Here is a 143,629-nt window from a genome sequence, read left to right on the forward strand (position 1 = left end):
GTTTTCTTTTTCTTTCTATTGTCTTTTTCCTACAAACCCTAAAACACCCCATGCCGAAAACCCTCCATGGTCGGTCTCTTTCCAATTGATAGACACTAAGACCACACCTACACTCTACATGTGTCTCTCTGTCTCTGTATGCCTGCATAGCTACCTGTATATATATATATATATATATATATATATACACGTATAGTCTATCTTCACGTTTATCTGCCACACCCAAAAACAATTATTACATAGCAAAGCTTTCTCTGGCTCTGCAGTAACTGGAATTTTTTTATTTTTTTTCTTCATTAACTGATCTCAGCCATGTTTATCTTCTTCCTCATTATGATTCTCTCTCTAACTCTCCTTCTCGTATCTTACTTTCTTTCACTGTTACTCGAACACCAACATAGAAAATTCGGCAGCACATCCCCTTTTGACCATCATGGTCTCGCTTCTTATCCGATCATCGGCTGTTTGATCTCGTTTTACAAAAACCGGCTCCGTCTTTTGGACTGGTACACCGAGCTCTTGTCATCTTCACCGACGCAAACCATTTTAGTTCAGCGCTTGGGTGCAAGGAGGACTGTTGTGACGGCGAACCCTGCTAACGTTGAATACGTCTTGAAGACCAACTTCAACAACTTCCCGAAAGGGAAGCCCTTCACTGAAATCCTCGGTGATCTTCTCGGCTATGGTATTTTCAACGTTGACGGTGAATTGTGGTCAACGCAGCGTAAGTTAGCTAGCCATGAGTTCAGCACGAAGTCTCTGAGAGAATTCGTGGTCAAAACCCTTGAAGAAGTAGTTCAAGAACGGTTGATTCCGTTGCTTGACGAAGCAGCAGAGAGCAAAAGAATCTTGGATTTACAAGAGGTTTTAAGGAGATTCGCGTTCGATACGATTTGTAAAGTCTCACTTGGGACCGATCCATTCTGTTTGGATTTATCACGGCCGGTACCGGATTTAGTAAAAGCTTTCGATGTCGCGTCGGAGATCTGTGCCCGGCGAGGAAGTGCACCGGTGTTTTTAGTGTGGAAGATGAAGAAGCTTCTTGGAATTGGATCCGAGAAGGTGCTGAAGAAGGAGCTGAAACTCATATATGGATGCGTTGCTGATATCATACAAAACAAGAGAAAGAAACTCCTCGAAGAAAATGATGATGATCATGGGGAGAAGAAATGGGGGAGTAGCGATTTGTTGTCGCGGCTGTTAATGGCTGGACATGGCGAGGAAGTCGTGAGAGACATGGTGATAAGCTTTATTATGGCCGGAAGAGACACCACGTCGGCGGCGATGACGTGGCTTTTCTGGTCGCTTTCGGAGAATCGAAACGCGGAGAAAATGGTTATCGATGAAGTCGAAAAAGTGCTTGACAATGGTGGAGCTGCTGCTGCAGCATTAGACTATGAGGCTCTGCAAGAGATGAAATTTTTGAAAGCTTGCTTATGCGAGTCCATGAGGCTTTACCCTCCCGTGGCTTGGGACTCGAAGCACGCTGAAAACGACGACGTTTTGCCCGACGGAACTCCGGTGAAGAAAGGTGATAGAGTCACGTACTTTCCATATGGAATGGGGAGGATGGAGGAGCTTTGGGGGATGGACCGGCTGGAGTTTAAACCGGACCGTTGGTTTGATGAATCAAGAGCTTTCAAACAGGTTGATCCGTACAAATATCCTGTTTTTCAGGCCGGTCCGAGGGTGTGTCTTGGGAAAGAAATGGCTTTCACTCAGATGAGGTATGTCATGGCTTCTGTATTGAAGCGGTTTGAAATCAGACCGGTTTGTGTGGACCGGCCGGTTTTTGTTCCTCTGTTGACGGCTCACATGGCTGGTGGACTGAGGGTCTCAGTTGCAAAACGTGGCTGAAATAAACGTCTTCTTTTTTATTTTATTTTTGTATTTTTAATGTAATTAAAATTGGCATAGTCCTTTGTAAATAATTTGCCAATATGTAATGAATTTATAATTTGGTTTTGAGAATTTAGAATATTTACCCAGTAATTCACAGTATTTTAATTAAAAATTAAATGTCACATTAATCGCACTAGTTAATTAATTTACACATCATTATGTGAACATACTACATAGCTTTTTTTTTTTTTTTTTTCAGTGAAAAAGAGTCAATGTCATTATTATATATTAAATAAATAATATTTTTAGTTTAACTTATAAATGGTGACATCAAAAGTTACTTTAAATTTGGAAGCTACCTTCATATAAGTAGTCATAATAATATTGTGTTATATATATTTTTTCCATCATAGATAACATATGTTTTCTGGTCAAGTGCACATGCATAGCCATAAGCCTTTTTCTCGAGCATTTAATTCCGGTGGATACATATATATTTATTTAATATTAAATTCAACCACTATTGTCTTTTTGGGTGAATTACGACTATTGTCATTTGATGCAAAATGGTACATACTTGTAATAAAAGCTGCTTAATATGGCAATGATCTTTAAAAAGAATGACTGGTCTTTTCTCATGCCAAGACCAAATAGGGTTTGGTCTTAATGGTCACAGTACCTTTCAAAGACAACTTAAAAAAATATAATAATAATAAAATAATAAATAATAAGGAGAAGAAGAATAAGAGATGGGAAAGTTTCATTTGTATGTGGTCCATTATTTCCTTCCTCTTTTAGGTTTGAGTCTACAGAAAAAAGTATTCCAAGCTAGTGACATTAAATAGAGTATTGATTAAAATCATATGATAAAATGACAATATTATGTGGCAATGGAAGGTAAGATTAAAAAAATGGATATAGATGAAAATATCAAACATTCAAAACATAAAAATATTTATGAAAATATAAAAAATTATTAAAAAATATATATATAAAAAATTATGAAACTTGATGAAAATTTATTTAAAATATATAATATTTTATTGAAATTTTAGATTTAACTTATTTAATCAATTAATTATTAAATTGACAATAAAAAAATATAAAAATATTGAATGGAGTTGATATTTCTTTTTGTAATATTGTATAGTAAACGTTAATAGTTAAAACTAAAATATTATAAATAAAAAAATATTTGATAAAAATATTTATTAATTAAGATATACAAAAAAATTATTACAATTATATTATATATTATAAAATATCATCTCAATATCATATAGAGTTTCTAGATAATTAAAATTATTAATTTTTTCCTCATCTTCATTTTGAGATGTGAAATAATAAAAAATAATTATTAAAAGTTATATCTTTTTCATAATTTTATATGTAATTATTAATATGCTAACTATATTGATTTTGTATTATGTTGGGCTATCCTTACTAATAATTATTATATGATATATTCTATAATAGTTGATTTTGAAACGGTAGCATGACTTATTATTTGACAATATTCCATAAATATTTCATCAATTCACTAGCTATATATGCAGAGAATATATTTTTTTGCATATCTTTATAGTATTTATCTACATTATAATATTTATAATATAATATTTATCAATTCTTTCATATGCATATTTGTATTTGGTTTATAGTATAATTTATAGCTACTTTATAATATCTATGAAATTATTAAATTTATTATGATAAAAAATAATAGGTAAGTAGACAATTAAACATTAATAATATTTATTAATTTTTTAATAAAGATATTTTTAAAAAATTAAATTTAATAGAAGTTTCATAAAAAATTTTGAAAATTTTAAAAATTTCTATGAAAATTATAAATTTTTTTAACAAAATTGTGAATAAATTGATGAAGATATTTGACAAAAATTTTATCCATTTACACTTGAAACCAATATTTCTTTTACATTCTTTAAAAATATAAAAATTTAGGTGAAATTTCAATTTTTCAAACCCTAATGAAAGGCTATTTTAAATCCTTAGCCTCAAGATCATACGGGTCTTTTTATTCTTGATAAAATTCACATCACAATTATAAACTTGGTCCAATTCAGAACAAAATTGAGTTGCGAAACTATTTCATAATGTTTCCCCATTCAAATTCTCAACACCTTCAATATAAGTATAAGTAAATAATTAAAATAATCTACTCATTTCGCTTTATTGAGTCAATGCGCTTTTATTTTATTTTGTATTTTTTTTTTCCCTCTTGTTGTCTGGGAAATAAGCATTAAGAATGTGACTGCTGAGATGGAAATGCAGACGCACAAGACCCCAAAAAAAAAAAAAAAAAAGAACGAAAAAGCCATAAATATCCATATGATAAGACAGAAAAGAAAACTTACACCAAGAACATAGCTGAACAAAATGTTGACACCTAAAACTGATAAAAGACAAGGAAGTTCAGACCCTAAATTAGAATATTGGCAATTGCAATATCGAGAAATGTATTTTGTTGCTAATTATTATATAATATTATTTTTGATAGTCGAATTTAAATCAGTAATCATAACTTATTATTTGACAGTATTTTATAAATATTTTATCAATTTATTCAATTATATTGGAAAAATATATATATATATATATATATATATTTACATTTTTATAATATTTATTGATATTATAATATTTATTAATTCTTTTATATGCATATTCATATTTCTATGAGTATTATAAAATTTATATTTATTTTATAATATTTATAGAATTATTAAATTTATTATGATAAAAAAAAATATGTAAGTAGACAATTAAGGATCATTATATTTTTTAATTTTTTTAATTTTTTTTAAAAATTAAATTTAATAGAACCTTCCATAGAAATTTCGAAAATTACTTAAAAATTTTAAAAATTTTCACAAAATTTATGAAATTTTTAATAAAATTGTGAAAAAATTGATATGGATATATGACAGAAATTTTGATAAAAATTTTATGAAAATATCAAAAATTTCTATAGAAATTTTCAAAATTTTATTAGTTTGTGTTTGAAACCAAAATTTCTTTTTCATCCTTTAAAAATATAGAAGTTTGGGTGAAATTTCAACCTTTTAAACCTTGATGGAAGGTTGTTTTAAAACCTCAACCTCAAGATCATATGGACCTTTATACTCTTGATAAAATTCACATCACAATTATAAACTTGGTCCAATTCAGAACAAAATTGAGTTGCAAAACTATTCCATAATGTTTCGCAATTCAAATTCTCAACACTTTCAATATAAGCATAAATAAATAAATGAAATCAAATAACCTACTCATTTTGCTTTATTGAGTCAATGCGCTTTTTTTTTACTCTTGTTGGTTGGGAAAGAAAGCATTAAGAATGTGAATAAAGTCAAGAAAAGTTAATGAAGCATATCAGCCAGCAGAGATGGAAATGCACACGTAAAAGATAAAAAGAAAAAGGCATCAATATCCATAAGAAAATTCACGCCGATAACGTAGCTGAACAAATGCTGACCCCTAAAACTGATAAAAGACAAGGAAGTTCAGACCCTAAATTAGAATATAGGCAACACTAGGTACTTTGAAAAACTCAAAATTTTTATTACTTTTTTACCGAGCAAAGAACCAGAAAACCCACATGCATATATCTCCATCATCAATATACAGCAAGCTCTACAGTATGATAAGATAAGATATTGCTCAACTTTCACCTGTTTATTTTGAATGAAAGTTGCATGTTTTACATGTGATTTTTACGTGGAAAGCACTTCCAAGGACCATTAATAATCTCAGGAGAGTTTTTTAGTGGAAGGTAATGTACTAACGTCACTTTTTCACTTCTTTGTTTTTTAGTCTTTCTTGGTCAATAAGTGCCAGTGAGGCAGTACGATCGTCTTTTGTCATGCATTGATTTGCTACCTATTTTTTCCATGCGTTGCCAAAACAAGCTTTCGTCATGTTTCTTTCTAGTACCACTAATACTCGAAAAAACCAAGGTGGAAAAAAAGAGAGAGAGAAAATGAGACTGAAGCTCAACTTCCATTCTTTTAGCCTTAATGCGGCTTGAAATGATGCCTTGAACATTAAAAACAGTCATGAAATTGTTTCACTGTAGTCTCTAGTACCCACATTATTTAAATGTTTTTAGTTTGGGTTGTGTGTTGAGGTCAATTTTCATCCATTTTGATCTGTTTGGAACTTTTTCAGCCATAAAAGTTGGCAAATAGACAGATTACACACCGACAAGAATGACATGACTTAATACTTATCGTTGTTAGAAGCAAATATAAAATTGTTTTTGAAGAATAGGGAAAAGAAAATGATTAAATTTTGAAATCAATTGCTCATTATTCTACACTTCCCACTCTAAACTTTTCAACTGTAGCAAAACAGCGTCTTTTAACTTTTTTTATTTGTGAGTTCAATAATCTCTATATTTGCATAAACTTGTTCAAGTTAACCAATTACTGAGCAACAACAATGAAGTCTTTCGAGAATCCATAATTATATGATTTTATCACACAAAAGATATGAATTAATACAGATTAAAAAAGCAAAAAAAAAAAAGTTGACCAAAAGTAATTCAAAACTCGAAAGAAAATTAACACAGTAATATTTGTGCCTGCTGGAGTAGTTAAAGGATTTGCAAGAAATTTGGTTGCAACAAAAGCAAAAGAGATTGAAGCCCCAACAGCAAAACAATATTCTTTGCTCTGGGCTGACCGTATAGAAGGCCTCTTAAAGAAATTTAGGACATGCCTTTCTTGAAAGGAATAGAAAAATAAGTCCATCTTTAATAGACATATTCCCAGCATTTTATTAAGTGTAAAAAGATATCAACCATGAATATTTTATGAAAGCAAATAGAGAGAGAGTAAAAGAAAGAACCATATATATGTTCACACCATCAATGTATTAGATTACCACTTATTTTCCCAACACTCCAAAATATAATGAACTGGCATCTACATATATCATCCCTAAGGGCCACAGCTGGATTGGCTAAAATGTGAGCTTCATCCAAACCATCAATCTAGATGTCAACATACATGTGATTTTAAATTATTGCTACTAATAATTTAATAGCATTCATCCAAAAGATAAAATTAAAACCAAAAAAAAAAAAAAAAAATTACCAATCCAGGTTTGTAGCACTGAGCAGAGAAATTAGTAAATGAACATTTCTCCCTCAGAGATCATGTCTCACGGTGAATCCAACAGATATGAGTTCAACACAAAATTTTCTTCTACAAAGTTAAACAAACACATTTTCCTATGAAGTATCCGAGTTCTTTTTTTTTTTTGGTTTGTTTGGGCGGCGCTGTCTCCAATACCATAACCATTCACATGAACCAAATAAACCAGAGATTTGGAGGTATTAGTACAGACCTACCAGCTGCAGACATTTAATAATCTTTAATTCAATTGCTTCCAGGGGCGTCGCTTCCAGCAGATTTTCGGTTCAGGTAACGAATAACTGCATCTTCAACCCTGAAAGTTCATTCAAGACAGAGAAATAAACATCAATTGGGGAATAGTCAAGATACAATCCTTGGTTCAAGCCTTTATGCACTAACATAGCCAACCAGAAAGAGGAAAAGAGTGAAATTTCGATCTTAGTAGGATAATTTGCAAAGCTTTAAGCAAAATAAGTTGGCCGGTTTCAACATTAAAATAAATACAAAAAGAAATAAGGTAGAAGGTGGAAATGTTAAAAAAAAAAAGGGTGAAATCTATGAATTTAGTATGAATATAAGCATGCAAATGTTTGAACCTTTCTTTTTCTCTTTTTAATCACTAATCTAGCTGTATTTCTACTTCCAGGTTCTACTTAAGTGAAAAATAATTATCAACATAACCCAAAAAGATAAAAATAAAAACAAAAAGTTGCAGCAATAATGGAAATACAAGCATACCAGGGTTGATTATAGAAATCAGATCGACGTTCCTTTTCCGTATTCCTACTTGCATCTCCAGCAACAAGCTTCAAATCCTTACTCTGAGAAGAGATTAATGTGTTAATAAACTCTGCTGGAGACTGACTAAACCCAAGAAAGAAAGCCCGTCGCCGACGATGCTCATAGATCTTCTTTATGGAAGCACAGATCAATTCATCACAAGCATCAACCTCTTTGTTCCTCTCAGTACTTGCTAGGAATGCAGACATTTCCTTATCTAGAGGTAAAGGCACATCAACCAGTAAATCGTAGCAAGTAGTTCCAGCTGGGCAATTTCCTGAAAGCTTTATTTTGTGCTCCAAATGTATAGGTTGTGGTGGAATCAAATGTTGTGATATCTTTTGAGAAACCATGGAAAATTTCATTTTCTCCTCGCCAAAAACTTTTTGAAGAGGCGGATCACACATAAAGATACAAGGGTCATTATGGGTTTGTAACTTCCTAGCCTTCACATAATGCCAAATTGCAGCTATGATTCTTGCTCGGGTCTCGATCTCAATTCCAAGAACTTCACTAAGTGCCGGTGAAAGTTTAAATTTCTCGGGCACATAATTCATCTCAAGTCTTATCATTGCAGAAAACTCCTTATCTCCTTTCCTCTTCACCTCAAAGCCATCATGCAGAACAGGGGAGCGAGAACTTTCCCACAAAATTACATGGTTATCTGGATAGAGGTTCTGGTCTAAGTATATGGTAATTTTCTTGAAAAAAGATGAGAACTTCGTGCTAAATTTCTGTGTTGTCCCAGCAACCACAGGGTCTCTTCCATCCTCCAATAACCTCCCAATTATCTTAAGTGACCAAGTTGGGGCTTCTGCATTCTTATTCTCAGGACTCGTCTGAGTCTGGTTTGCAAAGGTGTTGAAGACATAAATTCTCAGTGTTTTCTGAACATGAGCAGGGTGTTTAAGAGACTCCTGAATGTCAATCTTCTTCCTTGCCAAAGCAGAATCTACACGAGCCTCAAATTCAAGCAACTGGGTATAAAGAGCAGACTCAGGCAGAAGGGCGGCCACTTTATCTGGTATTTGCTTGTCAGGTAGCTTTCGTTTCTTTCTACGGGCAGCTGGCGTCAGCTCCATGGTTTTAAATGGTGAAGCTGCATTGGCATTAGATGCACCTGGTGGTCGAGAAGGCGGCTTCTGATTAGTCCGCTTGGCACTACCTGTGGCTGGTGTTGCCACAGAAGGTGAAGAAACACCAGCATTACTAGCATTAACATTATGCATCTGGGCAGCAGACTGCGCTTGAGCTTGCAACTGAGCTTGGAATTGAGCATGAGCAGCATGAGCTTGTGCTTGAGCATGGGCATGAGCATATTGCGCCTGGGCAAGTGCCTGAGCTTGTGGCTCAGACAACTGAAAATGACCAGGAAAGTGAGGCCCACCTTGTGTTTGAGGTTGTGCCTGAGAGAGAAGATGGGTGGTCTGGTGGTTCGCAGGCATAGATTGTGGCACACCCCCCGAATTCCCAAAATGGGATGGTAGCCCAACATTCTTTGCCTGATTATTGTTATTCATTGATATTGTTATTCAAACAACACCACAATCTTTAACACCAAACTATTCCATTAAAAAATGTAAAACCTAAAAACCTCTCAAAACCTTGAATTCCAGAAACCAAAACCAAAATACAGACTTGGGTGTCTCTGTCTCATAAATTTTCTTCCAGTTAAACCAAATACTTCTTCAATATTTGCTGGAAAATTCCCAAAATTCCCAGCAAGAAATTCCACACTGCTTGCTTCTCTATTTCTGTATAGCAAATCCAAACCCCAGTTTCAGAAACAACCCCAGAATTCAAAATCAAAAATTGAGCAACTGTAAAGCCGATTACACACGATTTCAGAGACACAGACAAAGCCAGTCGGTTGAGAGCTCATAAAAGCTGTCTTAATTTTTATTTATCTGAATACAAGAATCTATTTAGAAAAAATAAATAAAAAAAAAAAAAAGAACGAAAAAAATTGTAAAAACGAATAAATATAAAATTTTAAAAAAATAATAATAATAAACGAAACGTTCTTACTAGTCCTATTTTCCGTTGGATTCCTGCTTTCTCTCTCTCTGGTTTTGAGATCGGCCATGGAACCAGCTGGTTCTCTCTGGTTTATGCAGTTAAAGCAAAATTACATTATCACCCTCGTTATTAAAGACTATTTACGAACAAACGTTTCAACGTTTCGGAAAGTTATTGGAAGAGTTTTTTTATTTTTTTGGAAACAAGTTGGAGGAGTATACATAGCAAGAAAAATAGTATAAAGCCCAGCTCAAAATTATTTAAGCCCAAAAGGAAGCCCATTAATTTCTAAACTAATTGTGAGTTTTTATACCACCATTTAAAAACTTGAAGCCCAAAAGCAAAACCCTTTTGGTAGGGTTTCTTTACTTCACACTTATATCATCGGAACCCTAGCTTGGCTTTTGTCATAGGGATTTGGGCAGTGGAAATTTATTTTGGAAGCCGCAGCAGGAGGAATCAGCCATGGTTAGATTCAATTCTGCTATATGTTTCATCTTTTTCTCTTAATTTAATTGCTTTTCTTAGTTCGAGTAAGGGGAAAAAAAAAGAAGCGAAAATTCGTTTTAAAAATGCAATACTTTAGCATTTCAATTTTGTCAAGTTTTCTGAATTCTTGACTGTGTTTGTTTTTATGATAAATTTTTAGGTGAAGTATTCGAGAGAGCCGGGTAATCATACCAAGTGTGAGTAATTTTTCCATCTTTTTTTTTTTTTTTTTAATTGCTGTTCTTGAGTTATAGAATTTTGTTTGGCTGCTGAGAATATGTTGGAAAAGGGAGGAGCGAAGTTAGTTTTCTGAAATATCGACGTTGCATTTTTGAGCAAAAGATATTGATGTTTCTTAGTTACTTATATTAAATTTGGTCTAAACAAAGGCTTTTCTCTTGGCATTTTCTTCAGCGTCTAAATGGAAGTTAGATTAGTTAAGCATGGTTTTAGTTTTGGAAAAATTTAATTTTAATGTTGTTTTTTATGATCTTAATCAGCCTGCAAAGCCAGGGGATCAGACCTCCGAGTTCATTTTAAGGTATGCTTGTTCAACTTGATTGCCTTGTTATTTGCTTTCATGTGGTTGGTTGTGACATATTTGTAGTGTCTGGAGCTTAATTGTTTGTTGTATGTTTCATTTCCATGTGTTAATCCGAAAATAATCCCTCCAACCCCAATTCTATCCTAAGCCCTAATCGTTAAGCTCTGACCCTTGAACACTGTGTTTGTGTTTTTGCTTTATGTGTTATCTCCCTTAAGCTGATATCTCAGCATTTTAATGAAACTCTGAGACAGTCAGTAATCGTGTATCTTAAGTCCTAACAATTAGGCCGTAGATTTTGATTTATGTCCTATATCTCTTATGCTGGTATTTCAGTGTTGTATTGGAAGTCTGTGATGGTTAGTTATGGTGAATACCTTCAATAATTTTCTTAAAATTCAATGAAAAAGTAATCATCAATATGATAAATCAGTGATAGTATGTCAAGGGTTTAGATCATCAATATAGGAAATTTAACTTGAAAAATAATCAGTTAATAGAGCTCCAAACTTGAAAACTTTGGTTTGGTATTTAGCATGCTAATGATTTTGAAATGCGACTGAATCACTTTAATGCTTTTTTTCCTGTTATATTCTCTCTTCAGAATACTAGGGAAACAGCCCATGCAATTCGCAAGCTGCCTTTGGCCAAGGCTAAAAGGTATTTGGAGGATGTTTTGGCTCACAAGCAAGCCATTCCATTCCGTCGCTTTTGTGGTGGGGTAGGAAGAACTGCACAGGCAAAGAACCGCCACTCAAATGGACAAGGACGCTGGCCTGTCAAATCTGCAAAGTTTATTCTGGACTTGCTGAAGAATGCTGAGAGTAATGCAGAGGTATGTTTTATTCTGATTTACTTGTGTTATTGTGGCTTAAGACTGTTTACTGATCATATGTATGTTCTGTTAATACATCCTATTCTCTAGGTGAAAGGTTTGGATGTGGATGCACTTCACATATCCCACATTCAGGTAAACCAGGCTCAAAAGCAAAGGCGCCGTACATACCGTGCTCATGGAAGAATCAATCGTGAGTGCTTTGTCTGTTGCTATGTTAAATATAGTTTCACCTCTTTTTATTTTTATTTTTTTCCATTTCTTTCCCCCTTTTTTTTTTTTTTTTTGGGTGAAATATGTAGTGGTGACATTAATTTGTCTTGCAGCTTACATGTCATCCCCATGCCATATTGAGTTGATTTTATCAGAAAAGGAAGAGCCTGTCAGGAAAGAGGTAAATGTAACTTTTAAAAAACGAAAAAAAAAAAAATTATAAGTATTGGATATGAGTAACCGTTGTTTTTGAATTATTCATTTAACTTGTAATTTCCTGAAGCTTGTATGTTGAGGTACATAACAGCATGTTGATTATTTTGTTTTCTTTGCAGCCTGAGAGTCAGTTGGCTTCTAGGAAACCAGAAAAGAATCGATCTCTACGCAGTGGTGCTTCTTCTTAAACAGCCAAAGAACCAATTTAGAGTCTTAATTCAAGTTTTGTTTTAATTCTGTGCTGTGTCAAAACCTCACTCTTGTTTTTTCTGAGACATTTTTGTACTCTTGTTCTGGTGTTTTCTTTTGCACTTGACAGTGTAGTATGATATTTTTGTGCAATGAATTTCCTTGTCAACCTCATTGTCTGCGTAAGTAAACGGCACTAGTTTTAGAATTTAAATATGGGATAAAGAAAATAAGCTAGAAGCAGAAACCAAAAACCTGTTAAAGGTTGTGAGGTGATGAAATATATTGGAAATTTAACATGTCGAAAATTAAAGAATGGCTGCTTTCAATGTAGGAGCAGACCCAGCAGGGGTCTGATAGTTTCTACCATGCTAATTTTATTTGATCAAAATAACTAAATGAGGTCAAATAGAGAACGCAAGAAGTGGTCCGGCAATCACTGTGACATTCACCATTGAAAAGCTTTGATATTCCTATTGTTGTTTCTTACATGAAAACCTCTACAATGTTTTACAACTCCACAAGGTTATTGTAATAAAACGTTGAATCATTGATTCATTCTTGCAATGGTATTACAATGTATGTAAACCCGGAAGATTTCATAGAAAAAAAGAACTTCAAGGCTGCACAGCCTCCAGAAGTTTCTCGTAAACCTGTCTGGCAGACAAATCTTCAACCTGAAACAAGCAATGTATAACAAATTGGTATTCAAAAAACATAGACATCTCCAGTTGTTTTTAAGATAATAGGATAAGGCTAAAATAGATGCATGTCTTTTCATTCTTATTGATTAAGATACGCAAATTGCAAGGGTTAACAGACTCCAAAAAAGTGATAATGGTTGAATATCGAAGAGGAATTAATAGATAGAAAACCAGTAATAAAAGGATATAGATGGGATTTGATTTTTCAAACTCACCACAAGGAGTTTTGATTTGTTATTCCATCCTCTCTGAAGAGTCATCTGGCTCAGTCTGAGACCCAACACCTGTTTGAAAAGCGAATGCATCAAGGATTTTTTAAACTTAAGCAATGTAAAAGTTGCAGGGAACACAGGCCAGGACAAACAGGAAATGGACTGTACCCCAGTACAATAGCCAATAATGAATATGATTAAGATGTCTACCTTGCCCATGAACTCCAAAAGTTCATTGTTAGCTTCTCCGCGGGCTGCAGGAGCAGCTACACTAACTCGGACATCATCAGCATTCACTCCTAGCATAAGGAAAAAACACAAAATGTCTAAAAATGCAACCCTGATAGTCAAGAAAATACACAAATGTTATTGAACAAGAAACATGTTAAGACAATAAAACTAAAATAAGAGTGAAAAGTACAAGCTGATCAGTTTTTCTTTTGGACATTACAAAATCAGTACTAGGTTTGTTAAACTGTTTATTTGTTTGAGTGCCTTGTCTGTGTTGAACTTCAACATGTAAGCATCTGTAAGTTCATGTGCTCACACAGATAAATAATCATCTTTTGTCTAGGAGATAATATGTTCTCTAAAAAAAGCTCTTTCCTTTGTTTTCATATAGTGGAAGAAGGGCTAAAGATTACTAGCAAATCTAGTAAGTCCATTAAATAAGATAACAGATAAAGAAACTATATTTTCTTTTACTTGTGATTGCTGAGCGCTGTGCACGGTCTTCCACTTCTATAGCCACTTGAACCAGTCCTCCTTCTAACTGCGATATGCAGGGTGGCACAGGGGCATCCTACAACACATCAAATATGGAAATTTTAACAGTGTGGATTATCTGTAATGTTCATAACTTGAAAAGGGTATCAAATGTGAATATAATATGTCCAAACCATGTTATCAAACATGAACAGCCTGTTACTGAAAAAATGAACATTTTACAATTTTAAAGATGTGAAGAATGAACATTTTACATTTTCAAAGAGGTGAAGTGGCAAGAAGGAAAATAAAGGACCAAAAGAATGCTCTTCCATGACAAATACGAGGCATTTAAGTTCCCAACTGACAAATTGACATATTCTCATAAAAGTTGGTTAAATTCCAAATTGTTTGATTGATCATATTACTGAGGATAAAATAGAGCCTTTAATTTCTTCTACCTGTGGATTGGTTTCAGCAGCAACTGTACTTAGAGAACCGTCCACAACATAAATGAAAGAAGCAGCTTCCAAATCTTCCTCCGAGCGATAGCAAACAAATAATCCACAACCCATACAGTTCATCCGAAACTGCTTCTCCAACTTCCCTTCACCCCTAAACAAGAAAGATGAAGATAATGTAATGAGCTCTTTCCACATCCAAAGGAACACTATATCTTTAAATTATCACTTTCCTTCTAAAATTGGTTTATCATACCATCTGAAATTTTGTGGTCATAACAACAGAGAGAAATACCGAGCATAAAAAGATGTTCTGCATTTACCTTTTCAAAAGAACTTTTCCTCCCTCATTAATGTTTAACCTTGCAAGATGTTTCTTCTTATCCAACACATATGCTTTGTCAGTCTTCCTTTTTGGCATTTTCTGCAACTGGGTATCTTAGAACAAACATACTTCAGTATGGAAAAACCCCCCGCACAACATACAAAGAAGACGCTTCATAATTCATAGTAACTTTCGGATGAAGAGCAATATAGAGACCAGTAAAAAGAAATCCCAGATATTGTATAACCATGTGCTACTCGTCAACAAATTAAACGCGTTCAAAACTAAATCTCAAAATGGGTCTATCTTGTTTAATACATATCAATAATAGTACCCAATTTCTTTTTGCTTGATTCTTATTTAAACCTGGTTTCCTAGTAAGCATAAACCATCACCTTCAGACTATTTGTTTAATAATAAAATAAATAAAAATAAAAAACCATTTGTGTTGTGAATATCCAAGACTTAATAGCTATGAAAGAAATTGAGAGAGAACCAGTAATGAGGACATGAGATCCACAGTGCTTGCAGTAATAGACGAAGAGATCAGAATCAGGTCTATCTGGAGCTGCGTCCTCGCTCGAGTATGTGTGCGTCGTTCGTTTCGGCATTCCGTCTCCTCTCTCTCTCTTTCTCTCTCTCTCTCTCTCTCTCTCTCTCTCTGTGCTTCTTTCTTCTTTTTCTGAACTGAAACTGCGGAGACCAGCAACACAAACAGCGAGAAGGTGAAGAATTCAATATCGGAATCTGCGGCTTGCATAGGCACGCGAAGACGTCGTCGTTTGTAGGATTCGTGGGCAGCCCATGACTTATTAGCCTACCCCACTTCACTTTTTTACATTTTTTTTTTTTTTTCCAGATGCAAATAAATAAGATTTTCTTTTAAACTTATATTTTTACTTTTTGTATTTACGCAACATAAAGATTAGAGTTTTGTTATTTATAACTAGTACTGATCAGGCTAATATTAATCAGTTGAATTTAATATTTAAAATAATAATAATAACTAAAAATCCAATAAATAAAGTGAATCCTACAGTGTTAAAAAGTGTTTTTGCAAGTGATAAATTGTCATTGTTTAATTAGTAACTTATATTTAGTGACATTTTATTTTTTTCAGGATTTACTTATCTATTTTATGTTATTTTCAGTGTTCTCTTTTTTTAACATTATTACCTCCCAGAATTTGCATCTTTGAATTGCAAGATAAAGAATAAAACTAATAAAATTATGTCAAATGTCTTTTTATAAATCATCAGAAAATTTTAATAAGAAATTTTTCTAGTTATCTTTATCAATTTTTTTCAGCAATGAAAATCCTGTAAGTCAAATCCTGGTTCATCTAAATGCCATAGAATCCATAAGTGCAGAGAGGAAATGCCATAGAATCCACAAAGGGCAACTGAATATTCTTCAGAAAAATCATCAACAAGATCAGAGGCTCCGAGTTTGTAGGAGATCCTGCTGCTGTGAAGTAATGAAAGGGGATGTATCCAGATCAAGTGACATCAACATGTTATATTGAAGATGATCAACTATCCAACATAATCAGGCTGAGGTTGTCCGGATTCTGCTGAGTGGATTATTTTTAATAACCATAGGATTATTAATTAAGACAATGCAAATGGAAAATATCCACGTTTAAATCCTAGTTTGGTTTGGGGGCTCTATAGAAGAAACAATAAATTATTCCAATTTGATAAACTGTTATTTTAAAATGTTTAGTAAAAAACCTATGTAACTAAAATAAATACAAATAATCATTTCCTTGCGTGTGTGTGTATATATATATATATATATATTATATTATTACCATACATAAATTGGTAAAAAATATCAGTTCAAGGATATAATAGTAACATTAATTTTAAAATTCTGATTAAAGAAGAATTTAAAAAGCTATCCGAGTTTACCAAACACTACATTAAGTAAAAAAAAAAAATATACTCTTACAGAGAGAATAAGGGGGTTTAAATAAAAAAAATACTCTTAAAAGGAGAATAAGGGGGTTTTAAAAAATTCTCTTATAAAGAGAATGAGGGGACTTAAAAGCAACACAAAACACGCTAAGCAGCTCCAAATATGTCCGACTTAAAGCTATCTCCATTTGAACAATAACTTAGGGTCCATTTAGCCAAGTGGCATGTGATGTGGTTGAGCTACAGTTCACTGGAAGGACGCTTATAAAAAACTGATCAAGTGGGAGCGAATAAAGCATGAAAACAAACTTCACCCAAACTTCAGTTCAGTCCTACTCTATACTGGTTTCAAAATCACCTTTCATTCAAAAAATGCTAGTTTCATTAACATTAAACTAAAAAGACTTGGTGTTCATTGTGGTAACCTAGAATAAGTTGATGATTGGTTAAAGGATTGAATCTCTGTGCCAAAATAAAGATGCCAAAGTGACAAAGTTAAGGGGTTTCTTTATCTGTTTGTTATTGTTTCTTTCAATTATAATATGATCTGGAAAAGATTCTAAGGAAGAAACTAAACCAAACCAAACCTAAAATGATATGATTGGCTTTTATTGAAAATATAAATCCACAACTCAATCCAAGCCTACGAATATAAAAACCACAAGATTGACACTTGAACATATTCCGAAAAGAAAATAGGAATATGAAATAACAAAATTGAAATATCAAGCATAATACTAGTAATAACAACCAGCTCCAAGCTACCACGCGCCAAATCCAACCAAGCACCTACCAGCTTCAATCCTACAATGAGGAAAAAAGGAATTCATAAATCAACAAATAAATAACAGAGAAGCTTATTGCTTACCGCAATAATAGATTGAAAGCTAAAAAAAGTAGACTTACATATTTTGTTGAAGGCCACGATATCACAACTTTGGACATACTCATTAATCGGTTCTTCAGTGAGACGCTCTTCAATAAGTGTGTCGACAGAGACAAGGTCATCCACAATAGTCAACATAATCTGCAATTTCTTGATTCCATACCCAACGGGAACAAGCTTTGCTGGGACATCAAAAACATAACTTATGAATAACAAGAGACTATTTCGCTCAAAAAAAAAAAAAAAAACCAAGAATAACAATAGATTATGAGGTCAAAACACGTGAAATTGCAGGATAATTTCCATACCACTCTTTATGCACAATAATTAAAGACCAATGCTAACCAAGATAATTTCTCTGAATTAAGAACAAAAATACAACTTCCAAAAACTTCATATACCAAAATGCATATGTTTAGTGAGATATCCATGTGCACAAGCACATTTTAAAAACAAATTGTTTCCAATGCACTAAATCTTTAAATGACTTTAATTTATATTGATGAAAATAACATACATGCTCCCCAAAACAGCCCTTCCTGTTGCACACTTCTTACTGCCTCCTCAAGCTTTTTCATGTCAGTTTCATCATCCCATGGCTTCACATCCAATAGAACAGATGATTTACCAGCTGAACAACACACAGTTACAACACATTTGTCAGAACATAAAGGAGAAGGAGATGGAAGGAGATGGAGGGGACAACAAATACTTGAACAGGAAACTCACATTCTTTCTTCTTTGCAGATGATTTAACTGCAGCTGCACGCTCTTCAGCAGCCTTCTTCTCCTCCTCGGTCTCTTCTCCAAACAGATCCACATCGTCATCATCCTCATCATCAGCTGGGGCCTGAAAGTCATCATTTTCCAGCGTAAATAAGAGTAAACCATTTAGTAGACTCAGGGTGCTCAATATTCACATAAAGGGTAATACTTGCCCTTGTATCGCTCACTGGAGGTGTGGCAGTTGCCTCTCTTGCGATGGGAGCAAATCCCTCCACAATCACACCGCAACCATCTCCAGAAACACCACTAAAATGCAACACATAATAAAAATAAAATTAATGGAGAGGAACCATAAATTTAAAACAAACTAGTTTACAAAAGTTGAGAACTTACGAGATCCTCAGAAGTGCCTCGATGTGATTGTACCACCGAGAAACATTCACAAATTCGGCAGAGGGAGCCTTTGAAAGAGCAGCATGTACAGTGATATCATCCTTTGAAGCCTGATAACTGCAAGGTGTTTCATTGGAAGAAGAACAAAGACCACAATCAGTCGAATCAATGAAACCCCACGTAAGGGAGAAACAGAAAAGTCACAGGTCTACAGCTGATAAATACAAGATACTCATCTAGATGATACTCATCGAAAAGTCATTAGTCTAAAACTAATTAAATAACATAGATTTTCACATTATACATAAATTTACTCATCGAGAAGTCATAAGCCTAAACTAAATAAATAACATAGATTTTCACATTATACATAAATTTTCACATTACCCAGTGATGTAGCTGCGAGTGAGGAGGTACTCATCGAGTTTCTTCAAACCAGCAGCTGAGTTGAGGTCAGAGAATGCAACAGCCATTGCTAGCTAACTATGGGTGGTCGTCTGGCGTCTCTACAAACAAAGATACAAACCCAACAAAACTAAAAATCAGATCTTTACACCAACTAAAACCCAGAAAAAAAAAAAAAAAAGGAGCAAAACAAATAAAAACAGAATCCAAAAAGTTTGCAATAGCATCAACAAATCAAATCAATCACAAAAAAACACACCAAGAAACTTTCAAAAACCACCCACAATATGAAATACATATAATTTCAGAATCTTCAACATAACCACAGATTTGATGCACACCCATCCAAAATATACATATATATAAATACACAATACCTATGAAACAGATCAACGAAGGGTAAAAATTTAAGAAAAGAAAGATAATTTATTTATGAGGAACAAACGAAAATCAAAATCAAAATCAAAATTAAAAGACTTGGAACAAAACCTTAGAGCGAGAATGAAGCGCCAAGAGTCGGCAGCCGAGTGGAGAAAAGTTGAGAGAGAGTGAGTGAAGAGGCCCAGAACACAACTCAAAAATACCAAACGTTAGGGCTTTATTGTAACCCACGGCGGCTGAATATAAAGGACTCCAATTAAAATCCCTAGGTCATCTTACGCGTTGCTGGTATATCATGAGGACGCACTCTCAACCAATTAGAATGTGACACGCACGCCGTCATTTCCTTCTCTAAATTTTGCTCTTTTTCTACCCTGCAAATTTATTAGATTGTGTTTCGGAATTCTTTTTTATTTTATTTATTTATTTATTGCAAAAGTAGATTGTGTTTCTGATTAGTTCTGTTCGGTCAAGTTAGGGTTTAATATGTAAAATTTTGTATAATAAATTTTTTTTAAAATATTTTTTATTAAAAAATTAATAAGTATTTGGTTGTAAATAAAAAATTATATTAAATATTCATTTGACTATATTAAATGTTAATTAAATTTCTATATAAAATAAATAAAAAAATTTAGAGAAATTTAAAATTTGAACTTTTTTAATAGTTAAAAAAATTTATTTTTTGGTTAATAAAAACTTATTGATTTTTATCAAATATTTTTATTTTTTTATAAAATAATTTTTGATCCTTAAGTAGAGCTTTTAAACCAAAAAAAAATTCTACCAAAGAGAAGCTTAATTAATGAAATTATAATTATGCTCCTTTGACCAAAATATTTTGTAAAATTTATCTAAATTTTATATATAGCATAAAAAGACATTTTTATGCCAAAAGATTAGTGCCATAATTGTAAATTCGTTATAATGGAATATTCCTTTGATCCAAACACAACCATATAATTTGTGGGACCAAAATTCATAGACCAAGCGCATTCATTGGCAAAATGGAGAACGAACAATGGTTTGGGAACGAAATCTTCAAATTGGGCAGGGAGGACAATCTAGTTACTTTAAACCTTCTTTGTTGTTTTTTCTTAAAGGTTGTTTACCTTTTTTGTTTGCTATGTAACTATTTTATAAGAAAATAAACATGCTAACATGTATTTCAAATACTATAAATCAAAAGTTTTTTTATGATAAGGTCCAACTTAATCAACATGGTGTGGTCAAAAAACATGAAAATTTATTAAACTATTAGATTTCAAGAAATCACACGAACGACTTAGATTACTTTTTATCACACGTGAGAAAAAATTATTTGACAAATAATATTTCTTTTAACATTCTGCTATTCGTTTCTTTCCTGTTCGCATTACCATTTTACACAGACTTTATCATTTAAAGACTTTTTAATCCACCATTTTCAGCTCTCACATCTCTCAGTCTCACCAACGTTCCAGCTCGGTGTGAGGATTGACTTGACCATTTTAAAAATCCCAAATCCAACCTAACTGGCCACCATTCAGAACCAGAAATAGTCGCTACCGTGAGTACCATACTTGGGGATTTTCACCGCTAATATTTCTTTTAACATTCCGCTATTCATTTCCTTCTTGTTCGCACCATCATTTCACACAGACTTTACCATTTCAAGATTTTTGAATCCACCTTTTTTCTGCTCTCACATCTCTCAGTCTCACCAATGTTCCAGCTCGATGTGAGGACTGACTTGACCATTTTAAAAATCCCAAATCCAGCCCAACCGGCCACCATTCAAAACCAGAAAGAGTCGGTACCGTGAGTACCATAGTTGGGAATTTTCACCGCTCATACCTTCTCCTCTACAATCCCAAATCCTAAGGCTTAGGTTAAATGTTAGTATTTGTGAGGCATTGGCGCTTTTTTTTTTTTTTTTCCATTTCATGTATCATAATCAACAACATTAAATTACAAAATATTACATTTTCAAAAAGGTTTCATTGTCAGGACCCGTCCAGAATTCCTCCTCCGGAACCCTAGACAGCCCTGATCCCAGGGAAATACCACCGAACCTTCCAACGGAAAATCCGGCAGCACCTCCCCTAAGGGATTTACTTACCACAATTCCTGCACTGAAAACACACTTCTATAATTGTTCCCTTATTCCTCCCACAGTACTACGAACTGGTTCCACAAATTTCAGCACTCCAAAATAAAAATACAGTAATCCAGTGCAGTACAAATACATAAGTGTCCCATACAGTATACAGAGCTTTATGAAGTACTACAAAATACAGAATACAGCAAAAGTGAACGAAATATTACAACTGCAGTAAAAGAAGAACAAGGTACTGCACGAACAAATACAGCGAGGAAGATCGAGTCCGCTCCGAGTGAACACCGACTACCTGGTACCTAGAGGAACGAAATTTAAGAGTGTGAGATGCTAATCATCTCAGTGAGCGACCCTACTACTCTACACTATCATACCATGGTAATAGGTATATAAATAATAATTATTTGGAAATAATAATGTCTCTCAAAACCCTTACAATTCTCTCAGTTGGAAAGGTTCCCCTTTTAAAACATTTTCACAAAACCCTTTATTCATATTTCCCGAAAACCAAGACATCAATTAAATACCAGAACAGTAATATTATATTTTTAATTCCAATACAGTTTCCAAACATTTTATTTTTAAAACACAGTTCTGAAAATCATTTGATGCACCCACTATATACCAGTGGCGCCAACAGTACCCAGCGTCCCAAGGTACCGCCAGACAGGAGGTTATAGAGAGAAACCGGCATACGGTCGCGTGGCGTCCCACTGCGCCGCTGCTAACCTGGTGTCCCGGCCAAAGGGGGGTGGCCGCCCTCTCCGATGGCATCCACAGGACACCCTCATAATATCACCTGCGCGCTACTCACACCCACCTGCGCGCTAATCACAACCGTGTGCACACTAACCATATCACATATACCATATCACATAATCAGAACACCAGTACGTGCACGGTGCATCTAAAAATTATAAAATCCGCAAATTTAAATTATAAAACAAATTTCACATTTTTCATAAGCATAGCGGGCATAATCCATCCGCTTGAACCGGGAAATTCTCCACAATTTCCTTATAATCCATACCATAAATTCCATGATTTTCAAATCCACCAACTTCCAAATCCATCAATTCAAATATCCACATTTTCCCAATAGCATAAATAATTTCTCGAAATATCATAATCAAATCTCATAATATTCCATGGGCATATTTTATAAAAATTGAAATCACCAACATAACCAAATATTTTCTTCGAAATATTTGAAAATCAAATCATGCCCAATTTACCATTAAAACCACACCAATTTCAAAATCCTCAAAACCATAAAATAATTCCACATGGCATAAATTGGTGAAATACACATTTTCTTAAATCCGATAAATTCACAAATAATTCCACAATAATTCAAATAAATATTTGGCACATAGAAATTAAATTCCAAATATTTAAATCACACATTATATATTCACCAATTAAATTCCCAAAATTAATTTGAAGGTGGGTCACTCACCTTGTGCACGTATCTCAATCAAGATCCTCCGCAGGATCGACTCCGCTACTTGCACGTGCACCTAAAACATCCACAGTACCAAAACCACAAATATTAATATTTTATTCGGGTAATCCCCAAATGGGTACCCGGGGAGCGAACACCAAACGATAACTAAAATTTACGAATTATATACCGAATCGAAGCTCGAGTGATGCTAATCACAGATCCGGTCTTAATTTCCGATGATCGTACCCGACGGGGTCGGAATTTTATCGGGAAGCTTTTCGGGTTTCGGCTCCGCAATTCTCCCAAACCGTCGCGAATTGGTGGAAACGGAAGTCGGATTTGGGTTCAGGAGGTCGAACACTGCGGACTGGAGCTGGCCGGAATTTTCGGGGTACTCGCCGGAACAGTAATTTCCGGCGGGCCGCCACGTCACCGGCAACCGTCGCCGGAACAGTAATTTCCGACGGTGGCCGTTTGCTGTGAAATTTTGCAGATTTGTAGATCGTGAGGAGAGCAATCCAACGGGACCGACGGTGAGCAAAACGGAGGTCGGACGGCGGAGAAATCACCGTTTGAAGATTTTCGACCCCTCGCCGGAAAACGCTCCGATCCCGGCGCGTCGGTGGTCCGATGGTCGTGATTTTTGGTGGGTAGGCCGGACTTGAGGAGAGGATGCTGGGTGTATGGCGCGTGTACTGTATATCGGCCGGAATAGTGCCGATTCGCGGTGGCCGGCGGTGGAGGGGAAAAATCGCCGCCAAACTTCGGACGTCCGATCCGGGCGCGTCCGGCGGCCGTTCGCCGTGAAATTTGGAGGTTTTGCCGGAAATGAGGTGGGCAAGCTTTCTGTCCGGCGCGTGTACAGTAACTCGGCCGGAACAGTGACAAAATCCGGTGGCCGGCGGTGGCTCTTTCTCTCTCCTCTCTCTCTTTCTCTCTCTTCTCTCTCTTTCTCTCTCTTCCCCGAGTGTTTTAACAAATAAAACCCCTGCATGACACTGTTCATGCCACGTGGACCACTCAGAAGCTGACACGTGGCATTTCACTGTTCACGACCCAAAAACATTAAAATAATACGGTATCCGGTAAACTTCAAACGTCCATAACTTTTTAACCGGATGTCCGATTTAAGCGTGCCGCTAGTCTATGAACTCGTATCGACGAGTACTTTACAACCATACAAGAGTCAACTCACAATTACATCACAAGAAAAAGTCAACTCCCGGCACCTTTTAGACAGTTTACACTTCAACTTGTTTTGCCCATAACTTTCAAACCGTAGCTCCGTTTTCGACGTGCTACTAGTCTACGAACTCAGGGCGTCATGCACTTCGCCACGGTACCCTGGTCAACTCGAAATTCCCACCGAGTCAAAAAGTCAACTTTTGACCCCTTCGGTCAACGGTCAACCTCGGTCAACGTGCACGGATTCCGGTGCGATTCGGGACGGGGTGTTACATTCATAGCATAACCAATCTGCACGGTACACATTCAAAGAAAAGTTGGCATCATATCCTACTTTTGAAAATTTATCCCCCCAAAAAAAAAAAAAAAAAAAAGTGATGTACATATACAATTCATTATGATTGGATTAGAAGGTGAAAGGAAAAGAAATTATGATTGGATTAGAAGGTGAAAAGGATTAGAAGGTGAAAGGAAAAGAAAGTATAAATCTAATAAGGAAAGGAAAGGAAAATAAAATATTTGTAATAATTGTTTGTTTAGATGATTACTAATGGAAAAGAAAATAAAGATAAAAAATAATTAATGTGGTGGATACTTTTATAAAAATATTCTAAATATAAAATATCTGTCAATTAGCTTTTGTTTAATAAGGATAATATCAAAATATTTCGAAGTTTCGTTAAACTCTTTTCCATTCCTTCTGTTTTGAATTTGAGTGGAAAGCTATATCGGTTATGAAGTTATCAAGTTATAAATGAACCGAAGTGGGGTTGGACCATGTAACCGAAGTGGTAGTGATTTGGACATTGTTATCAAGTTATAAATGATCTAGTCGCCCAAAAAAAAACAAAAAAACAAAAAAGAAAAGAAAAAAAGAAGGATGAAAGAAAGAAAGCATTATAAATGATCTTGAAGAACTCTTACAATCCACTGTTCTTGAAACAATATTAATCCACTTTCAAATGGACAAAGTTCTTTAGTGGTCAGTACAAAAAATTTACTTGTTTGTAGGAAAGCAAAACTTAAAAGGTGGGAAGTAGACGCCTATCCTGTGGAGATTGTCGGGGAGAGTTAATGTTGCCTTGTCCATTGCACCGCAGTCATCATTGTTGCTAAATGTTAAGGTTAGAATAATCCTTTTTATCCTAGAACATAGTTCAATGGTGTTTTTATTATTATTATTATTATTATTTATTTTTTATAATTTGGTAGTTAAAAATTGATGTTAATGCAATTTTAGAGCAAAAGTTCTGGATGAGGCAGAGCATTAACAAACAACGACAAGAGCTCCTAGAAACAAGTATGCTAGACCCCAAAAAATGCTTGCTCGGAAAAATTAGCATTTCATATAAATCTGGTTTTCTTGTATGATAAACATAACTAAATTTCTGAAACATTTGCAGAATTCGGATTCGTACTGGACTGAATAGAACCCTTGGAATTAGCCAGAATGAAAAAAGTATGCAAAAAGTGGACAAAATAGGCTATAACTGCAAGGCATTGTGAAGAAGATGGGAATTACTGGATTGATACATATAGTCGCGTACCATCATAATACAGCCACATATCATAATAGCTTCCGCCTGACTAAGGAGACAGGAATTAATTTTTGAATTAAATCTTTGTACCATTCAAACAGTAAAGAAAATGGAATGATGGCTATGGCAGAGTTCCTCTGCTCAAGTCTTGTTTCGAACAACAATGTGTTTGCTATAATTTTTTTGTCACTGTCATAAAGAAGAAACTAGAGATTCATCAAAGAATTACTAAATTAAGCTTTGATTTGTGCATTGAGCATTCATATAATCTTCATCTATTCGTAAAGTAAGAATCATTTTTGTGTTCTTGTGTATAAAATTCTCAAACAAAGTTTTAATTTACTTTTGGGTCCATTATAGCATCTCAATCTCAATCTTACCCAGCCATAGTTTCTTGAATAATAATAATAATCCAAATATGCAAAGACACAAAATCACACTTTGAATTTCATTCGGCAAATTGGCAACACTTGCATGTTAAACAAAGCATTAAAAACAAACAACAATGCCTAGAAATTAAAGTTTCGTATGATAGAGGTTTGTACCTGAAACTGGACTTTTTGGTTACAACAACGAGCTTCTTATTTTGAGAGTAGGAATCAATTCTATCAAAGCCTTTGAAACCATGTCACTCTTAATTATCACAGTATCCACTTTAGCATGCTTCATTCTCAATTTATCGAACTAATGGGTTATGAACTTGAAGCCAAAACATACAAGTTAATGTAATATAAATAATTATATAGCTTTTTTTATTTCTGGTTTTTGCTTGCACCTTGGCAGCTGAGCAAGCCTCAATGTTAACTCTGAAGGAGCTTCCTCCTCGTGTCTCTTTATCCGCCACTTCTCTCTACGAGCCATGGGTTCCATTTACTTTACTCTTCGGAAGCATTTGCTACTGGAATTTATATTACAATTTTCATGATTTCAATCAGAGCAACCACCATAAAGAAAATAATAAATTGCTTATCTTAATGTTAGTGTTAAGTAAACTCATTAAGATATATCCAATCTTAATTAAATTAATACTTCAACAATAATAATCACTGAACCCAACCATGCAGGGTTCAGATTCCCACCCTACAATTTACTCAAAATGTTTGAAAAAGCACGCTTGAAAAAATTACTCAAAAAGTTGCCTAAACATAAACCATCATAGAAATATATGGTGAGAATTTAAATTTGTATGAAGGGTTTGTGTCATTTTGGAAAGTTAAAATATTGTACAAAATATTTGATAAAATTTGTAAAATTTTCTTAATTAATTCCGATCGTATCTAAAAGTCTTCTAGTATTCCAGTATTAGTTAGTTTAAATAACAAGTCAAGTCAGCTGTGATGGTCTTCTAAATTAAACTTTGCTTGTAAAGCAGGGGATCAAACAAAACTCAGACCCCCCCCAGAAACAGAGACAGAGAAACAGAGAAAATTAAACTGGTAATTATAACTTACATGGAGATGGAATTAATTTTATTTCTCAGCTCGACAATAGAAGGCTTTTTATAACTCACTTTCCTTTTCCATCAAATAGAAAAAGAAAAAACGAAGAAAAATAAAAATAATCATTTTCCTTAATTTGGTTTTTTCTTAATGCCTTTACTATATTTTTGGTCTTTTTTTATAAGATAATAATTGGTGTGTCTCTTTCTATATTTCTTAAAATTTTACTTGTTTTTGTCATTTCTGAATAAAATAAACAGAGATGATACGTATATTAGTCCAATTCAATTTAAGCCTTGATATATAATTTTGCTTTTGATATAATTCCAAAATAATAATAACACAATTAATCCCTGTGTCACTAAAGCCCCATAATCAAGTTTGTTTCATTTCAGTTCTTTCCACCTCGAATATTCTAGTCACCCTCTTAAGTAATAATAAAATTGAAATGATTTTAATATAACAATGGTGTATGTATATATATATATATGTATATACCCTATCCAAACCTTACATCCATATTCGCATTTTTTAGTGAGCATTTCACAAACTTTCTTTGTCGTTTTAAATTTTTGCACATTTACCATTTCTTTTTATTTATTTCAGATGGTTTTAAATTTAGTATTTACATTTTTTTCCTCTTAATTTAACTTAATTAAGATATCTAACAAACTCTATAACTAACGTTAAATAATAGTGGAAATAAGTAGTTTAAAAATCTAAACACATTCCCAATAGAGGTGCAAATAAGCCAAATTAGACAAGTATTAGAATTCTTAAACTCAGCTTATCAGTTTATATAATTTTAAAAGAGCTACAACTTAGGTCAATTTTGCAAAATTTTAAAATATCTTATTCAAAATTATTTTGGCTTATTATAATATAAAATAAAATAAAATTTTGAATATTTATTTTTATTTTTTAATTTTTAACATTAAATTATTAATAATTTCAATTTTCTATTATTTTTTCATAAAGTTTTTTTTTAATTTTATAAAATTGAACATAACAAATATTTTTTTTATGTATTATAAGTATATAATATATTTAAATTAATAATAAAACTTTTATATAGATACGTATATATATATATATATAAATCTAGTTACTCCCCAATCTTCTTTTATATTGTTAAAAAGTAGCTCGTGGTCTCATATATTATTCATTTTTCTTTTGTAATGAATTGATTTCTAATAAGTTAAAGCCAAATCAATCTGAAGCCAATCTCAAAAGCTACACCTTGTTACTGCCTTATTTACTATCTTAAACCACAACTTAGAATTCTTCAATTCTTATTAAAAAACGTAATTTTTATTGATTATCCTTTTTTTAAAAATAATAATTGCTCACGTAGTTCTATTTTATAAAAGGTCAAATGAGCCATCTTCAACACGAATATTCTTTCATTTTACCCAAAAACAAAAAAAAAAAAAAAAAAAAAACCAAATATTCTTACGGTATTTTAAAGCATATATAATATAACATAAATTAATTGATATTATTATTTGGCTTTTACTTTTCTTTCTAGCCGGAAAGGCCGCAAATAGAGTTCAAAGAGGCCCTGAAGATAGCCCCCTCTCCCCCTAAGAAAATAGTGCATATGCTATGGCAATAACACCATCTCTTTTCCTTTTCTTTTTCTTTTTTTTTTTTTCAATTTATCAATATTTAAAAATCCGAACATTATGAAAAAGTATGTCAATCAGATTTTCATATTTGAGCCAACTAAATCTCCATAATTCCGTTGAAGGAGGTGAGATAAATAATAATAATAAGAATAAAAATAATTAACCATTGCTTTCCTAGTGAATGACATGTACTTTTAGAAAGGAATAAGCCCAAGGTGTGAATGCGATTGAAAAAAGGAAGCTCAAAGTCTAAAGGTGGGGTACCAAAACGACAGAGTCTAAGACCAAAAACGATAACAAAGTTAAAAGTAGACGTCTTCGTGGAAAACTCAGTTCTTTTAAGTCATACATGATGTTTCACCGCGACAAGAAAATGTTGGGTTTTCGGTGTTTCTTACTTTGTTTAGAGTATTTGGATTTATTGAAAACATGTTTTATTCTCAGTTGCTGTTTTATTTTTCAGAAAGCAACAAAAATAAACCTGGAGCCAGAAGCACAGTCTCGAAAGTTACTGTCAAACCAAGCTCTGATGGAAACTCTCTTCTCTTTCGTAATCGTACCACTTCAGATAATTCAATACGTACTATCGAATATATGTATGTGTATATAAGTGGTCCGAAATTCTATGGTGAAGATAGTCTACATAAAAATCGTAATATTGGTGACGGTTTTTTATAGTATTAATGATGATTTTTTAAAAAATCACCACCAATACTGTAGTCTGCATAAAAATCATCTGCACTATAAACGGACTGTACAAGTGATTATCAAAAATATATATGCAATGATATTAAACCGTTGATTATTCATACAAAAATAAAATTACATATATCACTAATAATAAAAATAAAATTGTATTTGCCACTACTTCAAACAAAGTTAAATTAGATTTTTATTTTTGGCTCTTACATTGATATTCTTTTTATTTGAAATATTGAATATACATAAATAGTAAAAAACTACTTTTTGTGTGGCCACTTAGTAAAATAATAATAATAATAATAAAGTTTTATCAAATGAACACAATTTTTCAATTTTGGTCTTTATGTTGTCGTAAATTTTATTTTTTTACTATTTATTATCGATGATGATAATGATTACTATTGACATAATAATTACTAATTAATTATATATAATTATATATTGAATTTTTCATTTTAAAAAATTTAATTTGAAGAAGTGAATTTTTTAAAATAATCATTTAATTGTCAAGTACCTATAAATCCAATTGATAATAACTGATGAGTTACAAATTATTTTATTTTATTTTTTTTATGGTAAATGTTACCAAAGATGAAGGGGTTAGTTTTTTTTAATCTGATATAATTCAAATCAATCCAATTATTTTTTTTTTACAACAGTTTTTTTTTTTTTTTTTTAATATTGGCTATCTCATGTGTACGTGAAAAGAAAAATAAAAAGAAAGAACAATAATTATTGACAAGTTGTGGACATAATTGTATTTACCATGATATTGTAAGATATTTCTATATATTTTGGTCAGACTGTAAACAGAAATTATGTTTGTGTAATATATATTTATTAATTTGTTCACAACAATAAGGATTGATTAATATATACCCCCGGATTAGAAGATGTTATTCTGTTTTATATGCTAATGTCACATTTTTATTAGGTAAATTACAAAATATCCAAATTAATTTTGATTAACCAAAAACAACAGCAACTAGTCTGATTACAATATTTTATACATTTATATTGTTTAAAGAACAAGTCTAACCATCAATCTCCAAAAAAAAAAAAGAAAAAAGAAAAAAAAAGAGTCTAATCATCAAATTGACGCTAAAAACAAAATTAAAGGGAAAAAAATCATAATTTTCTTTGATTTCAATATTGGTATTATATAATATCTGTAAAAATAATTTTAACTGTCAAATTCATATGCACTAACAACAATGTTTGATATACATACATATATATATATATATATATAGATATAACAACAAAGTAAATTAAAATTTTTTATCAGGTGAAATTAATTTGTTAAATTATATAATGAAAAATTAAATACAAAATATTTAATGGGAGATATGGATAAAGCTGTAAGCATGGGAGATTCATATGGGATTGGGCAGAAAATTCTGACATGACATTCATGCAATGATTAAGGACTTGAGAGCCGTCCGATCAACATTAGACAAATAGAACATAATTTTGGCAATATTTACACTCTGATTAATGTACTGGAATATTACTCACTAAAATCCTTTTTGACCCAAAAAAGAGAGGAAAAAAAAAAAAGAAAAAGAAAAGGTACATACTTTTACACGTGCAACTGAGTAGACTAAAATTTATACACTTAACACGCGCACGTTAGCACGCTTCCACGCCTACAAAAGGACGAATGAACCATGCAAAACCCGTAACGTTCATGCAAAACGACACTGTTTTTCGGTTTTTATGCCACATTCATTCTTTAAAAAAAAAAAAAAAAAAAAAAGTCTCATCACCGAATAATCGAACGGCCATCTTTTATGGTAGGTTGCTCCTAAACCACCACCCTCAATTTTTTATTTTATTTTATTTCTCATTGAAATTTACGTGATAAAAATGAATATAATGTTTTTTTTTTTTTTTAATTCAATGAACACATTCATTTTTATGGAAAAATTCAATTGGTTGATGGTGGTGGTGTTGATTGGTGAGTGATGACCGGAGGATGGATCAAAAGAATATAATATGTTTTTTCGAATTAATGTATAAATGAAATTTTGTTGTATAAAAGTCACATCTCTTGCATTTATTTTAGAGATTTGAACAGCATTAATTAATATTAATATGTCACAACTACAAATACTTTCCCAATGGAAATTATATACTTACTTCAGAAATTATATATGTTTAGATCATCTTCAAATGATTATATATTATTAAAATTTTTTTGCCATATAAAAAACAGAGATAACCATTTAAAAAAATATTTTACCACTGATTTGTTTAAGAACTCTAATAAAGATTGTAAGATAAATTGTTAATTTTTAAAAGATTTGTTACATACTGTGAATTTATTGTGAAAATAAAAATAATTATTATCATTTATATAATATTACTTAAAAATAAATAAACATATCAATATTAAACAAAACTATTGCAATTAATTTTTAAATTAATTGTTAATTAAGTAAATATAGTACCACATGTACAACAAGTTCTTCGAAATTTGTGTGAATATATTGACATTGAACATATTTTTAGGAATTGTATATATGTATGTATATTTACATGAAAATAAACAATCCTTTTAATCATTTCAGCTTAATTTATCCTTATAATATTACACCAAAAACCTAATCCTATTACACTACATATTATATTTAAAAATGACACTACATATTATATTTAGTTTTAAAAGACAAATTCAACTCAATTAAATAAATACAAACAAATCAAAACGTTGAGATTAGAGATCTTATATAATTTTACAAGGTCAACCTTGGAAGATACTTCTTGTAAAAACAAATAAACATATAATTTAAAGTTCTTTTATTTTTTTATTTTTGGTTATATTCTTTAGGTGTGATAATAACAAAATATGTATTAGTCTCTTTAAATAAATTTGACAATAAATAAGTTATTGTTTGTTTTTTTTCTCCCAATTTTATTTTTAAAAAATATTCAGTTCAAATACTTATTTTATCCCTTTTTCCAAAAAAAATAGAAAAATACTTATTTTATCCATAAAGGTTCTTTAAGTAAATAGCATGTTGTCAAAATTGTTTGAAGTCATATATTGCTTACCAATCTTGTTCAATTCTAATATAAAATATGAAACGTACGGTGTTTTTATACGATTTTTCCAATAAATTTCAAACTCCGAAATATAGTATATGACTTTGTGTTGTATTTGACTTTCTTTAAAATTCCAAAATCTTATCCATGCATGCAAGCCTATAATTCAAACTTTTAAACTTATTTTTTATTCTATTAAATTGACCATAAAAACAAGCACTACCATTTATTTATATTTTACCAATAAATGTAAATAGTAAAATTATACATTATTTGACATATTTTAACTTCCAGTAAGACTTTTCATAAACATAAATACCAAAAAATTTGTCATTAAATTCGTTTAGTCAAAGAGTATAAATAAATTGAAACTACTTAATTAAATACAAAGACAAAAAAATTAAATAAATAAAATAAAAAGAAAAACAACTACGCACAAAAATTGCCTAATCTACACAGCTCACCGCAACGGAAACTCCATATGCTAACGTGAGCCGCTTAAGTTACGACGTCTTCTCCATGTATTAGGTCCGATTAGGGGGCATAAATTTTCCGTGCACCAACCAATAAAGTTAATTATTATTTATTTTAATTTTTAAAAACAATTTCATGAAATACAATAAATTATATATATATATATATATAAAAGAAATTTAAAATTCCATGGAAATAAAAATTGACTTTCGTATATATATCCTCTCTCTCTCTCTCTTGTGGCAGTGTAAACAGATAGAAAAAAAAAAATTTAAAATAAAAAATCCGGCAAAAATAAAAAAAGGAAAAGAAAAAGAAGACCAGCAGAGAGTCATGGTTTCAACGAGACGAAGTGGATCTTTCTCTGGTAACAATAGCAAAAGATCTTCGTCGTCCGACGATAAACCTCCATCGCCGAAGCGTCCAAAGGTTGGTTTTGTTTTGTTTTGTGTGTTCTTTTTTTTTTTTTTTTTTATTGGAAGAAAAATCTCCGTTTCTTGTTTTTGGTTTGAGTTCTTGTTGTTTGGAGCGTCGACGTTTGGATTTTATTTTATTTTAATTTTTTTGCTTTGGAAATGAATTTTGAGATTTAGGGTTTTGAATCCGTGTGGTTTTTGCAGGTTGACAATGGTGGAGGTACGGATAAATCTATGCCGACGGCGGAGAATTCAAAGGAACTGTGCATGCCACCTCCTCCGCCGCCCGCCGATCCTGGAGAATGTGGTTCCGACGATGTTCCGATCGCCGGAGATGGAGTGAGTTCTGGGAAGACGACAGAGGCAGCGTCTCAGGCGGTTGCTGTTGCAACGCCGATCGCTGAAGGTAAGTGTTTTTTTAATCACGGAGAAGAGATCTCTTTTTTTTTTTGTTTTTTTTGTTTTTGTTTTTGGGAGGGGGGGGGGGGAATTTGGGGTTTTCTGAAGTGGTGGTTGATAAATTTCTTGTTTTGGGCTTTTGTTGGTGATTTCTTGGAGGGTCTTCGCCTGTGGTGGATAAGCCGAGGGGTACTCTCCCTTGGGGGTTTTATCCGAAGAGTTTTGAGATGCCTTGGTGCAGGCTTTTGTCACAGTCTGGACAGGTTAGGTTTGCTTATTTTTATTTGATCAATTTCAATGTCTTGGTTTTTCATTTTCTTGCTTGAGCTAAGTGTTTTTCTGTGATTGCAGAATGCGAATATTGATATTTCAGCACCCAATTTTACTATTGGTTCACACAAAAGCTGCAATTTTTCTTTCAAGGAACAGTCAATTAGTGGTTGTCTTTGCAAGATCAAGCGCACGCAGGTACTTCTGAGAGTCACTGTTCTCACCTTTTTTTTTTTTTTTTTTTTGGTTGGATTTAGTGCAAAACAGAAGCTTTTGGTTGCGGACTTGTTGTCAGTGGATATCGGGGGTTCTTAGTGGAGAGGAGTGGTTGAAATGTCTACTTGGCTCCGCCTGTTTTCTCTTTTTTCGTTTTCTTTTTTAAAGTTGAATTGCTTAATAAATTTACATGCAGTATGACCCTCATTCTTTGTGGAAATGATCAGCGCGATGGCAGTTGTGTAGCAGTTCTAGAAAGTATGGGAAGTAAGGGATCGGTGCAGGTAAACGGGACAACCATCAAGAAAAGTACAAATTGTGATCTTAATTCGGGTGATGAGGTTGTTTTTGGTGTGCTTGGCAGCCATGCTTATGTATCCTTTAAAAGCAATAATTTACTGGGTTCTCTATATTTTTGAAATTTGTTTTGTATACAGTTCTTGTATCTCTTTTGCATTCCTCTGCGTAAGTTTCCTTGTGTACTGGATGATGTATTCCTTAATTTTATTGATATAGATTTTTCAGCAACGCATTACTGAACTAGTTGTTAAAGGTGTGGAGGCTCAGAGTAGTGTTGGAAAATATTTGCAGCTTGAGAAGCGGACAGGGGATGCTTCGGCTATGAATGGGGCTTCCATTCTGGCATCTTTGTCAAACCAGAAGCAAGATTTATCGCGGTGGAAGTCTCCAGCACAGTGCACTGGTAAAAATCTCCCAGGTACCGAGGTACCCTCTCATTCTGTTATTCATGATGGTACAGAAATAGAGCTTGATGGCCTGGAAGGCAACTCAACTCTAAACTTAGGGAGTGATAAAGCTGAAGACATTGGAGCAATTGAAAAGACTCCAGAATGCAACGCAGACTCTGGCACAGAGGCAGGCAATGTAAAACTCTCTGGGATGACTGATTTGCTAAGGCCTTTATTGAGGATGTTAGCTGGGTCACCTACTTGTAAACTGAAATTGAGCAAAGGTATCTGTAAACAGGTATTGGAAGAAAGAAACGAGTGGATGACGGATTCACAGCAAGCGTCGACATCGGGCATGTCGTTGCGGTGTGCAGTCTTTAAAGAGGATATTCATGCGGGAATTCTTGATGGAAAAAACTTAGATGTTTCATTTGACAATTTCCCATATTATTTGAGGTATGATTCTTTTCATTTGATGTTGTTTTTATTGTTGCTATTGTTTTTACCAATGTTGCAATTTCATTTGACAATTTCCCATATTATTTGAGGTATGATTCTTTTCATTTGATGTTGTTTTTATTGTTGCTATTGCTTTTACCAATGTTGCAACTGAACAAATTAATTGGATTTCTTCCAATTTGTTGGATTTCAGCCCCATTTATGTTTGCATGTCCAAAATCCAGATTCTAAGTTCATGGTTCCGCATTGATGAGTGATGACTTGCTTCCTTTTCTTATTTATTGCGTAATTGTATGGTATTCTTTGATTATAAATTGTGTTTCTAGGGGCAGGAAATTTTAGAAGGATTTGAATAACGAATTTTATTTAGTTTGTATAACAATTTGGTTCTGGATTGGGCATAAACAAAGAAACAGGAACAGGAGTGTAGGTGGAGCTTGGTAGTTGCCTTTGTCATGGTACAAACTTCAAATTATTATTTCTTGTAAGCTATGTTAATGTCGGCCTTTGCATACTTTTGCTTTCTCATTTATTTCTGTTATGGTCTTAATTACTGTATTCATCTCCCATGTTGTATATCAACATTTTTTCTACCTTGATTTGCTCTACCTGGGACTCACATCAAATCAAGGATTGCATTTCCTCTAAAAGGACTTGTTTGGTCAGTACGAGATCTATTTGTAGGCTAGCACCAAGCTTTGTTATAGGTCCTAAGGACTTGATTCCAACGTAGAATAGTGTGAAGGTTTACTATGTTGCACCATGACTTGTGAGGCCTTTGGTGGTGATTTCCAATATTCAATATGAATGAGTATCCAATTTAATATGAATAAATCTCATATGGGTGTGCTATGCACTGACATGATAAGATATAATTCACTCCTAAATAAAGTCCTAGGATTGATGCTGGATTGTTCATACTTTTGTTGCCTCTTATTCATGTGCTTCCTTAGTTGTGTTTACATGTAAGCTTTTAGAACTATCATTATGAAATTGTTAACTTTGAGCTCAGGTGTAGCCGATTTATTGATAACTTTTAACATTGGTTTATAATGGTTATCATTTTTGGTATCCTTCCTTTTATTTTTAAACTTGATTTATGCACCAATAATATGTGGTCTTTTGTTCTACCTTCTGTTGCAGTGAAAATACAAAAAATGTGCTGATTGCAGCTTCATTTATACACCTGAAACATAAAGAACATGCAAAGTATACTTCAGAACTTACTACTGTGAACCCGCGTATTTTGCTTTCTGGTCCTGCAGGTTCGTGTCTGATTTACAGTTTAAGTTCTATAGTAGATCTGTTATGCATAGTGTATTGGAAGTTAATTATTCTATTTAAATGACTTTGCAGGGTCAGAGATATATCAGGAAATGTTGGCAAAGGCTCTTGCTAATTATTTTGGAGCGAAGCTGCTAATATTTGATAGTCATTCATTTTTGGGTGTAAGATAAACAGCACATTCTTGATTTTGAAAATAAATTCACCCTACTTCTCATTTTTAATGCTTTGATGGGACCTGGTGTCATGTTTTGATCATTCATATCATGATCTAATGAGTTCATGTTATTATTTCATTATTGCAATCATTATCTAATCCTTTTTTATTTGTTAAGGGGATGGTAGAGGCTAATAAATGGGAATAATTAAAAAATCTGCTGTAGGGTTTATCATCAAAGGAAGCTGAGCTTCTGAAGGAAGGATTGAATGCAGATAAATCATGCAGCTGTACCAAACAGAGCCCTGTACCCACTGACTTGGCGAAGACTGTAAATCAGTCAACATGTGAAGCTGAGACGCCAAGCTCTTCCAATGCACCTTCCTCTGGCCTTGAATCTCAACCAAAGATGGAGTCAGATACTGTTCCCTCCTCCTCTGGGGCATCTAAGAGTTATCTATTCAAATTAGGTATGCCATTTTAGGTTATTCTTGGATAGCCTTTTGCCGTAGGCTTTCTCATTCTCTCTCATAATCTAGTAAGTTTGAGATTTTTTTGTAGCTGAACTTGGCATGATTTCTCTGAACATGAATCATGCAGGTGATAGAGTAAGATTCAGTCCAGTTTCTGGTGGCTTATATACATCTGCATCTTCTTCAAGGTACATACTTACTATATAATAAATTTCTAAATTCCTAAAGAACTTATTTGTGCTCCTTTTAGGTTGTCTATGCTGTCTACTGTTTACAGTTTTAGTTGAGTTGTATAGTTTTTTAGTAAGTTCTATGTGCTGGTTTTGATGTATAAATCACATCGTGACCTATGGTTGAGAGTGAATATTGGGAACTTAGAAATTTCTGATCATGAACGGTTTTGAAACAAGTTTCTGTTCTGAAACAAGTTTAAGAACTAGAATAATAATTTCTGATCATGAACGGTTTTGAAACAAGTTTCTGTTCTGAAACAAGTTTAAGAACTAGAATAATTGTTCTTTTGAAGTTAACAATTTTACGTATGTAGATGGGATTTTCATTGGATTATTCTAATTAATTTATATAGTTTGTTAAAAATGGAGGTGATACAGTTTTCTTCATAATTTTGCGGTTGTCCTGTTATTTATGTATTTTTACTCACTATATAGGGGCCCATCTAATGGATCCAAGGGAAAGGTTATGTTACTTTTTGAGGATAATCCGATGTCGAAAGTAGGTGTGAGATTTGATAAACCTATACCTGATGGGGTTGATCTTGGTGGTCACTGTGAAGTAGGTCATGGATTCTTCTGTAATGGTACATTTCATAAACCCTGTAACTGTTGATTTCTGCCACTTTTTTTTTTCCTCCTGTCTTTTTGTCTGTTTTCTCTGTCTTTTTTTGCTCCCAGATACTAAGGTTCTCTGTCTTCCTCCTCTGTTTCTAGTTAACGATCTTCGTTTGGAGAACACAGGCGTGGAAGAACTGGACAAGTTACTCATTAACACATTGTTTGAGGTGGCATTGTTTTTGTTTTGTATATATGTAAATTGTTCTTTTTGCTTTGTTTCTATTTTATTAGGTTCTTATTAACATAGTGTAATCTTCTTTCTAGGCTGTAATTAGTGAGAGCAGAAGTTCTCCTTTCATTTTGTTCATGAAAGATGCTGAGAAGTCTCTAGTTGGAAACTCAGATTCGTACAATCCATTTAAAAGCAGGCTTGAAAACCTTCCTGATAATGTTATTGTGATTGGTTCTCATACTCATACTGACAATCGGAAGGAGAAGGTAATTTTGTTTGTTCTGTGGATTTATTGACCAAATATATTTTATTGTTAGTTTTTATATTATGATATATGCCTTATGTTACATTGCGATATGAGAAAGTTAGTTTACCATTTTGGGCATGAGGCTTAACTTGCATACAGAAGCAACAAAATGAAAGATTGCAGAAGAACTTTAGAAATGAGAAAAGTATAATCTGTATTGGAACATGCTATCTTATGACTTGGCATATTGATGCTGAATGAAATTACCATTATTAAATGATTTTACAGTTGTTGGATTAATGAAATTTTCCACGCTAGTCTAGATTTTTTTGAACTGTTGTGTAAGGGTGTCTTAAAATCTGTCTTAATATCTTTTGATATAGAAAGGGAGAGATGGAGTAGGGATCCTGAAAAAAGCCTTTTCTTGTTCTTGACATAATAAGTAGCTTATGTAACAATAAAACTCAGAAGCTTTAAGTTGTTGAAAGAGTAAACAACTGTGCACATCATGCTAGTAGATAGACATTTAATATTTTTATTTTTTGATTCCTAATTTCTCTTTGCAGTCACATCCTGGTGGTCTGCTCTTCACAAAGTTTGGCAGCAACCAAACTGCTCTTCTTGACTTGGCATTCCCGGTAATGGTTATACCTCCCATATCTTTTAAGTTTTTTTATCTCTGCACTTCCCATCCTTTTTTTCTTTTCTTTTTTTTGGGATGAGACAAGTTCAGATGAGTTGGTTGGGTTCTTCCTCTAGTTAAATACAGGGCATTTTTGTGGGTGGTTGATATACTTTGTATACAGTTAATTTAGGAAGTTTCGCAGGTGTAAGGCTTAACATGTTTAGGAAACACCTTTCTAGCTTCTATAAAATTGTCTCACTCAATAAATTTGTTAATGGTGCTGTGATTGATATTGAACAGTTGATATACCAAAGCTGACTCTGTTTTGTGATTTTTTTCAGGATAGTTTTGGAAGACTGCATGACAGAGTGAAGGATGTTCCCAAAGCTACAAAATTCCTGACTAAGCTTTTCCCCAATAAAGTTATCATTCATATGCCACAGGTTTGCATCTTGAATTTCATATGATTAATTTTCTTTTAAAAAGCTTAATGACATCAAATTATTAGAAGCTTGTCAATCATTGCAGGATGAGGCGCTTCTTGCATCATGGAAGCACCAGTTAGATCGAGATTCTGAAACCCTCAAAATGAAGGGAAATCTGAAGCTCTTACGCACTGTGAGAACTTCTTTTCTCTGCATGAGTTTGAAAACTATTATTTTGAGCTTTGCTTAAAAACTAGTGTTAATATCTTTCACCTCCCTTTAGGTTTCAATAAGTCATCATCTTTCTGCTCTTTTGTTTCATTCATACCCTTAAGATCAACCACACCCCCTCTAGGGGTGCTAATTGTTATTTTAAACTTGAGGGATTAAATTATAATTAGTGAAAACCTCAGATGGTCTGGATGAATTATAGCCTGAAAAACTACTTGTCTAGTTGAAATACTTTAAAAGAACATGTTTTTTGGTAAACATTAAGATAACATTTTTTTTTTTTTTTTTTTTTTTTTTTTTTTATGGTTTGTGTAAGGCTGGCACCTTGAATGTTTAAAATTATAGATAATTTTGATAAATGCTGAAGCTTGAAAACCTTGTTTATGGATGGTGGTCTATATATTGTTCTATAACATGTTCCTTTATTTGGGTTGGCCACTCATAAACCTGGTATTACTTCTTCCTAAGTAATTTGTGTACATAACAATTTTGCCTACAGAATCTACCATTTATACGGATTTTATGTGTTCTTGTAGTTATTTTAAGCCTTTGGTTGTATTAGCGATGTGTTTCTTCAAGTTGATTTTTTTTGTCAAACCTTTCAAGTGTGGTTTCTCAAGTCTGTAGATGACTGAAAATCCAATTACCTGAATTACCATATTGTGGTTGGAAAAGTAGTTATACGTCTTGCTGACTTCTGTACTGTCTTTGGCCCTTAACAGTATGATCAATAGCAAACTTTATTTCTTTTTATTTATCAATGAACCTTTCCAAAGACATCAAGAGAACTTGGCAATGGCAAAAATGATATGAAGCAGCTAATGTTACAGATTTATTATGAACATGCACATTATTCGTTTTCTTCGGTCTATATATTGTGGAACATGCTTATAATATTTCCCCCATAGGAAGGCCAATAATTAGTTCATATGATAATCATGGTAAGCTTCCGTTCTTAGGTTTTGGGTCGGAGTGGCATGGAATGCGAAGGACTTGAGACATTATGCATCAAAGATCAGACACTTACAAATGAAAGTATGTCCTCTTTTATTATGTTAAGTCATCAAAGGTTTTTTCTTTGGTTTTCTTTTAATTTTTTGAATTGCTGTATCATGTGTTACAGGTACAGAGAAAGTAGTTGGATGGGCTCTAAGCCATCATTTAATGCAGAATCCTGAAGCGGATCCAGATGCAAGACTTGCTTTATCCCGTGAGAGGTAATTGATAGCTCATTTACTGCTGTCTTATGTGATAATAGTTAGCTGAAATATTAGCCATTGGATGCATATTGCACAGTTGTAATGCCATGTTGCAATTCTGGCAGCATCCAGTATGGGATTGGAATACTACAAGCCATCCAAAATGAATCAAAAAGCCTGAAGAAGTCACTTAAGGTAATTGTTATACCTACTTGCAACTGGCTAATATCTCAAATTTTAGTTATGGAGGCCAATCTTAAAATGATATTGTCGCTAGAAAACAAATGGATTTGTTAATTTGATGATGATTATTTTGGGTGAAATCAGGACGTTGTAACTGAAAATGAATTTGAGAAAAGGCTTCTGGCTGATGTTATTCCACCCAGTGACATTGGTGTAACATTTGATGATATTGGAGCTCTTGAAAATGTCAAGGATACATTAAAGGAGCTGGTGATGCTTCCTTTGCAAAGGCCTGAACTCTTCTGCAAGGGGCAATTAACAAAGGTTTTAATACTTTCCATATAAAAAATGTTATGGTTCTCCTTGTGTCTTTTTGTTGCTTTTTATGAATTGTTAATAGGTTTTGGATTTACTTGATTTCTTTGTATTTGTTATTATGGAAATCCATTTTAGTGTACGCATCGTGTTATTGTGTCTAGGGATAAAATGAAGAGCTCATTCATTTTTATTTTTATTTTCTATCCTCATTAGGGTTATTGTATGTGATACTTTTTATAAATCAAAATCTCTATGTGCAATTATTCATGAGAGATGCTGCATTATAGTCTATAGATAACAATTGTTACTGTGTTCATGTGTGTTTTCATGCTTTCTGTATGATAATTTTTTCAGCTAATAGTATATGGATGTTCTAACACGCACATCATTGAAGATTAAACATTAAAATTTATTTTTTGTAACACTTAAGTGTCCTATTGCTACTGCTATATTTCACCGTGCCCTAATTTCCAGACTTTTATAGTTTATTAAGGACTCAATGCTTTTGCTCATGTTGGTGTGCCTTGAACAAGGTTTAATCATCCTATCTGGTTAATTATTCTTATATGTCCTCTTTGTGCAGCCTTGCAAGGGCATACTATTATTTGGGCCCCCTGGTACAGGTAAGACAATGCTGGCAAAAGCTGTGGCTACTGAAGCTGGTGCAAACTTTATTAACATTTCCATGTCGAGCATCACATCGAAGGTTGCCAATTTCTAAAATTTGTTTATTGTGATTCTATCTTTTTATCGATTCATTTAATAAACACTAACTCGTCATTTTTCTTACTGCAGTGGTTTGGTGAGGGTGAAAAGTATGTGAAAGCAGTTTTCTCACTGGCTAGTAAAATTGCTCCTAGTGTTGTATTTGTTGATGAAGTAAGCATCTTATAAGTTATATTTTTTTGTTTATGCTGTCAGTTTGGGCTTTCTAATATCCCTTATTTATGTAGTCAGTTTGGGTTTTCTTATTACTTGTTCATAATACTTTCTTCATTGGATGTGTTATAGGTTGACAGCATGTTGGGCCGAAGGGAAAATCCGGGGGAGCATGAGGCCATGCGTAAGATGAAAAATGAATTTATGGTAAACTGGGATGGCTTACGGACAAAAGATACAGAACGGGTTCTGGTACTTGCAGCTACGAATAGGCCGTTTGACCTTGACGAAGCTGTCATTCGGAGGTTACCGCGTAGGTAAAACATCGTACCAAAATAGGCCTGATAGTCCATTGATTTGCATATGTTTTTGCTTTCAACCTGTGCTTTCCATATGCATTAATTGCCTCCAATCTTTTACCTTGCCATTCTTTATTTGAAATTACCCAATAATTTCAAGAAAACAGCATGTGCCATTTCTTCTTTGACAAGTTTTCTTCCACAGATTGATGGTAAATTTGCCTGATGCTCCAAATAGAGCAAAGATATTGAAAGTCATATTGGCAAAAGAGGATTTATCTCCTGATGTTGATTTTGAAGCTGTTGCAAGCATGACAGATGGATATTCTGGAAGTGACCTTAAGGTTTAATAGAAATTCTAGAGTCTTCTTTCCTATGGCATTTTCCTTTCGTTAGATCCACTTTATGGCATTGTTACTTGTTGACATTTTGGACTGAAATGAAATGTATTCATTGCAGAATCTCTGTGTAACTGCTGCACACCGTCCAATCAAAGAGATATTGGAGAAAGAAAAAAAGGTATGTTTAACAGTAGAGCGAATTTGGTATGATTCTGTTTATCGTATTATAATATCTTGCATTGGATGATTCATATGAAAGCACTTCAACTCAACTAAAACATCATCCACCCAGGGCAAAGGAAATTACACCAAAGGGCCTTTCTGAACTAACTACATTCATCAGCTGTGTTTGTGCTCTTTTTACCGATTTAACTCCCTTAATTCTAACCTTTCAAAAAAAAGGGGGGAAAAAAAAAGAAAAAAAAAAAAAAAAAAAGAACGCACCTTGACACGCTTAATTTGCAAACAAACAAGTGATTCCTGATAGCCTTTCACCAGTAAATCTTAAGAAGGCTAGGTTAGCTTGTGAACCTATATTCATGCTAGCCATATCTCTATGTTGAAACTTATTGATTTCCCTCCTATATTTGTTTATTTATTAACAGGATCGTCCAATATTTGTTTATTTATTAACAGGATCGTGCAACTGCACTTGCTGAAGGCAAACCTGCTCCAGCTTTGAGTGGCAGTGCTGATATACGTCCTCTGAACATGGAGGACTTTAAATATGCTCATGAGCGGGTAAAACAGAAGCTACCCTATTAACTTTCATCTTTTACCTCCGCCCCATCCCACCTGTTTTTTAAATTTCTGAGCCTGCCATTGTGTTTTAGGTATGCGCGAGTGTTTCATCTGAATCCGCAAACATGACAGAGCTTTTGCAATGGAATGAACTATATGGTGAAGGGGGTTCTAGAAGAAAGAAGGCTCTCAGCTATTTCATGTGATTGCTTCCCTGTATAAATGGTTTTAACTTCTCTCTTTCTATTTATAGTTTTGTAATTCTTTTTAACTGTTTCTCTACAAAAAAATTCTCCTAAAAGCCCATTGAGTGCAATTTGGCTCCCATGTATTAAGGGTTTGCTGGAGAACCATTTTGTCTGTAAAATGAGATATAGTGGTTCTAAGTAATTATTCTTATCCTTAGGCTCAGGATGGTGGTATAAAGAGAGTGAAGCCTTCAATGGCTCGGCTTTGCTGCTTGTGTTTTCTTCCCCATCCTCTTGCTGCCAACTTAAAAAACATCAAAATAATATTTGAAACTACAAATTTTGATTTCATAATTACGAAATGCAGGCTGAATCAATCTTTTAAGTCTTGTTTTTGGTACATATACCAATTTAGTTTCTTAATTCATTTAATAAAAATAAATTAGATCTACTGTATATCTATAATAATTTTTATGCTCATTTTTATACATATAGGATGCTAATTAGAGCAAAGAGGCTGTATATATGTATTGATCATCTCAAGCTCTGTCTTTCGGGTACAAATTATCCTATAAAGAATTTGCAATTTTTAATTATATAATTATGTGAACCTTGATTTGCAGCAGCAAAACTAGTTGCTACGTTTTTGCTGAGTTTTATTTTATTTTTTTAATTTTCGGATGGGTAGGGTAACTTGCTACTCAACTAGAAGGAAACTAGGCCGACAAGAAGTGGTTTTTACAGCCTTTTCGTATTCAAAGTCGCTGGCAAGGTCAAAAGTCATTAGCGGCAATTTTGGAATACAAGTTTAAAGTATTGATTGGACGATTGTAAGCTTAACCCAAATCTAGGGACCATTCAGCTTGGAAAAAACCCAGATGATTGGACTATTGTAATCTTAACCCAGTTCAAATTAAAATAATTCAAATGAACCCTAAAATGTTATCTACCGAAATCCCAATGCAATCCTGTAAAAAGTTAAATTAGTTAAGGGTGAATTTCATTTACACTTTTTAGGTTTTGCTATGATGTTATTTAGGTCAATTGCAATTGAGATTTATCATTAATTTTTTTTTTAATTTTTTATATTTATCAAACTAGATATATTTATTAATATTTGTCAGTTTTTACTAATTAATTTTAATAGTTGAAAGCCAAAAGAAACATTGAAATTCTCACTTTGTACATTTTGCTAATATGTCACTTAGACTCTCTAATTATTTCATTTATTTTTTGAATTTGGCTCTAAAATTTCTTTTTCTAAAATGTTTCCATATGTGTTGTTGTTTGTTTCTTGTTTCGTTTCTCCTTGTTTCTCTTGAATGCCATTTTAATGTTTGTGTACAATGCCTTGACTTCGTAAGTCCAAGTCTGAATATCTTAATTCTCCAACTAAGTCCGGTTCTGCCCCCTCTAAGCCCTATAATTAAAAGATGATAATTTGCTCTGCCTTCGTCCTGTATCCACCTCATATATGTATATATATTATTAATAAAATATATTTTATACTTATATTTTATATATTTTTGTATACTTGATATAATTATATTAGTAATTGTGAATAAATTTTCTGAATATATAATATATTTTTAAAAATATTTATATTTTTTAAAATAGTAATAATAACAATAATAATAATTTTTTAGAGGGGAAATGGGAAATCCTGCTCCATTTCCCCGTTAAAGAATTCCCACCTCAGTTATATTATATATAAAAAAAAACACGGTTTACGAGGCCGATATGGAAGTATTTTTAAAGAATAGGCCGGGGTACCGGGAAGGCCGCTCCGTTGCCATCCCTACTAAAATCATTGTTGAATGAGAGTTTAATTTAGATGAGCTCTTTGATTGTGATTTTAAGGAAATGACTGAGACACATGGCTTTTGAAAATTATTATTAACTTCTTTTTATTTTTGTATATTTATCAAAATAGACCATTATTTGTTAATTTTTACTAATTAATTTTAACAGTTAATGACTAAAAAAATTAAAAATCAATATTTTATAATTAAATGATATTTTAAAACTAAAATTTTAGTCTTCAATGATTAAATTTCGTTTGATATATTTAGAAAACTTAAAAAACGTAAATGATGATTTTTCAAAAGTGGAATCTAAATGACATAATAACAAAATTTAAATGGTGTAAATGAAATTTTCTCTTTAATTAATTATTGGGATAGGTCTAATGGCCCAATCTTATTTCTAAGCAATGTCCAAATGCAATATATTCTTCAAACTTCGATAAATTTATAAAGCTTGTTAAAGCCCTTCAACACGTCTCAAATGGATAGAAAAAATGAGAAAAAAACATCTCCATCCCGTATCGAAATCGATTTGAAACTATTCTATTAGCATTAATACGTTGTTTATAAGTTATTTGCGTCAAATATTCCACAATTTAAATTGGAATTTATTATTAATAAATAATTTCTAACTTTTAAATTTTAATAACTTTAATTTTTTTAGCCATTTATTATTTTAATTTATGAAATGAACTTCAATAAATTTTGTGAGTTGATAATTAAATTTATAGTTTAAGTATAATAATAAATAAAATGTAGATGCCATTATTAAGAAAATGATAAATTTTATAAAATTACGTTGTAAACACTTAAATGATAGATTGATATATTTTATAAATACTTAAATGGTGGATTCTTTTGAAAAGATGGGCCTTTTTTTTTTCTTTTTTTTTTTCCCTATTTACCGTAAAACTGACTAAAAAAATCAACTTCATGAATTTTTAGTACAGAATTTATAAGATTAGGATACTTTTCATTTCCATACAAAAAAAATGGATTTCAATTCTGAATATAATGTATGAAACATGAATATTAAAATACTTATAGACGAAAATTGCATCAAAATTAAGATTGATGATAGTGAATACCTACCCTATTATGTAAGAAATTTTTTTTTGGGCAAACATTTTCAAAGAATTTGATACTGTATTCTAAATCTAAAGTCACTCTGATTTAATAACGGACAAAATAAAAAAATTGAATTTGTCTTCAAATCTCCTAAACTGAGTTTGCATTTGCATACTAGCACCCCCCCAAAAAAAAAAAAGTGAATTATTTTTGTCAACGATGAATCACACATGGATTGATATAATCACATACACCCAGCTTACATAAATGTTTTTTTTTCTCAAAATTAAAACTGTTTATTTGATGAAACAATTTTATTATTATTATTTTTTTTTGGGGCATATGAAACAAAATCAGTGCTATTGAGCACCCATTTTTCAAACAAAATTAGATACCCCTTCAAAAAATAACCAAAACAACTAAGTTTGCATGGTAACACAAAGTTAATCAAAAAGTTCAAAACAAATTAAAATTAGAGTTTCTAATCATGAATAAAAATGCATTAAAATTGCCAGCAGAATTTTGATTAACTTTATAGTACAAGTTAGGGGTGAGCATGGATTGGGTTGGTTCGATTTTGGACCGAAGTACAACCCAATCCATATATATCGGTTTTTTTAATTTATAATCCAAACCAAACCATTAAAGCATTAAATCCAAACCAAACCAAATCATTTATGATCGGTTTGGTTTGGATTGGTTGATTGGTTTGAAACTTACTAATTTATAAATATATAATACAAATAAAAAAATTTCCAAATATAAAATATAAATAATAAATTATAATTATCCAAACATAAAATACAATTAGAATAATACAAAATAGTCTACAATAGAAAATAAAGAAGAAAATGTAGCAAATAATATACATCATACACTTATTAAATAACAAATATTAATGTCATCATCTCACTCCTGTAAAATTAAATTAAAATTGTTAGAGCAAATAATGTAAAATAATACATTCGTCAAAATTCATTCACTCAAGAATCAATGCATAATTCTTTTTATTTTTTAACCTTAAAATTTTGGTAAATCATAAGTCAATCAACGTTGACAAGTTCACTAATTTTAGTTAATTCTATAAGCTCTACGAAGATCAAAACAATAAAATTAGCAATAAATTATATTTAAACATTTATATTTATATATATATATAAGTAACAATTGGATACAATATATGTAGATATATATATATATATATATATATATGATGGGGATGTAAAAAATATATATATATATATATATATATATATATATTATGGTGATGGTGATGGATTGGTGGTGGGTGGCAACAAAGGTAAATGTTTAGTTTAAGGTTACAACTTACAATTTGATTTAGGATTTGGAATATGGGAATGTAAAAAAAAAGAAAAAAAAAAAATATATATATATATATATATTAAAAATCAATATATAAAAATGGAAAATAAAAATAAAAAATAATATATAAAAATAAAAAATATATTAAAATTAATATATAAAAATAAAAAAATAAAAAAAATATAATTTTTTAGTTATATAATATATTATTTGGATTGGATTGGATTGGAATTTCCAATTCAATCCATATAATTTGTAATATTTTAAACTCAATTCAATCCAATTAATATAAAAATTCAATTAAGAATAAATTGAATTAGATGGATTGAACAGATTGGATTGGATTTTGTCCAACCTAATACAAGTCTATCCAAGTCACCCCACTGAAAATAAAAAAGAAAGCGGATTATTTTGTCATGCATGGATCATATGGACATAATATGTCACATCAAAATGTACGCATATACACGCATCAGATACAAGGCAAAGGCGCGTTTGGCGACCAACACAAAAAACAAAAAAATAAAAAAATATATATATATTTATATGATTTTGCCACAAAAAGTCGGCTTGTTGACCAAGATTCTCGACACTTCAGCAAATTTATTACGCTGTTCACCTCCTAGAAGAAAATTAAAATAAAATAAAAAAAAGCCACGCCATTTCTTACTCATTCCCTCTTATCTTTCCTCATTGAAAATTCATTATCTCATTTATTTATTTTCCATTTTTTTTTTTTGGGGAAAATTCGTGGCAACTTCTTGTCACTATCTTAGATAGTCGGTTTTTAAAAATCTGAAACAGATAAAACGCGGCTCCAAAAGGAAAGACGGCATATATATATATGAGAACGCTTTTCATAATCTTTCATACAATCCCAACTCTGAGTTTTTGTTTTATCTGCTAGTTTTAGCTTACGAACTTGGTGTCCATATTGTCCATTAAAGACTACTATTTTTCAGTTTTCGTAAATACCCATTCGTAAAATGAGCAGCTACAAACAATTAGAGCGGGTTTTCTGCTTCTTCGATGAAGATGGAGATGGAAAAGTTTCACCCATGGAGCTCAAGAATAGATTGAGCTTGATGGGTGGAGAGCTACTGCTAAAAGAGGTGGAAGCTGCCGTGGAATCACTGGATTCAGATGGAGATGGGTTATTGGGTTTGGATGATCTTGTTCATCTATTGGAAGCAGGAGAAGAGGAAGAGAAAATGAAGGACTTGAGAGAGGCTTTTGGGTTGTATGATATTGAAGGTTGTGGTTATATTACTCCCAAAAGCTTGAAGAGGATGCTAAGCAACTTGGGTGAATCAAGATCAGTTGATGAATGCAGAGGAATGATCAAACAGTTTGATTTGAATGGGGATGGTTTGCTTTGCTTCGAAGAATTCAGAGTCATGATGCAGTAGAAGATTTTATTTATTTATTTTTTTGGTAATTCTTGTTGTATAGAGTGTCAATGATGAACTTCTTATTATTTATATGTTGATGATACTGTATTTCCATGGTCCTGTAATAATCATATAATTCTTTTGATTCATTTAATAAACATATATGATTCTTGTTGTTCTTTCGTTATGAGATTACATATATTTTTCATTCAGTCTTGGTTAGTTCAAAAATAAAAAAGGCAAGCATTTTGGTAATTTTTGCTTCCTTGTAACACACAGAATTTGCAAGCTTCTTTGCTGAAATGGAAGATATAGGAACATTTAGTTTGCTCTTTTATTATGGAATTTGAAGTTTTTCTTTATTACCAGAAAAAAAAAAAAAGTGTTGAGTTTTTTCTTTTAGTCTATATAGTGTTATGAACAGTAACTAGTGACATTGTAGGAAAAACTTCATTTTGGGTATAACTTGGAACCATTTGAAGACGTGTTCGCAGAGAGTGCTGGATGCAGTAATTTTCCGAGAAAGTGAGCAGAGAAAGTTTTTTTTTTTCTAAACGTGATAAATGGTGGTACGCTATTCTACTTCATTCTTGACATAAAATCAAATCAGGTGGTCGTTGGAATAGCTCTTTTACAAATTTTTTTAAACACAATATAAGAAAAATACATTAAAACGTGAAATTACATATTAATTATTTTAGAATCATATCAATATATTTAAAATATTAAATTATATATTAATCATTTTAAAATTATTTCAATTTATTTTTATTATGTATTAAAAATTTATGATAAGACTGTAAAAATAAATGGTCTGAATATTTTTTCCATTCCAGTAAGATAAAAAGTGCAGTTTTCATTGGGTACCAAAAAAAAGAAAAGAAAAAAGATTGGTGGCAATCCAATGAAATTCATACAAAGACTGCTGTAGACGTGTTTTTTCAATAGTCTCTTGATTCTGACCTCACATGTTAAAATGAATTAGGTAGAAGACAGTTCAAACCTCTTTCAAGGTCGTAAGCCATACACACGCTTCTCACACAAGATTGAACGAGTGGCTATTTCCACTAGAAGATTTGCTCATTTTCCTGGAAAAAACAGAATAAGGAATAAATGAAAAACAAAAATAATGTTCCGCAGTCAAATTCTGATATTATCCCTTACGAAATTACTGTTCTGGATGACATTTTCATATTTGTCTCCGCAATTGGAATTCAAAGTTTCCACCTCATCTTGCTTTTCGCAAGACAAGAGGGGAGTTAAAAATTTGAGATTTTATGAATACAAATTTAGAGAGTATTTTTTTAGGATAATCTGGGCCCAGTAAAAGAGCTATCTGACCCCTTTTTTATTTTTATTTTTTTGGGCATTTCCAACGGATAAGCCAATTTTGATTAAATAGCCTAAAGAAATTTAAAAAGTTAAGATGGGTTTTCATATGGTTTTCTTTTCTTTTGTTTACAACAATATTTATTATTAATTACATAAAAGCACCAAAAAAGGGGCTACTACAACGGAACTCCAGAATAATAACCTCTCTCATGCTCATCCTAGGCTTGATAACGCCATGCTGTAATTCATTAATTAAAAAAAAAGAAAAAGAAAAAGAGAAGTCCAAACAATTGAAATTGAATGTCTAATATGTAACTATTAAAAGGAAAAAGAAAATTTGTGGTTCATAGACAAAATCAACTAATAATAGAAGGAAAAATGAAGGCAGTAGTAATCTACAAAAGGAGGGTGTCGAAGCCAAATGTCCAAATTCTAAAAATTGATGGGGATTGGATTGTCCGGAAGGGTTACACAGTCCCACAAAGAACGGTATGCCGGGATACTTGCTGCATCAACACCAAGAGCAGCGAGGTTGCGACCGTACTCCTGGCGGAAATATGTCACAGAAGAAATTTAGTCATGTCACCCGAAAGATGTATAGTTTGCTTGCTGAACAACTTAATATGAACTAAAAAGCAATCACAGGGAATCACCATAGGACAGAATACCTGTATATCCAGTAACAATTGTGTGCAAATCTTTTTTGTGTTGGACACGGTCTGGTCTGAGACATCTGAGCTTGCTCCTGCACGCCTTTGTGCACCTTGCCTTATTCTTTGGAGTGATGTCTCTGTTTTTTGAGCCTGACCATGATGGGAAAAAAAAAAAAATAATAATAATAATAATCAAAAGAGAGAGAGTGAAATCTAGAAGATCCTTTTTTTTTTTTTTTTTTTTACAAAGGTAATTTTGGCATTCAGCTACTTACCACATTAACAAGTTCAGAAGCCAACTCATAATAACGGTTGGTTATCTCTGTTGTAGCACCAATAAGCAGTTCGCTTTTTGTTTCCTCGGTCAAATATTTGGTAGCTCGCTCTCCTTCCAGAAAAGCCTGGAAATTGCCGATGTTTCAATATAGCTTATAATATCACAATGTATGAATCCTAGCTTTGATACCCCTCTGTAACCCGTGAGGATTTAATCTCAACCACAATCCCAATTCTCTAGCTAAAAGAGTATGATATTATTGAAAACAAGAAAAAATTAAAGAAAATAAGATACTTATAACATAACAAGTGCATTATCTATAGCATACGTCCATATTGCTGCATCAAAGATTCTAGCAAAGCAGATAGGAGTGGAGAAGACATTACTCTTGCTTTTTGTTAGAAACACCAGATGATAAAAGAGTTCAAAATGAAAAAGCAGCGAACCTTCAGAGGACGTAATATCCCTGATACATATGGCGAATGCCGGACAGGAAGAGGTTTATTAGTCATCCTGTATGTTGCTGTTATTCCCTTTAGCTGTCTCAAGTCCTACATTTTATGGCATAATAACATATGGTGGATATCAAATTCGACCAGAGACAGGATTAAATAATAAACTAAAGAAATTAATCACAGAACAAAACATCGAGAATTTCATCAAAAAAAAAAAAAAAAAAAAAAAAACATCGAGAAATGCATGAATATTGCCACTATCCTAATCACCCAGAAAAATATCTGAATATCTAACAGCAATGTCACATTTCTGATAAGGAAGATGATGCAAACACCATCATTTTCATTACCTCATCAGATTTCTCAACTAGAGCTGCTACAATTGTGTTGATAACTTTAGGTATTAAATCATTCAATGACTTTCCACCCTGAGAAATACTCTGTTTTACAAGATTAAGAGCATCGGAAGGGCATGAAGAAAGTAGCTGAAGAACATGTTCCAAGTAGTCTCCGTCAACCTCCATGGCCAGACAATTTATGTCATGAATGATCTGAGAAAGTTATGAAGATGTATCAGCATGTAGGTGAGGAAAGATTATTTCATCCTTTTCTTTTTAAGAAGGATCAATCTCTGTCAACGGGCGAAACTCTAATAGATTGTTGTGTGCATAAGGTCTTATAATTGCACACTATGTAGCAAGTCTAGAAAGAGTTACTTCTCTCTTTGTTGTAACTAATTTTACTTAGCATGATTTCAGTACTTTGCACACATGTTAAAGACTAAAGGTTATTCACACAAATTTCATCATTGCAAAAGATAACAAATTTTGTGGAAACAAGAAAAGATGCATACATAAACAAAATCCTCTGGGACAGCAGAAATTGCCCATTCATTTCCGCTGTTGGAGCCTGCATTTCCCACCTTACGAGCAGTCAAACCAGATGACAACCAATTCGAGTATCTATCGGACAAACACAAATAGGCTGTGGATCATTAATAAGATAGAAGAATAACTAAAACAAAGTACCAACTTCCAATTCAAACTGACCTTGATAGAAGCTGCAAGGATAAGCGCAGGAACTTATCAGCGCAGGAAAGGATAAGAACATCTTCTCTCCAGCAGGATTTCAAGGAATTTAACAAAGTGACACTTTGCTTTAATGTTAAATTTTGAGAATTTCCTTGACCAGAGTGCTCATTATGAACAGGAACAAGACTGGTCGACTCAAGTGCCGAATTAAGAGCCTCCGCTATCTCATGAAACCTGAGATGATATTGTTATAAGATCAGTCGTCACCACAAAAATCTATGCACCTATCTATTAGTACAGATAGGATAGCATTCAGACTTGCATTGCGTACCTTAAAGAGAAATAAACCCCAAGATTCCACTGCTTCATAAAGTCATTATAAACTGCTTCTGCTCGGAATTTTGCAACAGCAGATCTGGACGGACAGTAGCCTTGCATGACAATTGGATGTTATAACCAAAATGAGCAAAAGATAATCTCATATGCATATAACTATGGTCCAATGATATCACTTCATATATGCATGAATAACCAAGTAAGGTCTGTGACATTCTCGGATGATATAATAGGGAAAAGCATTTTAATCATCACTACCTTCTAGATCAACCAGAAAGTCGAGGCTTGATTTGTAATTTTTTAAGAACTCTGTGGGTCTTCCAGGAGAAAAAGCACCAGGTTTTCCCTTTTGAATAGCTGAGAGAACCTCTTTGAGGATTGAATTGGCCAAGAAGTCAAATACATGCAAACCTGAATTTTCTGAATAAAACCAGCAATAACAACAGTTAGGGGGCATAAAGTGAAAATATTGATCAAGTACACATGAATGTAGCTTGTGTCAAATACTTTGATTGTTTTCAATCTAACTCATTAATTATGTACAACGAGGGATAAAAGGAAAAAAGGAAAAAAGGGGATAGAATTAATTTTGATTTTATGAGAACTAGAAGAACATTGATACTTTATCATAAAAGCTCTGGCATATAAAAAAACATTTTTGTAAGCCAGCTTAGATGAAGGGTACAATTAATTAGCAAGTCCCAGAGAAGAAGTTAAAGGCAGTGGAAACCCAGCATGTTTTGTAAAATGCTGACGATAGGCTGAACAAGAAGATGACAAAAAGTGATGGAGTTTTCGCCAGTGACACACTGGGGGAAGATCAGTAGAACATGAGTGCAATGTGCCTCAAGAGTCAAAACCTCAGTCACGTAATAATTCAGAGCTCTGCTAATCTGTTAGGAGTTCAACGTAAAATAGCAACTACCTTCAAAAGAAATTTCCAACAAAAATTTGCAGTCCTTGTCAATGCATTGTTTGATGTGCATATAATCATTCTCAAGTTCATCTCCAGAAGACCCTAGATCCAGTGCTGATGGTCCATGTGGAATAATTTTCTGTATCAAGGGAGCGACTACAGTTGTACGAAAAAGTTCCTCCGCATTCCTAGTGTTATCAATTGCAGCATATGCACGTAAGCAATTGTAAATTGCATTTGCATCTCGGTGTTCCAGTCCATCTACAAAACAATGTCCCAAGCTAGCATCTAATAATAAGCTAGCACTTTGAATCCTCTTCTCCATGTTCTCAATGAAAGGCAGGTTCTGTACTGGCATAATAGAGAGGATCGATGAGCACAGAATTAACAACTGCCTAAGAAAACAGTACTTAGCACGCTGATATTCCCACTTTCAATTTAAGAATGAATAGACATACGCCAAAGGCATGCTATAGAACCAACAAAAAAGGGATATTTGAACATCTTAAAATAAACTGATTAGTAGCGTGGTTCCTGCAGTGAGACAACTAACATATAGTAATTGAAAAGTTTAAGAAACAAATCTCAATTTAATTGTCTATTATAATTTTTGGAAACTGGAAGTTGCAAGAGTGAATAGATTATACCTAGGTAATGGATTAAAAATAGACATTTGAAAAAAAATAAAAAAATATATTAATCAAATTTATGCGCGAGAGAGAGAGCAAAACAAAGACCTGCGCATGAGCGATATAGAACTTCAGTCGATTCATCTCGGTTGCAATTCTTTCCAAAAGCATACTTTGAGTCTCTCTTAGATTTGTTCCATTCTCAACAGATTGTAAGGAAGGCCCGTTATTCATAGAGTTTTTGTCCATCAAATTTACATCTCCATTTGACCAATCAGCTGGCACACTTGGCAGCTCCTTTATCAATTTTTCAACCTACATCCATTCATCAGGGAAATGACTCTAACACTCCAAACAATAACGTGGTTACCCAAGCAAGTTTTTGCTATCTCAATTAAACGATGATTTTCAGACCCAACATAATCACAAACAAATGTGAAATGAAAAAGCAAATTGGAAAATCCAATTTCATCTACCTCCTACAATGTGAACACACAGAAATCGTTCTTGTAAGTTTCTAATGCAACCATTGCAATGGAGCTAAAACTAAACCAAACAAAAAATAGCCCTCAATAACAACACTCACATTGTGGACAAAATCAAAGATTACCATAAAACATCAAGCTCTAGAAAAAGCACCCATCCATACTATACGCTCTAAATTCGAAATCGGACATTTGGGGGGGGGGAAATCAAAACGAAAATGAAAATAAGAAATAAAACGCATACCTTAGAGACCACGTGAAATGTATCGAGCAAAAGCTCCAAGACCTCTCTGGCGGAGGCAGCCTCCGATCTCTGTTTCAAACCGTTCTTTAAAGCCACAAGCGCGCCATCCACGGAGCCTCTGAACTGCTCGATCTTGTCCCTGAGCTCAACCAATGGAGCGCGCATTCGCACCACAGCTGCATCCACGTCGACGAGTTTTGTACTGAGATTGACGAAGTCAGCATAGTCACGGTTGATCAACTCGATGAGTTCGTGGTTGAGGGAAGAGAGATGGCTCTGAAGCTCGGATCGAAGAGTGTCGAAAGGAACGAAGGTTCGGAGCTCGGAGATATAGGATTCGGAATCGAAATTCTGGGAGAGGAATAGAGAGGGCTTGAACCAGAGCGGGTGGGCATCGAGTGGGTCCGAGAAGAAGTCAGTGGCGGATCTATGTGGTGCTGGGATCGGATCCGCCATTGCAGCTTGGACTTTAGGAATTTTTTTCCCACTTAGTTTTTTCTTCTTTTTTTTTTTCTTTTTTTTTTCCTCTTGTTTGGTTGCCGAGAAAGAGGCGGTGGTTTTTGTTTCAGGGTATTATCATATCACTTTACGATAGGAGAGAGAGGAGGTAGAAGAGAAGTCTTAACATTAATTTAGAAGGGTGAAATTGGATTGCGCTATGGTGTAAAAATTGACATTATTATGACGGTTAATTAATTATATATTTTCTCAGTTTTTTTTTTTTTTTTTTTTGGGGAAAAAAAATTTAATTTTTAATTTTTGTAATATTTAAAAAAAAATTTAAAAGTATATTTTTTATTTTAATCATTTAACAATTTTTCCCATTATTTTCAACCAAAAAAAAGAAAAAAAAAAAAAGAAAAGACACTGAGCTAGTTTCATTTCATTTTAATTGGACAACAATCTCAATTTTTATTTTTATTTTTTATTTAAAAAAAAAAAAAAAAGAAACTACAATCTCTATTTGTATTGCTTAATCTTGAACCAGAGCGGCTGGAAAAATTTCTAGTACTCCTGGAGTATTGAGTCCTTAGAACAAAAAAGAAAAAAATGAAAGGCAGCCATCTGACGTGTATTGAGTTAAGTGTTTTTGAGGAAGCCATCTGACGTGTATATCATCCATGTGTCAGCCACATGTCAATAAATGAAAGGCAGGAGTTCTAAAGGCTCAGTACTCTGGGAGTATTACAAATTTTTTCCTTCATTGGATGAATATGTTGTACTGTTGTAGGCTTTCCAAATAAACAAAAAACCCATTTTACATAGATCTGGCCCATCAAAGACAAAAATTAGGGTCCAAATCCACTCAATTATGGTCTTCGACCAAAGGTTTTCATCATTAGCCCATTCAGGTCTAAGTCACCTAAACTTTTTACACATAATGTTGGTCATTTTTTAGTTTTGTTATAAAGTCTGCGAATTTCAATAATCCGCACCATTTTTTTTTTCTTTAAATCATAAATTATATCATTTTATTCACATATCGACAATTTTACTATTCAAACAGAAATTTGCACATGATACTACTGTGTAACCCACTGAACTTTTTTTTTTTCCTCTTTTTTTTTTTTTTTTTTTTTGAAAGGAAAATAGGACCCTCTTTCAATTGTCAAATTGTTACAAAAATTGTTGAACATAAAAAATTTTACGAAAAACTAAAACCAACATTTCATTAAAAAATATTATTTTTTCCCATTTTTCTTTTTATTTAAACAGTCCACTAGAGATTACCAAGGGAGGAATAACTAATATTAGAAATAATTTTTAGGTAAATTAATATTGGATTGTGCTTAGATGTTTTTATATGTTTCAAAATTTGAACCACCCCTTTGTATTAGACTTTATTTCTAAATTTTGAGACTCCTTCCAAGCATAATTTTCGGTTTAAGCTTCTATTTAGTTAAAAAAAAAATTTAACTAAACATATGTTTTTCATTTTAAAATCAAATTTTGATAACAATTTTTTTTAAAAAAAAAAATTAAGTGGCCAAGCCACGATGTTTCGCAGTCTTATATTTATTTTCAACATTTCGTTTTTTTTTTATATTTAATTAATTATACAATTGATTTGAAGAATTACAAAAAATATCATAAAACAAAATTTCTTTAAAACCATAAAATCATATGCATTTTTTGGAATCATAATGTAAATGCAAATAAAACAACAAAAATCTTTTTCAATGCTTTAGTACAGAGTATTTTTAAGTTATTTGAAAATATAACTCTTAATAGATTTGAGACTGTTTTGACCAACAAAAATAGAAAAAAAAAAAAAATAGTTTGTAGTTGTGCAAAGAAAAATGACTACAATAGAAATTCTATACCCAAAACCATTTGGACTAAGATATATATGCATAAAACTTTCAAAACGCCAAAACTGTCTTATTTTATATATTTGAGGAACGTATATCAAGTTTATTTGGCCTTGCAAAAAGAAATCCAGTCATTCTTCCTAAAGGTTGATTTTTTTATTATTCTTTTTTTAGACAAAAGTTTGACTCCTTAAAAGCAATTTTTTTTTTTTTTTTTGGTGACAAAGCATGATTTCTCATTTTCTATGAGTGTTTTCAAATGCAAAAGTTAATACGTTTGGTGTAAATTTATAATAGATTTTTTTTTTCTTTCTTTTATCTAAAGAAACAAATCTATCAAAGCAATATTTCTATGTTTCAAAACCAATTTTTGATAACTTTCTTTTTCTTTTCAACAACTTATTTTTTTCTCCTCTTCTCTTATTTAAATATATTACATTTCAATTTTTAAATATTTAAGCGTTTTTTTATAATTTTTGGAAGAAGTATTTCCTTGTTGAATAATTTTAAATATTTATGTAGCTTTAATTAAACCTTCATTTAAAAAGAAAATGAAATTATAGTTTTCATTTTTTTAAAATACAGATTCAATTTTATTTTTTCATGATTTATTATGGAAAAAAAAGAACCTTTCTGTTAATTTTCTTCTTAAAGATATATAATTTTAGTCTTTATTTTTAACCCCAAAAAAAAAAAGGAAAATGGTTCTGTTAACGTCCCATTTTGGTCCTGTTCAGAATAATTAAATATTGGAGAAACTGGAGCTAGAAGTAGATGTAAAACCTTGTTGCCACATGTCCTAACAGGTGCTATTTTATTTATTTATTTATTATAACAAGTTCCACTTTTCTTTATTGGATTTTTAATTTAAAAAATAAATAAAACAAATAAATAAATTGAAGAGCCATTGATAGCCTCACCGGGCATTGATATTTCCACATCAGCCACCGCTAACCTAGCTACTTTCTTAATTACACAGATTTGAAAGTATGAAAGTGCAGTAGGCGGTCAAAGCAGTTTCATACTTTCATTTCATGTACAGGTTAATTTTTTCAATTATATATTTGTATTTATAGTTTTACATATATTTTTTATTTTTAAAAGTTTTTTGAGAATTTATTGAAATCAAAATAATAAACTAAAAAAATAGAACCTAGATTTATGAGGCTTTTTCATATACACCTTCCTGAATTATACAAACATTAAAAAAAGGATAGAAGTCAATTTGAATTTATAAACCTATATATATCATGGCTCGCCTCCTACTGACACACAATATGGGACAATTTATTTGCCCTACTGAAGGCCCATACAAAGAGCGGTTTACCAAATTTAGAGATGTGCAAGGAAATCTCTTAAAAGAACATGTTAGAAGCCCAATGAAGTGAGCTTACGTCTCTCTTGTTTAAAGCTTGGATGACTACAAGGGCATTTGATTCAAACTGCACATTAAACCATCCGAACTTGTAAGCTAACTGCATGGCTTTCCATATAGCTTCCAGCTCAGCCACTTCAAGGGAAAATAAAAAAAAATTTGATTTGAGGGCATGGATGTGAAGAATCTTAAATTTGATTTGAGGGCATGGATGTGAAGAATCTTTCTTCTATCATTTCGAGCCATCACGGCTAGATAACTCACAGCTACGTTAGAATTTAGTTTGATGGTACCTGGTGGGGGGCAGATCCAAATGGTAGAATCTATGTCATTAGAGATCGGTTGTGGAGTTTCGTCCTTTCCTTCACGAATTTGAGCATCATTCCACACTCTGAATCTTCCCATTACAATCTCCGGCAATAGTTTAAGCCTTAAGTCTTTCTCATCGTGGACCACTTTATTTCTAAGTCAACATATATGTTTAAGGGTGATGGCACTGAAAGCAAATAAATTTTCTTTATCTTCAGGCCAAACTGGGAGAACATCCACGAGAAAAGATCACTACAGCCCGACACATCCCATCTAATGCCCCATAGGTTAGTGAACCAGATTCTCTTTGCCACCTCACATTGGAAGAACACGTGAACTTCGTTTTAGGTACATTGGCAATGATGAGTGCAATCCTCACTATCCAAGATAATCCCTCTGGCAGCAAGGTTTGAAAATAAAGGAAGTCTTGAGTTGGTAAGTTTCCATAGGAAGAATTTGGTCCTCTCATGAATGTAGCTTCTCCACAAGTGCTTCCACCATCTTTTAGCACTCTCCTCACCGCTCTCTTCCAATCTATAAGCTGATTTCACACTAAAGGAACTAGACTTGGTTCCTAACCAAATTAACTTGTCCCTCTGGTCATTTTTTGACCTAGAACATCTCCTTAATATATTTGGCTAAATCTTGGTTGAAAAGACAATCTAGGCGGTTTCCGTCCCAAGCTCCATTACTCAATTTCAATGAGCTTACCATCCCAAATGTAAGAGAAGACGGGTTCTTTGGCTTTAGTATAAAGCCAGGATAGTTAGGGATATACGGATCTTCCCAATAGTTCACCGAGTCCCCTTTCCCCACTCTGAAGCATAATTCTTTGGCTAACAGAGGTTTAACTTTCAAAACACCAGACCATAGCCAAGAGCACGCCCATTTCTTTTTGCAATTCATGAAAGAAGTATGGGGAAAGTACTTAGCCTTTAGAGCCCGAACCCACAACTTGTTCTCCTCAGTGGCAAGGCACCAACCAAGCTTGGCAATCAACGCTTTGTTGAAGCTCCATAGATTTTTAAAGCCAAGTCCCCCCTTATTTTTTGGTTGACACACCCTCCTTTAGGCCATTGGTTTAAATCCTCTTGAGTCTTTGAGCTCATTTTTCAAAGGAAATTTCTAGCTACTTTTTCAATATTTTTGCACCATCCTTTAGGAAGGAAGAAAGATGACATTGAGTACATAAGAATAAAGGTGGTCACGTGCTTGACAAGAGTGGCTCTCCCTGTTTGAGATAGAATCTTGTCCTTCTATCCTTGGAACTTTGTCTCTACCCTTCTTCTGAGGTCTTCAAAGGCAGCTGATTTGTTTCTTTCCATAACAAGAGGCAGCCTGAGATGCTTAGCCTTTTCATCTAGTTCGTTAATTCCCAGGCAACTTTTGATAGTAGCTTTATTTTTCTCTGAGACATTGTGAGAGAAGAAGTAGCTCGATTTCTCTCTGTTGAAGGCTTGACCTGTCCATTTACAGTACAATTGAAGACCGTTGGATATTCCTAACTTCTCTAATATTAGCTCTGCGAAAAATAAGAATATCATCTGCGAAAAGTAAATAAGTGATAGATGGTGCTAGACGTCCTAGCTTCACTCCGTTAATTTTTTGTCACTTTCCCATTTATGGAGCATTTTGTAACAGAGTTCTACAATGAGAATGAAGAGGACTAGAGATAGAGGGTCTCCCTCTCTCAATCCTTTCTCCATTGGGATTTTTCCAAAAATGCCTCCATTCAGCGGAAATTCCATAGATACAGTTAAAAGAGTATGGAGATTGGTTTTTCAGCTCCAAGATGAGTGAAATTGCTACAATGTCATAGGATTGCACGCCCAATGAACCAAATTTTCAGATGCATGTTGCTACATCTAATTAGTTTTCTTTTATCTCAGCAATAAATCCACCATTTGTGGTGATGGTAAAGAAAAAAGCCTTCACAAGCGAAGGTATACTTATCTCGTAACGAGTCTACCAATAAATAATGAAAAATACCACCAATAGAATCAATAGCGATCGAAATAAAATGTCACAATACTATTTAAAAAATAATAAAAAAATTAAATAAAACTACTTAATAATCGTCTTAGAATATTTTGGTCAATATTTGAGTTGAGAAAATAATAATGCGACTCACAAGACGCAAAAGACAGGGAACACAAGCAGAAAATACGGCAACCAACAAAAGAGAGCAATTTATGACATTAAATTACGTAGAATATATAATAGATAAAGATACAAAAGTTAAAATAATTTTCCCCCATTACAAACTTTTAACCCCCACCATTTGCTAAAATATATGATTGAACTATATTATACAAGGAGGCTCTGGGGCTACAAAAATCGAGCCATTTCCCTGGGTTTTGTCATTTGTATGACATGGTGTCCTTCAATACCATGAATCCGTGATATATATGATATATCATCCATCCATCTTCTTGTTCACTGCTGTCCAATCTTCTATTGCAATAGAGATCTGCTGGAGAGAAGGCTCTTAAAGAATTTAATTACTTGCATTTCTCATCTCAATCATTTTGCTGCCATTGCCTCAGAATCAGACAACGCATTTTCCATCTGCTTAAAATATGGCCAACTTTTCTGGCTTTTCTCTTCACTCTTGCTTTCCTGTTGAGAAGAAAAAGAATTACTTCTTACTATCCCAAAAAAGGAAAAAATAATAAATAAATGCAAAAGATACAGAGACGAAGAAAGGCATGGATACACAGGCCAAATAGAGGAGGGCAACAAACCTCATATTTTTGAACCAAGGACGCCCACAGAGATTTGCACTGTCCCGGGCTCCGATTAAACCCTTCAGCCAACAAATTTGTGGATATCTCTTCCCACAGAGCCATTCTCCCCTTCACAACTTGAAATCTGCCATCCAGTTCACCACGCATCTCAATCAGCTTCTTAATCTCTTCAGGTTTCCATTTATTACGTTTGACAGACTTGGAAGACTTCGGTTGAGGTTTTGGAATTTCACTGCCCTCATCACCATCTTTCTCAGGCATTGGAATATTTTCTTGTTGGGGTACATGACCATTTTTATCTTTTATTACTTTGTCAATGGGTGATGATGACTCAATGAATGATTTCCAGAAATCATCCGACTCCTCTGAATCAAAGGATAGTTTGTCTAAACTGGAACTAGTAGTTGCAGTATCCTCCTCAGATAGTAGTCCCTGAAATTCAATGGCGTCACCTGCAAATATGAACTATGATGAGATTATGAAAACAGTATTACGTGATAAATGTACCAAGATTACTTATTAGGTGAACTTGTCAAAGTAGTTTGCCCCCTGCCCCAACAACAGCATCTTAGATTCCTTTGACTAGTGAGTTGTGTGTATATGGATACATTCACCAGCCCAGAGAATAAATAATTACATTACCTATAGATTGTTGGCAAATAACAAAAAATTATAGTATTTATCCAGAAAGAGGGAATACATGCATCAAAGGCATAAATACATGCACACAGAGACAGATTGAAAGAGATGACCTCCAAACTCTTGTGACTTGCTCTCCAAATGGATATTGCCTTTGCCTTCATCTGCTTGCAATCTATTTGACCTATTCTTATTTGGACGTTCATCAATCATTTTTCTCAGTCTTGATGCCTCATTACCAACATGGGACTTGCCAGATAGTCTTGCACTTAGCTCATCAGAAAGAACTGCTGCATGGTTCTCCACAGCAATGGCAATCACTTCAGGCCTTTTACCACTATACTTCCTTACCAACTTCCTCAACACCTCAGACACTGTTCTTTCCATATGAGCTAGAGGACAATTCACTGGGCAGCTCGAAAGTGCAGCATGGGCAGCTTTATGGAGTGCATCTAAAAGCTTTCCTTTGTCAAGCCATAAACATCGTGTAGTTATTCGTATTTTTCCTTTTAAGCTATTCTCAACCACACCTTCTACAGTCTCAGGACGTAAAACTTCCATGCTGTAAAAGTTCATATAAAAATAGTCATTTGATGGATATCAAATTGTCTAATTAATAACAAGATCAAAGAGACGACATACCTGACCACAATTATGCCATCTAATGCGATTCTTAGTCTCTCATCCACACAGAGCTCATTTGATGTGCCAAATGCTTTATCTCCATCACTATACTTTAACTGCAATATAAGAGTTGATATGTCAGGACTTTTTGCAACAGCTTCTAAAAGACTAACTTTTTAGGGACACCAACCTGCAAATTCTCTTTCCCGAGGAAGGTAAAACCATTATTAGACAACACCCTTCTGTTTCTCAAATGAGAAACCCCAAGCATCTCTCCATTCCTTATAACCTGATGGATAATAATTTTCATCTTATTGTTTGTATATCAACTAAACCACAAAACAAATCGCAAGGGTATGGACCATGTAAAGAGAACAATATAAAGATCAAGTATAGAAATAAATATCCAAGTGAAGCAATTCAAGGACAAATAATTTCCTCTCAGATCAGAAAACCGAATCTGCTTCGTCACTCTGAACAGATCCTAGAATAACACTATAAAAAGGAAAGCACTAACTCACAGCGGTGTGTCTGATCCCAGTTGATCTCCCAAGTAACTCATGCTCTTTGAGGAACAAAAGTTCTCCATGTATTGGCAGAAAATGTTGTGGCTTCACAAGCTGAAGTACTTCCTCCTATAAAATAAATATCATATAATGTTATTTTCTACATAAAGTTTATAAGCTAAAACCAAATGAAAGATGCACACTTAAAATATTACCCCCCCAGAAAAAAAAAAAAAAAAAAAAAAAAGAAGAAGAAAAAAAAAGATGCACACTTAGAAACACATCAGGTTGTGAGAACATGATGACAATACCTTCTTTACCTCTAAGTCATTATTAAATACCTAATTAATAAGGTCAAATGAAAATATACAATTGCATAAATGTAGTGCACCAGCTGTCTTAGTATATTTGTAGCACCCAGTACAAAAAATTCAAATAAAAACCTAAAAGCGAAAAACAGGTGAAGATCAGTTGAATGTAATCAAGTCTAATTTCTTTCAAAAGCAAGGTAACATCCCAGGTTCCTCACACATCATGTGATTATTTCCTACTTCAAATATGAGGTTTAGTAATACCTTTGAATATGGTAATACATCAAATCACAGAATTTATAAAACTCTTTACATGCAAAGGAACATACCAGTTCTCCACGATACCCATGACCCGATGTGTGCAGCCCCTCATTCTTCCCCATTACTATTGTTGATCCAATCTCTGATAAACGATTTAACATTTTCATTACCCGAGATTCATTACCGGGGATAACCTGAAATTATCATAAAAAGAATAGGTCATACAATCCTCAGTTTTGTCATTGGACATCCCATCCTATCAAAAATTCAGAAAATGGGTCAATATAATCCTTAGTTTGTCATTGACCTTAGCTGAACAATTAGGTAAGAACCAATTAACATGGGATCTATTTTTAATTACCTTAGCTGAATACAAAATTATATCTTCTTTGCTCAGTTTAAGGGAATGACTACTTCCATATGATGCAAGATTCAAAGCAGCACGTGGTTCTGCCTGACACAACAGCATGCACAGTCAAATGCTAGCAAAACTGGTCTAGTAAAGTAACTGCATTCAATGGAACAAGGCTCATACTATCATACTGGAGGGCATCTAAATAAACTTACTTGAGAACCAGTTGTTACAATTAGCAAATCCTTTGGAGCATAGGCATCAATATCTTCCACTTTCACCTATTTCAAAGTGTAAATTAGCAAACTATAATGTGAACAGATGCCATAGCACATTTTATAATTCAAGAGATGCACTAAGAGCTTAACAAAAAAATTTTGTATTCACAATAATACGACTGGAAGCAATCCTTCCAAATGAAAGTCTACTCTTAGTTGTCATTCCTTCTACCATCACAGTATGTTCAAACTAATCCAAGATCTCAAAGACAAAAATTAAAATAACAACAACAACAACAACAACAACAAGAATAATAATAATAATAATAATAATAAAATGAGGAAAAAATTCATATAAAAAAAAAAAAAGAAGAAGAAGAAGAAGAAGAAGAAGAAGAATTACCAGAGTTGAGGGATCAATTGGTGCCTTTCCATCCTTCCAAGCTGCATCAAGATACGTCCTCAAGGACATGCCAACAAATACCTAATACAAAAATCAGAACAGTAAAACACTTTCCTTTTTATTTATTTTTTATTTTTTTATTTTTAATACTGCTAGGTGCAGATTACATTAAACAGAAAAATGAAAATTGCATGCATTACATGGTAATTAGAAGGAACTTACCAGCTTCCGACCAGTTAAATCAGCAGCAGCTTTCACACTTCCAAGGCGATGTATATTTGATGCAAATTGAGTGGTAATAACCCTCCCTTTAGCAGCAGAAATATGCCTCAACAATGCGTCTGCCACAGAAGATTCGCTTGTTGTTCTTCCAGGTGAAAGTACATTTGTGGAGTCACTCATCATCTGAAAAATAATGTGCATTAATTTATAGTCTTTACAATTTCTCCACAAACAAAAGGATGACTGATAAATGTAACTCCTAATTGCACCTCTTGCTACAACAATTATAAGATCTTGCTGGACACAATATACACATGCATACTCTACTTCTATGCATTTGTTCTTATCTTAAATGATGAATTTGTAGCATGGACAAATAACAATCCTTTAAAGTGAGACAAGTATAATTGTTACCAGCTTCCACAAACAAGATCAAGATATATTCTGATGAGAACCAAATTTTCAGAATAGTTAGGTAAATGGACAAATCACTTCTTTTCTACATCAAATATATGCATCAGCCAAGGGTACAATTCCAACACTTTCACCTTATAGGAATGAGAAGAAACAACTATGTGATTATTAAACCCAGAGCCTTACCAGTGTTACTCCTTCTTTAGAGAGTTCCTCCAAAGCGTCACGATCAAATGATTTACCATCCAGTGGTGATTCATCAATCTGTTGGGATATAAGTTGACGAGGACTTAGCCCCAAAAACAATGAAGAGCTGAAGCAATAGGAGATGAAAATGTGCATGTAACAAATAGTTACCTTCCAGTCCCCAGTATGAAGAATGGTACCATCAGCACAGCGAAGAACTAATCCACAGCAATCAGGAATAGAATGGGTCACTCTTAAAGGCTCTATTTCAAATGGCCCAGCAGTGAATTTCTTCCTCATTCTAAACACCTTAAGTCTAGATGGAACAAAAATGCCATTCTCTTTCAGACGTTTTTTGATAAGCTGTGCAAAAGAAGAATATCAAATTCTGAACCATGAAGAAAATAAACATAATCTATATAGAGTCAAAAAACGAACAGCAAAAGATTTTTGATCACGCAAATACTCAAATAGATCAATAGTATAAGTTGCAGAACCAAGATGGATGTTAAAGAAGATAGTGTAAAGTGCCACTAAGTATTTGTGCTATTAAAGAGGTCAACATAAAGGAAGAAGTAACTTTACTACTTTCTAGTACTGTACATAGGAAGTTCCTAAAAGTATCACATAAACTACAAGTTACTCATCAAGTACCTCCATGGTAAACGATGATGCAAATATTGGTGTATCGGAATCCAAAGCTGGAATCACCTGTAAAGGAACAAGGGTTATCAACAAAAACAAATTATGTAAAAAGAATTAAACTTCCCTTACTAAATGTTAACTCAACTTAAAATATAAAATGAAAAAATTTTAGTGTCAGATATTTGACATTTACAGAAAATCACAAACTTTTTTTCCCGCTGGTTTCAATATCAAGAACATAATCAACTTAATGGCTCAATATCAAATTAAATGGGTCGCTTGCAGGAAGCAGAAGGAAACTTTACCCAAGGCAACGCACCAATGTGATCCTCGTGACCATGCGTAATAACAACTGCTTCAATTTTGTGCCTCCATCTTCTTATAAATGTGGTATCAGGTATAATTTTTTGAACTCCAAGCTCATCGTAGCTGAAATACACATCACATTCTCCAAGGTCAATGTAAAAAGACGAAGCTTAGAAAAGAATCCTTTCAACAGGAAATTTTGGGTATGGAAATATAAAAGGTCTTTCGGGATGCAGGACAATAAATGGGGATTGGACTGAACTATTTCAAATTTAGCCCACTTTCCTACATCCCAAAAAAGACCAATGAATATAAAAGCAATATCTTTCCAACTTTTTCAGATAAGAATTCCACTGGTATGGAGCAAATTACTCACTCTTGGAAAAACAATAAATTCTTTACTATGCTACTAAATATTTAACAGAATTGTGTTTGAGGGAAGAGACCCCTATAAGAAAAATATTTCCTACCCTAGAATAATACAAACAGTGATTACCAATATACGATTGTTCAAGTGTTTAAAAGAAAACCTTACTCTGGAAACATTACACCAGCATCAATCAGAATATAGCGATCGTAATTCCCAACCAGCATGCAATTCATCCCGATTTCACCAAGTCCACCAATTGGTAGAACACGAAGTGGTGGGCCATCAGCACCTTCATAAAATTGCTCCATCTTGCGTTTGACAGAATCTTCCATACTTTTCCGAGCCCCTTCCGCTTTTCCTCGTCTTTTGCGTGGCACTTTAGATTTAGGCGTACCTAAACAATGCAAAACAACAGAAACATTCATCAACATCGTCCAAAGACTTTTCTTATCTTCACCGACACCATATCAATAAGTGAAAAACAAAAACAATACAATATAGCAGTAAGACCAAGAACCCAAACAAATGAGAGCTATAATTTAAACATATTTGTGCATTTGATTACTCAGAAAACAGTGATAAAGAAAACAGAACATGTTGGCACCCAGGATAAGTAGGATTTCCACTAAACAAAACCCTTATTTAGTTTAGAGATTAATATAACAGACACCCTATCTTAAAGATACCAAGCCCATAACAGTTTAGGAGCTCAGTGAGCAAAACTCTGAGTACACTTCTAAATTCCATATGGCACTAGCTCCATATTTTTACTAAGAAAAGGTAATTAAACAAAAAAACAAACTATCGTTATTAGAATTTATTTCCCCAAAGTTGTGCACAATCATCTACGCCTCCACCCATCAAAGCCCAACACAACCAATCTGGCTAGTCAAAATTATGCTCACCAACCTTTTCATTCAAATAAAAGAAAACAAAAAAGCACCATTTTTTTTTCCCTCTTTTCTTTCCATTTTCCAGCATCAAAACAGAATATCAAAACGCACTAAATAAAGCAAAAAACAAAAAATAAAATAAAATGCATATACAATGGTAAAAGTGGTAAACAGAATAATCACATACCTATAACGGTAGGAGGAGAGTCAACAGAGCACGAAACGGAACGCCTTGTAAGCTTCGGTCGCCATAAAAGGCCGTACGGGGACGGTGAAACGGTACAGAAAGCGGCCATTTTAGGCGACACACAAAAAAAGCTTGCTCTTACAAGGAGCTGAATATAAAAATACTATGAAAAAGAGAGAGAAACCTCCCCAAAAAAGAAAAAAAAAATTAAAAGAAAAAAGCCTAACTACACGTATTTTGGGAGGTTCAGAGATTGAACGAAGCTGAAATGAAACCCTAGAAAATCTCTCTGTTGGGGCCTTGGGCGTTTACAGGGGGTTGAAGCGGGAAATAGAGTGAGAGAGCAAAAAGCATCAAAAGGATTATTGTGAGTGTTCACAAATATCTTTCTTATCATTTTTGGTGGAAGAAGACACAACTTTTGACCTCGCTAGTACTCGCACGTGTACCCTTAATTTTTAAAACATTTCATTACCCACACGTGTAGAGAATCATTATTATTATTATTATTATTATTATTATTATTATTTTTGCAATATCCATGTCCAACCTGCAAAACCTGTTTAGTTTCATTTTTTATTTTCTCATATATGCCTTTCCTTTGTTAAAACTTGTACATATTCCACTTGTAATTTCAATTTTCTTTCGCATGTTCACTTTTCTTGGTCAAACTTTATATTTCGTTTATCAACAAATTTTATTTTATTTTATTTTTATAATGACGAAGATACCTTCAATATAAAATATTGAAGTAAAAAAATAAATGTAGTTATATAATATACCTTTTGAATTGACATATACAAATAATTAGTTCAAGTAATTATTTGCTATAATCATTCAAAAATGAAGATCCAAAGCTCAGTTCTCTATGTTTCCCTACAATGGACACCACGGCTGGGTTTTGTTCATTTATTCTCACCAATCGACTAGAAATTGACTTTCCAGTTTCTATTTTTCAACCACTGAAAATTCAAACAATTTAAAACAAAGTTTTGGAACATAATTGACAAGGTAATCATTCAAAAATGAAGATAAAAAAGCTCAATACTCTTTGTTTCCCTATAATTGGGACCACAGTTGAACAAAATTCACTTTCCAGTTTCTGTTTTTCTACCACTAAAAATTCAAACAATTTAAAACAAAGTTCTGAAACATAATTGACTAGGTGGTAGAGTTGTGAAAACACCTTTTACTCCATATTTTAGACTTTAGCTTCATGAAATAATATACTACTGCTAAAATATAGAAAATTTGAAATATTAGATAACATTATATATGGTCCCTATGTATGGCATGAACTACCTAAACAAAAAATTTTTAAACAACGAACAATCAAAGCTATTACTCACTACATCAAAAAATTTCCATTGGAATTAAAAATTTTAAATGATGGAATTGAATTGGATAATTTATTTGCATTGACAAATCCCAAATCCGAATGAAATCCCAAAATAAAATAGAACCAAATTTTTGCCTTTTAAATTGTTCAAAGCCAAATTACCCAATTAAAAAAAAAAGATAAAATCTCAAAGTAGTTGGAGAAGAAAAGGGAGGTCATTAGTAGAAGATGTCGTTTTTACCATTTTTCTCTCGGTTGTTCTCTCACTTTTTCGACCAACACAAAGCCCAGATAGAACTATTTTATCTTGGAATGATGGAAGAGAATGAGATTTTTATCATGGGGCATATATAGTAGGAAAATTGTCACATTAGTATAAGATCCGTATACCGTGTATTTGGCAAGCATACATAGAAATGACAAATTTTACATTTGAATTATACGTACTTAGGCGCTAACTCCACCATAATATGGGTTTCAAAATCGTAGCAAAATTTTATTATAAAAAAGAAAAAAAGAAAAAAGGTGAAGTGAAAGAGTTTAATAAATTGGGGTTGCGGCATTCAACCATCCAAGTCTTAGCTTAGTAGTATTACTTAGATTTTAAAACAATCAATTAGAGTTATGTTGGAAAAATAATCAAGTGTAGTTGTGCTGAACAAATAATCAATTAAGCATTTTATTGTTTATAATAATAAAAATATTGTAAGATATAAAAAGTTGTCAAAAATTGTTTGGTAACTTATAAAATTGAATTGCTGTAAAAATTACAATTATCAAAATGGACATGATATATAAATTATTTTTAAAAAGAAATAATTTATATATAGTTATGCTATGATACTTTTTATTCTAAAATTGAATTAAAAGATATTGTAAGAATATATAATAAATTATCAATAATTATATTAAAACTTTTATTTAAATTTGTAATTATAAGAGAGTTTCGATTTAAGTTTCATTGTTTGATAAAATAAAAAATAAATATAATGGGGTGTTATATTGATTAATTAAGGATTTTAGAAAATCAAATTTATTCATACTGATTATAAAATAATTAGATTTTTAAAATCACTAGTCTATTGATTTTAAAAGTAACCATGTAATCACCAAAAATTATAAAAATAATCAAAAAATATTATTTTACCAAACATAATAATGCCCCCAAATTCTAAGAGAATTGATTTTAGCTCTACCAAAAGAAATCACAAACGAATCCTAATTTTATCCATTTATAGCTCACATTGTTAGTTCATTTGGATTTGCTTGTAAATCTAAATCCATAAAATTAAATAAGAACAACAAGGACAATAAAATCCCTTGTCGTTTGCTAAAAAATCAATTATACTAGGCATTTTTTTTCATAAAATTTGTCATCATTATTAAATGTCATTAATAAAATATATAAATTAAATGGTAATTATATAGAATATTAATTATTATCAGTAATAACAAATATAGGATTTTTTTAAATTTTTTTTAGAACAAAAAGTTTTTACTTTTTGCCGAAATTTTTGCCCACTACTCCTTGACACGTGGCATAACCTAGGATTATACCGGTGAACCCGGTATTTTTCATGGGAATGGGATCTTTTGTCCCATTTTTGTGTCCCATGTCTATGTAACCAATAGATCAATGACACGTTATTTAAAAATAATTCTCAAATTTTGCTGTTAATTTCATCTGTCTGCTTGCCTATTTTTATTTTAAATTCTATACACTCAACTCTTTGGACCTTTGAAAGTCAGGTAGCCATTTCCCTGTAATTCCTCTTATTTTCGTAAATTTGAACAAGCTTTTTATGGTGTTGAGACTTGGGCGTGATTCAATTGAGGGCAAGAAATAGTGATAAGAACTGTGGAGTACATATTTACTATTGATTTATGGGTTGAAAATTTTATAGAAAACTTGTTGCAATTATTTGGAAATTATGAGTCCCTTGAATTAAGCCTCCACTCCAGCCATGTAAGTTACAATTTTAACTCCCAACTTTAATAAAAATAACAATAAAATAAAAAAGGCATGGGTAGGATTAATTACTAATTGCTAGCGACCAATTCTCAAATTTTTTAACAAAATTTGATATTCAAAAACTTCTGATATATGTGTTAAAATATTTATCAAATAATATATTTTAAAATATTATTAGTTGACAATATTTACATAATTTAAATTTTTAAAAAAATTTAAATAAATAAATAAATCAAATAATAATTTAATTAAATATTATTATATCATCTGTTCTAATTCTTTGATAAATAAATTTGATAGGTAACTTGATAAGTCTAGGATTATTGATATAAGAGACTGAGATTATCTTTGATCCAAGCAAACGAAGAGAGCATGGTAATCAGATCTTACTCCAGCAGAAGCATTTTGGAATCCAAAGATAAAGAAGGAACCAATAATTACGTCCTTTTCTTCTAGAAATTCTTTTATCAGCATGCCAATTTTCAGCGGGGTAGAGAGGGAAAAATGGTAAGAGGTCGATACCTTTTATACGAGTGACTGCTTTTATATATATATATATATATTTTGATCATTCTCGCTCCATTTATTATACGTATACTGTGATTTAAAATAATCAAGCAAACTATCTATAAAGTCTCGACCAGCTTTGCAGCTTATTCCAGTACAGATTTAGCAAGTAAAAATGGTCTTTTACCGTAGTTTAGCTTTGGCTATTGGCTTCTTAGGTCGATGCACCGCTTCCACTACTACTACTACTTTTTTCTTCTTCTACTTCTTCTAGCCTTTTTATTTATGAACATAAACAATACATGTGAGAAAAACAGAGAGAGTTGTTAGTATTTTGATTTGTGATTGAACAAGATGGCTGTTCTTCCCTCTTTCTTCTTTCTGGTTTTCTTCTTTTTTGTTTGGGATTCCTTTTTCTCTTTCATTTTAGGGCTACTTATTTTCTTTTCTCTTTCTTGTAGTCAATATCGTTAATGAAACTCTTCTTTTATAGATATATATATAATATATATATATATACAAATTAATGCATGAAAACCTTCTTTTTCTTCCTTTTTTTCTAGGTTTTTCTTTACGATTTTATTGTAGGCCATCGTCCATTAAACGTCTTTTTTTTTCTTTTTCTGAGTATATATACATATATATGTATATTTGTATTTTTATAAACGCATGAGAACTAATTTCTTTCTTTCTTTCTGATTTTTTTTTTCTCTTTTATTGCAGGCAATATCATCACTTTCACGGTCTACCTTGCTCCAGTGTAAACTTTTAGTTTTTGCTCTTTCATTTAACTCTATTAAACTTGATCGTCTGATCATGAAGAGTGCAATATTGATCACCATCCAATTTTTGTTGTTAATTTGCAGCCCAACAATTGGCACTGTGTGCAAGAAAAAATCTATGGAAGGATTTCATTCACTGCCTCATGTTGTTGAACTATTCAGCTCAAAGTTGGGGATATACTGTGCAATCCTGCAACAAGGACGCTCTCCTCTCATCAGTATCAACTCAGTCGGATTTGTAATAGAGACACTCTACATTGCTCTTTTCCTATTTTATGCTCCCAAGAAGTCTACGGTACTTTATTTATCATCTCTTCATTTATTAACCAGTAAACTTGTTTAGCCATTTTTATATTTTTGAAATTTACTATATATATATATATATATGTGTGTGTGTGTGTGTGTGTGTGTAGGTAGTCTTGCTATAATGGGCCGATTTACATGGTTACATTATACATGGTGGGTGTGCACCCTTAATTACATGTAATTCATGTGATATGTAATACTAAATTATATATGATAAAGGATTTATTACATGTGATAATCACATCAACCATAATATGATCACTATACATATATATATATATATATATATATTCTAATCGAATAAATTAATCAAATATGGTTTTGGAAATTGCAGATGCAGACAATACTTCAAGTCTTGTTGATTGCTTTTGGTTACGGTTTGATGGTCATATTGACTCTATTCCTAGCAAAAGGCCAGAAGCGTATCCAGATTGTGGGATGGATTTGTCTAACTGTTAAGCTTATTGTATTTGCTGCACCACTTTGCACAATGGTGAGCAAGTAAAACCCAGTTATATATATATATATATCTATATACACACACACATAAATAAGAAGTCATTAACCAATATATAATTATATATATAACAAATCAAATTAAATATGAAAGTTGATCTATAGGTGTCTTTACAGTATAGTACTGCTAAGTCAGCAATCTGATAACATTCTTAGCATAATAAGACTGTGTACATATTTACATATATTTATCTTAAGCATATCTTCTCCTTTATCCTAAGATTTCTAACAACTTTGATAATATTTTGCAGAGAAAAGTCATACGGACCAAAAGTGTCGAGTTCATGCCTTTTTCTTTATCGCTTTTCCAGACACTTGGAGCTGTTATATGGTTCTTCTATGGCCTTTTGCTTGAGGATTACAAATTAGCGGTATATACACAATTAATCCTGCATATATAAATATATATATATATATATATACAATACTCCCTCTACTTTTATATCTATATATATTCATAATGTTTTTAATTGTCTTAAAAGTTTTATGACTTAGTTTTCCTTTTGTTTCCCTTTTTATTCTCTGGATCAACAGCTTCCAAACGTAGTGGGATTTATTCTCGGAAATTTTCAGATGGGGCTTTATATAGCCTACAGTAATTGGAAGGAAATTTCACAGAATCAGCCAACGGTTAATCCAGGACTGAACCAGGGAGTTTTGCAATCAAATGATAGTGTTGCAAATATATATATATTACAAATTAGCGGTATATACACAATTAATCCTGCATATATAAATATATATATATATATATATACAATACTCCCTCTACTTTTATATCTATATATATTCATAATGTTTTTAATTGTCTTAAAAGTTTTATGACTTAGTTTTCCTTTTGTTTCCCTTTTTATTCTCTGGATCAACAGCTTCCAAACGTAGTGGGATTTATTCTCGGAAATTTTCAGATGGGGCTTTATATAGCCTACAGTAATTGGAAGGAAATTTCACAGAATCAGCCAACGGTTAATCCAGGACTGAACCAGGGAGTTTTGCAATCAAATGATAGTGTTGCAAATGCATAGATATTATTGAAGATGATTGTCTATAAGGTAAAGATTGAAGCTAGTTATACATGGCAGTGACATGTATTTCATTGTAACATATTGTTTTGTACATAAATAAAAAAGGTTGGAAGGGTAGAGCCGTGGAAGACCTAATTATTAATATGATGTTTATAGTTTGGACTTTGTATGTGGCCTTAATTTGTCAACCGTTTGTAATCTTTGTCATATATATATATATATATATGTGCCGTCTCTTAGTCAAATTGAATCTTCTTTATGTATCCCTATTTAATTTCAACAAGAAGCTTCGATTCCAATTCCCAAAGCCATTGAGCTTTATTATAAAGTCTCTATGTATATATATATATATATACACGCATTTAAAAAGAATATAAACAAGATTAATAATGCTGAGGCGCTTAGTTAATCATATTTCTTATATGTACTTCTATAGTTGTATCGAGAAATATACATAAAAGGAAAGCGAAATTAGTATTAGATTTTTTTTTTTTGGGTAATAAAATTAATATTAGACTGCACAAGAATGAAAATTAATGAGAATATAAAGGCCAGGCTAGTCTTTTTTTTAATTTTTTATTAAATATATTTTTAAAACATATTTATCCTGTTTCTAGAAATAAAACCTTTAGACTTTCAGACTTTTTCATTTTTGTCACAACTTGCTTCCTCGTCTTGTGGTGAAATTACCTTTCATTTTAGTTAAAAAAAATTTCGTCCTTCTTCGTATATAGACATAAAATTGGGAACTATTCAATGGCATATATGATTAAAACAAAATATTTCGTAACCACTAAGCTATTTTATGAATCAATCAATGGCTTCACTGTCTATATTCAATGAACTAGCTAGTTTTGTTTCAAATTGATGACTAACTATATGGGTTTGACTGTTTAGATGTGTCAAAAAATATCAACACTAAATTATTGATAACGTTTAGGATTCCCCGTAAAAGATTCTGAAAATGACTAATAATATAGTTCTGAACCGGTGTGATAGAAATACCGAAAATGTGGAATCCCAGACTTCGAAATAGTCCTGAAAACATCGGGCTATCATGACCCATATGAAGAGACGGGTTAGGCTTGTACAAAGTATACGAGAAACTCATTTATGCAACAAATTTCAACCGAAGTCAGTGCCCCCTTCATTATTCCAGTAGTTCACACTCTTTGTTCTTGTTAATAGCAAAACTAAACCTGAACCTAAATCTAAAATCCCACTTTGAATTATATATATATATATATATTAATATAAAACCACTTGAAGCCTCATGCTGAAGTTAAGGTTACATGTGGAGTTGCTTTTAGACCCCTTGAAATAATTGTTTCTAAATCAAAATGTTTGATTAACTTTTAAAGCTAGATATTCCAACTGTCACCCTTTCCAAAAATTGGATTTTGATCTAGCTTTTCAACTTTGCTTCTAGCACAATCAATATTGTAAATAAAAAATTATTTATATAACGTATATATAATACATATTTTTATATTATTTATGTTAATATAGATAGGATGAGAACAAGAAGGTAGTATACATATTAAGTTAATTCTTATTATATTAATTATTGTATTAATAAATATAAGTAGTAATAATATGTACATATTTTTTATAAAAAGAATAATAAATCGATCATGTTGGTTTGGTCATTGCATAGAATTACAACAAATTAAGATTATTTACCAAATTTTCAAATTCCAATTTTTCTAATTTTAATCAATTTTGAAATAACTCTTTGCTGTCAGATTGACAATATATATATATATATATACATCTTGCTTCAATATACATAGGTTTTGCTCATTCTTTCATAATTTTTAGCTATCCAAATCAAGCCTTAATTCTGAAAATCCACTTTGGAGGAGAAAAAAAATAATATTCCATACGGCACTAGCAATGTTCTTTTTGCTAATTAAGAAAATGAAACTAAACAAATACAAACTATCTTTATCATAATTATACCACCCACAAAGTTGTGCAAAATCATATACAACTCCACCAAACAAAGCCTCTCACAATCACTCTGGCTAGTCAAAATTAAGCTCACCAATATTTTCATCCAATTGTTTTTCCTAAATAAAAGAAAAATATAAAAAAAAACCAGTATTGTTTTTCCGATCAATTTTTCTTTTCTCTTTTATTTGCATTTCTCAGCATAAAAAATGAATGCCAAAACGCACTGAATAAACAAAAAAATAAAAAATAAAAAATAAAAGAAAAAATAGCATATACAAGGGTAAAGTGGGAAACTCAATAATCACGTACCTATATCAGCAAGAGAGAGTCGACAGAGCACGAAACGGAACGCCTCGTAAGCTTGGGTCGCCATAAAAGGCTGTACGGAAACAGCGAAACGGCACAGAAAGCGGACATTTTGGGCGACACACAAAAAAGCTTGCTCTTACAAGTAGATGTTTTTGTGTTCACAGATATCTTTCTTTCTTATCATTTTTTGTGGAAGAAGAAGATGCAATTTTTGGCCTCACAACAAGCACTCGCACGTGCACCATTTTGTTATCCACACGCGTAAATAAACTTTTTTTTTTTTTAAATATAAATACTTTTGGATATAAAATTCAAGATTAACTTTTATTATTATTTCTTTTATATGTTATAGTAAAAGAAAACAAAAATTATAGATAAGGAGTTCAAGGCATGCTAGTAGTTTTATTTTATTTTTGTGTTTTATTGTATATTTAGAAAAGATAATTTCTTTATCAAAACCACAAAAAAGAAAAAAAAAAGAAAAAGAAAAGATACTTTCCCTAAAAAAATAGAAAACTATTTGAGCATTAATCTATTTAAAAAAAAAACAATTATATTGTAATTAAAAGTTCAGAATTTCATAAGAAAAAAAATTCGTTTGTGGTTTGGTCAGCTAATATTTATTTCCATCATTATTTTCTGATACCAAAAAGAACTAACCTGCTTTTTATAACAGGATGAAAGGAGGGAACGATTCAACAAAAAAAAAAAAAAAAAAAAAAAAAAAAAAAAAAAAAAAAGAATGAAAGGGGGGAATAAGTTGTTGAAAAGATAATTGAAAAACTTCAATAGAGGTTTTTGAAACAGCTTAAAGTAAAGCAAAATTTGGAAGTATCAATCATAAAAGAACAAAGAGAGAAAAATGTATTAATATGATAAGTTATGGAATGTGTAATATTTTGCTCATGCAATTTGATCAAACTACAACAAGTATCTAAATATTGTACATGTTGGAGAAAAAAAAATATGTAAAAGAAATGAAAGTTTTTAAAACAAATGGTAATTCGATTTTATATCAAAACCAATGAACCAAGAAGTCTACTTAACCCAAAACACTCAACGTGTCAGGACCCGTCCAAAATTCCTCACTGGAATCCTAGACAAGCCCTGATCCCAGAAAAACCCTACCGGACCCTCCAATGGAAAATCCGACAGAACCTCCTCTAAGGGTTGGACTTACCACAAATTTCCTATACTGAAAACACACTTCTATATTCATCCTCTTATTCCTCCCACATTACTACAATTTGATTCCACAAATTTACAGCACTCCAAATGAATAATAGTAATCAGTGCATAATTAATACATAACTGTCCAAGACAGTATACAGAGCTTCATGAAGTACTATTAAGTATAGAAATTATACAACAAGGATGAAAGAAAATTACGATTGAAATAAATGAAGACAAAGGTAACTTTTCGAACTATGACAGCGACGGAGATTAGGTTAGCTCTGGAAGAACGTCTACCACCCCTTGCACCTAAAGGAACGGAATTTAAAAACATGAGATGCTAATCATCTCAATGAGTGACCCTATCTACTGTACACTTTTAATATTAATAATATAACAATAAAAGGAATTTAATTAATCAATACCAAATAGTTAAATAAATAAATAATAATAAACATTTAAAAGTAATAATTTCTCTCAAAACCCTCACTATTCAGTCCGTTGGAAATGTTCCCCTTTTAAAACATTTTCGCAAAATCCGTTATTCGTATTTTCCGAAAACCAAGGAATCAATTAATTTAATAAATAATAATTAAATAGTCCAAATATAAATAAAATGTAATAAAATATAATAAATAATTTTTGAACACTTTAGGGTTTGAAATTTCTATCTAAAAATTTATACTTGATGCACCACACCATATACCAGTGATGCCATCCGATATCCAGTGTCCCGAGCACCGACTGGCGGGGAGGTTAAAGAGAGAAACTTGCATACGGCGCTTCGGCGTCCCGACAGCGCCGCTGCTGAAACTGTCATCCCGGCCATGGAGGGGAGCAGCTATGGCCAATATTAAACTTGCCTGCCCTCGATCCAATGGCAATTCACGGGAGATATAATAACTTGCTCGCTAATCCACATATACAGCCAGAACACCAATACTGTATGAGTGCATCTAAAATAATAACCCAATTTTCCAAAAATTTACCATGGGAATTATACCATTTTCAAACTCAACATCCCACATTTTTCTTTAACATTTATGGTACAAAACCACCGATAACAATATACAAATAATTTTTCTCGTAACACAAAGTCCATCAATTCATATTCCACGGGCATAATTATAAAATTTAAAACCACCAATTTAAACCAATCATGCCCAAAAATAATATTAAAATCCAGATACAATTAATTAATGAAAATACTTTGCTCATACGTAATAAATACAATTAAATCACAATAATAATAATAATCGGGAATTCTTTAATAACCCAAAATTCCATTTAGCATCAATGGGTATATATATAAAATAATATTTTTTCACAATTGTATTTAAATTCCACCACATGAGCATAATTCTAGATATCAAATTAACACGACATAAATATAATTAATCACCCCAAATTAATTTTAAAGGTGGGTCACTCACCTGGAACATGCAATTAACTTAAGATTCTCCATGGGATTAATTCCACGATGCACACGTGCTCCTAGAACAACAATTCACACACAGTCAAATAAATTAATATTTTATCCGGGTAAATAATACCCAGTACCCGGGGGGTTAAACACAAATGTTAACCAAAATTGACTGTCAGGACCCGTCCAGAATTCCTTCCCCAGAACCCTAGACAAGCCCTGATCCCAGGGAAACCCTACCGGACCCTCCAATGGAAAATCCAGCAGAGCCTCCCCTAAGGGATTGACTTACCACAAATTACCTGCACTGAAAACACACTTCTATACTCATCCCCTTATTCCTCCCGCAAACTACAAATTGTTCCACAAATTTCAGCACTTCTCAAAAACAACAACAGTCCAGTGCATAAATAAAACATAAGTATCCCAATAGTATACAGAGCTTTAAGAAGTGCTAAACAACAGAAATACAACAAGGCTGAAAGAAATAATACACTGAAATGAAAGAGTACGGAAGTACTTCTCGAAACACAACAGCAGCAGAAAACTTGGTTCGCTCCGGAAGAACGTCTACCATCACTTGCACCTAAGCGAACGGAATTTAAGAGTGTGAGATGCTAATCATCTCAGTGAGTAACCCTAACTACCGAACACCTTTAATATAAATAATATACCAAATAAAGGGATTTAATAAATCAATATCGAATAATTAAATAAATAAATAAATAAACAATTGAAGTAATACTTTCTCTCAAAACCCTCACTATTCACTCCGTTGGAAATGTTCCCCTTTTAAAACATTTTCACAAAACCCGATATTCGTACTTCCCGAAAACCAAGGGACCAAAATAACTTAACAAACAACAAATAAATAAATAAATACCCCAAATATAATTAAAATGTAATAAATTATAGTAAATAATTTTTGAACACCTTTGCGGTTTAAAACATTATTTGCAAATTACACCTGACGCACCACACCATATACCGGTGATGCCCTCCGATACCCAGCGTTCCGAGCACCGACTGGCGGGGGGTTAAAGAGAGAAACCTGCAAACGGCACTTCGGCGTCCCGACAGTACCGCTGCTGAAACCATCTCCCGGCCAAGGAGGGGGGCGGCTGTGGCCAATAACAAACTTGCCTGCCCACGGTCCAATGGCAACAACGGGAGAAATAATAACCGTGCGCTAAACCACATAATACCTACGCGCTACCACGTGTCCATACACCAGAACACCAATACTGTATGAGTGCGTCTAAAAATAAACATTATTAACCAACCGTACCGTTTTCCAAAATTACCGTGGGAAATACATTAAATTCTCACACTTACCATCCCACATATTTTTATTTAATAAACCGGTACGAAAGATTGATAACAACAAACCACAATTTTCTCGAAATACGAGATGCAAATTTCATGATTTTCAAATCCACCAATTCAAATATTCACATTTTCCCAATAGCATAAATAATTTCTCGAAATATAATAATTAAATCTCACAATATTCCATGGGCATATTTTATAAAAATTGGAGTCACCAACATAAACAAATATTTTCCTTGAAATATTTGAAAATCAAATCATGCCCGATTTAATGTTAAAACCACAAGAATTTCAAAATTCTCAAAACCATAAAATAATTTCACATGGCATAAATTTATATAATGCACATTTTCTTAATTCCAATAAATTCACCAATAATTCCACAATAAATCAAATAAATATTTGGCACATAGAAATTAAATTCCAAATATTCAGATCACACATAATAATCACAAATTTAAATTCCCAAAATAGATTTGAAGGCGGGTCACTCACCTTGAGTGCGTAAATCAACTAAGATCCTCCTCGGGATCAACTCTGCCACTCGTACGCGCACCTAAACAACCACAGTGCACCAACCAAAAATATTAATATTTTATTCGGATAATTCCCAACTGGGTACCCGGGGAGCGAACACCAAACAATATCTAAAGATTACGAGTTATATACCGAATCGAAGCTCGCATGATGAGGATCACGGATTCGGTCTTACTTTCCGGTGATCGGACCCGACGGGGTCGGAATCTCGCCGGAAAGCTTTTCGGGTTTCGGCTCCGCAATTCTCCCAAACCATCGTGAATTGGCAGAAACGGATGCCAGATTCGGGTTCAGGAGGTCGAACACAGTGGACTGGAGTCGGCCGGGAAACTGGGTACTCACCGGAACAGTAACTTCCGGCGAGCCGCCGCGATCACCGGCAACCGTCACCGACAACCGTCGCTGGGGGCGGCGGCGCGTGCGGTGGCCGTTGGCTGTGATTTTTTGCAGATTTGTAGATCGAGGGGAGATCAATCCAACGGGACCGGCGGTGAGGCAAACGGAGGCCGGACGGCGGAGAAATCATGGTTTGAAGATTTCCAGCCCCTCTCCGGAAAACGCTCCGATCCCGGCGCGTCGGTGGTCCGATGGCCGTGAAATTTGGTGGGTCGGCCAGACTTGAGGAGAGGATGAAGCGTGTCAGGCACGTGTGGCAAGAAAATGGCCAGAAATGGGTCGATCGGTGGTGGCCGACGGTGGAGGGAAAAACTCGCTGCCGATCTTCAAACGTCTGATCCGGGCGCGTCCGGCGGCCGATCGCCGTGAAAATTTGAGGTTTTGCCAGAAATGGGGAGGGGAAACTTTCTGGCCGGCGCGTGTACAGTAATTTGGCAGGAAAATTTGAAAATCTCCGGTGGCCGTCGGACTTTCTCTCTCTTTCTCTCTCAGTGTCTCTCTTCCCCGAGAATTTTATCAAATAAAAGCCACTGTGTGATACTGTTCATGCCACGTGGACCAATCAGAAGCTGACATGTGGCGTTCACAGTTCATCGACTTAAAAACATTAAAATATTACGGTATCCGGTAAACTTCACGCGTCCATAACTTTTTAACCGGATGTCCGTTTTAAGCGTGCCGCTAGTCTGTGAACTCGTATCGACAAGCACTTCACAACCATGCATGAGTCAAAGCTCATTTCCCCATAAATAAAAGTCAACTCTGGCACCCCTTGGACAGTTTGCACTTCAACTTGTTTTGCCCATAACTTTCAAACCGTAACTCCGTTTTCGACGTGCTACTAGTCTACGAACTCGGGGCATCATGCACTTCGCCACGGTACCCTGGTCAACTGAAAATGTCAACTGGAGCAAAAAGTCAATTTTTGACCCGATCGATCAACGGTCAACCTCGGTCAACGTGCACGGATTCCGGTGCGATTTGGGATGGGGTGTTATAGACGAGTAATATACCGAATCGAAGCTTGAGTGATGAAGATTACGAATCTAGTTTTACTTCTCGGAGATTGGACCCGAGGTGGCTAGAATCTCGCCGGAAAGCTTTTGGCATTTAGAACCTCAATTCTCCCAAACCGTCGCGAATTGGAGGAAAGGGCCCTGGATCTGGGTTCAGGGGGTCGGAATTAGTGGGGAGGGATCGGCGGTGCAACTGGGTACTCACGGGAAAACCTTGAGGGCTGGGTTGTATTAGGATTCCCTAAGCCCAAAGAAGACAATATCTGCATGCGGGTGGTCTGGGTTGGGCTGTTACAATTGGTATCAGAGTTCTAGGTTCTTATAATCCTAAGGGACTTGGCATTGTTGTGCGTCCCATCCTTATCTAATCTCTCATTTTACCCGTCTTAAAGCGTTCTTTCCCTTTGTCTCGAAGCAATTCGTTGCCCGAGTTTGAATGACTCTAATCTTCGAGGGTGTCAATTAGAATCATCTATCCTAACGGGGAATTCCTATGGCCTAGTCGATGGTCGAGGATTGCCTTTTCTTTTTGAAGGTCAAATAATGGGGGCAGATCCAATTCTGTGAATTTTTTTGGGATATGAAGCGACCTTAGATATGGATTGAGTAGTTATGCATCTTATGTTTATGGACCACTAACATAAAAGAGTAAAGTTAAAGTGATTCAGTTTACCTGAAGTGGTGCTTCGTGGAGGAGTTAGGAGACCTTTGCTGTGGTTAAATTCTATCCTCGTCTTCAAAGAGCTATCGGAGAATGGTTGTTAAGGGTCTATAGCCCAGGTGGTTGATGCCAAAGAAGATGGTATCAGAACCAGTACCCGGATCGGTGTGCCAGCGAGGACGCTGGGCCCTAAGGGGGGAGGATTGTGAGATCCCACATCGGTTGGAAAGGGGAACGAAACACTCCATATAAGTGTGTGTGGATACCTTTCCCTTGCAGACGCATTTTGACAAAACCTTGAGGGCTGGGTTGTAAGAGGATTCCCCAGGTCCAAAGAGGACAATATCTGCATGCGGGTGGTCTGGGCAGGGCTGTTACACAACGACTCTATCCAAAAACAAAAACACATGTAAAAAGCAGGCATATATGTGAGGGAGAGTGTTAAATAAAGTGTATAAAAGAAATCATATATTCAAAACACTTAATAATTCCATCTAAAAACAAAAAGACATATAAGGACAAAAAGAAAAGTTCAAAAAAGGCACGGATAAAAACAACCCAAAAACAAAAACACATATAAGAATAAAAAAAATGAAAAAATAAAAAGCCAAAAAGAGGCCGTTTATATGTAAAGAGGACTGGTAGAGAAAATGTTTAAAAAAATGATAGGAAATGTATAAAAGAAATGATAATGCACCTTTCACTAGTCTTTTTGGTTTTTTTTTTTTTTGGTTGGTTTTTTGGTCCTTACATGTATTTTTGTTTTTGGATGAAATTGCTAAGTATTTTGAACCTAGAATCTTTTGGTTTGTTGGCTTTAATACCAAGTTGCTAATTACAGGTGAGCTATCATTTCTTTTATATTTTGTTGGCTTTAATACCAAGTTGGTTATTGGAGGCGAACTATCATTGTTTTTTTCTTTTTTATTTATTTAATACTTTCCCTAGTATGTAGCCGAACAATCTTTTTGCCTAATATGTGTTTTTTATTTTTAAATGGAGTGGTTGAGTTTTTGAACCTTAGACTTATTGGATCATTGGGTTTGATATCAATCTCAAATATCACTTTTTCCAAAAGCTTAAACTAATGGGAAATGCACTATCACTTATTTTATCCATTTTCCTTAATAGTACAACAGCCATTTCAACACAAATGTAAGAAATTTATGAGAGCTTTGATCAAGGTGGGCTGGTGCAAGAAGAACTAGTAGATTATCTGGTGTTAAATCCCATGGTGTCCAAGTGTGGAACATGAAATGATTAATAATAGTTACTCTCATAATGTCGAGACTTTTTCAGAGCAGTTGGCTTCAGGGTTCGAAAGAATTCCGAAGTTAAACATGTTTAGACGAGAGTGGTATCTGGATGAGTGACCTGCTAGGAATCCTTGAACTAAAAATTTCATACTGAGTGCAATAGTTAAATCATGGATAATATCGGCAGAGATGACAAGTCCGTTAGTAGAAGCAAGGTATTACAAATGGCATCAGTGTTTGTACCTACTGAAAGTGTGCCAATGAGGATGTTGGGCATGAATGAAGGTGGATTGTTATTACCAGTGTAGGTGGGTACAAAAGGCACTGGCATGCTATCTAATGTCTAATACCTGGTGTCCATGGGATAATTGAAATGTAATAAAAGTCACTCTCATAACTTCAAGGCTTTTTTAGAGTGGTTGGCTTTAAGGCTTGAAAGAATTTCAAAGTTAAGCATACTTAGGAAAGAATGATACTAGGATGTGAGAATTTTTAGGAAGTCTTTAAAAAAGAAAAAAAGAAAAAAAAGGAAACCCACATCTTGGTAAATCTTCGGAACTATTGGGAAGCTCTTAAAAAAAAAAAGAAAAAGAAATCATACCGAATATGGTACCTAAATTAAAGACAATATCAGTAAATATCAGCTTCTTCTGCAACCAGAAAATGGGGTATTACAGCGCAATTTCTTCTGCAACTAGAAGCTTTAATCCAGGATCTCTGTTTTCGAATCCTGTCAAGTTTCGTTTACATGTCTTGGGAACCACTATAATAAAATTTATTTTTAACAACATCTAACAGCATACATATTTAAGTTGTTATGAATAAGTTAGTTGACAACAATCATATGCTATTTAACATAGAAAAAGAAAAAGAAAAAAAGACAACAATCATATGCTTATTATAATTAAAGGCAGGCAGACTTTACTACTAACATAAAAAGGTCAGAGTTTACTGGAAAAAAAAAAAAAAGAAATAACATTTTAGTCATAGTCTCTATTTCTTATGTTTGGCTGTTAAATTATATTAAATTTTTTTTTTAAGAAACTCATTATTTTCATATTTGACTATTAAAATATTTTTTAAAAGGTTTTAGGAAATAAATACCTTTCCACTTAAGCAATCAGCTTACATATATATATATATATATATATTGGTTAAATTATTTTTAATCATTTTATAAATGGTGTTTCCATTTCAGTGGTCTCCCATGTCGTTTCTATTTTTTCCCTTTACCTAAGGTCTCTATAGAAACTCCGATCTCAAATCTGTCACTAGAAACTACCAAAAGTGTGCCAATGAGGATGTTGGGCAAGAACGAAGGTGGATTGTTATTACCAGTGTAGGTCGGTACAAAAGGCATTGGCAGGCTATCTAATGTCCAATATCTGGTGTCAGGACCCGTCCATAATTCCTTCCCCGGAACCCTAGACAAGCTCTGATCCCAGGGAAATACCACCGAACCTTCCAACTGAAAATCCGGCAGCACCTCCCCTAAGGGTAGGACTAACCAAAAATTTCCTGCACTGAAAACACACTTCGATATTCATCCCCTTATTCCTCTCACGATACTACAATTTAATTCCACAAATTTCAGCACTTCAAAAATAATAGCAACTCAGTGCATAAATAATAACTACACGTCCAATACAGTATACAGAGCGTTATACAGATAAATGTGAAATTTATACAATGACAGATAAGAAGTAATACAGGATGGAGAGGAAAAAGGGAAGAAATACTTCTTGGACTTTCGGCAACAAACTGAAATGTTGGGCTCGCCCCGGACAATCAACGTCTCCAACCTGGACCTAGGGGAACAGAATTTAAAAAATGTGAGATGCTAATCATCTCAGTGAGTGAGCCTATCTACTGTACACCTTTAATATTAATAATATACCAAATAAAGAGATTTAATTAATCAATACCGAACAATTAAATAAATAAATAAATAAACAATTGAGGTAACAATGTCTCTCAAAACCCTCACTATTCACTCTGTTGGAAATGTTCTCTTTTTAAAACATTTTCACAAAACCCGATATTCGTACTTCCCGAAAACCAAGGGACCAAATAATTTAATAAACAACAAATAAATAAATAAATACCCCAAATATAAATAAACTGCAATAAATTATAATAAATAATTTTGTACTCTTTGGGGTTTGAAATTTCTATCCGAAAAATTTGTACTTGACGCACCACACCATATACCAGTGATGCCCTCCGATACCCAGCGTCCTGAGCACCGACTGGCGGGGAGATTAAAGAGAGAAACTTGCAAACGGCACTTCGGCGTCCCGACAGTACCGCTGCTGAACCATCATCCTGGCCAAGGAGGGGGGCAGCTGTGGCCAATAACAAACTTGCCTGCCCACAGTCCAATGGCAACTCACCGGTGAAATAATAATACTTGCGCGCTGAACCACATATACATATACCAGAACACCAATACTGTATGAATGCGTCTAAAATAATTATAAAACCAACTGTACCGTTTTCCAAAATTTACCGTGGGAAATATACCAAATTTTCACAAAATACCATCCCACATATTTTTATTTAACAAATGGTACGGAAACATCGATAACCAATAAACCATAATTTTTCTCATAATACGAGGTTCAACAATTGAAATACCGCGGGCATAATTTATAAAGTTAAACCACCAATTTAAACAAATATTTTCATAAAATATTTAAACCAATTATGCCCGAAAATAATACTTAAAACCTCGTATGATTATTACCGAAATATACTTTGCTCATGCATAATAAATAAATTAAATCACAGTAAAACCATAACGAAATTGTACCACATGAGCATAATTTAAATATCAATTAAACATAATTAATTGCCCAAAATATTTTTGAAGGTGGGTCACTCACCTGGAGCACGCAATTAAACCATGATCCACCATGGGATCAATTCCACGACTCACCGGTGCTCCTAAAACACAATTCACACACAGTCAAATAAATTAATATTTTATTCGGGTAAATAATACCCGGTACCCGGGGGGTCAAACACAAACGTTAACCAAAATAGTCGAATAATATACCGAATCGAAGCTTGAGCGACAAGGATTACAAATCCGGTCTCCATCAACCCCAATTCCACTGGAGGTGGTCGGAAAGCTTCGGCCAGATTTAAACTTGAGGGATCTCTCAAACGGTGGGGATTTTGGGCAATCTAACCCCGGAAATGGACTCAGAGGGGTCGAAAATGGTGGAATAGAGGTACGGGTCGGGCTGGGTTGGTCAAAAACGGCGAGAATCGCCGGAAAAACTTAACCGGCCGCCGCCGACTTCACCGGCCCGATCTGGGCGCGTTTGGCGGCGATTGGCCGGGAAAATTGGAGGCTGAGATCGCGGGGAGCTGGGCTTCATCGGTGGCCAGCGCGTGTGGCTGTTCGGAGACTGAAATCAGGCCAAAAGGCAAGTCAAAGAGAACGGGGGAGAGAGTCAAAGGAGAGAGAGAGAGAGAGAGAGAGAGAGAGAGAGTCCTTGCTGTGTGTTTCTTGTCTTTGTCGGGCTCGGGGAAGAAGAAAGGAAGGAAAGAAAAAGAAAAGAGAAGGAGGTGTTTTCCCACGTGGGGAAAAGAAAAGAAAAGGAAAAAGAAAAAGAAAAGAAAAAGGAAAATAAAAAAGAAATAAATTAAAATAAATTAAATAATATTATTATTTAAAATAATATGATATTACGCATGGTTGACATGTGGCTTCTCAACATGGTGACACATGGTCACCTTCATTAAGTCACACGTGGCACATCGTTACACGTTAAAAAATAATATTAAAATAATACAGTATTTGAAAAACTCTACAGGTCCATAACTTCCAAACCACATGTCCAAATCAGACGTGCCGCTAGTCTACAGACTTGTATCAACTAGTAGTTCACAACCATGCATGAGTCAAAGCTCAACTTTGCATGAATAAAAAGTCAACTCCGGCACCCCTTGAACAGTTTGGACCTCAACTTGTTTTGCTCATAACTTTCAAACCGTAGCTCCGTTTTCAATGTGCTACTAGTCTACGAACTCGTGCCAACGTGTACTTCGTAACGGTACCTCAGTCAACCTAGAATTCCAATCGGGACAAAAAGTCAACTTTTGACCCCTTTGGTCAAAGTCAAAGTCAACGATCAAAGTCAACAGTCAACATTGGTCAACGTGCAAAAATTCCGACATGGTTCGGGATGGGGTGTTACATCTGGTGTCCAGGGGATAATTGAAATGTAATAAAAGTCACTCTCATAACTACAAGGTCTTTTTAGAGTGGTTGGTTTTAAGGTTTGAAAGAATTTCAAAGATAAGCATACTTAGGCGAGAATGATACTAGGATGTGTGAATTTTTAGGAAGTCTTTAAAAAAGAAAAAAAGAAAAAAAAGGAAACCCACATCTTGGTAAATCTTAAGAACTATTGGGAAGCTCTTAAAAAAAAAAAAAAAAAAAAAGAAATCATACCGACTATGGTACCTAAATTAAAGACAATATTGGTAAATATCAGCTTCTTCTGCAACCAGAAAACGGGATGTTACAGCCCAATAAAATTTATTTTCAACAACATCTAACAGCATACATATGTAAGTTGTTATGAATAAGTTAGTTGACAACAATCATACGCTATTTAACGTAGAAAGAAAAAAAGAAAAAAAGACAACAATCATATGCTTATTATAATTAAATGCATGCAGACTTTACTAATAACATAAAAAGGTCAGAGTTTACTGAAAAAAAAAAAAAAGAAATAACATTTTAGTCATCGCCTCTCTTTCTTATGTTTGGCTATTAAATTATATTAAGTTTTTTTTTTTAAGAAACTCGTTATTTTCATATTTGACTGTTAAAATATTTTTTAAAAGGTTTTAGGAAATAAATACCTTTCCACTTAAGCAATCAGCTTATATATATATATATATTGGTTAAATTATTTTTAATAATTTTATAAATGACGTTTCCATTTCAGTGGTCTCTCATGTTGTTTCTATTTTTTCCCCTTACCTGAGGTCTTTATAGAAACTCCGATCTCAAACTTGTCGCTGGAAACTAACGAAAGTGTGCCAATAAAGATGTTGGGCATGAACGAAGGTGGATTGTTATTACCAGTGTAGGTGGGTACAAAAGGCACTGGTAGGCTATCTGATGTCCAATATTTGGTGTCTAGGGGATAATTGAAATGTAATAAAAGTCACTCTCATAATTTCAAGACCATTTTAGAGTGGTTGGCTTTAAGGTTTGAAAGAATTTCAAAGTTAAGCATATTTAGGCGAGAATGATACTAGGATGTGTGAATTTTTAGGAAGTCTTTAAAAAAGAAAAAAAGAAAAAAAAGGAAACCCACATCTTGGTAAATCTTCGAAACTATTGGGAAGCTCTTAAAAAGAAAAAAAAGAAAAAAAGAAATCATACCAAATATGGTACCTAAATTAAAGACAATATCGGTAAATATCAGCTTCTTCTGCAACCAGAAAACGGGATGTTACAGCCCAATTTCTTCTGCAACTAGAAGCTTTAATCCAGATATCTGTTTTTGTATCCTGTCAAGTTTCGTTTACACATCTTGGGAACCACTACAATAAAATTTATTTTCAACAACATCTGACAGCATACATATGTAAGTTGTTATGAATAAGTTAGTTGAAAACAATCATATGCTATTTAACATAAAAAGAAAAAAAGAAAAAAAGACAACAATCATATGCTTATTATAATTAAAGGCAAGCAGACTTTACTAATAACATAAAAAGGTCAGAGTTTACTGAAAAAAGAAAAAAAGAAGAAAGGAAATAACATTTTAGTCATAGCCTCTCTTTCTTATGTTTGGCTATTAAATTATATTAATTTTTTTTTTAAGAAACTCATTATTTTCATATTTGACTGTTAAAATATTTTTTAAAAGGTTTTAGGAAATAAATACCTTTCCACTTAAGCAATCAGCTTATATATATATATATATATATATATTGGTTAAATTATTTTTGATAATTTTATAAATGACGTTTCCATTTCAGTGGTCTCTCATGTTGTTTCTATTTTTTCCCCTTACCTGAGGTCTCTATAGAAACTTCGATCTCAAACTTGTCGCTGGAAACTAACGAAAGTGTGCCAATAAGGATGTTGGGCATGAACGAAGGTGGATTGTTATTACCAGTGCAGGTCGGTACAAAAGACACTGGCATGCTATCTAATGTCCAATATCTGGTGTCTAGAGGATAATTGAAATGTAATAAAAGTCACTTTCATAACTTCAAGACCATTTTAGAATAGTTGGGTTTAAGGTTTGAAAAAATTTCAAAGTTAAGCATATTTAGGCGAGAATGAGACTAGGATGTGTGAATTTTTAGGAAGTCTTTAAAAAAGAAAAAAAGAAGAAAAAGGAAACCCACATCTTGGTAAATCTTCGGAACTATTGGGAAGCTCTAAAAAATAAAAAAATAAAAAGAAATCATACCAAATATGGTACCTAAATTAAAGACAATATTGGTAAATATCAGCTTTTTTTGCAACCAGAAAACGGGATGTTACAGCTCAATTTCTTCTGCAACTAGAAGCCAGATCTTTGTTTTCGAATCCTGTCAAGTTTCGTTTACATGTCTTGGGAACCACTGCAATGAAATTTATTTTTAACAACATCTAACAGCATACATATGTAAGTTGTTATGAATAAGTTAGTTGACAACAATCATATGCTATTTAACATAAAAAAAGAATAGAAAAAAAGACAACAACCATATGCTTATTATAATTAAAGGCAGGCAGACTTTACTACTAACATAAAAAGGTCAGAGTTTACTGAAAAAAAAAAAAAAAAAAAAGAAATAACATTTTAGTCATAGCCTCTATTTCTTATGTTTGGCTATTAAATTATATTAATTTTTGTTTTTTAAGAAACTCATTATTTTCATATTTGACTGTTAAAATATTTTTGAAAAGGTTTTAGGAAATAAATACCTTTCCACTTAAAAAGCAATCAGCTTACATATATTATTTTTAATCATTTTATAAATGACGTTTCCATTTCAGTGGTCTCCCATGTCGCTGGAAACTGGGCAATCGTCGATAAACTCCGACCATTTTTCATCGCCAAAATAGAGCAATCACCTGGAGTTTTCATCTATCCCTGTCTTTGATCCCCAAAATCCTCTTTCATGCAACTTCCTTAACTTGGTGATTCTCTCTCAAACTTACCGCTCCTCATTCAACCGCTCTTTCATTTTTTTTTTTTTTTTCCTTTCGATTCATTTCCGGAGAAATCATAGTGCATTTGACCATTAGAGACAAGACTTGCTTCTTTTTATATGTGCTGGCAGAATGGACCAGAAGCTCACTAAGACCCAAAGATATGAGCATCTTCATAGCAACACCTCACAAGTGACTTTGTAGCTTTGTTATAAGTGCTAGTCGTTGGGGGATTAGAATTTCGTAATGTGAAAATGAGACTGTTTTAATTTGTTGTTGATTTTCATATGATGGAATAGGTACAACAGTATAGACAATGTATGCCATGTCTCAAAAGCACTGTATATGACACTGTTCTGCTTGTGGTTTCCCTTTATTATAAAATTGGTTGCTTTGATACACTGGAATAGAGGAAGATGTAAAAGATGTGATTATGGATGATGGTACAGCTACAGCAGCCATGCAATGCATCGACAACTTGTCTAGATAAGATTTAATTTAATATCATACACGTCTAGATTAGATTTAATTTAATATTATACACCATAGACTTTTCCATGCTTTTATCCAACAGCTTGCAAAACAGAAACATGGCTTCAAAATGAAATTTACCATGCAGAGTTATTGTAAAGCTCATGGGTTAACTATACTTTTTGACTTTCTAGTTTGCCCCTAATTCCTTTAAATTTCAATTTTTTCGATCGAGTGACTCAATTTTTATATTCGTTTCAATTTATTATCCATTTTCATTTTTATTTTATTTTTTTCCAAATGGAACCCCTTAATTTTAGTTTTATTTTAATTTTTCCATTGCATTGATATTTCACCTTTTGTTTATATTATTCAATTTTTTTTTTATAGTTATAATATTTTTAAATTTATATATAATAAGACATTTATTTTGATATATTGGAAGAACAATTGAAATCGAGAATTTTAATTGGAAAATTTTAAATGAAACCTAAATTGAAACCAAAAGAAAAATGGAGGCACTTTATTGACAATTTTGAAATCTAGTTACTTAATTAAATATAAAAGTGGAGGCAAACCAGTGCTCAAAAATATTGTCAAACCTAAGGTTGTTTACTATAGATCGATTCCATTAGCATTATATTAGTATAAATGGATTTTAAAACGTTTATAAACAATATCGATTAATGGTAAACAGTGTTTTATAATTAGTGAATTATGGTAGATGGGGAGTTAAAATAATTGGCTCAATAGCATAATGTATAGCAGTCAACCAGCTAATTAGTTATGTTATTTGTCTGCAAAAAGAAAAATTAATTCTCTCCATCAACTGATCAGCTGTTAGTTAATTATATATATATATATATATATTTTACAAAGTAGATAAAGTTTTGATATTACAAATTTAATTTCCATTGTATGTTAGATATCTAGTGACATAATAAGTGCTAAAAGTTGTCACTAGAAGTGGGGCACAAAAGGGTTGACTGGCAATAACCCTCCCTTTAGCAGCAGATATATGCCTCAACAATGCATCTGCTACAGAAGATTCGCTTGTTCTTCTTCCAGGTGAAAGTACATTTGTGGAGTCACTCATCATCTGAAAAATAATGTGCATTAATCCATATTTACTTATTGACCAAACCTCTTTACTAAGAAATTAAGTGGAGCCTATTTACTAATAGATCCAAGTTTTACCCAAACTCAGTAGAAAATCTGAACAGAGTATCTATTAAGGAAATGAGATTATAAGGGAATTCCGTCTTCCAGCCCTAGCAATTTGATGTAATTGAAGATTTTGATAATACAGTTTGTTGATACAGCGTCTTTGGTCATTCGTTTATTCGCATTGGATAATGTTACCGTGCAGCTCTGTTCTCACAGCTTTCTCTGTTGGTTTTCTTAAGCCAAATGAATCATTTGCCAATGCTGAAGTCGGATTAAGAAGCCTTCTATACAGTATCAACTAGGAAAATATCTCCATATCACCCATTAACATTTCCTGTATGTGTGGAGTGATCCCACACATCATCATTCTGAGTTTTTTTCGGAAAATAAATGAGGCAAAATCCTTCTAACATGATGAAACTCAAAAAATGTGAATTTCCTTTCCTTGGAATTGCTATCAATTGAAGAATTAAAGATGCTTAATAAACTGTGCTGTAAAATGCGATAATGGTGTTATGCTCCAACATGTGCAGTTTCCTTACCATCAATTTGTGGACCAGGCATCTGTATACAAAGGTGGATCCTTACTTTATGCCATCTACTACCTCGTAAGCCTTCCATTTTTTCTGAGGTAAGAACCTGAGCAATTAGATTCTTTTTTGTGTAGACAACTATTGACCAATTAACCTTCTTGTCACCATGTAGAAAAATGTGGACCAAGATTTTTCAACATGTGCATGTTGGTTATAACTGCTTGTCTACTTGTCGTGGCAAATAAAATGACTTTCTTTCGCCTATGGTTTTGGGTCATCAAGTACAACTATGGGCCATTGTAGAGATTGAGTTTTGTTTTATTGTTTTGTACCCATATCGCCTATGTTAGCACTTTCTTTCTTCATCGTCCCTTAAAAATGCATACTGAGGTATACTTTTCGTTTTTGCACTTGCTTTTTGAATCTGAAGGAGAAAGAGTTACGTTAATGTAAAATAAGTACCAACCCTTTGTATGCAAATCTTGCCAAATGATAAATTTTGCATGTATTATTTGTCAGTATGATGTTATTCGCTAGTCAGTCTATGTTGTGATAAATTTTGCATGTATTATTACAGAAATTGAAGTTTTTTTTTTTTTTCCAATATTGCATTAAAAAAGCTATTTATCATATATATATATAATATATATATATATATATTATCTTTTCTTTGGTGGAATGGCATCGTTGGAATATATTAATAACCTTTTAAATTCATCTTATTCTAATTGTATACACCTCCAAATAATTATAAATTTAGAGAAAATATTTTGTGTTGAAATACCATTGATCTCAAAAGTTTAAGGTTATGTAATGTGGGCTTTCATTTTATTTATATTTTTTTTCTAACACTCCCTTCAAATGTAGATCCGTCTTTTTTGGACTTTTCTCTGGATCCTTATATTTGTTTTTTATTTTGGATGGATTTGTTAAATTTTAAATTCAATATGCAAAAGCTCAAGTTTGTGGAATGGAACTTTCATTTGATTTATATATTTCTCTAACATTTTGTAATTGTTATTTGTTTCTGTACTTTGTTTTTTTCTTTTTTTTTTTTTTCTCTCTTCTTTTTGAGAACAATTGAAATTTGCTAGGAGGATTATCAAATAGGGAGCCCCAAATGCAACCTTACCTTCAGCATGTATTCATTCTCTATCTCTAATCAAATTGCATTTTCTCTGTAATTATTGCTTCATATATAATAATTAAATTATTGATTTTTTTGTGCCAATTTTTTTTTTCAATAGTGTGTTAAAAAAGCTATTTATCATATACATACATCTATATATATATATATATATATATGTATTATCTTTCCTTTGGTGGAATGGTATTGTTGAAGTATATTAATAACCTTTCAAATCCATCAAACTCTAAATTGTATATGCTTCCAAACAATTATGAATTTGGGGAAGCTGTTTTGTTGTTGTTATTTGTTTCTCTACTTTTTTTTTATTTTTTGCGAGAACAATTGAAATTTGCTAGGAGGATTATCAAATAGGCAACCCCAATGAAACCTTACCTTCAGCTTGAGGCTTCTGAGTGGTTCTGCAGACCATTTTTTTTGTTCCCTCACACCACCCCCACCCCAACCCCCCTCCTTTGCTATTGCTAACAAGAACAAACAGTGAACCAAGTGGAAGAATGAAGTTGGAACTGACTTCCGTTGGACAAATATAAAGAGGGTTTGCCTATGGTTGAAAAGAGAGGTAGAAAAAAATTTAAAAAAAGAAAAAAAAGAAAAAAGAAAAAAAAAGAGGTTGACTTGTGTAGGAGTTTTTCTAGCGAAATTTGGTGCAATATTAATGCATGTTTTTCTAGGCTTTTATTCTCATAAATTTTCAATGTTGTACAGTCTTTAATTTCCCTTTCCTGTTATATATATATATATATATATTAATCCTGTACCTCTTCCTTTAAATGCTTGTGTACATATATATATATATATTTATATAAATAGATTTGTTCTCAACTTCTACTATACATATAGGCTTTTTCAAATTATATATATATACATACACTTTTTGATAAAGCAAAGCTTAATCATATATGATCGCAATGGATTGGGAATTGGATAGACTGAAAACCATAATTAAAAGAGATTCTAATTAACCAAGAGAAGGACACTTCATATATTACAAAGATTACAAACGTTACAACCCTTTCACAAATTAAGCACATTCGCAAATTCCAGACTATAAACAAACATATTAATAATTAAAAGCGCCAGCTTTAAGTTCAGGGTAGGTATACAAGGTCATGCCTCTACCCTTCCAACCTTTAATTTTTGAGGGGGGAAAAAAAAAAAAAAGAAAATAAATCACCATAAAACACATGTCCCTCCCATGTATAACTAGCTTCAATCTTTATGGCTACCTTAGAGTTTATCATCATCAATAATATTTATGACATTTCTAGCAATACATTTGGTTGCAGAATTACCTGGTTCGGTCCCGGATTAACCACTGGCTCCTGCAAAATCTCCTTGCTATTCTTGTAGACTATATAAAGCCCCATCTGAACAATTCCGACAATAAATCCCGGTACGTTTGAAAACTGTTGATCCAGAGATAAAAAAGGGAAACAAATGGAAAATACATGTCACAAAACTCTTAAGAGTACAATTAAAAATATTATAAATATAACTGCACAAAAGGACAAATTAATACAAGAAGAGGGAGTTGCTAACGACGAGAAATTGGACCATGGACAAAATAACTTGGCATGTTGAATCGCACCTCTGGTACACTCCAGATGGTTTACTGCCACGTGTACAAGAGGCCGCGTGTTGGGAACCATTTGGAGTGTACCAGAGGTGCGATTCAATGATGATTTTGATTCCATGCCAAGTTATTTTGTCCATGGTCCAATTTCTTGTCGTTAGCAACGGAAGAAGCTCAAAGTCAACGCAAAAAGCGTGGTTTCCTTTTCCAATCAAAAAGCAGATATTTATGTGAACAGTGAGGGCCCCCAACGCGGCTCTTGTACACGTGGCAGTAAACCATTTGGAGTGTACCAGAGGTGCGATTCAAGGATGATTTTGATTCCATGCCAAATTATTTTCTCCATAGTCAAATTTCTCTTCGTTAGTATTTAAGTGCCCGTTCCTGCTTATTCCATAGCTCTAGCAAGCTAAACGGGTTGTGTATGAGAAAGAGAGACTTTCTTATTAATTTTGATTTTGTCATTGAAGAAAATGGCCCTTCACCATGGATTAACTTTGGCCAGTGGTATCTTAGGTAGAACCTCCAATTCCACCACTTCTTCTTCTTCTTCTTCCCCATCCACCACTATTTCTAGCTTTCTAATTATACATAAACATATTCAGTGGACAGTACATGTGAGAAAGAGAGAGAGAGAGATTCTTTATCTTCCATAGACTTCCAAATAGAGTTTCTTAGGGGTTGCTGTACCTAAGAGAGTTTCTTAGGTAGTTTCTTCAAGCAGGGTTGTTAACCTGTTTCTTTTTCTCTTCTTCTTCTTTCTGGAATCTTTTTTCTGGGTTAATTCTCCTCCTCTTCTTCTGCTTTCTGTGTTTTCTTCTCTCTCTTATTGCAAGCAACTTGTTTCTTTTTCTCGGGTCTTTTTCTCTTCTTCTTATTTCTGGATTTCTTTTTCCAGGGTTTTTTGTCCTCCTCTTCTACTTCTTTCAGGGTTATCTTCTTTCTTCTCTCTCATTTTAGGCCACTTGTGTCTTTTTTCTTGGTTTTTTTTTTCTCCTCTTTCTTCTTACATATAAACATACAGACTGTGTGAGAAAAAGATAGAGAGAGCCTTTCCTCTTCTTTCTTTTGTCTGCGTATTATTTTCTCTTTCATTGTTTTTCCATCCAACCCCCCCCCTCCTCTTCTTCTTTTTCTTCTTTCTTTTTTTCTAGGTTTTTTATCCTGCTTTTCTTCTTCTTCTTCTTCTTCTTATCTTTCTTTTTTCTCGGTTTTCTTTTCTCTTTCATTTTAGGCCACTTTTTGCTTTTTACTTGGGTTTTTTTCTCCACTTCTTATATATATATAGACGATATAGCATGTGAAAAAAAGAAAGAGAGAGACTTCTTCTTCTTTCTTTCTTTTTTCTGAGGTTTTTTTTTTTTGGTTTTCTTTTCTCTTTCATTGTAGCCCTTTTTTTTTTTTTTTTTTTCCTGGGTTTTGCCTCGTCCTCCTCATCTCCTTCTTCTTCTTTCTTTTTCCTTTTTTTCCTCTTATTGTTTTCTTAGTAGTTTGATTTGTGACTGAAGATATGACATGTTGTTCACCATCATCATCATCTTTCTCTTTCTTTTTATTTTTTGGGGTTTAAGGCAACTCCTTTCTTGTCTCTTTCTTGGAGTCAATATCGTCCATGAAACTCTCTTCTTCTTCTATATATATTTATAAGTTTACAAATTAACGCATGATAAGCCTTCTTTTTCTTCTTTTTTCTGGATTTTTTTGTCGATTTCGTTGTAGGCAATCGTCCATGAAAACTTCTTCTTTTTCTTTATGTGTACAAATATAAATATATATATATATATATATATTTTTTTTTTATATGTATTTTTACAAATAAATGAGAACTAATTTCTTTCTTTTTTCTAGGTTTTCTTCTCTTTTTCATAAAACTCTTCTTCTTCTTGTTCCATATATATATATATATATTTATGAATTAATGCACGAAAATCTCTTTTTCTGGGTTTTCTTTTCGATTTTATTGTAGGCAATCATCCATGAAAGTTTTCATTTTCTATCTCTCTATGTAAATTTGTATTTTTACAAATACATGACAAGTAATTTCTTTCTCTTTTTTGTGTTTTCTGTTTTCATGTGGTGAATATGGTCCATGAAACTTCTTCTTTTCCAAATATGTATATAAATAATAATATATATGTATATATTACAAATGCATGGGAACTAATTTCTTTCTTTTTTCTGGGTTTTCTTTCCATTTTTATCATTTGCGATCGTCAATGAATCTTCTTTATATATTATAATATATAATAATATATATTTATATATATATTTGTGTTTTTACAAATGCATGAGAACTAATTTCTTTATTTTTCTGGGTTTTCTTTTCTCTTTTATTGTAGGCACTATCTTCTCTTTCATGGTCTACCTTGCTCCAATGTAAGCTTTTAATTTTGGTTCTTTCATTTAACTCTATAAAACTTGATCTGGTCATGAAAGTGCAATATTGATCACCATCCAATATTTGTTGTTTGCAGCCGAACATTTCACAAAGTGTATAAGAGAAAATCTACAGAAGGGTTTCCATCACTTCCTTATGTTGTTGAACTATTCACCTCAATGTTGTGGATATACTATGCAATCCTTAAACGAGGAGCCCTTCTCCTCATCATTATCAACTCAGTTGGATGTGTAACAGAGACACTCTACATTGCCCTTTTCCTGTTTTATGCTTCCAAGAAGTCTAAGGCACTTTGTTCATCATCTCTTCACTTACTTAATTTAAGAGGCTTATTTGGCTATGTTTATGATTTTGGAATATATAAATATATAGAAGTGGTATGGCACGGACTAGTTCGCACCATATGGAGAAGACTTTGACATCCGTTTGCTTTCTTCCATTTAATGAAATGGTGCATTGGCACCTCTTTTTGAAAAAAAAAAAAAAAAAAAACAAAACAAAACAAAAAAACGACACAAAACAAGACCTACACCCATCCATTTGCTTTTCTCTCCATTTAATGAAACAGTGCGTTGGCACCTCTTTTGGAAAAAACAAAAAAAAAAAAAAAACAAAAAAAAAACAAAAACGCAGGTTTTCCTTCTTCCTCTTCTGCAGTTCATCCTCTTCTTTCCTAAAGTCCTAAACCAGTCCTAATCCAGTAGCTTAATTTTTTCTTTTTTTTTTTTATTGTTTTGGGATTATGTTTTTGATTTCGGTCAATTATCAGATCTTGGTCAATTATCATTTCGAATGTTGGGGATTTAATTTTTCTTTTGCTTTTGGTGTTGTTTGTCTCAGATCTTGGTCAATTATAGATGAAAGTACGTTTGTTTGTTCTTTTTTTTTTTTTTTTTTTTGTTTTTAAGATGCTTATTTTGAGTTGTTGTTGTTTAGAATCAGTCAGATGGTATGTGGAAAGTAAAGGGAGAGAAAAGCAAATAGATGAATGTGGGTCTTGTGGGTCTTGTTTTATTTTGTTTTTTTTTTAAAAAAACGCACCGTTTCATTGAATGGAGAAAGGCAAACGGACGTCAAAGTCCTCTCCATGTGGTGCAAATTAGTCCGTGTTATAGCACTTTTGTATAAATATATATATATATATAGTCTTATCACAACGGGTCAGGCCCACACTATACACAGTGGGTGCATCCTTATTTACATGAAATTCACGTGACTATATATGTACGTAAACTAACTGAATTTATGAATTAATAACATGTTCGCAATATAGTAACAATATACATGTAAACTAGTTGAATTTATGAATCTATTAATCAAATATGGTTTTGGGAATTGCAGATCCAAGTAGTACTTCTAGTCTTGTTGATTGCCCTTGGTTATGGTTTGATGGTCATATTGACTTTATTTCTAGCAAAAGGGCAGAAGCGTATCCAGGTTGTGGGATGGATCTGTCCAGTATTTAACCTCATTGTACTTGCTGATCCACTTTGCATAATGGTGAGCATGTAAAACCCAGTTATACATGTCATTCTTAAGTAATATCCATTTTGCTTTATTAAACTAAAATACATCATTGATAATCATTAGATTCAATCAATGCATCATTGATAACCATTAGATTCAATCAATGTATCAAGTTTTATTATTTAAATAAAAATTCAATGATCATTAAAGATGGTTAATTTTAATTTAATAAAATAAAATGAATCTTATTTGAGTTTTACTCTATATATATATATATATTTAAAAAGTTGTTAACCAAATAATATGTATACAAGTCAAATTAAAATATGAAAAGTTGATCTATAGGTTTTTTTACATAATATTATTAACTCAATCTGGTAAAATTTCTAGTATATAATAAGACTATATGTAGTCGTTTTTTATTCGGCAATGTCAAACTTTTTATAATACTTGATTAGCTCTTGATTACATTTAATTCATACGATGTTTTATTTTGGATTACATATAATTAGGCTACAACCCATGCTCAACGTCACCTCCTAAAATATTCTCATATATATATATATATATATATATATTAAGCAGTATGTTCACCTTTATCCTAAGATTTCTAATACCTTTGTTAATGTTTTGTAGAGAAAAGTCATACGGACCAAAAGTGTGGAGTTCATGCCTTTTCCTTTATCGTTTGTCCAGACGATAGGCGCTGTTATGTGGTTCTTCCATGGCCTTTTGCTCAAGAATTACCACTTAGCTGTATACACAATTAATCCTGCATATATATATATATATATATATATGTACAACTCCCTCTTCTTGTATTAATTTGTCCTTTTGTGCAGTTATATTTATAATATTTTTAATTGTACTCTTAAGAGTTTTGTGACATGTATTTTCGATTTGTTTCCCTTTTTTATCTCTGGATCAACAGTTTTCAAACGTACCGGGATTTATTGTCGGAATTGTTCAGATGGGGCTTTATATAGTCTACAAGAATAGCAAGGAAATTTTGCAGGAGCCAGTGGTTAATCCAGGACCGAACCTGGTAGTTCTGCAACCAAATGATACTGCTGGAAATGCATAAATATTATTGAAGTAAATAAACTCTAAGGTAATTATAAAGATTGAGCTAGTTATACATGGGAGGGACATGTGTTTTATGGTGATTTTTTTTTTCTTTCAAAAATAAAGGTTGGAAGGGTAGAGGCATGACCTTGTATACCTAGCCAGAACTTAAACCTGGCGCTTTTAATTATTAATATGTTTGTTTATAGTCTGGAATTTGCGAATGTGCTTAATTTGTGAAAGGGTTGTAACGTTTGTAATCTTCGTAATATATGAAGTGTCCTTCTCTTGGTTAATTAGAATCTCTTTTAATTATGGTTTTCAGTCTATCCAATTCCCAATCCATTGCGATCATATATGATTAAGCTTTGCTTTATCAAAAAGTGTGTGTATATATATATAATTTGAAAAAGCCTATATGTATATTAGAAGTTGAGAACAAATCTATTTATATATATATATATATATATATATGTGTGGACACAAGCATTTAAAGGAAGAGGTAAAGGATTAATAATGCCGAGCTTACTCATAGGCTATTATTCTATAATCGTATTGAGAAATATATATATATATATATATATAACAGGAAAGGGAAATTAAAGACTGTACAACATTGAAAATTTATGAGAATAAAAGCCTAGAAAAACATGCATTAATATCGCATCAAATTTCACTAGAAAAACTCCTACACAAGTCAACCACTTTTTATTTTTTTTTTTCCTACCTCTCTTTTCAACCATAGGCAAACCCTCTTTATATTTGTCCAACGGAAGTCAGTTCCAACTTCATTCTTCCACTTGGTTCACTGTTTGTTCTTGTTAGCAATAGCAAAGGAGGAGGGTTGGTGTAACACCCCGTCCCAAATCGCACCGGAATCCGTGCACGTTGACCGAGGTTGACTGTTGACCGTTGACCAAAGGGGTCAAAAGTTGACTTTTTGACTCGGTGGGAATTTCGAGTTGACTAGGGTACCGTGGCGAAGTGCACGATGCCACGAGTTCGTAGACTGGTAGCACGTCGAAAATGGAGCTACGGTTTGAAAGTTATGGACGAAACAAGTTGCGGTCCAAACTGTCCAAGGGGTGCCGGAGTTGACTTTTTTTTTATGGGGAATTGAGCTTTGACTCATGCATGGTTGTGAAGTGCTTGTCGATACGAGTTCACAGACTAGCGGCACGCTCAAAACGGACATCCGGTTAAAAAGTTATGGACGTTTGAAGTTTACCGGATACCGTATTATTTTAATGTTTTTTTTTGGTCGGTGAACAGTGAAATGCCACGTGTCAGCTTCTGAGTGGTCCACGTGGCATGAACAGTGTCACGCAGGGTTTTAATTTTGAAAAACTCTCGGGGAAGAGAGAGAAAGAGAGAGAAGAGAGAGAAAGAGAGAGAGGAGAGAGAAAGAGAGAGAGAGAGAGAGCCACCGCCGGCCACCGGATTTTGCCACTGTTCCGGCCGAGTTACTGTACACGCGCCGGACAGAAAGCTTGCCCACCTCATTTCCGGCAAAACCTCCAAATTTCACGGCGAACGGCCGCCGGACGCGCCCGGATCGGACGTCCGAAGTTTGGCGGCGATTTTTCCCCTCCACCGCCGGCCACCGCGAATCGGCACTGTTCCGGCCATTTTCCGGCCACACGCGCCTGACAGCCTTGATCCTCTCCTCAAGTCCGGCCTACCCACCAAATATCACGGCCATCGGACCACCGACGCACCGGGATCGGAGCGTTTTCCGGCGAGGGGTCGAAAATCTTCAAACGGTGATTTCTCCGCCGTCCGACCTCCGTTTTGCTCACCGTCGGTCCCGTTGGATTGCTCTCCTCACGATCTACAAATCTGCAAAATTTCACAGCAAACGGCCACCGTCGGAAAACACTGTTCCGGTGACGGTTGCCGGTGACGTGGCGGCCCGCCGGAACAGTAACTTCCGGCGAGTACCCGAAAATTCCGGCCAGCTCCAGTCCGCAGTGTTCGACCTCCTGAACCCAAATCCGACTTCCGTTTCCGCCAATTCGCGACGGTTTGGGAGAATTGCGGAGCCGAAACTCGAAAAGCTTTCCGGCGAGATTCCGACCCCGTCGGGTACGATCATCGGAAAGTAAGACCGAATCCGTGATCCTCATCACGAGAGCTTTGATTCGGTATATAACTCGTAACCCTTAGATGTCGCTTGGTGTTCGCTCCCCGGGTATCCATTTGGGAATTACCCGAATAAAATATTAATATTTTTGGTTTGTGCACTGTGGTTGTTTAGGTGCACGCGCGAGTAGTGGAGTGGATCCCGAGGAGGATCTTAGTTGATTTGCGCTCTCCAGGTGAGTGACCCACCTTCAAAAATTATTTTGGGCGATTAATTAAATTTAATTGGTATTTAATTTAGTATTTAATTATGCTCATGTGGTGTGGTTTAATTATGATTTTAATGCGGTTTAAATTAAATTATTTGTTATGCATGAGCAAGGTATGTTTCGGTATTAATTTTACGTGGTTTCAAATGTGATTTCTCGGGCATAATTGGGTTAAATATTTTTTGAAAATATTTGGTTAAATTTTATAAATTATGCCCGCGGTATTTTTATGGTTGCATCTCGTATTTCGAGGAAAATTGTGGTTTGTTGATTATCGCTGTTTCGTACCGGGTTATTGGATAAAATATGTGGGATGGTGTTTTGTGAAATTTTGGTATACTTCCCACGGTGGTTTTTGGAAAAACGGTACGGTTGGTTGTTTATGTTTATTTTTAGACGCACTCATACAGTATTGGTGTTCTGGTGTATGGTGTATGGACACGTGGTTTAGCACGCGGTTATTATGTGGTTTAGCGTGCGGTTGTTACTTCACCCGTGAGTTGCCATTGGACCGTGGGCAGGCAAGGTTATTGTTGCGCATAGCCGCCCCCCTCCTTGGCCGGGTGATGGTTTTTAGCAGTTGGTACTGTCGGGACGCCGAAGTGACCACTGCAGGTTTCTCTCTTTAACCTCCCGCCAGTCGGTGCTCGGGACGCTGGGTATCGGAGGGCATCACCGGTATATGGTGTGGTGCGTCAGGTGTAATTGTCGGTGTAATTGCAAATAATGGTTTAAACCCCAAAGGTGTTCAAAATTTATTTATTATAATTTATTCTATTTTTATTATATATTTGGGGTATGTATTTATTTAATCGTTGTTGTTAAATTATTTAATCCCTTGGTTTTTGGGAGGTATGCACATTGGGTTTTGCGAAAAGGTTTTAAAAAGGGAACATTTCAAACGGAGCGATTGGTGAGAGTTTTGAGGGAAATCATTATTTTCCAAAGGTTATTATTAATTATTATTAATTGTTGGTATTTGTTCCACTCCTTAACTGTTATTATTTTATTATTATTATTAAAAGGTGTTCAGTAGTTCGGGTTACTCACGGAGATGATTAGCATCTCACACTCTTAAATTCCGTTCCCTTAGGTGCAAGTGGTGGTAGACGTTCTTCCGGAGCGAACCAAGTTTTCCGCTGCTGTTGTGTTTCGAGAAGTTTCTTTGTACTCTTTCATTTCAGTGTATTATTTCTTTTCAGCCTTGTTGTATTTCTGTTGTTTAGCACTTCTTAAGACTCTGTATACTATTGGAATACTTCTGTTTTATTTATGCACTGGACTGTTGTTGCTTTGAGAAGTGCTGGAATTGTGGAATCAGTTTGTAGTTTGTGGGAGGAATAAGGGGATGCTTTTAGAAGTGTGTTTTCAGTGCAGGTAATTTGTGGTAAGTAAATCCCTTAGGGGAGGCTCTGTCGGATTTTCCTTTGGAGGATCCGGTAGGGTTTCCCTGGGATCAGGGCTGTCTAGGGTTCCGGGGAAGGAATTCTGGACGGGTCCTGACAGTTGGTATCAGAGCATAGGTTCTTGTAATCCTAAGGGACTGTGCATTGCTGTACAGCCCATCCGTAAATTCCTTCCTTTCGTAATCGTGCTTAAGTGTCCCTGTTTCTAAACTCTTGTTTGTTTCCTCAGTAATCTACTACGATGAGTCGGCGGGACACACGTAGGACTCGGGAACGCTCGGCTGAGAGTTCCGGAAGTCGTTCTAGCCTTAGAAATCTGGTCTCTCAACTAACTAGAGCCTTAGGGGGTTCAAGCTCTAGTAATCGATCTGTGGATCAAGCTCGACGTTTAGGAGCCGTGGAGTTCGATGGGAGCCAAGGCCCAGCAGCAGCCTTGAAGTGGCTATCCAGCATGGAGAAAATCTTGGAAGAGGGGATGCAGTGCCCCGATGAAGATATGGTGAGGATTTCTGGGTTCATGTTAGAGGGAGACGCCCGGAAGTGGTGGCAGATGGAGAAGACCCGCAGAAGGCATACGTGGGATCAGTTCAAGATTGCCTTCTCTACTGAGTTTTGTCCTCCTGCCTATCGTGAGGCAAGAAGGAGAGAGTTCGAGGAACTGCGACAGGGGAACATGACAGTGACCGAGTACGAGAGGAGATTCCGGGAACTATCAGAATTCTGCATGCACCTGATTCCTGACGATCACACGAAGAAGATGAGGTTCATAGATGGATTGAAAGAGAGCATCGGCTACACCCTTTCTGGATCAGTACATCCCACCTATCAGTCCGCCAGGGATGCAGCGCTCGAACTAGAGAGACAGGAGGAGATACGCAGACCCTCAAGGCGCAGATCTTTCGAAGGTTCGTATAGCGGAGTACCTCAACAGGGGGCAACTAAAAGAAGCCATAGTTCAGGGTCAGACAATGATGGGTTAAGCCCACGAGGCAGATTCCAGAGGAGAGATAGTTATCGTATGCCCCAGCCAGCTCGCCATTCGATCAGTGCGGATACAAGCTCGTATCAGCAGTCACGCATTGGTTCTCCGCGGATTTGTCCACTTTGTAGGGGGAATCATTCTGGGCAGTGTCAGATGGATGGTTTATGCTTTCGGTGTGGGCAGCCAGGCCACATAAGGAGGGATTGCCCTTATGGTAGCGGCAGTGTGCTAGGAGCAGGTCGACGGACACAGCATACGGGAGTATTTCCAGGACAGAGTTCCCAGGGGAGTCAGCCAGTAGGAGTTTCTTCGGGATCAGTCCAGCCGTCTGCAGGATCGAGTCGAGGTAGAGGAAGGAGACCCCAGCAGACAAGTCAAGGCCGGGTGTTTGCTATGACGCAGCAGGGAGCCAGGACTACGCCCGACGATTTCACAGGTACTTTGACTGTTTTTGGTAATGACACATGTGTACTTATAGACCCGGGAGCAACACATTCGTTCATCTCAAGAGAGTCTGTCGTTCGGGTCGGTATGACCCCTACTCCTTTAGAATGTCTGCTAGAAATAGCCACTCCTGTAGGAGAATCCTTGTGGCCTAGCCAGTTAATCAAGGAATGTTTCTTCTGCATCGAAGATCAAGTGATGGAAGCGGATCTGATCCTGTTGGATCTATTCGGACTTGAAGTAAGTTTGGGCATGGATTGGTTGGTAAGGAACCAATTAGTCGAGGAAGCGACGTAGGAGCCCGAAGCGCAAGTGCGTGATCAGAACCCTTATCTGTTATAGTGACGCGCGGAAATTTCGAGGACGAAATTTTTGTAAGGGGGGAAGGCTGTAACACCCCGTCCCAAATCGCACCGGAATCCGTGCACGTTGACCGAGGTTGACTGTTGACCGTTGACCAAAGGGGTCAAAAGTTGACTTTTTGACTCGGTGGGAATTTCGAGTTGACTAGGGTACCGTGGCGAAGTGCACGATGCCACGAGTTCGTAGACTGGTAGCACGTCGAAAATGGAGCTACGGTTTGAAAGTTATGGACGAAACAAGTTGCGGTCCAAACTGTCCAAGGGGTGCCGGAGTTGACTTTTTTTTTATGGGGAATTGAGCTTTGACTCATGCATGGTTGTGAAGTGCTTGTCGATACGAGTTCACAGACTAGCGGCACGCTCAAAACGGACATCCGGTTAAAAAGTTATGGATGTTTGAAGTTTACCGGATACCGTATTATTTTAATGTTTTTTTTTGGTCGGTGAACAGTGAAATGCCACGTGTCAGCTTCTGAGTGGTCCACGTGGCATGAACAGTGTCACGCAGGGTTTTAATTTTGAAAAACTCTCGGGGAAGAGAGAGAAAGAGAGAGAAGAGAGAGAAAGAGAGAGAGGAGAGAGAAAGAGAGAGAGAGAGAGAGCCACCGCCGGCCACCGGATTTTGCCACTGTTCCGGCCGAGTTACTGTACACGCCCGGACAGAAAGCTTGCCCACCTCATTTCCGGCAAAACCTCCAAATTTCACGGCGAACGGCCGCCGGACGCGCCCGGATCGGACGTCCGAAGTTTGGCGGCGATTTTTCCCCTCCACCGCCGGCCACCGCGAATCGGCACTGTTCCGGCCATTTTCCGGCCACACGCGCCTGACAGCCTTGATCCTCTCCTCAAGTCCGGCCTACCCACCAAAAATCACGGCCATCGGACCACCGACGCACCGGGATCGGAGCGTTTTCCGGCGAGGGGTCGAAAATCTTCAAACGGTGATTTCTCCGCCGTCCGACCTCCGTTTTGCTCACCGTCGGTCCCGTTGGATTGCTCTCCTCACGATCTACAAATCTGCAAAATTTCACAGCAAACGGCCACCGTCGGAAAACACTGTTCCGGTGACGGTTGCCGGTGACGTGGCGGCCCGCCGGAACAGTAACTTCCGGCGAGTACCCGAAAATTCCGGCCAGCTCCAGTCCGCAGTGTTCGACCTCCTGAACCCAAATCCGACTTCCGTTTCCGCCAATTCGCGACGGTTTGGGAGAATTGCGGAGCCGAAACTCGAAAAGCTTTCCGGCGAGATTCCGACCCCGTCGGGTACGATCATCGGAAAGTAAGACCGAATCCGTGATCCTCATCACGAGAGCTTCGATTCGGTATATAACTCGTAACCCTTAGATGTCGCTTGGTGTTCGCTCCCCGGGTATCCATTTGGGAATTACCCGAATAAAATATTAATATTTTTGGTTTGTGCACTGTGGTTGTTTAGGTGCACGCGCGAGTAGTGGAGTGGATCCCGAGGAGGATCTTAGTTGATTTGCGCTCTCCAGGTGAGTGACCCACCTTCAAAAATTATTTTGGGCGATTAATTAAATTTAATTGGTATTTAATTTAGTATTTAATTATGCTCATGTGGTGTGGTTTAATTATGATTTTAATGCGGTTTAAATTAAATTATTTGTTATGCATGAGCAAGGTATGTTTCGGTATTAATTTTACGTGGTTTCAAATGTGATTTCTCGGGCATAATTGGGTTAAATATTTTTTGAAAATATTTGGTTAAATTTTATAAATTATGCCCGCGGTATTTTTATGGTTGCATCTCGTATTTCGAGGAAAATTGTGGTTTGTTGATTATCGCTGTTTCGTACCGGGTTATTGGATAAAATATGTGGGATGGTGTTTTGTGAAATTTTGGTATACTTCCCACGGTGGTTTTTGGAAAAACGGTACGGTTGGTTGTTTATGTTTATTTTTAGACGCACTCATACAGTATTGGTGTTCTGGTGTATGGTGTATGGACACGTGGTTTAGCACGCGGTTATTATGTGGTTTAGCGTGCGGTTGTTACTTCACCCGTGAGTTGCCATTGGACCGTGGGCAGGCAAGGTTATTGTTGCGCATAGCCGCCCCCCTCCTTGGCCGGGTGATGGTTTTTAGCAGTTGGTACTGTCGGGACGCCGAAGTGACCACTGCAGGTTTCTCTCTTTAACCTCCCGCCAGTCGGTGCTCGGGACGCTGGGTATCGGAGGGCATCACCGGTATATGGTGTGGTGCGTCAGGTGTAATTGTCGGTGTAATTGCAAATAATGGTTTAAACCCCAAAGGTGTTCAAAATTTATTTATTATAATTTATTCTATTTTTATTATATATTTGGGGTATGTATTTATTTAATCGTTGTTGTTAAATTATTTAATCCCTTGGTTTTTGGGAGGTATGCACATTGGGTTTTGCGAAAAGGTTTTAAAAAGGGAACATTTCAAACGGAGCGATTGGTGAGAGTTTTGAGGGAAATCATTATTTTCCAAAGGTTATTATTAATTATTATTAATTGTTGGTATTTGTTCCACTCCTTAACTGTTATTATTTTATTATTATTATTAAAAGGTGTTCAGTAGTTCGGGTTACTCACGGAGATGATTAGCATCTCACACTCTTAAATTCCGTTCCCTTAGGTGCAAGTGGTGGTAGACGTTCTTCCGGAGCGAACCAAGTTTTCCGCTGCTGTTGTGTTTCGAGAAGTTTCTTTGTACTCTTTCATTTCAGTGTATTATTTCTTTTCAGCCTTGTTGTATTTCTGTTGTTTAGCACTTCTTAAGACTCTGTATACTATTGGAATACTTCTGTTTTATTTATGCACTGGACTGTTGTTGCTTTGAGAAGTGCTGGAATTGTGGAATCAGTTTGTAGTTTGTGGGAGGAATAAGGGGATGCTTTTAGAAGTGTGTTTTCAGTGCAGGTAATTTGTGGTAAGTAAATCCCTTAGGGGAGGCTCTGTCGGATTTTCCTTTGGAGGATCCGGTAGGGTTTCCCTGGGATCAGGGCTGTCTAGGGTTCCGGGGAAGGAATTCTGGACGGGTCCTGACAGTTGGGGTTGGGTTGGGGGTGGTGTGGGGGAACAAAAAAAAATGGTCTGCAGAACCACTCAGAAGCCTCACTGAAGGTAAGGTTTCATTTGGGGTTGCCTATTTGATAATCCTCCTAGCAAATTTCAATTGTTCTCGCAAAAATAAAAAAATAAAAAGTGGAAAAACAAGTAATAATAACAAAACAGCTTCCCCAAATTCATAATTGTTTAGAGGCATGTACAATTTAGAGTTTGACGGATTTGAAAGGTTATTAATATACTTCAATGATACCATTCTACCAAAGAAAAGATAATATATATATATATATATATGTATATGATAAATGGCTTTTTTAACACACTATTGAAAAAAAAAATTGGCACAAAAAAATCAATAATTTAATTATTATATATGAAGCAAAAATTACAGAGAAAATGCAATTTGATTAGAGATAGAGAATGAATACATGCTGAAGGTAAGGTTGCATTTGGGGCTCCCTATTTGATAATCCTCCTAGCAAATTTCAATTGTTCTAAAAAAGAAGAGAGATAAAAAAAAGAAAAAAAAGAAAAAAACAAAGTAGAGAAACAAATAACAATTACAAAATGTTAGAGAAACATATAACTCAAATAAAAGCTCACATTCCACAAACTTGAGCTTTTGGATATTGAGTTTAAAATTCAACAAATCCATCCAAAATAAAAAACAAATGTAAAGATCCAGAGAAAAGTCCAAAAGAAAAAGACCTACATTCGAAAAGAATGTTAGAGAAAAATATAAATAAAATGAAAAACCACATTACATAAACTTAAACTTTTGCATCAATGGTATTTCAACACAAAACATCTTTTCTAAATTTATAATTATTTGGAGGTGTATACAATTAGAATAAGATGAATTTAAAAGGTTATTAATATATTCCAACAATGCCATTCCACCAAAGAAAAGATAATATATATATATATATATATTACATATATGATAAATAGCTTTTTTAATGCAATATTGGAAAAAAAAATTTTCAATTTCTGTAATAATACATGCAAAATTTATCACAACATAGACTGACTAGCGAAGAACATCATACTGACAAATAATACATGCAAAATTTATCATTTTGGCTAGATTTGCATACAAAGGGTTGGTACTTATTTTACATTAACGTAACTCTTTCTCCTTCAGATTCAAAAAGCAAGTGCAAAAACGAAAAGTATACCTCAGTATGCATTTTTAAGGGACGATGAAGAAAGAAAGTGATAACATAGGCGATATGGGTACAAAACAATAAAACAAAACTCAATCTCTACAATGGCCCATAGTTGTACTTGATGACCCAAAACCATAGGCGAAAGAAAGCCATTTTATTTGCCACGACAAGTAGACAAGCAGTTATAACCAACATGCACATGTTGAAAAATCTTGGTCCATAGTTTAAAGTTAAATCATATAATTCAGGTGGTTTATTAAAATTACCACCTAATTAGAACATATGGTAAATTTAAAACTATGGACCCACATTTTTCTACATGGTGACAAGAAGGTTAATTGGTCAATAATTGTCTACACAAAAAAGAATCTAATTGCTCAGGTTCTTACCTCAGAAAAATTGGAAGGCTTACGAGGTAGTAGATGGCATAAAGTAAGGATCCACCTTTGTATACAGATGCTTGGTCCACAAATTGATGGTAAGGAAACTGCACATGTTAGAGCATAACACCATTATCGCATTTTACAGCACAGTTTATTAAGCATCTTTAATTCTTCAATTGATAGCAATTCCAAGGAAAGGAAATTCACATTTTTTGAGTTTCATCATGTTAGAAGGATTTTGCCTCATTTATTTTCCGAAGAAAACTCAGAATGATGATGTGTGGGATCACTCCACACATACAGGAAATGTTAATGGGTGATATGGAGATATTTTCCTAGTTGATACTGTATAGAAGGCTTCTTAATCCGACTTCAGCATTGGCAAATGATTCATTTGGCTTAAGAAAACCAACAGAGAAAGCTGTGAGAACAGAGCTGCATGGTAACATTATCCAATGCGAATAAACGAATGACCAAAGACGCTGTATCAACAAACTGTATGATCAAAATCTTCAATTACATCAAATTGCTAGGGCTGGAAGACGGAATTCCCTTATAATCTCATTTCCTTAATAGATACTCTGTTCAGATTTTCTACTGACTTTGGGTAAAACTTGGATCTATTAGTAAATAGGCTCCACTTAATTTCTTAGTAAAGAGGTTTGGTCAATAAGTAAATAGGATTAGGCACCAGAAAGACACCTACCTTGACCAAATACCGCTCCTTCCAACAAACACTGCTATCTGCCCGCAAAAAGATATTCGAGAAAGAGAAGAAAAAAAGGATTCAGAATGTCAACAAATTGTGGAAAACAAAATACTACTTTTGTGAGGGCATTACTACTCATAAACAAAAAAGTAATATCATTTGACGCCTAGAAAGTCCTACGAAAGCAAAGAATCTGGGTTAAATTGTCAAGTTTGTGGACTTTAGTCCTAAAAAGCCAATTGGTAAATTCTTTTGTTTATAAAAAGTGAAACAATAAATACACAGACAATGTGGCAAACAGATTTAAAAAGTCACCTCAAATATGCAACCCAACCATCAGCATCAATTGGCATGCTTACCCAATTCCCTCAGGACACCCAAAAAAAAAAAAAAAAAACAATAATTATATATATTAATGAGTAAATTAAAACTAAAATTAAATAGCAAAAATAAAAACCCAGGAAATGTAGATAATAAACTTCAACAATTTACCTTCCCCACGACCAACATTGGTATCAGAAAAGAAGGAAGTGCTGAAACAAATCCCAGAAGCAAGTACTCCAATTCTGTGAAGCTCTGCCAATAACCAATCATATTATTTCATTATTATGAAAGCATAAATCTCTCCAAGAACCACAAAAAAAAAAAAGAAAAAAGAAAAAAAAAAAGAGTAATTGAACCATGTAATAAATGAAAATTGACACTCTACTCAACACATCCGACATAGCAAAAAAAAGAAAAAACAAAAAAACACTGAAATGTTTGAAATTATTAATAAGACCCAAGAAACAAACTCATGCACACACATGATTCCAAATAAACCTTTCTGATTCTAATTTTCCTTCCATTTTCTTCAGCAGTTCTCATCAACTAAACAGAGGATAAAAAACCCGTATACCTCGTAGAGCTTGTAAGGCACAATAATTCCCAAGCACAGAGTAAGCCCCCATCGCTTGCTCAGATTAGGAGCCAATCATAAAACTCGAACAAGAACAGGCTAAATTCACCACCCGCACATTGTTCCCTAAACAAAGGTTTTTATCACCACCAAAAAATTCAAAATTTCCCAATCTCGAATTTGATCAAAATTACTGAGTTTTTCCGCCCATTTTGTTGTTTTTATCCGAATTTAACTTTATTTTTCCGATGTGAACCTCCAAAAGTCTGCAAAAAGACTGTGTGTGCGTGAGTGACTGAACTCGAAAAAGTGTTCACTCTCTTCGAGCTGCTTTTTGAATGTTTGACGAACATGTTTTATCCATTTATATGCCACCGTGGTATACAATTAAAACGGGGGTAAAAAATTTTTCTATTAAAATATTATTTTTTTAAAAAAAAAATTTAAGGAGTTTTTTTGTTTTTTGTTTTTTAAGTTTCTCATTTCCTACATGTAGAAATCGATTTTTTTTTTTTGGTTTAATTTATGAATGAAAACAACCTACACTTGGTTATTTTTTTGAGTAATGTTTTCTCTCACAAATAGAAAAAAAAAAAAAAAAAAAAGAAAAAAAAATCCCCAGACTCAAAAATAACCCGGCCCTGCCACCACTGAGAAGAACTCTAAAAAATTATTGAATGATCAAATATTTATTTTCTTTGGTATTTTATTATTATTATTATGCGAATTTATTAGTCTCATCATTATATTTTCTTTTTAAAAGAGTTTAACTTGTATTTTTTAATCTTTAATGTTTATTAATTTTTGCATGTTGATTTGGAAAATTTTCAAACTCAACCTAAATATTCTTATCTCAAACTATAGAATAGCAAGCGAATTACTGTACACGTTGTCCTGTAAAGCACCATATTTTGATTTTATCATGTCCTCTATACTTCAACATAAGAAGAGGTCATGTGATTTTTTGAATTGTTGTCCTTGTGTCTTCGTTGAGTTAGTGCATGTCGACGGCAGATAACAAATACTGTGAGATCAAAATTCCCTGAACCCACTACTCCCCTTTTGTTTTTTCTTCTTGTATGAAGAATGAACCTATTCTTCTCTGTTGCTTTTCATGGAGGTCAAGAGATTGGAAACAATAGTGGTATCTCCTTTTGTTGTTGTGTGTGGGTAGCAAAGGAAGAAAATAAAACTTGGGTTTCATGTCTTTCTCTAAATGGTAACATCCATTTTTCCATACAAGGAAGTGGGATACATACTTTTTCTTATTAAGTATATTCCCTAACTGATGGATTCCATTTCTCATTTCTTTATTTGTATTTTTTTTTTCTCCTTTGTTTCCTTTTCTGAAGCTTGAATGGACATATTCGTTGTTTTGTCTTGGAGTACCTTCCACATTTTTTATTTTTTATTTTTTTTGTGAAAAAGTTTGGTTCAAGAATGGTGACTTTTGAGTTATAGATACTTTAGTTTCGATTTTTTTTTTTCGTCTATCATTATTTTGATTTTGAAATTTGGTTCTATGATTTGGAATTAGTTTGGTCACTGCTGGTTCTGTTGCGGTTTCAGTCAATTTAATAACAATATTGCGAATAGTTTTTGTTATTTTGCTTATCTGGGCCACTAATAGTTTCATTAATCTTAATAGGTATATTCTTTGATAGTCACAGATTACTTCATCATGAATTTCGAGCTATTTGTTATGATTACTTTTATTCATATAGGATTTCCGGAGTTTATTTTCAGCTAGAATTAGTATTCAATTTGGTTAATTTTCTTATTAGATTAAGTTATAAACAGGGTCAACTGTAACCTTTAACAGATAGCATTTGATTATTTAATAATACAGATTGCTTGCTTTAATATTCTCTTTCTTTATCATCCCCTTTTGTTTTCTTCTTTTCTGTTACCCTCATTATTTTTCCCAGGTTCTGTATCAATATGGTATGAAGGATGAACTTTGTTTTTCCTCATGCCTTATTGGTCATATCACCTATTAGAAGAGATTTCGCTATAAAAGGACACGCATGCTGGATTTGCTCTTCTTATTGCCCCGTCTTGGTGCTGCTACTGCAATGTTATAGCCAATGTATGCCTTGTCTCAAAGCAATGTATATGAGATTTTTCTGCTTGTGGTTTCCCTTTATTATAAAATTGTTTGCTTTGATACAGTGAAATAGAGGAAGGTGAGAAAGACAACCCAAAAAAAAAAAAAAAAATCATAAATCTTATAGTTTTTGGAAAATTTCTCTCAAACTGGATGTCTATGTTATGGTTTAATTTTAAGTTATCGTTATTCATGAGAAGGTCAAGAAGTACATTTTCGTAAATTTTTAGAATTTTATTAGCCATGTTATTTCGACATGTAGTTTATTATTTAGTAATTTATATTATTAGCACGAAATAGAAAAAAAAAATAATTATACCAAATAATTAAAAACATAATTGATTCCTCATCATGAACATATTATAAATACTTTTTATCCCAAAAAAAAAAAAGCCTATTATAATCACTTTATATATATTTTTTATTTTTTATAACTATATATGAGGCCACCAGTATATTAAAGGACAAACACCAGTAGGGGTGGGCAAAATCCAATCCAACTCGTTCAACCCGTCCAATCCAATTCATTTTTAACGGTTTGGATTGGATTTTTATATCAATTGGATTGGATTGGGTTCAAAATATTATAAATTGTATGGATTGAATTGGTTATAGATTAGAAATATAAATCCAATCCAATCCAAATAATATATTATATAACTAAAAAATTATATATTTTTTATTTTTTTCATTTTTATTTATTAATTTTAGTATATTTTTTTCATTTTTATATATTAATTTTTAAATTTTTTTCCATTTTTATATATTGATTTTTAATATATATATATATATATATATTTTTTTTCCCCTTTTACATTCCCATATCCCAAATTCCAAATCAAATTGTAAATTATAATCATAAACTAAACATTTACCTTTGTTACCTCCTGCCACCAATCCATCACTATCATCATAATATATATATATATATTTTTACATTCTTATCATATATATATATATATATATATCTACATATATTGTATTCAATTATTACTTATATATATATATATATATAAATGTTTAAATATAATTTATTACTAATTTTATTGTTTTGATCTTTGTAAAGCTTATAGAATCAACTAAAATTAGTGAATCTGTCAATGTTGATTGACTTATGATTTAACAAAATTTTAAGGTTAAAAAAAAAAAAAGGAATTATGCATTGATTCTTGAGTGAATGAATTTTGACGAATGTATTATTTTACATTATTTGTTCTAACAATTTTAATTTGATTTTATAGGAGTGAGATGATGACATTAACGTTTGGTATTTAAAAAGTGCATGATGTGTATCATTTGCCACATTTTCTTCTTTATTTTCCATTGTAGACTATATTGTATTATTCTAATTGTATTTTATGTTTGGATAATTATAATTTATTATTTATATTTTAAATTTGGAAATTTTTTTATTTATATTATATATTTATAAATTAGTAAGTTTTAAACCGATCAACCAATCCAAACCAAACCGATCATAAATGGTTTGGTTTGGATTTAATGCTTTAATGGTTTAGTTTGTATTGTAAATTAGAAAAACCGATATGTATGAATTGGATTGTATTTCGGTCCAAAACCGAACCAACCCAATCCATGCCCATTCCTAGAAATAACCACTTGTTTAATCTTGTGTGAGAAGCGTGTGTATGGCTTACGACCTTGAAAGAGGTTTGAACTGTCTTCTACCTAATTCATTTCAACATGTGAGGTCAGAATCAAGAGACTATTGAAAAAACACGTCCACAGCAGCAGTCTTTATATGAATTTCATTAGATTGCCACCAATCGTTTTTTTTTTTTTTTTTTTACCCAATGAAAACTGCAATTTTTATCTTACTGGAATGAAAAAAATATTCAGACCATTTATTTTTACATGGTCTTATCATAAATTTTTAATACATAATAAAAATAAATTGAAATAATTTTAAAATGATTAATATATAATTTAATATTTTAAATATATTGATATGATTCTAAAATAATTAATATGTAATTTCACGTTTTAATATATTTTTCTTATATTGTGTTTAAAAAAATTTGTAAAAGAGCTATTCCAACGACCACCTGATTTGATTTTATGTCAAGAATAAAGTAGAATAGCGTACTACCATTTATCACGTTTAGAAAAAAAAAAAAAACTTTCTCTGCTCACTTTCTCGGAAAATTACTGCATCCAGCACTCTCTGCGAACACGTCTTCAAATGGTTCCAAGTTATACCCAAAATGAAGTTTTTCCTACAATTTCACTAGTTACTGTTCATAACACTTTATAGACTAAAAGAAAAAACTTCACACTTTCTTTTTTTTTTTTTTTTTTCTGGTAATAAAGAAAAACTTCAAATTCCATAATAAAAGAGTAAACTAAATGTTCCTATATCTTCCATTTGAGCAAAGAAGCTTGCAAATTCTGTGTGTTACAAGGAAGCAAAAATTACCAAAATGCTCTCCTTTTTTATTTTTGAACTAACCAAGACTGAATGAAAAATATATGTAATCTCATAACGAAAGTACAACAAGAATCATATATGTTTATTAAATGAATCAAAAGAATTACATGATTATTACAGGACCATGGAAATACAGTATCATCAACATATAAATAATAAGAAGTTCATCATTGACACTCTATACAACAAGAATTACCAAAAAAATAAATAAATAAAATCTTCTACTGCATCATGACTCTGAATTCTTCGAAGCAAAGCAAACCATCCCCATTCAAATCAAACTGTTTGATCATTCCTCTGCATTCATCAACTGATCTTGATTCACCCAAGTTGCTTAGCATCCTCTTCAAGCTTTTGGGAGTAATACAACCACAACCTTCAATATCATACAACCCAAAAGCCTCTCTCAAGTCCTTCATTTTCTCTTCCTCTTCTCCTGCTTCCAATAGATGAACAAGATCATCCAAACCCAATGACCCATCTCCATCTGAATCCAGTGATTCCACGGCAGCTTCCACCTCTTTTAGCAGTAGCTCTCCACCCATCAAGCTCAATCTATTCTTGAGCTCCATGGGTGAAACTTTTCCATCTCCATCTTCATCGAAGAAGCAGAAAACCCGCTCTAATTGTTTGTAGCTGCTCATTTTACGAATGGGTATTTACGAAAACTGAAAAATAGTAGTCTTTAATGGACAATATGGACACCAAGTTCGTAAGCTAAAACTAGCAGATAAAACAAAAACTCAGAATTGGGATTGTATGAAAGATTATGAAAAGCGTTCTCATATATATATATATGCCGTCTTTCCTTTTGGAGCCGCGTTTTATCTGTTTCAGATTTTTAAAAACCGACTATCTAAGATAGTGACAAGAAGTTGCCACGAATTTTCCCCAAAAAAAAAAAATGGAAAATAAATAAATGAGATAATGAATTTTCAACGAGGAAAGATAAGAGGGAATGAGTAAGAAATGGCGTGGCTTTTTTTTATTTTATTTTAATTTTCTTCTAGGAGGTGAACAGCGTAATAAATTTGCTGAAGTGTCGAGAATCTTGGTCAACAAGCCGACTTTTTGTGGCAAAATAATATAAATATATATATTTTTTTATTTTTTTTTGTTTTTTGTGTTGGTCGCCAAACGCGCCTTTGCCTTGTATCTGATGCGTGTATATGCGTACATTTTGATGTGACATATTATGTCCATATGATCCACGCATGACAAAATAATCCGCTTTCTTTTTTATTTTCAGTGGGGTGACTTGGATAGACTTGTATTAGGTTGGATAAAATTCAATCCTACCTGTTCAATCCATCCAATTCAATTTATGTTTAACGGTTTATATTGAATTTTTATATTAATTGGATTAAATTGAGTTCAAAATATTACAAATTATATGGATTGGATTGGTTATGGATTGGAAATATAAATCCAATCTAATCCAATCCAATTCAAATAATATATTATATACCTAAAAAATTATATATTTTTTATTTTTTTACTTTTATGTATTAATTTTAATATATATTTTTTTATTTTTATATATTATTTTTTATTTTTATTTTCCATTTTTGTATATTGATTTTTAATATATATATATATATATATATTTTTCTTTTCTTTTACATTCCTATATCCCAAATCCTAAATCAAATTGTAAGTTGTAACCTTAAACTAAACATTTACCTTTGTTGCCGCCCACCACCAGTCCATCACCATCACCATAATATATATATATATATATATATATTTTTACATCCCCATCATATATATATATCTACGTATATTGTATCAAATTGTTACTTATATATATATATATATAAATGTTTAAATATAATTTATTGCTAATTTTATTGTTTTAATATTCGTAGAGCTTATAGAATTAACTAAAATTAGTGAACTTGTCAACGTTGATTAACTTATGATTTACCAAAATTTTAAGATTAAAAAAAAAAAATGAATTATGCATTGATTCTTGAGTGAATGAATTTTAACGAATGTATTATTTTACATTATTTGTTCTAGCAATTTTAATTTAATTTTACAGGAGTGAGATGATGACATTAATATTTGCTATTTAATAAGTGTATGATGTATATTATTTGCTACATTTTCTTCTTTATTTTCCATTGTAGACTATTTTGTATTATTCTAATTGTATTTTATGTTTGGATAATTATAATTTATTATTTATATTTTATATTTGGAAAATTTTTAATTTGTATTATATATTTATAAATTAGTAAGTTTCAAACCAATCAACCAATCCAAACCAAACCGATCATAAATGGTTTGGTTTGGTTTGGATTTAGTGCTTTGATGGTTTGATTTGGATTATAAATTAAAAAAACTGATATATATGGATTGGGTTGTACTTCGGTCCAAAATCGAACCAACCTAATCCATGCCCACCCCTAAACACCAATACATCAAAGGACAAAGTTTGATAAGCTAGATGTGCCACATCACCGAAGAGCCAAGTCATCTGCCATGTCATCTTGCAACCAAGATCAGCAAGCCTCTGTTTTAGATAAGAAAACTCCAGGTGATAAAAGGCATCCTGAAGTCTTTCTAAAGATGCAGGATAAACATCATCGTTATGTGATAAAGCTCGAAGCAAGATGTTGCAGTTATCAGTCATCAGTTATCCTTTGGTATCTTTTTGTAACCACTGTGTACTACAATGTTGTATAAATAATGTCATGGGAAAACTCAACTTTGTGTCACGAGAGTGTGGTCAATTTTGTAACAGTGCGTGAAAATATATAAAACTTATTTTTTTCTTCATTGCGATATCAGAGCTTCGACAGGTTTCAAGGCTTAACTTGAATGTGGCTTCGGAAGTTGAACCAAGATTGACTATTCAGTCTTTTCAGCGATGTTCCAGTTTAATATCTTTGAAACTGGATTTCTCAAATTATTTGCTATGTAGATCACAGATGCTTCCCTTTATTGGAAGTTTGGGAATTCTACATCATATAACCTACTGTGCTGACATGGAAACTAATGCAGATGTGTATAAATGAGGTTTCACAGGTGTATTTCACATTGGCTCATATGCCACGTGTAGTAGAACTACCTAGAAGAAAGAAAGTGTGAGTGCGTGAAAGTGTGAGAGAGAGAAAATACAGATTTATGCTTTATAACAAATTAGCAATCATTACATTTATGATGTAAGCAAAAAATATCTTTGTTTTCATTGTTACATTGAAAAATGAAATATACAAGGTGAGCTCACGTTCTTTCTCTCCTCTAACTTTTCTCTCAAGAAATTATCTTCTTTATTACAAAAATATACCAGAAAAATACAATTCTTCAAGCTTCATTAACATGGTATCAGAGCTTGTTGAATCTGAGTTGGGAGTAAACATTGTGGTCTAAAAAAAAAAAAAAAAAAACAAACAGAAACAGAGCTTAAGGAAATCTGAGCTCGATTGAAGAGTATAAGCTAGAACTTCATATCTGAATCATCAATGGCTGGATCTGAAGTAAGGGCCACAATATTCTCAGGTGAGAACTATGAATTCTGGAGAATCAAGATGGTCACCATTTTCAAATCCTTTGGGCTTTGGAAATTCGTGGAGAAAGGAATTCCAGTTTCTATTGGGAAGCTGAAGGTAAAAATTGAAGACGCTGAAGAAAGCTCAGCAATTGAAGATGATGAATAGATGATGGAGTTCTACATGAAGGATGCAAAAGCTTTGGGAATTATTCAAGATGCTGTCACTGATCAAATTTTCCCAAGGATAGCAAATGCAGAGACATCGAAAGAAGCTTAGGAGCTCTTGTACAAAGAATTCCATGGTGGAGATCACGTAAGATCTGTAAAATTGCAAAGTTTAAGGAAAGAATTCGAATACACCAAGATGAAGGATGATGAAACACTGTCTAATTACCTTACAAGATTAAATGATCTAATAAACCAGATGAAAACGTTTGGGGAGCACTGTCAAATGAAAGAATGGTTCAAAAAGTATTAATCAGTTTAACAAAAGCATATGAACCTATCTGCTTGGTGACAGAAAATACTAAGGACTTGACATTAGTGGAATTTCAAGAAGTAATTGCAATTTTAAAGAGTCAAAAGCAGAGACTTGATCTGCAAGTTACTGATTCCATAGAGAAAGCATTCTCTACATTGTCTGTGAGTTCCAAAATACAAAACAAGGGGGTAACACAAGCTAATGTTGTAACACCCCGTCACAAATCGCACCGGAATCCGTGCACGTTGACCGAGGTTGATCGTTGACCGAGCGGATCAAAAGTTGACTTTTTGTCCCAGTTGGAATTTCTAGTTGACCAGGGTACCGTGGCGAAGTGCATGATGCCCTGAGTTCGTAGACTAGTAGCACGTCAAAAACGGAGCTACGGTTTGAAAGTTATGGGCAAAACAAGTTGAGGTGCAAAGAGTCCAAAAGGTGCCGAGAGTTGACTTTTTCTTGTGGTGTAATTTTGTTTTGACTCTTATATGGTTGTAAAGTACTCGTCGATACGAGTTCATAGACTAGCGGCACGCTTAAATCGAACATTTGGTTAAAAAGTTATGGACGTATGAAATTCCCCGGATACCGTAATATTTTATTATATCTGGCTTAAATGCACAGTGACACCACATGTCATCACCTGATTGGTCCACGTGGAATGAACAGTGTCACATGGTGGCTTTTATTTGACAAAAATCTCGGGGGAGAGAGAGAGAGAGAGAGAGAGGAGAGAGAGAGAGAGAGAGAGACCGACCGGCCGTCGAAATTTTTAAATTTTTCGGCCGATACACCTTACACGCGCCGGCCAGATGGAATCCTCTTCCCATTTCCGGCAAACCCCCAAAATTTCACGGCCGTTGGCCGCCGGACGCACCGGGATCGAGGCGGTGAAAATTGGCGGCGATTTTTCCCTCCACCGCCGATTAACCCCTTTTCGGCCATTTTCAGGCCACACGCGCTAGACACCCCTCACCACCTCCTCAAGTCCGGCCTACCCACCAAATTTCACGGCCTCCGGACCTCCGACGTGTCGGGATAGGTGCGTTTTCCGACGAGGGGCCGAAATTCTTCAAACCCCAATTTCTCCGCCGTCCGGCCTCCGTTTGCCTCACCGCCGGTCCTGTTGGATTCCTCTCCCCTCGATCTACAAATCTGCAAAAACTTTCAGCCAACGGCCACCGTACGCGCCGTTGCCGGAGACGGTTGCCGATGACCGCGGCGGCTCGCCCGAAGTAACTGTTCCGGCGAGTACCCAGTGGCACCGCCGATCCCTCCCAACTGTGTTCGACCTCTTGAACCCGAATCCGACATCTGTTTCTACCAATTTGCTATGGTTTGGGAGAATTGCAGAGTCGAAACCCGAAAGCTTTCCGGCGAGATTCCGACCACCTCGGGTCCGATCACCGGAAAATAAGACCGAATCCGTGATCCTCATCACTCGAGCTTCGATTCGGTATATAACTCATAACTTTTAGTTGTCGTTGTGTTCGCTCCCCGGGTACCCATTTGGGAATTATCCGAATAAAATATTAATATATTTGGTTGGTATACTGTGGATGTTTTAGGTGCGCGTACGAGTAGTGGAGTTGATCATGCCGAGGATCTTAGCTGATTTACGCACTTAAGGTGAGTGACCCACCTTCAAAAAATATTTTGGGCAATTAATTATGTTTAATTGGTATTTAAATTATGCTCATGTGGTACAATTTAATTATGGTTTTATTGTGATTTAATTTATTTATTATGCATGAGCAAAGTATATTTCGGTAATATCGTACGAGGTTTTAAGTATTATTTTCGGGCATAATTGGGTTAGTCATTTTATGAAAATATTTGTTTAAATTGTATAAATTATGCCCGCGGTATTTTAATTGTTGAACCTCGTGTTACGAGGAAATTATGGTTTATTTGTTACCGATATTTCCGTACCGTTTGTTAAATAAAAGTATGTGGGATGGTAATTGAGAAATTTTGGTATATTTCCCACGGTGATTTTGGAAAACGGTACAGTTGGTTTTATAATTATTTTAGACGCATTCATACACTATTGGTGTTCTGGTATATGTATATGTGGTTCAGCACGCAAGTATTATTATTTCACCCGTGAGTTGCCATTGGACCGTGGGCAGGCAAGTTTGTTATTGGCCACAGCCGCCCCCCTCCTTGGCCGAGATGATGGTTTCAGCAGCGGTACTGTCGGGACGCCGAAGTGCCGTTTGCAAGTTTCTCTCTTTAATCTCCCCGCCAGTCGGTGTTCAGGAGGCTGGGTATCGGAGGGCATCACCGGTATATGGTGTGATGCGTCAAGTGAAATTTTCAAATAAAGTTTCAAACCCCAAAGGTGTTCAAAAAATATTTATTATAATTTATTACATTTTAATTATATACTGGGGTATTTATTTATTTACTGTTTCTCAAATGGTTTGATCCCTTGGTTTTTGGGAAGTACGAATATTGGGTTTTGTGAAATTGTTTTAAAAAGGGAACATTTCCAACGGAGTGATTAGTGAGAGTTTTGAGGGAAAAATTATCATTTCCAACTGTTATTATTTAATTATTAATTGTTGGTATTAATTCAATTCCCTTATTGTATTATTATTATTATTATTATTATTATCATTAAAAGTGTTCAGTAGTTAGGGTCACTCATTGAGATGATTATCATCTCACGTTTTTAAGTTCCGTTCCCTTAGGTGCAAGAGGTGGTAGACGTTCTTCTGGAGCGAACCAATTTTCCGCTACTATCGTGTTTCGAGAAGTACCTTTGTACTCATTCATTTCAGTGTATTATTTCTTTCATCTTTGTTGTATTTCTGTTGATTAGCACTTCATAAAGCTCTGTATACTATTTGGACACTTATGTTTTATTTATGCACTGGGCTGCTGTTATTGTTGTGAAGTGCTGTAAATTGTGGAATCAATTTGTAATTTGCGGGAGGGATAAGGAGATGAGTATAGAAGTGTATTTTCAGTGCAGGTGATTTTTGGTAAGTCCTAGCCTTAGGGGAGGTGCTGCCGGATTTTCCGTTGGAACGTTCGGTGGTATTTCCCTGGGATCAGGGCTTGTCTAGGATTCTGGGAAGGAATTCTGGACTTGTCTTGACAAATGTAGCTAAGTTTCAAAGGTCATGGTCTTCAAAAGAGAAGAAATGGGAACATAAACAGAAATTTCAGCAAAGGTTTCATGGAGCTCAAATGACAAACACACATGCTGCAAGCACTGTTCACGGGGGGAATAGATGGCAGATTGGTGGCAGTCAAGACAATTCAAAACCACAATGTGAAACCTGTGGTAAATACAATTTTGGGGAATGTACGTTTAAAGGCAAGACAAAATGCTATAATTGTGACAGGTTTGGACATTGGGCAAGGGAATGTACAATTAGAAGGAATGTGCAGAAAGCCAATTGTACAAATCAGATGGAATTGACAAGGAATATGTTTTGTGCAGCTAGTGAGACTGGTGGCTCAAGCAAAAGCAGTGAATGGTACATAGACAGTGGCTAAGAGAAATTTGTTTGGAAGGGTTCAAATGCCTAATGGAACACTAGAGAACATTGCTGGGAAAGGTACACTTGTGATTGACACTGACAAGGGAAAAAGACATATCAAAGAGGTACTATATTTACCTGGTTTGAAAGAAAACTTGTTGAGTGTTGCTCAAATGAATGAGCATGGCTATTATCTGATATTTGGTGGTGGAATGTGTCATGTGTATGATGGACCTATATAGGAAAATCTGGTTGTGAAAGTCAAAGCAAAGACAAATCGATGTTATCCACTGATTATGAGCTGAGTTCAGTGTGGAAACCTGGCACAAAAGAATGGGACATCTTCATTTGAATGCTTTGCTTGAACTAAAGGGGAAAAAAATGGTTTTGGGGTTACCAAAGCTTGGAGAAATGATGAAGGTTTGTGAAGGTTGCCAATTTGGAAAGCAGCATAGAGAAGTTTTCCAAAAGAATGGTGCATGGAGAGCAAATCAGCCACTACAACTAGTTCATACTGATTTGTGTGGACCAATGCAGAAGAGACATTTGCTGGAAACAGGTATTTTATGCTATTTGTAGATGATTGTACACGCATGGTTTGGGTGTTCTTTCTAAGAAACAAGTCTGAAGCCTTTATCTGTTTTAAGAAATTCAAAACAATGGTTGAGCTGCAAAGAAGTTTTAAAATTAAGTGTTTAAGGAATGATAGAGGAGGAGAATTTCTATCTGCAGAGTTTATAAAATTTTGTGAATCTGAGGGAATTCAAAGGCAGATGACAATGGCCTACACTCCTCAACAGAATGGGATGGTTGAAAGGAAGAATCGAGTGGTTGTTGAAATGGCCAAGGCCATGTTACATGATAAACAAATGCCCTATTATCTGTGGGAAGAAGCTGTTCATACAGCTGTGTATTTATTAAACAGGTGCCCCACTAAAGCTTTACAGGGGAGTTTTGGAATATAACCTGCTGTGCTGATATGGAAACTAATGCAGATGTGGATAAATGAGGCTTCACAGGTGTATTTCACAGTGGCTCATATGCCACGTGTAATAGAACTACCTAGAAGAAAGAAAGTGTGAGTACGTGAAAGTGTGAGAGAGAGAAAATACAGATTTATGCTTTATAACAAATTAGCAATCATTACATTTATGATGTAAGCAAAAAATATCTTTGTTTTCATTGTTACATTGAAAAATGAAATATATAAGCTGAGCTCACGTTCTTTCTCTCCTCTAACTCTTCTCTCAAGAAATTATCTTCTTTATTACAAAAATATACCAAAAAAATACAATTCTGAAAGCTTCATTAATAGAACGTCCATTAGAAGAACTTCAAATAGAAACCAGTGGAAGCACTGCAGGCAGTAAGGTTCTCAATCCAAATTACCAACTGTGGATCAACAATGATGGTCTCTTTACAATGTGGAATTCTATTTGTGATAATCTCTCTTCAATTGGAAAGCCAGTAAATGACTTGGATAAGTGCTTTCATCTGTCTAGAGGATTAGGCCACAAATTTCAGGATTTCGGATTGGCTATGTTGTCAAAACCACCATATCCAACGTTACAAAATTTGTTCTTTCCTTAAAAGCTCATGAACAGGTTCTAAGAAACTTTTTAGAAGAAAAGCAGGAATTGAATCAAGAGGCCAACCCAAAAAAAAAAAAAAAAAAGGGACAAAGTTAGGCCATCAGAGAGTACCACCTCCAAAAGTTAGAGTGGGGCAGCAACTGGATGTACATACATCCTCTCTCGTATAAGGGAGATACATGAAAGATTCTTCAGTACATCGAATATTAAACATCTTCCTGTTGCAAAGGATGTGAGCCACAGTGTACTAAAGTTTTATTCGTCATATGGAAAGCATATGAGATAGGATGAGCATGTGTGAGAGCGTGCATGAAGTCCCTTGAGAAAGGGTGACTGGTGGTAATCGTGAGTTTTTTCTTTCTTGGTTAATATGGTGCTCCAAGGGGATGGTATGATTATGGATGATGGAACAGGCCATAGCAGCCATGCAATGCATCGAAAACTTGTCTAGATAAGAATTAATTTAACATACAAAATCGACTTTTCCATGCTTTTATCCAACAGCTTGCAACACAGAAACATGGCTTCAAAATGAAATTGACCATGCATAGTTATTGGAAAGGTCATGGGTTAACTATATTTTTTGATTTTCTAGTTTGCCCCTGATTTTAATCAAATAACTTAAATTTCCATTTTTTTCTATTGAATGTCTCAATTTTTATATTCGTTTCAATTTAGTTCTCCATTTTCATTTATTTCCAAATGAAATCCTTAATTTTAGTTTTATTTTAATTTGTCCAATGCATTGATATTTAATCCTTTTGTTTGGGAAATTTTTTTTTTTAGTTATAATATTTTAAACTTAATAACATTTTTAAATTTATATATAATAAGACATTTATTTTGATAAAAAAATTCATTAGTTTTTAGTACATATTGGAAGAAAAATTGAAATTGAAAATCTTAATTGGAAAATTTTACATGAAGCCTAAATTGAAACCAAAATGAAAATGGAGGCACTTTATTGAAAATTTTGGAATCTAGTTACTTAATTAAATTTAAAAGTGGGGGCAAACTAGTGTTCAAAGACGTTGTCAAACCCAAGGTTGTTTACTGGATGGATTCCATTAGCATTATACCATTATAACGGAATTCTAAATCTGGAATTCTAAATCGTTTATAAACAATATATATTAATGGTAAATAGTGTTATATAATTAGTGGATTATGGTAGATGGGGAGTTAAAATAATTGGCTCAATAGCATAGTGTATAGCACTGACCCAGCTAATTAGTTATGTTATTTGCCTGCAAAATGAAAAATTAATTCTCTCCATCAACTAACCGCAGTTAGTAAATTACATATATAAGCTTCCAAAAATATATAAAGTTTTAATTGATCGGAAACTTAAGTTCCACCAGAAATGCTAAAAGTTGGCACCAGAAATGGAGACAACCGATCAAATTGACTAAATCAAACCGGTTCGATTCAGTTTTGTTTTTAACCTATGGTTGGTTGATTCAGATAACTTAACCAACCATATTTATATTATATATAACTTTTTGATATTTTATTTAATTAATTCTATTTTTATGTTTTCAAATTATTTAGTCAAATATATTAGAAATATTATATTATTTTAAAAATTATTAAAAAGTTAAAAAATAAAAAATAATAAAACATATTCAAATTGAATTGAAGATGGTCGGTTCTGTTTGATTTAATTTCTCCTCATGATTCTATTTGATTCAGGTCGTAAAAAAATAAATACAAAAAGCCCATTTTTTGTTGATGTTTGCCTAATTAAAATTTTAGTAATAATTTATTAATTAAAATAACATTTTCAATATTTGATAATAAAATTTCCACCTTATATTGGAAATATGTTATTTTAATTAAGCAATGCGTTGGCACATAGAAGAATAATATTTTATGGTCATTAATTAGTCTGCAATTTGTATTCTATGCATAAAGGACGTTGCTACTATATGTTAATTTGGTAAATTTTACTATATAGAAAAATAATAATAATAATTAAGTGAAGAACGTTAAATATTATATATAAATATATATATATATATATATATATGAAAATTCTATGGTGAGCACGGTCCGCATGAGAACCGTAGTATTAGTGACGGTTTTTCATAGTATTAACGATGGTTTTTTAGAAAATTATCACTAATACTATGAAAAACTGTCACCAATACTGTGGTCCGCATGAAAACCGTCTGCACCATAGACGGACTGTATATATATAAATATATAAATATATCATATGAATGCTGCTTAGGTGAAGACAGACGGTATTATCCATCACAGACAAACGAAGGCCATCAAATAAAAATGATTAGTTTTTTATGACTCGATTTAGTCCTAGCTATTAGGACAAAGCGAGAAGCGTAAGATCTTTACCTTATAGTAGCTCTGTCTATACATAGCATCACAGCATGGAGAACCAGGAAGTGGGTCAGGGGAACCATAGGTGATGAATGTGGAACATGCAGAAAATAGTCCTCTTATGGTGGAGCGCTCTGGTGTGCTGCTGTGTACCCATGAAGCCCATGATATCAAAATCACAAATCCCATACTTATTTTCTTGCACCCCATTCTTCAAGCCTCTATAAAACTCACAACAACCCACCGAGTTTAATACATAACCAATAGCAAAATAAGAAAATGCTTTTTTTATACTTGGTTGTAGATAGCTAGCTGGGTTTGGTGTGCCACGAAGGACCTGTGAATGCTATCTTCATGAACGTTGAATGAATGTTAAGCCCAATAAAAAGAGAAAAAAAAAAAAGAACGTTGAATGAACGAGGGTTTTACACCTCATTATCACTTTTTTAGTTAATTAAATTTGGAAAGTTAAGCACACAAACAGGTGTCGTGGTGTAGTTGGTTATCACGTCAGTCTAACACACTGAAGGTCTCCGGTTCGAGTCCGGGCGACGCCATTATTTGGTAATAATTTTTCAATTTCCAGTTGTGTCGTTTTTTCACATTATTTTTCTCTGGCTACATTTGTTTTTATATTTACTTTAACGGATTTTTCAGTGTGTCAAAAGCAACGCTATTTGAGACGGAATCATGTAAAAAGACGAGCGCCAGATATTAGACTAAAATTTATTCGCTGCAGTTTTACTAATGCATTGATGGAAACAAAAATTGTGCAAAGAACAGAAAGATACTAAAAAGTATTTGGTATATGGCATAAATGACTGTCAAACGTAAACACTAAGCATTATAACAAATATACCACTAACTATAGCATCTACAATTTACAACGGAAGCCGCTCAAAAAAAAAAAAAAAAATGGTAAATAAATCCCAAAAGAAAGTGAAGCAAATCCAACTTCAACATCCTCAACAATTCCATCTTGAAGTTGGTACACATTGAGATAGTGACACCAATGACAATGATCATTCCCATTCTCTCCCTCCTTGAACAGCATCACCAATGCTACTGTAAACCTGCATTTCAATAGTAATAACCATGTTATTTCATTTCTATATACATTTTTGTTCTTAAACTATACTCCTTTTTTTTTTTTTTTTTTTTTTTGGGTTGTATTCCCAAAGAGTCAAAGATCACATGAATTGGAGCCAAACCACCCCCCCCCCCCCCCCCCCCCCCCCCAAAACAGCCGTTCTTTTTTTCTTCGTTTTGGAAAGAGTGCCTTACCCAACAACCAGCAAAACAACAGAAAGAATCCAAATTGAAAAATGTGAAACTTTACCCAAGGCAACGCACCAATGTGAACCTCATGACCATGTGTAAGAACAACTGCTTCAATTTTGTGTCTCTATCTTCTAATAAATGTGGTATCAGGTAAAATTTGTTGGACTCCAAGCTCATCGTAGCTGAAATGCACATAACATTCTCCAAGGTCAATGTAAAAATACAAAGAAGCTTAAAAAGAATCCTTTCAACAGGAAATTTGGGTATGGAAATATAAAGGGTCTTTCAGGATGCAAAACAATAAATGTGGATTGGACCGAACTATTTCAATTTAGCCCATTGTCCTGCATCCCAAACAGGACCAATAAATATAATGGCAATATCTTTCCAATGATTTCATACAAAAATTCCACTGCTAGAGATGTAATGGTATGAAGCAAATTACTTACTCTTAGAGAAACGATAATTCTTTACCATACTACTAAATATTTAACAGCATTGTGTTCGAGGGAAGAGACCACCATAAGAAAAATATTTCCTACCTACACTGATTACCAATATACAATTGTTCAAGTGTTTAAAACAAAACCTTACTTACTCTGGAAACATTACACCAGCATCAATCAGAATATAGTGATCATAACTCCCAACCAGTATGCAATTCATCGCGATTTCACCCAGTTCAATTGGTAGAACGCGAAGTGGTGGGCCATCAGAACCTTCATAAAATGGCTCCATCTTTCGTTTGACAGAATCTTCCATACTTTTCCAAACCCCTTCTGTCCTTCCTGGTCTTTTGCGTAGTACTTTAGATTTAGGAGTACGTAAATGATGCAAAATAACACAAACATTCATTAATACCATCCAAAGGTTTTTATCTTCATCGGCGCCATATCAATAAGTGAAAAACAAAACAATACAATATAACAGTAAGATCAACCCATACAAATGAGAGCTATAATTTTAACATATTTGTGCATTTGATTAGTCAGAAAACAGTGATAAAGGAAACAGAACATGTTGGCACCCAGGATAAGTACGATTTCCACTAAATAGACCCTTATTTAGTATAGAGATTAATATAGTAGATACCCATCTTAAAGATTGCACGCCCATAACAGTTTAGGAGCTCAGGGAGCAAAACTCTTTAGAGTATACTTCTAAATTCCATATGGCACTAGCTCCATACTTCTGCTAAGAAAATGCAATTAAAAAAAATATATATATATATATATATAAATTTTATGATGAGGACTGCAGTATTAGTGATAATTTTTCATAATATTAACGATGATTTTATACTATAAAAAACTGTCACTAATATTGTGGTCCAAATGAAAAACGTTCGCATCAAACTGTATCTTTATTAGAATTTATACCCACAAACTTCTGCAGAATCATATACAAAACCACCAAACAAAGCCCATCACAACCACTCTGACTAGTCAAAATTAAACTCACAAATTTTTTCATTCAAATAAAATAAAATAAAACACCAATATTTTTTTCCCATCATTTCTTTTTTCTCTTTTCTTTCCATTTCTCAACATCAAAACAGAATGTCAAAAAAACGCACGATATAAACCAAAAAATTAAAAATAAAATAAATGCCAATGCAATGTAAAGTCGCAAACTCAATAATCACATACCAATAACAGTAGGAGGAGAGTCGACAGAGCACAAAACGGAAAGCCTTGTAAGCTTCGGTCGCCATAAAAGGCTGTACGGAGACAGTGAAACGGCACAGAAAGCGGCCATTTTAGGCAACACACAAAGGGAAAAAAAAAAAAAAAAAAAAGGCTTGCTCTTACAAGGAGGAGTTGAATATGAAAATATTATGAAAAAGAAAGAGAAGCCTCCCGGAAAAAAAAAACCCTAACAAATTGTATTTTGGGAGGTTCAGAGAGTGAATGAAGCCGAAATGAAACCATACAAAATCTTTATGTTGGGGATTGGGATTTGCAGAGGGTTGAAGCGGGAAATAGAGTGAGAGAGACAGAGAGCAAGCAAAAAGCACTAAAAAGATTTTAGCGAGCGATCACAAATATCTTTCTTACCATTTTTGTGGAAGAAAGATACGACTTTTGGCCTGACATGTACTCGCACGTGTACCCATACTGATTTGCAAAACACTTCATTCCCTACACGTATGGAGAATTATTATTATTATCATTATTATCTTATTTATTAATTTCTTTTTTTGAACGAAAGATACTTATTGCAATATTTTGGTAAATTACACAAATTTCCATCCTAGTTTCAAGTTTTGGTTTTTTATAATGATGAAAATACCTTCCAAATAAAATATTAAAGTAAAAAATTGAATGGGGTTTGTATAATTTTGAATTAAAATATACAAATAATCAAATTTAAATGGTTTTTTGGGGGAAAAAATTGCTATTTTATATTTTTTTGAGTTTTTTACTTTACATATTTTACATTGAAGGTATTTTTGTTATTATAAAAGAAATTAAATCATGTTGACTACCATATTTCAAAGTTTAATTCAAAAAATGAGAGTATATGAAATAAAATTGAAACTATAAAGGGAGAATGTTGGTTACGAGAAGGGGACCAAAATACCAGGTATTTTCAAGTTCATGCGAGTTCTCATCGTCGATGGAGTTTGATTGGAGGTGTAATGGATTCGAATGGGTCATGGTCTTCAAGCCCGCAGCATGTAGTTGGGGCCTTCATGGATTACTTCCAGGGTCTGTTTACCACTAAAGGAAGTCATATTGAGAGTGATTTAAGCTTTGGAGTAAGGGGGATGAGTTACGGATTCCATGAATGCCAAGCTTTGCAAAATGTTTATTGGAGATGAAATGAGAACCAGTTTGTTTCAAATGAATCCTTCAAAGGCCCCGAGACATGATGGTTTTCCTGCTATGCTCTATCAAAATTATTGGCCGTCCATTGGAGCAACCATAACTGAAGCATGTCTACAGATTGTCAATGATGGAGCAGATATGGGAAACATTAACCACACTCTAATTGCTCTAGTACCTAATGTTAGTGACCCTTCTAACATTTTTGATTACTGGCCAATCAGTTTATGCTCAGTTTTCTAAAAAATGATCCTGAAAACTCTTGTGAATCGTTTAAAGGTTTTTCTGCCTAAGCTTATTTCGGAAGAACAAAGTGTTTTCGTTCCAAGAAGGAAAATTACAGATAATGTTTTAGTGGCCTTTGAACACATGCATTTTATTGAAAAAAAAAAACGTTTGGGTCAAACAGGTCTTATGACACTTAAATTAGATATGAGTAAGGCATATGATAGGGTGGAATGGGGCTTTTTATGGTAGATGATGCAAGAAACGTGTTTTAGTGCAAGATGGATAAACCTAGTCATGGCTTGTGTTACTGGAGTTTCTTATTCACTTTTGATTAATGGAAGACAGCAGGGTTTCTTTAAACCTACTTGTGGCTTACGGCAAGGTGACCCTTTATCACCTTATCTTTCCCTAATTGTCTCTGAAGGACTCTTTTGCTTGTTTCGGAAGTCTTTGTTTTCCAACCTGCTTACTGGGGTATCAATTGCACCGTCTTCTCCAACAATTTCTCATCTATTTTTTGCTGATGATACTATTTTGTTTACCTATGCTACTCTAAGTGATTGTCAGCAAATATTACCAATTCTCCATCTATATGCAAAAGCTTCGGGCCAGAAGATTAATATGTAGAAGACGGTGGTAACTTTCAGTCCTAACACACCATAATCAGTTCGAAATATTGTGTTTCAAGCTTTTCAAATTCAACATAATTGTGGTCATGATAGATATCTTTGTTTACCATCATTTATTGTAGGAGAACGGTTAGGCTTTTTCAGTCTATTAAAGAACGAATGAGTGTGGCATAAATTGGAAGGTTGGAATGGGAAATTTTTGTTTAGGGGAGGAAAGGAGATTCCTTTTAAGGCTGTTATTCAATCTATACCAACATATACAATGAGCTATTTCAAACTACTAAAGAAATTAATAAAAGATTTAATGGGACTAATGACCCGATTCTGGTGGATTTCTTATGTTGGAAAGAGAGGTCTTCCATGGAAAAGTTGGATCCAACTTACACAATCAAAGTCTCAAGGTGGACTAGGCTTCCGGTCTCTTGATGAATTCAACCATGCTTCGCTAGCAAAACAATGTTGGAAAATCATCAGATATCCCAGCTCTTTACTGGCAAGAGTGGTGAAGGCAAAGTTTTTCCCACGGTGTGCCTTTTGGGAAGCAGGTGTTGGTCGACAACCATCCCATTCTTGGCGTAGTCTTGTATGGGAAAGAAGGTGACAGGACCCGCCCTGGAACCCTCCCAGGGTTTCTCGGATGGTCCCGCTTAGTGAAGTCCCACTGGACAATCCCTAGAGGATATCCAATGGAACCTCACTTAAAATGTAGACAATCGAATGCAAGCATTATCAATAATACCTCAATATATATATATATATATATAAATAAATCCACAACAGCTCAAAAGTCCCCAACTGGCCTATCGTGTTACAGGCCATAACCACACACATACATAATATAGTCTTTAGTGAGTCCAATATTTAGATCAAAGCATTCTAAGAGTATTAACATTGTCAGGACCCGTCCAGAATTCCTTCCCCGGAACCTTAGACAAGCCCTGATCCCAGGGAAATACCACCGAACCTTCCAACGGAAAATCCGGCAGCACCTCCCCTAAGGGTAGGACTAACCAAAAATTACCTGCACTGAAAACACACTTCTAAAAACATCCCCTTATTCCTCCTACGATACTACAAATTGGTTCCACAAATTTCAGCACTTCAAATAACAACAACAGCAACTCAGTGCATAAAACAACTACACGTCCAATACAGTATACAGAGCATTATACAACAAATGTGGAATTTATAAAATGACAGATAAAGAAGCAATACAAGATAGAGAGGAAAAAGGGAAGAAATACTTCTTGAACCTTCGGCAACGAACTGAGACGTTGGGCTCGCCCCGGACAATCAACGTCTCCAACCTGGACCTAGGGGAACGAAATTTAAGAGTGTGAGGTGCTAATCATCTCAGTGAGTGACCCTAACTACTGAACACCTTTAGTAATAATAATATAAAAATAAAGGAATTTAATTAAGCAATACCGAACAATTAAATAAATATATCAATAAATATTTGAAGTAATAATTTCTCTCAAAACCCTCACTATTCACTCCGTTTGAAATGTTCCCCTTTTTAAAACACTTTCACAAAACCCGATGTACGTACTCCCCGAAAACCAAGGGACCAAATAATTTAATAAACAATAAATAAATAAATAAATAAATAAATAAATACCCCAAATATAAATAAACTGCAATAAATTATAATAAATAATTTTAGAACACCTTTGGGGTTTAAAACATTATTTGCAATTTACACCGACGCACCACACCATATACCGGTGATGCCCTCCGATACCCAGCGTCCCGAGCACCGACTGGCGGGGGGGTTAAAGAGAGAAACCTGCAACGGCACTTCGGCGTCCCGACAGTACCGATGCTAAAACCATCTCCCAGCCAAGGGAGGGGGGCGGCTGTGGCCAATAACAAACTTGCCTGCCCACAGTCCCATGGCAACTCACGGGTGAAGTAATAACCGCGCGCTAAACCACATAATAACCGCACGCTACCACGTGTCCATACACCATACACCAGAACACCAATACTGTATGAGTGCGTCTAAAAATAAACATTTATAACCAACCGTATCGTTTTCCAAAATTATCGTGGGAAATACATTAAATTCTCACACTTACCATCCCACATATTTTTATTTAATAACCCGGTACGAAACATTGATAACCAACAAACCACAACTTTCTCGAAGTATGAGATGCAACCATAAAAATACCGCGGGCATAATTTATAAAATTTAAACAAATATTTTCGTAAAATATTTAACCCAATTATCCCCGAAAAATCAAATTTAAGACCACGTACAAATACTACCAAAATACACTTTGCTCATGCATAATAAATTAAACCACAATATAACCATAACCAAATTGTACCACATGAGCATAATTTAAATACCAATTAAACATAATTAATTGTCCAAAAATGATATAAAATCCAGACACAATTAATTTCTGAAAATACTTGCTCATGTGTAATAAATACCATTTAATCACGATAAAATAGTAATCGAAAATTTCTTAATGACCCCAAAATTTCCATTTATTACCAATGGGTAAATATATATATAAAATAACATTTTTCTCGATTATATTTAATATATGCCACATGAGCACAATTTACAGATATCAATTTAACACCACATAAATATAATTAATTACCCCAAAAATATTTTTAAAGGTGGGTCACTCACCTGGAGCATGCAATTAACCTACGATCCACCATGGGATCAATTCTACGACTCACCGGTGCTCCTAGAACAAAATTCACAGACAGTCAAATAAATTAATATTTTAATCGGGTAAATAATACCCGGTACCCGGGGGGTCAAACACAAACTTTAACCAAAATAGGCGAATAATATACCAAATCGAAGCTCGTGGAATGAGGATTACCAATCCGGTCTCCATCGACCCCAATTCCGCCGGAGGTGGCCGGAATTTGGTCGGGAAGCTTCGGCCGGTTTTAAACTTGAGAGATCTTTCAAACGGTGGGGATTTTGGGCAATCTAACCCCGGAAATGGACTCAGAGGGGTCGAAAATGGTGGGATAGAGGTATGGGATGGGCTGGGTTGGTCGGAAATGGCGAGAATCGCCGGAAAAATTTCACCTCGCCGTCGCGACTTCGCCGGCCCGATCTGGGCGTGTCCGGCGGCGGCTGGCCGGGAGATTTGGTGGCTGAGGTCGCGAGGTGGTGGGCTTGGACGGTGGCCGGCGCGTGTACTGTATGGGTGGCCGAAAAAGTTAAACACGGGAGAGAGAGAGACGGCCGGTGGGAGAAAAAAAAAACTGTGCGTGTTTTGTGTTTTGATGCTCGGGGAAGAAGAAGGGAAAAAAAAAGAAAAAGAAAAAAAAGAAAAAAAGAAGGGTGTTTTCCCACGTGGGGAAAGAAAAAGAAAAAGAAAAAGAAAAGAAAAAGGAAAAAGGAAAAATAAAATGAAATAAAAATAAAAAAATAAAAATATTATTATTTAAAATAATAATAAAAATAATTTGATTTTAAACATGGTTGACATGTGGCATTTCACCATGGTGACACATGGTCACCTTCCTTAAGTCACACGTGGCACATCGTTACGCGTTTAAAAATAATATTAAAATGATACAGTATTTGAAAAACTCTACAAGTCCATAACTTTCAAACCACATGTCCAAATCGGATGTACCGCTAGTCTACGGACTCGTATTGACGAGCACTTCACAACCATGCATGAGTCAACGCTCAACCTTGCATGAATAAAAAGTCAACTCCGGCACCCCTTGGACAGTTTGGACCTCAACTTGTTTTGCTCATAACTTTCAAACCGTAGCTCCGTTTTTAACGTGCTACCAGTCTACGAACTCATGCCAACGTGTACTTCGTAACGGTACCTCAGTCAACCTAGAATTCCAACCGGGTCAAAAAGTCAACTTTTGACCCCTTCGGTCAACGGTCAACAGTCAACCTCGGTCAACGTGCAAAAATTCCGACATGGTTCAGGACGGGGTGTTACAAACATAGTTTAGAAGTACAAATAAGAAATAAACAAGTCCCGAAAGATAAAGATAAAATAAAGGATAAATACTACCACTGTCGTGGAAAGAACAAAATGACAAATGATGCGCGAGGTAGACTGCTACTAACTACCTGGACCTAGAGGAACGAATTTAAAACAATAAAAGGTGAGATAAATAAATTTCAATGAGTGACATAGTATAATAGAAAAATAATAATTTATTTCCCTAAAATCTTTTTCTTAAGACCTCTCGTTCCACTCTTTTGAAAAGTTCCCCGTTTAAAAATCATTTTACGAAACCCAAACTTGTACCCCAATTCAATATCATGAAATGGATGCTCAAAAAGTATAAAGTCAGCAATCAATATAATATTATAAAATACCTTAATCAAGATGTAGAAATTGAGCGTAAATATTCTAAATGCAGTGCCACAATATAATTATGAAAGTGCAGTAATCACAATATTTGAAAACCATCAATGTGCTCAAATCATATACAATGTACCATTTGATGTACCAAACTGTAGACCGTGGGATATACTCATCTCATGATCCTTAATATACGAAAGGCATCGTGGAAAATAATAAACATTCGGGACGTCACGGTCTATGGCAATAATAAACCGTAGGATGAAACCAACCTCACCGCACCGTGGCAATAATAAACTGTCGGGATAAACCCAACCTCACGGTCCGTGACAATAATAAACCGTCGGATGAAACCAACCTCACGGCACCATGGTAAACCCAGTACACTGTAATATAATACTGAATCGAAACTCTGGTACTATATGGGACATCAATTAAAAATAACCAATACAGTATCCTTAAAAAAAACTTATAAGATTACAAAACAATCTTATAAGATCATATATACTTTTCCAAATAATATTGTATCATAAATTATAATTTAAATTTCAAATTCAACCGCTTATTTGAATATCTCAAAATTTTCAAATCATCATTTCATGCCTAAACCAAAAATACCACAGTGAAATATATTCACCATAAACCAATTTTAAGCACATAAAATTATAAAATATTTGACATGCTTAAAATCATATAAATTTTCAATTTGCTTTCTCAAATTAATTATTTTCCGACGTGATTTAAAATCTCAATTCAAATACCAAGATATTTAATTAACATAATTCACAAGTTCACTATGAACTCATCAAAGTTAGAAACCATTTAAAATATTATCAAACGTCACATAAAATGATAACTCATATATATAAAAGCAGTTATTTATATATGCATAAACCAAATATTTCAATAAAATGTTATATACGTAAAATATTCAAATACAAATATATTATACTATATATCCAAAATATTTAAAATATATAATCATTCATAGTACTGCAAATGCTCACTCCTAATTCCTTGCAGGACTGCCTTCAGACTCAACACGAGTGTCTGTAATATAATAAAAATATTTCTCAGGCTCCAATAACTAAACCAAAGATATTTTTGAACACCAAATGTCTTAAACTAATTTGTACAACTATAAAATTACGCAAATTGAACACTGACTGGTCCAATTATACTGCGTACTCTTAGGACCCGGTATCCAAAATTGGGGATTTTCATCAAAGACTAATTTTTCAAAATTGGCATTCTAATGGGTCCTAATAATATCTAATTTCACTAATCCAACTCAAATTTTAATCAATTTGATCAATTTTTGTCCAAATACAGTTCGAATTTATTTGATAATTGACCACAAAATGGAAAAATTATCAAACGACCTTCAAAATTTACAAAATTTTTATCAACAGAAAGTCCAAGAGACAAGGAACACAATGGTATGCTCACCTCAGTCCAAAAGTTCCACCAGTGATTGAAAACTAGGTTGAACCTTTGGCTGAACTTCCCGTTGTCGTATCTCTTAAACGGTGAGGAATCTCGGAAAAAGAACCAAAGATGAGTTCAGAGGGTCCAAAAATGGTAGGATAAACATATGGGTTAGCCTGAAATGGCTGAAAAATGAAAAAATCCGTGACCCACCTCGCCGACCATCGTGGCTTTCGTGGGGTAGATCTGGACGCATCCGGTATCCGTTCGCCATGAAATTTCATGGTTGAGCTCGTCTTCACATGGGCTTCATCTCTAGCCAATGCATATAGATGATGGCTGGCTAGAATGGGAAAAAATGGCAGTGACCCGGGTCGACATTAAACGGGTTCGAAACGACTCAGTTCGAACCCATGGGTGTGAAGTCCCACATCGGTTGGAAAGGAGAACGAAGCACGCCTTATAAGGTGGTGTGGATATCTTTCCCTTGTGATGGGTTTTGAAAAAACCTTGAGGGCTGGGTTGTAAGAGATTCCCCAGGCCTAAAGAGGACAATATCGCATGTGAGTGATCTGGACTGTTACAGTTGGTATCAGAGCCAGTACCCGGATTGGTGTGCCAGCGAGGACGCTGGGCCCCAAGGAGGGAGGATTGTGAAGTCCCACATCAGTTGGAAAAGAGAACGAAGCACGCCTTATAAGTTGGTGTGGATACCTTTCCCTTGCGAGACGTTTTGACAAAACCTTGAGGGCTGGGTTGTAAGAGGATTCCCCAAGCCCAAAGAGGACAATATCGCATGCGGGTGGTCTGAGCTGTTACAACGGGTTTGGGGAGGAATTTCTCAGGGTTTGGGGGACAAAACTGATATTTTGGAATTTGTCTCCTATTTGACATGCTTATCGAGATTTATATAGAGCCTTGGATCACTAACAGATAAAAACTAGGAACTGGTTTGGTTACTGATATAAAACTGATAATTGAAATTTCTCAGAACCATAACTTTTTATCGATAACTCAGACTTTGGCGTGTCACCAGTCTATGAACTCGTATTGATGAGCTCTACTTAATTGTACATCAGTCAAACCAAAAATCTTAACCATAGAAAAAGTCAACTTTGACCCATATACTGTTCATTTGGTCAAACCTAGTCAAACTTGTAAAATATGTGCATTTTGGTATGGGTTGTGTCAGGACCCGTCCAAAACTCCTCATCGGAACCCTGAACAAGCCCTGATCTCAGTGAAATATCACCGAACCTTCCAATGGAAAATCTGACAGCGTCTCCCCTAAGGGAAGGACTTACCACAAAATTTACCTGCACAAAGATACATTCCTATATAGTACCACCTTATTCCTCTCATCTTACTACAATAATTTCCACAGTGGCAGCACTTCGATAACAATTTATATATAAAACACATACGTATATATACATATGCAATAGGAATAATCAACTAAATAAACAACCAATTATACCTTAATCATTCACGTCCGCCCACACCCCCACTGATTACCGTACATTTCAAATATTGTGTTGCAAAATATACTGATGCGTAATATAAGAAGAAAAGTAAAACATTCATCACATTAACAACAATAATAATAATAGCAATCATTTTCATGATAACAATAGTATTAATATCATCTGTCATATTTACTCGAAGGTAATCACTTGTCCAAGAACTATCACATAATCACAGCTGTCCCAAGGACTATCTCACTTGCTCAAAGGCCACCATTTGTCCAAGGACTATTATACTTGCCTAATGGCTATCTTTCTTGCCCGTAGGCTGTGATACTTGTCTGGATATATCATATGCTAATAATAATAATAAAAAAAAAATAATAATAATAAATAAATAAATAATGGCAATAATAATAATAATCATAATGATGATGATAATATTAGTAATAATGAAAATAATTGTAAACCTAATTCTGATAAATAATAATTGTAATATTAATAACGAGAATAATATTAATAATAATAATGACAATAAAAGCAATTAAATATAATGCTAGAAATCAGGTTATGAATAGATAGAATAATACGAGATCAAACAATAATTTAAAATTCAAAAAAAAAAAAAGAAGAAAAATATTATCAAATATACACTTGTATCAGGACTACAAATGATACCCTTCAACATGTTGCGCAATATATAATTCTAGCTGTCGCAAGCACCCTGCTGCCAATACAGTCCGGGATGGTTGCCTAGATTGGCCGTCCAATCTCCTAGACTCGTAAGCAATATAGTTATGAAGCAAGCTCTTCATGGATACATACAAATATAATATATATATATATATATATAAAATATACTTGATGCACATACTATATACCAGTGGTGTCCTACGGTGTCCAGCGTCCCAAAGCACTATCTGACGGGGAGGTTAAAGAGAGAAACCGGCATACGATCGCGTGACGTCCCACCGC

At 34.0% G+C, this 143,629-nt stretch overlaps 13 protein-coding genes, 1 long non-coding RNA gene and 1 other non-coding gene across 24 annotated transcripts; 7 read left to right on the plus strand and 8 right to left on the minus strand.

Annotated features, from left to right (window-relative positions):
* The first annotated feature begins 203 nt into the window (after positions 1-203).
* On the plus strand, positions 204-1,978 carry LOC107418019 (cytochrome P450 94B3). Its single transcript, XM_016026687.4, has one exon. The coding sequence runs from the start codon at positions 313-315 to the stop codon at positions 1,855-1,857; it is 1,545 nt and encodes a 514-aa protein (XP_015882173.2). The 5' UTR covers positions 204-312; the 3' UTR covers positions 1,858-1,978.
* A 4,799-nt stretch (positions 1,979-6,777) lies between these two features.
* Positions 6,778-9,968, minus strand: LOC107418039 (SWI/SNF complex component SNF12 homolog). 3 transcript variants are annotated; one of them, XM_016026709.4, is made up of 3 exons: positions 9,813-9,968; positions 7,743-9,538; positions 6,778-7,317 (listed from the first exon to the last, which is right to left on the minus strand). In XM_016026709.4, the coding sequence occupies exons 2-3, from the start codon at positions 9,302-9,304 to the stop codon at positions 7,248-7,250; spliced, it is 1,632 nt and encodes a 543-aa protein (XP_015882195.1). In that variant the 5' UTR covers positions 9,305-9,538; positions 9,813-9,968; the 3' UTR covers positions 6,778-7,247. The 3 variants fall into 3 exon arrangements, with proteins under 3 accessions (XP_015882195.1, XP_015882193.1, XP_015882194.1); XM_016026707.4 differs by having other exon boundaries at positions 7,743-9,691; positions 9,813-9,965; XM_016026708.4 differs by having other exon boundaries at positions 7,743-9,705; positions 9,813-9,955.
* A 179-nt stretch (positions 9,969-10,147) lies between these two features.
* Positions 10,148-12,463, plus strand: LOC107418003 (large ribosomal subunit protein uL22y). The gene is made up of 7 exons (XM_016026665.4): positions 10,148-10,271; positions 10,453-10,489; positions 10,793-10,833; positions 11,441-11,671; positions 11,762-11,864; positions 11,998-12,065; positions 12,220-12,463. The coding sequence occupies exons 1-7, from the start codon at positions 10,269-10,271 to the stop codon at positions 12,286-12,288; spliced, it is 552 nt and encodes a 183-aa protein (XP_015882151.1). The 5' UTR covers positions 10,148-10,268; the 3' UTR covers positions 12,289-12,463.
* Positions 12,464-12,714: 251 nt separating this feature from the next.
* Positions 12,715-15,515, minus strand: LOC107418002 (UPF0235 protein At5g63440). 2 transcript variants are annotated; one of them, XM_060814456.1, is made up of 7 exons: positions 15,193-15,515; positions 14,695-14,801; positions 14,372-14,525; positions 13,911-14,007; positions 13,416-13,504; positions 13,209-13,277; positions 12,715-12,966 (listed from the first exon to the last, which is right to left on the minus strand). In XM_060814456.1, the coding sequence occupies exons 1-7, from the start codon at positions 15,454-15,456 to the stop codon at positions 12,907-12,909; spliced, it is 840 nt and encodes a 279-aa protein (XP_060670439.1). In that variant the 5' UTR covers positions 15,457-15,515; the 3' UTR covers positions 12,715-12,906. The 2 variants fall into 2 exon arrangements, with proteins under 2 accessions (XP_060670439.1, XP_048330900.1); XM_048474943.2 differs by having other exon boundaries at positions 14,695-14,809; positions 15,193-15,446.
* Positions 15,516-17,199: 1,684 nt separating this feature from the next.
* LOC107404543 (elongation factor 1-delta 1) lies at positions 17,200-19,673 on the minus strand. Its single transcript, XM_016011495.4, has 8 exons — positions 19,515-19,673; positions 19,008-19,126; positions 18,621-18,737; positions 18,440-18,533; positions 18,231-18,351; positions 18,019-18,132; positions 17,522-17,683; positions 17,200-17,419 (listed from the first exon to the last, which is right to left on the minus strand). Coding segments are annotated over exons 2-8 (696 nt in total). The 5' UTR covers positions 19,094-19,126; positions 19,515-19,673; the 3' UTR covers positions 17,200-17,417.
* A 13,509-nt stretch (positions 19,674-33,182) lies between these two features.
* LOC107404545 (uncharacterized) lies at positions 33,183-44,300 on the plus strand. Of its 4 annotated transcripts, none has more exons than XM_048473413.2 (28): positions 33,183-33,394; positions 33,586-33,787; positions 33,940-34,043; positions 34,132-34,248; positions 34,494-34,640; positions 34,783-35,142; positions 35,254-35,411; positions 36,558-36,679; positions 36,771-36,862; positions 37,082-37,325; positions 37,417-37,516; positions 37,997-38,145; positions 38,276-38,346; positions 38,444-38,617; positions 39,165-39,236; positions 39,565-39,666; positions 39,752-39,841; positions 40,839-40,914; positions 41,003-41,096; positions 41,204-41,273; positions 41,406-41,585; positions 42,163-42,285; positions 42,375-42,458; positions 42,591-42,775; positions 42,963-43,101; positions 43,217-43,276; positions 43,735-43,839; positions 43,932-44,300. In XM_048473413.2, exons 1-28 carry the CDS (start codon positions 33,299-33,301, stop codon positions 44,043-44,045), a joined length of 3,630 nt encoding a protein of 1,209 aa, XP_048329370.1. In that variant the 5' UTR covers positions 33,183-33,298; the 3' UTR covers positions 44,046-44,300. The 4 variants fall into 4 exon arrangements, with proteins under 4 accessions (XP_048329370.1, XP_048329367.1, XP_048329369.1 ...); XM_048473412.2 differs by having other exon boundaries at positions 33,184-33,394; positions 34,783-35,151; XM_048473410.2 differs by having other exon boundaries at positions 34,783-35,411.
* A 4,783-nt stretch (positions 44,301-49,083) lies between these two features.
* On the plus strand, positions 49,084-49,796 carry LOC107404544 (putative calcium-binding protein CML19). Its single transcript, XM_016011496.4, has one exon. The coding sequence runs from the start codon at positions 49,210-49,212 to the stop codon at positions 49,630-49,632; it is 423 nt and encodes a 140-aa protein (XP_015866982.2). The 5' UTR covers positions 49,084-49,209; the 3' UTR covers positions 49,633-49,796.
* Positions 49,797-51,236: 1,440 nt separating this feature from the next.
* Positions 51,237-56,606, minus strand: LOC107404546 (conserved oligomeric Golgi complex subunit 2). Of its 2 annotated transcripts, XM_016011499.4 has the most exons (12): positions 55,973-56,604; positions 55,352-55,558; positions 54,624-54,960; positions 53,957-54,118; positions 53,694-53,793; positions 53,381-53,596; positions 53,185-53,293; positions 52,682-52,882; positions 52,323-52,427; positions 51,875-52,000; positions 51,615-51,749; positions 51,237-51,492 (listed from the first exon to the last, which is right to left on the minus strand). In XM_016011499.4, exons 1-12 carry the CDS (start codon positions 56,426-56,428, stop codon positions 51,379-51,381), a joined length of 2,268 nt encoding a protein of 755 aa, XP_015866985.2. In that variant the 5' UTR covers positions 56,429-56,604; the 3' UTR covers positions 51,237-51,378. The 2 variants fall into 2 exon arrangements, with proteins under 2 accessions (XP_015866985.2, XP_024924466.2); XM_025068698.3 differs by lacking the exon at positions 52,682-52,882 and having other exon boundaries at positions 55,973-56,606.
* Positions 56,607-62,149: 5,543 nt separating this feature from the next.
* LOC107404538 (ribonuclease J) lies at positions 62,150-69,638 on the minus strand. Of its 3 annotated transcripts, XM_060814559.1 has the most exons (17): positions 69,253-69,638; positions 68,338-68,566; positions 67,802-67,925; positions 67,506-67,562; positions 67,023-67,214; positions 66,852-66,929; positions 66,252-66,434; positions 66,030-66,110; positions 65,624-65,689; positions 65,418-65,510; positions 65,125-65,250; positions 64,500-64,613; positions 64,169-64,267; positions 63,997-64,094; positions 63,468-63,916; positions 62,713-63,167; positions 62,150-62,587 (listed from the first exon to the last, which is right to left on the minus strand). In XM_060814559.1, the coding sequence occupies exons 1-17, from the start codon at positions 69,359-69,361 to the stop codon at positions 62,492-62,494; spliced, it is 2,649 nt and encodes an 882-aa protein (XP_060670542.1). In that variant the 5' UTR covers positions 69,362-69,638; the 3' UTR covers positions 62,150-62,491. The 3 variants fall into 3 exon arrangements, with proteins under 3 accessions (XP_060670542.1, XP_060670543.1, XP_060670544.1); XM_060814560.1 differs by lacking the exon at positions 69,253-69,638 and having other exon boundaries at positions 67,816-67,925; positions 68,338-68,479; XM_060814561.1 differs by lacking the exon at positions 69,253-69,638 and having other exon boundaries at positions 67,816-67,925; positions 68,333-68,473.
* Positions 69,639-73,970: 4,332 nt separating this feature from the next.
* On the plus strand, positions 73,971-75,699 carry LOC107417685 (bidirectional sugar transporter SWEET14-like). Its single transcript, XM_060814937.1, has 5 exons — positions 73,971-74,147; positions 74,493-74,651; positions 74,926-75,045; positions 75,209-75,304; positions 75,544-75,699. The coding sequence occupies exons 1-5, from the start codon at positions 73,971-73,973 to the stop codon at positions 75,697-75,699; spliced, it is 708 nt and encodes a 235-aa protein (XP_060670920.1).
* Positions 75,700-77,588: 1,889 nt separating this feature from the next.
* Positions 77,589-78,208, minus strand: LOC112491578 (uncharacterized). The gene is made up of 2 exons (XR_003055874.3): positions 77,965-78,208; positions 77,589-77,771 (listed from the first exon to the last, which is right to left on the minus strand). It is a non-coding gene; the product is annotated as an uncharacterized LOC112491578 (long non-coding RNA).
* Positions 78,209-98,302: 20,094 nt separating this feature from the next.
* On the plus strand, positions 98,303-104,816 carry LOC125422579 (bidirectional sugar transporter SWEET14-like; the record flags this gene model as incomplete). Its single annotated transcript, XM_060814115.1, has 7 exons — positions 98,303-98,345; positions 100,169-100,205; positions 100,304-100,514; positions 101,569-101,727; positions 102,331-102,450; positions 102,626-102,715; positions 104,802-104,816. Coding segments are annotated over exons 1-7 (675 nt in total), but the record flags the coding sequence as incomplete, so codon positions are not given.
* Positions 104,817-119,130: 14,314 nt separating this feature from the next.
* On the minus strand, positions 119,131-119,838 carry LOC107417689 (calcium-binding protein CML38). Its single transcript, XM_016026323.4, has one exon. It carries the CDS (start codon positions 119,711-119,713, stop codon positions 119,291-119,293), a length of 423 nt encoding a protein of 140 aa, XP_015881809.3. The 5' UTR covers positions 119,714-119,838; the 3' UTR covers positions 119,131-119,290.
* Positions 119,839-130,955: 11,117 nt separating this feature from the next.
* TRNAV-AAC (transfer RNA valine (anticodon AAC)) lies at positions 130,956-131,029 on the plus strand. Its single transcript has one exon. It is a non-coding gene; the product is annotated as a tRNA-Val (tRNA).
* A 694-nt stretch (positions 131,030-131,723) lies between these two features.
* LOC132800431 (ribonuclease J-like) lies at positions 131,724-132,916 on the minus strand. Its single transcript, XM_060814039.1, has 2 exons — positions 132,352-132,916; positions 131,724-131,935 (listed from the first exon to the last, which is right to left on the minus strand). The coding sequence occupies exons 1-2, from the start codon at positions 132,615-132,617 to the stop codon at positions 131,878-131,880; spliced, it is 324 nt and encodes a 107-aa protein (XP_060670022.1). The 5' UTR covers positions 132,618-132,916; the 3' UTR covers positions 131,724-131,877.
* Positions 132,917-143,629: the final 10,713 nt, after the last annotated feature.

This window comes from Ziziphus jujuba, chromosome 2 (assembly GCF_031755915.1).
Source record: "Ziziphus jujuba cultivar Dongzao chromosome 2, ASM3175591v1".
Classification (NCBI taxonomy): domain Eukaryota; kingdom Viridiplantae; phylum Streptophyta; class Magnoliopsida; order Rosales; family Rhamnaceae; genus Ziziphus; species Ziziphus jujuba.

Coding starts and splice junctions, on each gene's coding strand:
- LOC132800431 (XM_060814039.1), bottom strand. CDS start 132,617: ATGGTATTAATGAATGTTTGTGTTATTTTGCATCATTTACGTACTCCT. Junction 131,936..132,351: donor GCTGGTGTAATGTTTCCAGA/GTAAGTAAGGTT, acceptor TGTGCATTTCAG/CTACGATGAGCTTGGAGTCC.
- LOC107418003 (XM_016026665.4), top strand. Junction 10,490..10,792: donor GCCGGGTAATCATACCAAGT/GTGAGTAATTTT, acceptor GATCTTAATCAG/CCTGCAAAGCCAGGGGATCA. Junction 11,865..11,997: donor TGCTCATGGAAGAATCAATC/GTGAGTGCTTTG, acceptor TTTGTCTTGCAG/CTTACATGTCATCCCCATGC.
- LOC107404543 (XM_016011495.4), bottom strand. CDS start 19,093: ATGGCTGTTGCATTCTCTGACCTCAACTCAGCTGCTGGTTTGAAGAAA. Junction 18,738..19,007: donor ACTCGCAGCTACATCACTGG/GTAATGTGAAAA, acceptor AACACCTTGCAG/TTATCAGGCTTCAAAGGATG. Junction 18,133..18,230: donor ATCTGCAAAGAAGAAAGAAT/GTGAGTTTCCTG, acceptor TGTGTTGTTCAG/CTGGTAAATCATCTGTTCTA.
- LOC107404546 (XM_016011499.4), bottom strand. CDS start 56,428: ATGGCGGATCCGATCCCAGCACCACATAGATCCGCCACTGACTTCTTC. Junction 53,794..53,956: donor CTTTCTGGTTGATCTAGAAG/GTAGTGATGATT, acceptor TTGTCATGCAAG/GCTACTGTCCGTCCAGATCT. Junction 53,294..53,380: donor TCCTTGCAGCTTCTATCAAG/GTCAGTTTGAAT, acceptor TTTGTCCGATAG/ATACTCGAATTGGTTGTCAT.
- LOC107418019 (XM_016026687.4), top strand. CDS start 313: ATGTTTATCTTCTTCCTCATTATGATTCTCTCTCTAACTCTCCTTCTC.
- LOC107404544 (XM_016011496.4), top strand. CDS start 49,210: ATGAGCAGCTACAAACAATTAGAGCGGGTTTTCTGCTTCTTCGATGAA.
- LOC107404538 (XM_060814559.1), bottom strand. CDS start 69,361: ATGGCCGCTTTCTGTACCGTTTCACCGTCCCCGTACGGCCTTTTATGG. Junction 64,614..65,124: donor ATGGGTATCGTGGAGAACTG/GTATGTTCCTTT, acceptor TTTATTTTATAG/GAGGAAGTACTTCAGCTTGT. Junction 62,588..62,712: donor CCTTGGTTCAAAAATATGAG/GTTTGTTGCCCT, acceptor TCTTCTCAACAG/GAAAGCAAGAGTGAAGAGAA.
- LOC107417689 (XM_016026323.4), bottom strand. CDS start 119,713: ATGAGCAGCTACAAACAATTAGAGCGGGTTTTCTGCTTCTTCGATGAA.
- LOC107404545 (XM_048473410.2), top strand. CDS start 33,299: ATGGTTTCAACGAGACGAAGTGGATCTTTCTCTGGTAACAATAGCAAA. Junction 38,618..39,164: donor CTGACAATCGGAAGGAGAAG/GTAATTTTGTTT, acceptor TTCTCTTTGCAG/TCACATCCTGGTGGTCTGCT. Junction 39,667..39,751: donor TTATCATTCATATGCCACAG/GTTTGCATCTTG, acceptor CAATCATTGCAG/GATGAGGCGCTTCTTGCATC.
- LOC107418002 (XM_060814456.1), bottom strand. CDS start 15,456: ATGCAAGCCGCAGATTCCGATATTGAATTCTTCACCTTCTCGCTGTTT. Junction 14,802..15,192: donor ATCTCATGTCCTCATTACTG/GTTCTCTCTCAA, acceptor TAAGATACCCAG/TTGCAGAAAATGCCAAAAAG. Junction 14,526..14,694: donor GGAAAAGTTCTTTTGAAAAG/GTAAATGCAGAA, acceptor TTTCTTGTTTAG/GGGTGAAGGGAAGTTGGAGA.
- LOC107418039 (XM_016026709.4), bottom strand. CDS start 9,304: ATGAATAACAATAATCAGGCAAAGAATGTTGGGCTACCATCCCATTTT. Junction 7,318..7,742: donor GATTTCTATAATCAACCCTG/GTATGCTTGTAT, acceptor ATGAACTTTCAG/GGTTGAAGATGCAGTTATTC.
- LOC107417685 (XM_060814937.1), top strand. CDS start 73,971: ATGGAAGGATTTCATTCACTGCCTCATGTTGTTGAACTATTCAGCTCA. Junction 74,148..74,492: donor ATGCTCCCAAGAAGTCTACG/GTACTTTATTTA, acceptor TGGAAATTGCAG/ATGCAGACAATACTTCAAGT. Junction 75,046..75,208: donor TTGAGGATTACAAATTAGCG/GTATATACACAA, acceptor CTGGATCAACAG/CTTCCAAACGTAGTGGGATT.